Source organism: Citrus sinensis, chromosome 1 (genome assembly GCF_022201045.2).
Source record: "Citrus sinensis cultivar Valencia sweet orange chromosome 1, DVS_A1.0, whole genome shotgun sequence".
In the NCBI taxonomy this organism is placed as follows: domain Eukaryota; kingdom Viridiplantae; phylum Streptophyta; class Magnoliopsida; order Sapindales; family Rutaceae; genus Citrus; species Citrus sinensis.
In genome coordinates this window covers 795,759-917,654 of record NC_068556.1, presented here as the reverse complement: position 1 = coordinate 917,654, position 121,896 = coordinate 795,759, and the positions used below count along the sequence as shown (strand labels likewise).

General features: G+C 35.2%; 23 protein-coding genes and 1 long non-coding RNA gene across 41 annotated transcripts in view; 14 read left to right on the top strand and 10 right to left on the bottom strand.

Moving 5' to 3' along the window:
- The first annotated feature begins 1,021 nt into the window (after positions 1-1,021).
- On the top strand, positions 1,022-3,777 carry LOC102620737 (probable phospholipid hydroperoxide glutathione peroxidase). The gene is made up of 6 exons (XM_006483473.4): positions 1,022-1,385; positions 2,079-2,155; positions 2,269-2,330; positions 3,038-3,156; positions 3,238-3,405; positions 3,565-3,777. The coding sequence occupies exons 1-6, from the start codon at positions 1,104-1,106 to the stop codon at positions 3,592-3,594; spliced, it is 738 nt and encodes a 245-aa protein (XP_006483536.2). The 5' UTR covers positions 1,022-1,103; the 3' UTR covers positions 3,595-3,777.
- Positions 3,778-3,921: 144 nt separating this feature from the next.
- On the top strand, positions 3,922-8,901 carry LOC102626120 (probable folate-biopterin transporter 6). 2 transcript variants are annotated; one of them, XM_052439089.1, is made up of 5 exons: positions 3,922-4,258; positions 4,722-6,889; positions 7,005-7,106; positions 7,736-7,906; positions 8,040-8,901. In XM_052439089.1, the coding sequence occupies exons 2-5, from the start codon at positions 6,227-6,229 to the stop codon at positions 8,637-8,639; spliced, it is 1,536 nt and encodes a 511-aa protein (XP_052295049.1). In that variant the 5' UTR covers positions 3,922-4,258; positions 4,722-6,226; the 3' UTR covers positions 8,640-8,901. The 2 variants fall into 2 exon arrangements, with proteins under 2 accessions (XP_052295049.1, XP_006483723.2); XM_006483660.4 differs by lacking the exon at positions 3,922-4,258 and having other exon boundaries at positions 4,273-6,889.
- A 130-nt stretch (positions 8,902-9,031) lies between these two features.
- On the top strand, positions 9,032-11,442 carry LOC102620472 (probable folate-biopterin transporter 6). The gene is made up of 4 exons (XM_006483472.4): positions 9,032-9,789; positions 9,875-9,976; positions 10,479-10,649; positions 10,734-11,442. The coding sequence occupies exons 1-4, from the start codon at positions 9,178-9,180 to the stop codon at positions 11,325-11,327; spliced, it is 1,479 nt and encodes a 492-aa protein (XP_006483535.2). The 5' UTR covers positions 9,032-9,177; the 3' UTR covers positions 11,328-11,442.
- Positions 11,443-12,591: 1,149 nt separating this feature from the next.
- On the top strand, positions 12,592-15,144 carry LOC102619608 (enhancer of rudimentary homolog). Of its 2 annotated transcripts, none has more exons than XM_006483469.4 (4): positions 12,592-12,757; positions 13,562-13,655; positions 14,151-14,271; positions 14,682-15,144. In XM_006483469.4, the coding sequence occupies exons 1-4, from the start codon at positions 12,755-12,757 to the stop codon at positions 14,770-14,772; spliced, it is 309 nt and encodes a 102-aa protein (XP_006483532.1). In that variant the 5' UTR covers positions 12,592-12,754; the 3' UTR covers positions 14,773-15,144. The 2 variants fall into 2 exon arrangements, with proteins under 2 accessions (XP_006483532.1, XP_052298902.1); XM_052442942.1 differs by having other exon boundaries at positions 12,647-12,757; positions 13,592-13,655.
- Positions 15,145-15,483: 339 nt separating this feature from the next.
- Positions 15,484-23,267, top strand: LOC102626420 (protein RRC1). Of its 3 annotated transcripts, none has more exons than XM_015531761.3 (18): positions 15,484-15,651; positions 16,115-16,211; positions 16,498-16,630; positions 16,818-16,863; positions 17,706-17,766; positions 17,850-18,002; positions 18,467-18,586; positions 18,699-18,864; positions 19,065-19,177; positions 19,403-19,474; positions 19,724-19,945; positions 20,083-20,141; positions 20,259-20,343; positions 20,464-20,601; positions 20,849-21,073; positions 21,207-22,009; positions 22,296-22,462; positions 22,749-23,267. In XM_015531761.3, the coding sequence occupies exons 2-18, from the start codon at positions 16,137-16,139 to the stop codon at positions 23,030-23,032; spliced, it is 2,922 nt and encodes a 973-aa protein (XP_015387247.1). In that variant the 5' UTR covers positions 15,484-15,651; positions 16,115-16,136; the 3' UTR covers positions 23,033-23,267. The 3 variants fall into 3 exon arrangements, with proteins under 3 accessions (XP_015387247.1, XP_015387246.1, XP_015387248.1); XM_015531760.3 differs by having other exon boundaries at positions 16,103-16,211; XM_015531762.3 differs by lacking the exons at positions 15,484-15,651; positions 16,115-16,211; positions 16,818-16,863.
- Positions 23,268-23,312: 45 nt separating this feature from the next.
- Positions 23,313-32,005, bottom strand: LOC102618442 (probable folate-biopterin transporter 2). Of its 7 annotated transcripts, none has more exons than XM_052442928.1 (9): positions 28,069-28,255; positions 27,121-27,561; positions 26,898-27,048; positions 26,002-26,342; positions 25,769-25,922; positions 24,901-25,250; positions 24,663-24,831; positions 24,051-24,391; positions 23,313-23,931 (listed from the first exon to the last, which is right to left on the bottom strand). In XM_052442928.1, exons 2-9 carry the CDS (start codon positions 27,451-27,453, stop codon positions 23,410-23,412), a joined length of 2,361 nt encoding a protein of 786 aa, XP_052298888.1. In that variant the 5' UTR covers positions 27,454-27,561; positions 28,069-28,255; the 3' UTR covers positions 23,313-23,409. The 7 variants fall into 7 exon arrangements, with proteins under 7 accessions (XP_052298888.1, XP_052298886.1, XP_052298894.1 ...); XM_052442926.1 differs by having other exon boundaries at positions 27,121-27,471; XM_052442934.1 differs by having other exon boundaries at positions 24,940-25,250; positions 27,121-27,471.
- A 1,128-nt stretch (positions 32,006-33,133) lies between these two features.
- On the bottom strand, positions 33,134-36,772 carry LOC102618157 (ubiquitin C-terminal hydrolase 22). Its single transcript, XM_006483463.4, has 3 exons — positions 35,421-36,772; positions 34,815-34,933; positions 33,134-34,547 (listed from the first exon to the last, which is right to left on the bottom strand). The coding sequence occupies exons 1-3, from the start codon at positions 36,182-36,184 to the stop codon at positions 33,769-33,771; spliced, it is 1,662 nt and encodes a 553-aa protein (XP_006483526.2). The 5' UTR covers positions 36,185-36,772; the 3' UTR covers positions 33,134-33,768.
- Positions 36,773-38,637: 1,865 nt separating this feature from the next.
- LOC102617874 (probable steroid-binding protein 3) lies at positions 38,638-39,263 on the bottom strand. Its single transcript, XM_006483462.4, has one exon. The coding sequence runs from the start codon at positions 39,129-39,131 to the stop codon at positions 38,832-38,834; it is 300 nt and encodes a 99-aa protein (XP_006483525.1). The 5' UTR covers positions 39,132-39,263; the 3' UTR covers positions 38,638-38,831.
- Positions 38,638-42,043, bottom strand: LOC102617403 (uncharacterized). Its single transcript, XM_006483461.4, has 6 exons — positions 41,807-42,043; positions 41,650-41,706; positions 40,944-41,097; positions 40,396-40,493; positions 40,220-40,285; positions 38,638-39,934 (listed from the first exon to the last, which is right to left on the bottom strand). Exons 1-6 carry the CDS (start codon positions 41,933-41,935, stop codon positions 39,896-39,898), a joined length of 543 nt encoding a protein of 180 aa, XP_006483524.1. The 5' UTR covers positions 41,936-42,043; the 3' UTR covers positions 38,638-39,895.
- Positions 42,044-42,895: 852 nt separating this feature from the next.
- LOC102617107 (thiamine-repressible mitochondrial transport protein THI74-like) lies at positions 42,896-46,976 on the bottom strand. Its single transcript, XM_006483459.4, has 8 exons — positions 46,639-46,976; positions 45,609-46,004; positions 44,992-45,206; positions 44,629-44,699; positions 44,416-44,517; positions 43,770-43,887; positions 43,271-43,406; positions 42,896-43,176 (listed from the first exon to the last, which is right to left on the bottom strand). Exons 1-8 carry the CDS (start codon positions 46,717-46,719, stop codon positions 43,078-43,080), a joined length of 1,218 nt encoding a protein of 405 aa, XP_006483522.2. The 5' UTR covers positions 46,720-46,976; the 3' UTR covers positions 42,896-43,077.
- A 2,344-nt stretch (positions 46,977-49,320) lies between these two features.
- LOC102616808 (monogalactosyldiacylglycerol synthase, chloroplastic) lies at positions 49,321-53,916 on the bottom strand. 2 transcript variants are annotated; one of them, XM_006483458.4, is made up of 8 exons: positions 52,794-53,895; positions 52,130-52,302; positions 51,571-51,732; positions 51,351-51,492; positions 50,908-51,132; positions 50,697-50,759; positions 50,532-50,606; positions 49,321-49,680 (listed from the first exon to the last, which is right to left on the bottom strand). In XM_006483458.4, the coding sequence occupies exons 1-8, from the start codon at positions 53,325-53,327 to the stop codon at positions 49,444-49,446; spliced, it is 1,611 nt and encodes a 536-aa protein (XP_006483521.2). In that variant the 5' UTR covers positions 53,328-53,895; the 3' UTR covers positions 49,321-49,443. The 2 variants fall into 2 exon arrangements, 1 of the variants encoding a protein (XP_006483521.2); XR_001508646.3 differs by having other exon boundaries at positions 49,607-49,680; positions 50,862-51,132; positions 52,794-53,916.
- Positions 53,917-59,882: 5,966 nt separating this feature from the next.
- On the bottom strand, positions 59,883-60,877 carry LOC102616510 (VQ motif-containing protein 31-like). The gene has a single exon (XM_006483457.4). It carries the CDS (start codon positions 60,615-60,617, stop codon positions 60,078-60,080), a length of 540 nt encoding a protein of 179 aa, XP_006483520.2. The 5' UTR covers positions 60,618-60,877; the 3' UTR covers positions 59,883-60,077.
- Positions 60,878-66,189: 5,312 nt separating this feature from the next.
- On the top strand, positions 66,190-68,178 carry LOC102616218 (hypothetical protein). The gene is made up of 3 exons (XM_006483456.4): positions 66,190-66,592; positions 67,373-67,522; positions 67,620-68,178. Exons 1-3 carry the CDS (start codon positions 66,341-66,343, stop codon positions 67,695-67,697), a joined length of 480 nt encoding a protein of 159 aa, XP_006483519.1. The 5' UTR covers positions 66,190-66,340; the 3' UTR covers positions 67,698-68,178.
- A 107-nt stretch (positions 68,179-68,285) lies between these two features.
- On the bottom strand, positions 68,286-70,252 carry LOC102615926 (hypothetical protein). The gene is made up of 5 exons (XM_006483455.4): positions 70,046-70,252; positions 69,854-69,949; positions 69,526-69,651; positions 68,680-68,719; positions 68,286-68,544 (listed from the first exon to the last, which is right to left on the bottom strand). Exons 1-5 carry the CDS (start codon positions 70,178-70,180, stop codon positions 68,471-68,473), a joined length of 471 nt encoding a protein of 156 aa, XP_006483518.1. The 5' UTR covers positions 70,181-70,252; the 3' UTR covers positions 68,286-68,470.
- Positions 70,253-70,359: 107 nt separating this feature from the next.
- Positions 70,360-73,234, top strand: LOC102615625 (zinc finger CCCH domain-containing protein 22). Its single transcript, XM_006483454.4, has 4 exons — positions 70,360-70,527; positions 70,746-71,057; positions 71,468-71,528; positions 72,087-73,234. The coding sequence occupies exons 1-4, from the start codon at positions 70,402-70,404 to the stop codon at positions 73,079-73,081; spliced, it is 1,494 nt and encodes a 497-aa protein (XP_006483517.2). The 5' UTR covers positions 70,360-70,401; the 3' UTR covers positions 73,082-73,234.
- Positions 73,235-73,527: 293 nt separating this feature from the next.
- Positions 73,528-81,436, top strand: LOC102615156 (dynamin-related protein 3A-like). 7 transcript variants are annotated; one of them, XM_052436555.1, is made up of 20 exons: positions 73,542-74,155; positions 74,806-75,088; positions 75,196-75,224; positions 75,334-75,435; positions 75,549-75,656; positions 75,737-75,796; positions 75,981-76,094; positions 76,573-76,621; positions 76,919-77,028; positions 77,234-77,326; positions 77,443-77,535; positions 77,622-77,759; positions 78,124-78,210; positions 78,626-78,691; positions 78,813-78,855; positions 79,492-79,634; positions 79,905-80,048; positions 80,169-80,221; positions 80,458-80,557; positions 80,896-81,436. In XM_052436555.1, the coding sequence occupies exons 1-20, from the start codon at positions 73,787-73,789 to the stop codon at positions 80,935-80,937; spliced, it is 2,226 nt and encodes a 741-aa protein (XP_052292515.1). In that variant the 5' UTR covers positions 73,542-73,786; the 3' UTR covers positions 80,938-81,436. The 7 variants fall into 7 exon arrangements, with proteins under 7 accessions (XP_052292525.1, XP_052292527.1, XP_024957176.2 ...); XM_052436562.1 differs by having other exon boundaries at positions 73,544-74,155; positions 75,596-75,637; XM_052436558.1 differs by having other exon boundaries at positions 73,546-74,155; positions 75,569-75,637.
- On the bottom strand, positions 81,409-84,055 carry LOC102614849 (protein TIC 55, chloroplastic). The gene is made up of 3 exons (XM_052436579.1): positions 83,509-84,055; positions 82,754-82,851; positions 81,409-82,656 (listed from the first exon to the last, which is right to left on the bottom strand). Exons 1-3 carry the CDS (start codon positions 84,048-84,050, stop codon positions 81,530-81,532), a joined length of 1,767 nt encoding a protein of 588 aa, XP_052292539.1. The 5' UTR covers positions 84,051-84,055; the 3' UTR covers positions 81,409-81,529.
- Positions 82,292-86,264, top strand: LOC127900985 (uncharacterized). The gene is made up of 3 exons (XR_008052932.1): positions 82,292-82,441; positions 85,818-86,032; positions 86,130-86,264. It is a non-coding gene; the product is annotated as an uncharacterized LOC127900985 (long non-coding RNA).
- Positions 84,764-87,531, bottom strand: LOC102614564 (protein TIC 55, chloroplastic-like). Its single transcript, XM_052436584.1, has 3 exons — positions 86,941-87,531; positions 86,130-86,227; positions 84,764-86,032 (listed from the first exon to the last, which is right to left on the bottom strand). Exons 1-3 carry the CDS (start codon positions 87,372-87,374, stop codon positions 84,906-84,908), a joined length of 1,659 nt encoding a protein of 552 aa, XP_052292544.1. The 5' UTR covers positions 87,375-87,531; the 3' UTR covers positions 84,764-84,905.
- Positions 87,532-87,686: 155 nt separating this feature from the next.
- Positions 87,687-92,989, top strand: LOC102627004 (lariat debranching enzyme). The gene is made up of 13 exons (XM_052438003.1): positions 87,687-87,984; positions 88,069-88,226; positions 88,443-88,564; positions 88,716-88,909; positions 89,144-89,326; positions 89,432-89,550; positions 89,628-89,767; positions 90,513-90,632; positions 90,750-90,814; positions 91,402-91,749; positions 91,880-92,059; positions 92,162-92,327; positions 92,423-92,989. The coding sequence occupies exons 1-13, from the start codon at positions 87,862-87,864 to the stop codon at positions 92,836-92,838; spliced, it is 2,334 nt and encodes a 777-aa protein (XP_052293963.1). The 5' UTR covers positions 87,687-87,861; the 3' UTR covers positions 92,839-92,989.
- Positions 92,990-94,362: 1,373 nt separating this feature from the next.
- Positions 94,363-99,063, top strand: LOC102614274 (eukaryotic translation initiation factor 3 subunit B). The gene is made up of 11 exons (XM_006483449.4): positions 94,363-94,646; positions 94,787-95,024; positions 95,624-95,770; positions 96,266-96,394; positions 96,548-96,676; positions 96,758-96,841; positions 96,954-97,078; positions 97,168-97,363; positions 97,443-97,975; positions 98,116-98,224; positions 98,476-99,063. Exons 1-11 carry the CDS (start codon positions 94,525-94,527, stop codon positions 98,800-98,802), a joined length of 2,139 nt encoding a protein of 712 aa, XP_006483512.1. The 5' UTR covers positions 94,363-94,524; the 3' UTR covers positions 98,803-99,063.
- A 2,978-nt stretch (positions 99,064-102,041) lies between these two features.
- LOC102613981 (aspartyl protease family protein At5g10770) lies at positions 102,042-105,735 on the top strand. Its single transcript, XM_006483448.4, has 3 exons — positions 102,042-102,259; positions 103,690-104,148; positions 104,653-105,735. The coding sequence occupies exons 1-3, from the start codon at positions 102,094-102,096 to the stop codon at positions 105,471-105,473; spliced, it is 1,446 nt and encodes a 481-aa protein (XP_006483511.1). The 5' UTR covers positions 102,042-102,093; the 3' UTR covers positions 105,474-105,735.
- Positions 105,736-107,587: 1,852 nt separating this feature from the next.
- Positions 107,588-111,077, top strand: LOC102627286 (aspartyl protease family protein At5g10770-like). The gene is made up of 3 exons (XM_025101416.2): positions 107,588-107,790; positions 109,205-109,648; positions 110,052-111,077. Exons 1-3 carry the CDS (start codon positions 107,619-107,621, stop codon positions 110,873-110,875), a joined length of 1,440 nt encoding a protein of 479 aa, XP_024957184.1. The 5' UTR covers positions 107,588-107,618; the 3' UTR covers positions 110,876-111,077.
- A 7,919-nt stretch (positions 111,078-118,996) lies between these two features.
- Positions 118,997-121,896, top strand: part of LOC102613474 (aspartyl protease family protein At5g10770-like) — a 3,510-nt gene continuing 610 nt past the window's right edge. Inside the window, exons 1-4 of the mRNA XM_006483447.4 lie at positions 118,997-119,056; positions 120,323-120,578; positions 120,897-121,340; positions 121,448-121,896. The exon at positions 121,448-121,896 is cut by the window's right edge and continues 610 nt beyond it. Of these exons, the coding sequence (XP_006483510.2) occupies positions 118,997-119,056; positions 120,323-120,578; positions 120,897-121,340; positions 121,448-121,896 (1,209 nt within the window). The remainder of the gene's footprint in view (positions 119,057-120,322; positions 120,579-120,896; positions 121,341-121,447) is intronic.

Sequence of the window (121,896 nt, the reverse complement as noted above, 5' to 3'; positions counted from 1 at the left end):
ATAAAAAAATGTTAGTATAAAATTATATTCGAACATGCATGTAGTCAAAATAAAATTATTATTTGATAATTTAACTTTATATTTATTTAAGATTTTTGTTATATTGAATTATGATGATCATACTGTTCAGGATAATGAGATGAAACAAGATATTTAATGGGACGGGACTAAGATAAATCCCCCCTCCAAAGTAAAGGGACGGCAATGAGACACTTTTTTGTCATATTTGCATTTATGAGATAAGAATGTGATTGGCAAATCTCGTCCCATTGCCAACCTTAGTTGCCGCAAAAAAAAAAGATTGTGATTATAATATTTAATAAATCATTGGTTAGTGGATAAAATTTGATGATATTTGTAGATATAATTATCAAAATCTATCCAATAATTTAATATGGAATCAAATGAGATTGTAATCAACACCATTTAGAACTTGTTTGTATTGAGATTAGATAGTTCATAGCCGTAGGTTAAAAGTTATTATTAAAAGTTAAAATTAGTTTAATCAACACTAAAAATTCCTAATAAATTTGTTATTCTTATCAAAATTATTATTTAAAAATTATATTTATTATATATTATTAATTTTTATGTTATAATTTTATTTTTTTTCATAGAAGTTAGGCTTAAAAATTAGAATAGCCCAATGCCAAATGGGATGCTTACGCTTTTGGGTCAAGTCAATGCCAAATGAGTGATTTTATTTCTAAAATAAAATACAAATAAGAATTGGATATTCAGTCACAATTAAAACTATAAAAAAAAAAGAAGACACATAGGTACATAACCTTCGAGATTTGTCCGAATGGATGGCTGATCATATCATCATTTCACAAAATTAATTACCCATTTAGTTTCATTTTCTCTCGCTCAAGTAATTAACAAGAAAATACAGTTTACTATTTTTAGGTAACTATTATGTAAAATAGGGGCAGAAAAGAAGACCACGTGTAACATCTTCATCCACTTCAAACCAAAAAGCTCCCTGGCATTTTACACGCACATTCAACCATTCACACGCTTGCTCTTACATTTATATAACACGAAGTACACAACACAACTCTCTGTTACTACAACGATTGATTCACTTAAATTCCATCTCAATGGCTTCTTATTCGATGCCTTTCTCTGCAGCTTTCTCCTCACCTTTACGGCATTTCACACAAATCAAAACATGCCCTGCTGCATGGGCTTCATCAATGGCGGCTTCATGGACTCCTACTAATTCAATCAAATCATCAATTGGGTCCGCTAAACCAGGCTTTCTTCAACATGGGCTGTTTTCCCAATCTTCAAATTTGCCTGGGTTTTTCGTGAAACGTCGTTCCTTTGGTGTTCACGCTACAGCTGCTACTGAGAAGTCTTTATATGACTTCACCGTCAAGGTAATTTATTTTGCTCCTTGTGGACTTAAAAATTTTAATCCTTTGATTGCTATTATTTGCTTCTTCGCTTAATAGTATGTAGTCGTGATGACCATAAGTGTTTGGTCTAATAGTTTAAGCTTGGAGTTAAGGGCCTAAATAATTTTATTTAAACTTCTTTAACATTCACTTTGTGTGAATTCAATTGTATATGGAGGATTCGAACACAAGACCTTTAGGTCAAATTTGCTGTGATACCGTGTTCGAGAAGTTGCTTGACTTGACCCAAAAGCGTAAGCTTGAAGGATCCAGACAATAGTATTTAAGCTTGTCTAATTCTAAATTATCATAGCAACTCAATCTGCTGTATGCTCTATGTGTTTGGCTGTTTGCGTGCTGGCATTACTTAGGCTTCAACTTAGTTGCTATCGTGGAGGAAAAAGGAAAGAAAGATACCGGAGCTTGGGGCTGAATTGCTCAAGCTAAAGTTTTTCTCTGTTTTGCTTAACTTTTTTTTTTTTTTTTTTTTTTTTTTATTGTATTGAAGTATGTATTAGTTTATGAATATTGAATACTGGTGTGGATTTGTGAAATAAATCAACCGGATTGTGTCATACGCTACTTGAGTGAAAATAATTTCTGCTTGTTATTATATTGCTCAAATTGGTAAGAAATATTTGTGTTGAGCATGGTTTTATTTCTCTTCTGATGCAGGATATTGATGGTAAAGATGTTCCTCTTAGCAAGTTTAAGGGCAAAGTTCTGTTGATTGTGAATGTCGCTTCAAGATGGTACTTTCTCTTTTGATTATCTTGTTTGAAGATGTCATTTTTCTGGATGAGGTTTTGCTTGTTTGATGTTTAATAATTGAGGTCTGATTTGAGGATTTTGCTTTGAATCTTAGTGGCTTGACACCATCTAATTACTCGGAGCTCTCTCACTTATATGAGAAGTACAAGACTCAAGGTGGGCCAAATTTTAGTGGAAAGAACTGTCTTTTTCTTTTGGTACTTGTTATGAATTAAATTTCTATAGCATTCAATTACCTTATCTTTTGCTTTATGTATATGTTTAATGACTCGGGAATCAGCTTCCTAAATGGAATCACTTTGAAGATTGATTGCCCATTTGCACCCCCCCTCCCCCCCGGGCCCCCCCCCCCCCCCCAAAAAAAAAAAAAAACATACGTAATTGAACTTGTCACACAGCAATTCGTGCAAGACTATCCATGGATATTGAATGATTTTATTGAGAAAGCTAGTGGTGTTCATGAATTCAGGATTTGTACTGGAACTTGTAACCAGTACTTGCTTTCCAGAGAATCATTGCAATCCTGATTTTATAGTGTTATTACGTTTATGTTAATGCTTTTATTCCAAGTACAAATCAATGCCTCTAAAATCCATAAAAATTTGGAACTGCTGGAAGTCACCATTACTTTTAGTATTGTGGTAGTCTAATTGTAAACATGGAGACATTTCCACTTCATGTATTATCCCTTTGCCGATTTGTGACTGCACGAGTTTTTTTGTTCTTTCTCATTTGGCTATGATCTTGTTGCCCTCAGATTCACCTTTAGTTTCACTTAGCTATTGCGATTTTTCTTCAATCAGAGGTAACATTATGTTTTCCTTGGATGACTTGAGTTGATATGGACATTAACTTCCTTGCAGGATTTGAGATTCTAGCTTTCCCTTGCAATCAATTTGGTGGGCAAGAGCCTGGATCAAACCCTGAGATCAAGGAATTCGCTTGTACTAGGTTTAAGGCAGAATTTCCCATATTTGACAAGGTAAGTCAAACTTATTTTCTCATGCTTATAATTCATGTGGAAGGGCGAAAATGATTCACTGGCTAAGGTTTTACTTGACAGGTTGATGTAAATGGACCAAACACAGCTCCAGTTTACCAGTTTTTGAAGTCAAGTGCTGGGGGATTTTTAGGCGACCTTGTCAAGTGGAACTTTGAGAAGTTCTTAGTGGACAAAAATGGTAAAGTCATCGAGAGATATCCACCAACTACCTCGCCTTTCCAAATTGAGGTACATTTTCTACTTTCGAGATGCTGAAATTCTTTAAATTATTCATGGACACACCTGCTGGGTACACTAGATGTGTACTGTCATAGACATGAAAGAGTATCTAGCTCTCTTGGCTGTTGCTATTCACTGATAAACAATTTTCCTGTTTATTTTCTACAGAAGGACATCCAGAAGCTTGTTGTGGCATGAATCTTGACTTGAGCTGCTTGGCCATGTCTCAGATGTATCGACGAGATAGAAACTGAATATATGTATATGTATATTTCTGAATCGGGCATCACATAGATGAATTTTTCCCTGCCTCCCCTGAAATGTTATAGGTTTTTTATATCCTAATATTTAAAGATTTGTACTAATTTCGTTGCCGATCAATATCTTCTCTTCACTGCTCATCACAAAGTTTATCAATATAGAACGTGGTGTCTGCCCTTCCATGGTGTTGCATTGAAGCATTTTCCCCGGCGTGCATACCTGTCCTTTGAATGGCAGTATTTTAATAATTTGCATTCCACCCTCGTGACCTTTTTTTTTTAATTTATAAATTAAATTCTGTGAGGTCGTGCTGAACTGCTGCAGAGAATTGTAAGCCATTGACCCTTCTTTCTGTGATAACATTTTAGGGAAAAGAATACCCAATTTTTAAAAGTTGTCCTAATGCACTTGTAAATTCTTAGTGTTTTAGGAATGCACAAATAACTTCCTTCCGCTAATGATTTCGGTTTATTTGGAAACATAAGAGTGGTAAATACACAATTGGAATTTATTTCTTCATCTTATCAATTCTTTTTATTTATTTTTTCAGAAGAAGGTCTAAGATTGTTAAGTAAAGGTAATTGGGCTTTCAGTCCAAATGGTGAGTACTGAGTCCTCCTGGCCGAGATACTATTTGGCGACAGTTAAATATGTCAGGGTTGAGTTTCTTTAATATAAAAATCAAACAGTGAGACTATTGACACCCCTCTAAATACCCCTTAACACCCTTTTAATTATTTTATAATTTTAACTTTTATTAAAATTACATAATAAGACAATTTCGAATTAAACCCCCACCCAAAATCAAATAATTTTTTCTCCTTAAAAATTCCTTATTGCTATTAGATTTGTTAATAGAATCATTGCTATTATCAATTTATCATTGACATAAAATCATTCATTCCTCTTAGATTTGTTCCATTATCATGCTCTTCACATAAAATCACTGCTATTATATTTGATAATAGAAGTCATTTCATAGAGGCATGTAAAACTTTGGAAATTCAAATTATGCTACAATATCTTTATTATTGGACTAATTTTTCTATGGCTTTTTTCTGCAGGTGTTCATGCTTCCAGCTTCACCTATTCCTCCTATTGCGAATGGTTGGATCAAGTATCATAAACCATGTGCAGAAGGCTGGGCAACATCATACGAAACTAATATAAGTGCTTTTAAGGATTTGGTGTTTGAAGTTACCATACAAGAAATAATTGATCTAGCTAGTCAATGACAATATTAGACAATTTTATACTAATAAATTAAACAAGGGATCAAAAATTAAATTTATCCACAATCAAGGGATCAAAAATTAAACAATGGGGTTTATACTAATAAATTTAAATTAAGGGTATTTTTATCATTAAAGAGGTGTTAAAAGAATTTTATAATATTTTAAAATATTTTAATGGGGTTAATAAAGAAAAGAGGTGTTGAGAGATATTTAAAGGGGTGCCAATAGTCCCACTCAAAATCAAATTAACACTGTATTTGATAGTAAAATTGGGATTAAGATAAATACTTATGGGCTCACCAATTAGTATAGTGAATAGTGAAAAAATTTATCCTGAGGAGACCTTTGGCATAAGAGTAATAAAATATTTATCTTAACATAGGGCATGGAAAAAGAGAATTAAAACTAAATAGTGATTATCTAATCCAATAACATACCAAACACAATATAAAATTATTTATAATTTAATGTTATATTATATTAAACACAATATAACATTATAACTAGTTAAATTATGTATCAAATAAAGTCGGAGGATATCGCCACAAGTGCTCACCCCAAAAGGGCAAATTTTCCGGCATAAGGTATGCAGGCGTGTGGATTCTTTTTGTCTTCTTTTAGTTTTTGAAACACAATTTGCTTCATCATCAAACCACTGACCATGCGTTAAGATTCTTTATCTAATATTGTAATTTGTAAAGCAAAGGCCACCTCTAGGAAACCGAAAATGATACTAAAAAAGTAACAAGTTGTATCACGTTTGTTCCAATTTGTCAGGCGAATCCATAAACGTTTTCTTGGTTTCAGTTTCTTAAATAACGCTCTTTCTTAATGGACTGGACCTCTGTTAAATACAATCAAGGTAAAATCACAACTATTATACTGAAAACAAGCAAAAGTGATGCTCTTTCCTAACGGACCACCTTTAAACAAAATCAAGCTAAAATCAAAACTAGCATACTGAAAACAAGCGAATGGCACCTGTTATTGAAGCAAGATAAAGATTTGATTATAGACCTGACAATTTCATCTTTGATAGGAAGATGATCCTCTGGTCTTCAGAGAAAAATAGTCAAAATTTTGGGCACATGGGCCAGATGGGACGAATTCAACATCCATTGCCTCACTGTTTGAGTCATTTTACGTCTTACAAGAAAATAAGAATTAATTAACAACAACTGGTCTTGCAATGAAGTCAACTCTTTGGAGAGGCAAAGGCAAAGGCAAAGGGATCCTACTTCAAGATCTCGAATTCATGACTCGGGTCTTTCATTCCCACTACCACCATTACCATAACCATGTTATCATAAGCTTCAAGAGTTTCAAGATCAAGCATGGAGTCCCTTGAAAATCAAGAACTCATCGTTGAGAAACCTCCCAGCATATCATCTTTGAAACAAAATGACCATGACCTGCAAGTAACCGCCAAAAGAACGAAGCTTTTATCAGTCTTTCTTGAACCTTTTCAATGGTTACAAATGCTATCTTCCCAGCTAAACTCAACCTTCATCTTTGGCATAATACTTGTTTATGGCCTTAGCCAAGGCTTCTCAGGATCTTTCTCCAAAGTGGTAACTGATTACTACTGGAAAGATGTCCAAAAAGTCCAGCCATCAGTGGTGCAAATCTATATAGGTTTATGTTACTTACCGTCGGTAATGAAACCTATTTGGGGTCTTTTCACTGATGCTTTTCCGATCAAAGGGTATCACAGAAGGCCGTATTTCGTGATTGCTGGTGTTGCTGGTTGTGTCTCTGCATTGATGTTTTCGCTCCTTGGAAAGTTGCCTATTGCAATTGCATTGGCTTGTTCAGTTGGAATCTCAGCTGGGATTGCAATTGCAGATGTGGTAATTGATGCTTGTATTGCAAGAAATAGTATTGAGATACGGGCATTGGCACCGGATATGCAGAGTCTTTGTGGGTTTTGCTCCGCTGCCGGTTCTTTGATTGGGTACGCTGTCAGTGGTTTTTCTGTTAATCATCTGGGACCTCAGGTCAGTTGTTTTTCTTTTGCATTTTATTTGGATATTAAAGAATGCCTGTTTAATTTGCAATGTGATGAAGAAAAGCAAGAGTAACAGTCCTGTTCTTCAATCTTTTTAATCATAGGGAGCATTGGGTGTCTTGGCAATCCCTCCTGTTTTACTGATAGTGTTAGGTTTCGTAATTTACGAAACAAGATCTGCTAATATCCGCTCTGAGAAGAAGAAGGTTAGATTTTTCCATTTTCCATTAGATATTACTTTACATTTCTGTTTCAAGCAATCTTAAACAGTGCTCTGCATCTGCATGCCATAACATCTGTATACATACATTTACAACTTCAAACTTAATGGTAAAATGATATGATGGATTTTCAAATCGGTCTGAGGTGCTGCCATCTGCGTCAACTAATCTGTGTGATTCCTTCTTTTACACGAAAAATCTTAAACTGTTCCAAGACTGACTTTGGTCATTTTCTATCCTTGAAGATTCCACAATTCATATTAAGAAATAATGCTTGTGGGTTACCATCTGTCCTAGACAGCAGCTAAACAGTTAAGAAAGCTAACTAAACTGACTAATTGGATGACGCCGGTCTAGTTAATAACTCAGCGTACTTTATCTCTTTTTCATGACCGCAAACTTACAAAAATCAAATTGAAATTTTTTGCTATGGTATTGCTTCCTTTAGATCAGCTAGAATGTATATTTTGGTGTGTTAGCTCACAAGCTGCCAGTTTGAAAGTTGATAGTTCTAAATTTTGACAATTTTGTAGTAGTTTAGCCTTGACATATGTTTATACCTTTATTTTTTCTTCCAATTTTCTGTTTGGCATAACAATATGTACTATCAGCAGGTAATGGAAAATGTAGAATTTACAACAAAGGGCATGTACAAGTCAATGAATTGCCCTCAAGTGTGGAAGCCATCACTATACATGTATCTATCTTTGGCAGTTAGTATTAGTACTCATGAGGGGCAGTTTTATTGGTACACAGATCCTAAAGCCGGTCCTGCATTCTCTCAGGTTTCATACTATCTTTCAACCTATATACAGTTTGCATGCCAATGTTAATGCAGTTTGATTAACTAGCTGCTGGGAATCAATTAGAATACCCTCACATTACTCTGTGGCTTATCAAATGTTTCCTTCGCCACAGGAGTTTGTTGGTTTGATATATGCACTTGGTGCGGTGGCTTCCATGATTGGAGTTCTAATCTATCACAAGACTCTAAAAGACTATCCATTGAGAAACCTACTCTTTTCCGCTCAGCTCCTCTATGGCATATCCGGAATGCTTGATCTCATTTTCATCCTTCGATGGAACTTAGCCTTGGGTATTCCAGATTCTTTCTTTGTTATTACGGAACAATGTGTCTCTCACATCATAAGCAAAATCAGATGGATTCCTATGATTGTGCTAAGTACAAGGCTCTGCCCTATAGGCATCGAAGGCACATTCTTCGCACTCTTGATGTGCATCGATAGCATTGGCTCACTTACCTCCAAGTGGGGTGGAGGGATTGTTCTTCATTTGTTGCACGTCACAAGGACTGATTTTACGAACTTATGGTTGGTTATTTTGATAAGAAACGTTCTTAGACTTGCAACATTAGGATTAATTTTTCTTGTACCTAAGGCTGATCAATCAGATGAATTGATCCCGGTGGATCTTTTAAGAAAAAACTCAGATACAAGTACAGACGACGAAGGCTTGCAGCTTGTCACCATCAATGAGAAAAATCAAGAAGTTGCTTAGCATGCTGAACATCATACTGTTACTATATTCAAATATAAAAGATTTATCATTCTTTCTTTCTCTTGTTAACTTTAGTATATACTCTTTCTTTTATTTCCAAATGATCAGTATACAGAAATGCAAATAATTTTCTTAAATCCTCAATAACTCTCAGAACAGTAACACAGCAGGGATATGTTTGAAAGGAATTTACAAACTATGTACTTTGATGTGGTTTCTCCAAAAATTGGGGATAATTAAAATTTAACTGAAAACTTTATGAAAGAAAGAAAGAAAAAGACAAACAGTCCAAGTCCTCGTCTCTGGTCTAGAGTCCCTCAAAAGTCCACGCGTTAAGATAAATGAAACCATGAAAGCTAATTTATTAATATAAAATTATTTTTCTAGCCCCCTTGCACCACTTTCCCTTTCCTCACGTCAGTAACCCTAGCTTTTGAGTTCAGTAGTTCACCAACACGTAATTCAAAGTCTTTAATTCAACACCTACTTTCATCAGCATTGCCCGAAACAATGTTTAGCTAATCTTCAAATTTCAATCATGAATTCTTCAGAAAAACAAGAAGTTGGACCAGCATCCTGCAAGAGAACCAAGTTTTTATCACTCGTTCTTGAACCAGTTCAATGGCTACAAATGCTATCATCCCAATTACACTCAAGTTTCATCTTTGGGATAGTACTTGTTTATGGGCTATGCCAAGGCTTCTCAGGCTCTTTCTTCAAAGTGGTCACTGACTACTACTGGAAAGATGTGCAAAAGGTTCAGCCTTCAACTGTGCAAATATACATTGGCTTGTATTACTTGCCATGGGTGATGAAACCCATTTGGGGTATCTTCACTGATGCTTTTCCGATCAAAGGGTATCATAGAAGGCCTTATTTCGTGATTGCTGGTGTTCTTGGGCTTGTCTCGGCGTTGATTGTTGCTCTTCTAGGGAAGTTGCCTATTGCATTGGCATTGACTTGTTTGATTGGAATAACTGGTGGGATGGCAATAGCGGATGTAGTGATCGATGCTTGTATTGCGAGAAATAGTATCGAGACTCGGGCTTTGGCGCCGGATATGCAGAGTCTTTGCGCTTTTTGCTCAGGTGCTGGTTCTTTAATTGGGTACTCTTCCAGTGGCTTTTTTGTTCATCATCTCGGACATCAGGTTAGCTGTTTAAATTTAACAACAATTGTATATTTTTCAATGTGAAGAGCAGCGGAAGTTACAATTTTTTATCTGCTTGTTATAGGGAGCGTTGGGTATTTTGGCAATCCCACCAACTTTGTTGATAGTATTAGGCTTTGTCATTTATGAAACAAGAGCTACCAGTCATCATTTTGAGAAGAAGAAGGTTAGAAATTTTCCATCCGCTGCTATGTTCCATGTAATGTTAATAGTTTCATTTCAAATTAGATAAAAGTGATATCCTTACATCCGTTGTCTTACCAAACCAGCTAATACCTATTAAGGAGCCATCATTAAGTGCTTTAACTCACACCTCTCAGGTTCAGACATCAATATCAACTTTATCTTTGTGATTATTCTCATCAATAATAATCTAAAACTGGTTCAGGACTTATATCTGGCCATTCATTGTCATTCAAGATTCCTCAATTCAAGTTTTTTTTTTCGTTTTTTGTTATTCCACTGCTTTCCTTAGATCAGCTACTATATAAATTTAGTTTAATAGTCGACTAACAGTTGGCCAGAATGTTGACAGTTCTCAATTTTAACTATTCTGTTGTAGTTAGGTCTTGATAATATTCTATGCAACCATGTCGGTTAGAAGCATTTTTCCATTTATTTCTTCGCCCTGTTTTCTTATATGTAGAATCAATATTTACTATCTGCAGGCAATAGAAAGTGTGATATTTACAATGAAGGGCATGTGCAAGTCCATTAAGTTGCCTCAGGTGTGGAAGCCATCACTGTACATGTTTCTGTCTTTCGCAGTCAGCATAAGTACTCATGAAGGCCAATTTTATTGGGCTACAGATCCTAAAGCTGGTCCTGCATTCTCTCAGGTTTCTTACTCTCTCTGCATTCGGGAATCAATTAGAGTAATGTGATAGTGCTCTGTGGCTTATCCAATGCTTTCCTCACCGCAGGAGTTTGTTGGTGTAATCTATGCTCTCGGTGCAGTGGCTTCCATCATAGGGGTTCTAATCTATCACAAGACTCTGAAAGACTACCCATACAGAAACCTACTCTTTTTCGCCCAGCTTCTATATGGCATATCTGGAATGCTTGATCTCATTTTCATCCTTCGATGGAACTTAGCCTTGGGTATTCCAGATTCTTTCTTTGTTATTACGGAACAATGTGTCTCTCATATCGTAAGCAGACTCAGATGGATTCCCATGATTGTATTAAGCACAAGGCTTTGCCCTAGAGGCATTGAAGGCACATTCTTTGCACTTTTAATGTGTATCGATATCCTTGGTTCGCTCATCTCCAAATGGGGTGGAGGAATAGTTCTGCATTTGTTGCATGTCACAAGGACTGATTATAGAAACTTATGGTTGGTTATTCTGATAAGAAATGTTCTGAGATTTGCTACATTGGGGCTGATTTTTCTTGTGCCAAAGGGTAATCATTCCAATGAATTGATACCGATGGATCTTTTAAGAAAAAACTCAGATACAATCACAGACGATGAAGGCATGCGGCTTCTCTCCATCAATGAGACAAATGAAGACTAGCTTAAGGTATAGAGGAAATATTGATTTAGATTTTAGAATAAGCAATCAATGTTAAATCTTCCAAATGATCAGTGGACAGAATCAGAAACATATTATGTACTTCTTCTTCCCTGTAGCTAAGCTTTTATCCCTTCTGAAAAACAGGAAAAAGAAAAAAAAAAAATCAAGCGGAATTTCAGAAAAAAGTCTTCCATCCTTTTGGCGTATCAACTACCCCAAAAAAAAAAAAAAATTCTATTATTAAATACTATTTAGATGCAATTTACTAAAAAGCAAAGTTTTTGCATGAATTATTGGTAAAATTTTATTGAAACATTCGTTTTTAAAAGAAAAAAAGGATGGCCAACTCCTTAGGCTATGGTTGGGAGATGGGATTAAGTGTAGAATTGGATTAAGTTTGGAATCAATTATTTATTCTATGTTGGCGGGTTTTTCTTTGGATTAGAATAGGGGATAAAATTTGAATTTAATCTTAAAATCATAAAATTAACAATCCCAATTTATATATGGGTTTAGTTTGGATTAATTTTAAAAACAATTTTCTATTTAATTAACCATTACTTATATATTTAATGTAATAATTAATTTAATTTAATAATCACTATATTAAAATTAATCATGAAAATTATTAATTGCAGTTATCAGTTGCTTTTATATATATTATTTGCTAACTTTTTGATAGAAAAAAATATATTTAAAATATGTAATAAAAAATTAAATTATATATTTAAATTCTTTTTAATTAAATTTAATTTTAGTCTAATCTACTATAATCTATATTTGTTATTTACAATTATGAGCACCTAATAACTAATTCTCTATATATTTAATTTTTTTATCAATTGTCTTTAAAACTTATTTTATAATTTAATGTTCATGAACAGTTCATATTTAAATTTAAATGTTGTTTAATTTCATTCAAATATAATTTAATATAATATAATCTAATATTATACCAAATATAAAATAATATTATATAATTCAGTCTAATCCAATTTAGTTTCAATAATTAATCTGATTGATGAATAAGTAGGCAGATTCCTTGTTCCCTTGCTCATTTCGCGAAAGAGCGTAAATTTCAAAAAGAAAAAAAGAAAAAAGAAAAAGAAAAAAAGAGAATGAATTGAGGGACCTATTTGCGTATTACATAAAATTTAGGGTTATTCCATACGTTTTCTTCATTGACTTGACTCTTGACTCTTGAGCGCTCAAGAAAATAAACTCTTTTTTTGTTTAATGACGTGGCAAAATTCCAAGGCACTGTTGGGAAGTTTCTTGTTCGGACGCTTTTAACCATTGTTCCTTTTTTGTTGCGTCGCCTTCATTTTTTGTTCTCTTATCAGCGTCCAAAGCCATACAAAAAAATAAAATAAAATAAAAAAAAATCGCGCTCGCCCTTGCTCTTGACGCTATCATCGCTATCTTCAATGGTAATTAATCGTCTTCTCTTTCGTTTAATTAGCATGAACTGCAATAGTACAACTTTACAGGTTCTTAATTTCTAGTATGTCTCGTAAGCGAGGGTTTTGTTTCTCTTCCTTCTTTCGAACTTCGAAGTTAGGGTTCTAGTTTTTTTTTTTAGCTTCGCTAGGATCATATCTTTTAATTGCACCAAAAAAAAAAAAGAATTCTATGAGGTGATATTGGCGTTTGTCTGAGCTGTTCTTGAGGTACTGTGTTTTGACTGGAGTTGACTTTTTTTTTTTTTTTTTTGGGCGGGGAAATGACTCACCGTTTTGTCTTGAATTGAACTGATTTGTGGTACAAGTTATAGCTTCATTTGTATTTGAACGACTGGAGGAATGAAATTGTTAAAGGATTTTGTTGTTGACATTGAAACTTGACAAATAGATTGGGGTTACCATTTACGATTGAAGCGTGTGGTTGATGTTGCACCGATAATCTCTTGATTTTGTTATAAGCAACTTTTTTTTTTGCCCCAAGTCTCTGAAAGAATGCAACTTTGTGCTAGATACTGTAATTGAGCATCACTCTAGTGTTTGGTTACTTTTCCTAAAATTAATAACCATATGCCACTGGGAAAAGGGGAACCCTGGGAAGTTCATTAGCTACCTTGCAGATGCATTTTGCGGCTTCTCCCTATTTTTTATCAGAAAATCTGTGAAATACTCTTATTATTTTATTCAACTCTTTGTGATGTTTTTGAGATTGTAGTAATATTGTGCCTAAATCTCGTTTGTGTTCTAACCTTTTGACTTTATATTCATGTGTAGGCTAATAGGCACACCATTATTCTGATGCAGACTTCTCCAAGCAGAGCAACAAGAACCTTCATGGATTATGGTTCAATAAGCCAAGCTATGGATGGTATGTTATCTATTATCAATATCTTTCTACAACTAGTTTAGTTTGTGCTTCTGTGGCTTTATCAGGACTAGTTTGGTATGCCGTACTCTATTGGACTTTACTGGATTGCACTTTATTGGTCTTTACCACATCAGCTGACTGTAAAGACCCTCTTAATGCAAGTTACCAAGCGTGCCTCAGATCAGTTTCTTATTTGTGTAGTCGTGAAAGTTGCACCTGCTATTAATCTAAGAACTATAATCATGAAATACAGATAAATTTACATGACCAAGCCCCAATGAGAATTAGGAGTGCTAGTGCCCTGAGAGTTGATGTGCACCGACATTTCTTCCTTTTGTTAACCAAATTTGCAGTCCCTTTTGACAACTATTAAGCTGTTACTTTCTGACAGAAGAACCTGCTTCAAGAAGATTTGATTTTTCCTGACCAAATGCAACATTAAGTATCAATCTCTCATTCAAGCTTTTTAGCTTTAATTCTTCGGGCTTTATGCAGGTATATGTGGACTTTATGAAAGGAAGCTTAAGGAGTTAAATCCAGCAATCAGAGACATCACTTATGATGTTGCAGATCTCTACAACTTCATTGATGGTCTTGCAGACATGAGTGCATTAGTGTATGTCTCTCTCTCACTGTCTAGAGGCTCCAAAGTATTATCAATTGAACAAATTTAAGAAATTTGTGTTCATGATTGATCATCTATTATAGTAGCTGTGATCATAGTACCAGTACTTAATATACAGATTGTTCTATGGCTTTTTCCTTACTGTTTTTCATAGGAAGTCTTCTGCTAGTGGAAAAAAGAGCCCTGCCGCCGGGGGGGGGGGGGGGGGGGGTTGGGGGGGGGTAATGTTATAAAGAAATTCATCCCAGTGTGACAATTATTGCCAAAACTACAACAGCGGATATAACTTTATAAAGAAATTCATATAGCTTAGGGAATACTCCACAAAGGGTGTGTCTGGGAATCGTAGTGATTGCCTCGTGTGATGGCTGATATTTTTGCTATTTGTTTCTGACTTGCAGATACGATCACTCAATTCAGGCTTATTTGCCGTATGACAGACAGTGGATCAAACAAAGGACATTTCAACATCTTAAGAAGTTGGCGCATTGAATAAATACTTATTATATTCAGCCACGCCAGTGTTTTGTTGTTTCCTAATTTCTCTCTGGCCCTGAACATGGTAGTCGGAAGATGTAAACAAATTGTAGAATCAGAGTCTTATTTTGGTTTTGCCCTTGGGCAGAAGATTGCGGAATGTGGCAATCATATTCTCTTCCTGTGCTTCCTGTGTCACAGGAAGGGAGATTTATTGAAGAACAGTTTTATCGATAGTTATTGGTCCAATGTAAGCTGACGCGTCATAGCCAGAGAGCGCGCAAATCTAAAAAGTTTCTGACATTTGATATGGAACTATATATATGATGTGTAACTTGATTGCTAGATTGTTACAAGATATTTCTGTGAATACATGTCTATTTTGTCTGTCCTTAGTTTAATTTATTTACATTTCATCATTCTCATGCAATTGCTTGTGACATGTGCCGAATGCTTGCTTCGCCGTGATAAACAATAACGTTTGTAGACTGTAGTGAGTGGAATTGCTTTGGGCAAAATTTCCTTTTAATCGCACGTATGGATCGAGCTCGTTTGTGCCTCGCCACAGTTTGAAAGTGCGGAATTCCTGGACGTGCGAATGGCCTCACGTGGCCCAATTGATTTTCTCATTCACATACCTTCGGTCCCCTGCCAGTGACCGAATCAATCACGACTCACTCTATGACACCCTCCCGATCGAATTAAATTAACCATTTTGTATTCATTTTATTTAAAAATAATTAAAAAAATAACTTTCCTCCTGAAAAAAATTCACTCTTCATTTTCTGTCACATGGTTCTTTTCGACTCAACAGCACCGTCGTCTCAAAATCTCAAAACCCACAAACCCTAACCATAAGCTTCAGTGATTCCAATCGCTTGTTTCGGACTTTCGGTTTGTTTTCTTCAACTTATTATTGAAATTAAAATTAGAATCATTACTTAATGCGAACTTGATTTCCTCGACAAAATATAATACGCTCGTGAATAAGAGTTAACAGATTACAAAATATTATAAAATCTATGTATCTTCTTAGTTGAGCTCTAAACGACATAATTTCATTGTCAAATCCCTCTAAACTCTTTTTTTGTGAGCGTAAAAGCTGACATATTAAGATCATAAAGAAGATTTAATTTTTTGCCTTCTTGTATCGTTTCCTTTTGAAACCCTAGATTCATATTCTGTCTTTCATTTTATTTTTGGTTGATTTTTTTGGGTTATTGGGTATAAGAAATTGATCGATTAGGTTGGCTATAGAAATAAGTTAATCAAAGCTTTTGCCTTTTTCTTTTTTTTTTTTCCAAGAGTTTCTGTATGTTTTGAATTTTAATGTAATTTCTGGCAGAATTGATTGCAGGAAGTCGACGAAGACGAAAAAAATGAGTTCTTTCTCCATCACAAGGAAGAAAACTCCCTTTCAGAAGCACAGGGAAGAGGAAGAGGCAAAGAAAAAGGTATTTTGTTTACACTGCTCTCAATTTTAACAATAATGCCTCTAATGCTAGTAAGGTATTTGGATTAGCCAGCTCATTATAATGTGTGCAAAGAAAGTTGATAAGCTTATAGGTTTTCATTGATTAAGAAAGTAGATGTACTGCCACTTACTTTTGAATGTCTTGGCAGCTAAAGTTTACCATTCACCAACCCACTCGTACTTGACAGTTAGTAATTTCATCTAATGGCAGCTGAGAACACCACAATCCCAAAGATAACCTAACTATGGTTTATATGTTTTTCCAGAGAGCGGAGGATGAAACGGCTCGGTTGTATGCAGAGTTTGTGGAGTCATTTCAAGGGGATAGTGGGCCTGGGTCGAAGGCTTTTGTTAGAGGAGGAACAATTGATCCCAATGACAAATTGAAGGAGGCTGAAGGTTAGTTTTGCTGAGGATTTTTGTGTTTTGATTTCATTATTACTCTTAGTTTCGGGTTTTTTTTCATTTAAGTACCGATGTATATACTTGTTTGTTTCACACTATGGATTAATAGAATAGTTTTTCTATTATTATGGGGATGCATTAATAAAAATATGGGCCTTTTTTATTCATTCGCGGATGGCAGGTGAAAAGTCCAAAGATGGGGTGTCTGTTCCAAAGAAGGGAAGTAGGTAAATGAATGCTTTTAATTAACCGTGCTGCAGTGCTAATGCTCTTTTGATGAGGCATCATTAATAAGAAAATTACATGGTGATATCTTCGGATGTAGCCTTCTCTTGCTTAGGTTCTGAGAGTAAGAAACTTGGTGAGAAGTTTATTGTATGACATTCATTTTACTTGAAGGAATTAGGTTCCCTGGAACCCAATTTTAATGATGATAAATTGGATAAATTAAATTATTATTCTTCTGGGGCAGAGGATTCTTGGTCTTGTCACTTTAGAAGTTGCCCCTTTCTGTGCTTTTTATGTCTTCTTTTCATGATCTTTTATCATTGCACTTGTGTATGTGTCATTTTCATTAGCATTAAAGTTGGAGGTTCTGGAACTTGCGGTCTACCCTTTTTTTTTTGGCAAGCCCTCCATTGTGATTGCAAAGAGAACACTGATGAGATATAAAAAAAGATTTTTTCAATAGCAAGCAAATTATTTTCAATGTATTTAGAGATGTTTTTCATGGTCAAAATTTCAAAAAAGGAATTATATGTTATTGACATTTATGATGCCAAGCACATTTGCTGCCGTTTAAGCAAAGGCAATTATGTGAAAAATGCTTTGATTTCATAAATATTTGATGCACAGTTTATCTGCAAGTTTGCCCATCTACTAGTTCTCTTGACAAAGACAGATTTGAACATATTTGCTTGTACTCGCGACAATTTTTATGTAGTAAATTATCATAGAGGATATACTAAACAAAGATATAGTGAGGCATTGTTGGAATATTTCTTGAACATTAAAACACACTAGGAGTGTTGTGAAAACATGGAAGTTTATCGAAATATGATTTCTGCAGGTATGTTCCATCTTTCATACCTCCTCCTTTGGCAGCCAAGGGAAAAGACTCTGAAAGGAAGGTTAGTATGCTGATGGCACTAATTCATATTGTTCTTAAGTAATATGTGTATTTAGTTCTAAAACTTTTTCATGCACATTGTAGAAGGAGGAGGAGAGACCGAGGGAAAAGGATAGAGGGAAGTCTAGGAACATAGATAATTTTATGGAGGAGTTGAAGCATGAACAAGAGATGAGGGAGAGGCGAAATCAAGAGCGTGAACACTGGCGTGATGGTCGTCATACTGAAAGTTCTGCTGTAAGTGTTTGTTGTTTGTAGCTGCATTCTCATCTTTAGAAAATAGTTTGGGATTTTGTTTTTTTGTTGCAAAGGTCTTCCCTAAAATTTGTTGCATCACCTTTCTCTCTCTCTTTCTGCTGCCATCCCACAATGTATATCTTGTGTGCATGTGGGTGTAAATAATTGTCATGGATGGCAGTAGGAACAGTACTATCCTTAATGTTATTGTAATGATATGCTGATATATAGACTTATAATGCATACATTGTTCTCTTTGAGCTTGATATTGCATATTGATCTAGTTGTTTTTTTCCTTAGAAGTATTTGTTACTGCAATAACACAATCTTTACAATACCATTACATAACACACATCTTTATGAGATCTTTCTCTTTTTTTCTTTTTTCTTTTTTTAATGCTTGGCATGTGATATATGTCTCAAATATAGATGGACCTGTTTTTTTGTGGTTAAATCTTTTTCAGCCGTCTAGTCGATTTGATGAACTGCCTGACGACTTTGATCCAAGTGGAAAGCTTCCTGGATCTTTTGACGATGGTGATCCACAGACTACAAATCTGTATGTTGGAAACCTCTCCCCACAGGTTTGTGCCCCCCCCCCCCCCTTTCCAAATTCTTGGTTTTAATGTTCCAATTCTATACTGTTTTTACAACCTGGAGAGCTAACTTTCCCTTCTCTCTGTCTTGATTATCTAGGTTGATGAGAATTTTCTCCTGCGGACTTTTGGAAGATTTGGGCCTATTGCTAGTGTGAAAATAATGTGGCCTAGAACAGAAGAAGAGCGAAGGCGGCAAAGAAATTGTGGTTTTGTAGCTTTTATGAATAGAGCTGATGGACAGGCTGCAAAAGATGAAATGCAAGGTTTGGTTATTTTGAGATTTTTATTTAACAATATATTTGAAAGATTGTATCGTATTTGTTTATTTGACATGCATTCATATTCTCTTTATTAGGAATTCATTAGTTACCATGTACTCATGCTGTATGAAAAGACAAGAAGTTTAAGTAGTTTGCTGCATTTAGTTCTGCCATTCATTGAACAGATTTGTTCTATGTCACAGGAGTTGTTGTTTATGAATATGAGTTGAAGATCGGGTGGGGTAAATCTGTTGCTCTCCCATCACAAGCACTACCTGCTCCTCCGCCAGGACAGATGGCCATTAGGAGTAAGGAGGTCTGTTATGCTTTAATTTAAAAAATTGAAGTTCATTTTCCTAACTTTGTGCATTCCTTTTCCTCATTGAATTTGATGCTTTGAGACTAATTTTCAAACATTAGAGTGTTTCGGTCAACATTGCTTCATTGAACATCTTATATGTGATTGAACTATTTATGGAAGCTACTTGTTTCGATCAACCATGGAGTTTTTTCTGAAGCGTGTTCCATTCTCTGATTGCAGGGTGCTACGGTAATCTTGTCTGGTCCATCTGGTCCGCCAGTCACTACTGTGCCAAGTCAGAATTCTGAATTGGTAGGTTGACTTCTCTGTGTCAACAGTGTTTAACAGCAGTATGCTGTATGATCGGTAATGTGAAATTCTAAGTGTTAAGTTTCTTGTTGATTTTATCAGCATCTTAATCCTATGACTTAAAAGTTGCTTGCAAAACTAAAACAGCTTAATTTTTATACAATGTTATATGGATCCTTCTTGCAGCATTGTAGCTAATGTAATTTTGTTTTTCTTTGTACATCCTGTTGATGACTTGATTTGGGTGCTTAGGTTCTTACACCAAATGTACCTGATATAATGGTCATCCCGCCTGAGGATCGTCATTTGCGGCATGTAATTGATACATTGGCTCTATATGTTCTGGATGGAGGATGTGCTTTTGAACAAGCTATTATGGAGAGGGGTCGTGGGAATCCTCTTTTCAACTTCTTGTTTGAGCTTGGTTCAAAGGAGCATACTTACTATGTTTGGAGGCTATACTCTTTTGCTCAGGTATATCCTGTTATGTGCCCAAGTGACTTGTTCTCAAAGTTGTCAGGTCTTTGGCCATTATAAAAAATACTTAATATTTTCCAATCACTGATTGTCTTGGCTGCTTTTCTGGCTTTTAAAATGTTGTGAGAATGCAGGGTGATACTCTTCAAAGGTGGCGAACAGAACCTTTTATTATGATAACTGGCAGTGGAAGGTAATGGAAGTCCACTAATTCATTTTCAATGATTATGTGTTAGTTTGCTATAAGGCTTCTCAAATTATCAATTTACTAGGATGCATTAACCATGAGATACTCCTTATGCTTTTATAGATGGATACCACCAGCCCTGCCAACATCAAAAAGCCCAGAGCATGAAAAGGAGTCTGGTACCACCTATGCTGCAGGAAGAAGCAGGGTACTTGCACCATTATTTCTGGCTATATTAATTAATTAATTAATTTGTTTTTACATTGTGTGATTATTGATTATAGTTTCTTGTTCGTTTAACAATTCATTGTTTCTCTTCACTTGGCAGCGTGCGGAACCGGAACGGACTCTAACTGATTCACAGAGGGATGAATTTGAGGACATGCTACGTGCTTTAACCCTAGAAAGAAGTCAGATAAAGGAAGCCATGGGTTTTGCACTGGATAATGCTGATGCTGCTGGAGAGGTAGTCTATTTTTCCAATTAAATACACAAAATTTGGTGCTTGACCCACCAAGCTAATTTTTTCATGCTTTTTTTTTGGACTTTTGATTGCACTTGACTCATGGACTTTTGCCTTTGGAGATATTATTGAACTTTGAAAACATAGCATATATCTTTCCATTATTGAAATAGAGAGAAGTTTGAACAAATGGAGGGTGAAATAGGCTAGTCCTGCAGTTGAATGCTTATAATTTTTTTTGGTATTGCAGATCGTTGAAGTTCTGACAGAATCTCTGACTCTTAAGGAGACCCCTATTCCAACAAAAGTTGCGAGGCTCATGCTTGTTTCTGATGTTCTCCATAATAGCAGTGCTCCTGTAAAAAATGCATCTGCATACCGTACAAAATTTGAAGCGACATTACCTGACATAATGGAAAGCTTCAATGACTTGTATCGCAGTATAACTGGAAGGATCACTGCCGAGGCCCTAAAGGTAAGCTGTAAATGGTAGTCTTCATTTTGACTTCCTATTTTCTTCTGTTCTGCTTTTTTTCTTTACTTTTTTTTTTCTGTTTCCTTTCTTTCCTTCCTTGTTTTTACTATTTTCTACATCTGAGTTTTGGCAGGAGCGAGTTTTGAAAGTGTTGCAAGTTTGGTCAGACTGGTTTCTGTTTTCAGATGCATATGTGAATGGATTACGGGCTACTTTCCTTCGATCTGGAAACTCTGGGGTGACACCTTTTCATTCTATATGTGGAGATGCACCAGAGATAGACAAGAAGAATAACTCTGAAGATACTTGTGATTTGAGCAAGACGAACCAAGATACTGCACTGGCAATGGGTAAAGGGGCTGCTATTAAGGAGCTAATGAACCTTCCCCTTTCTGAGCTTGAGAGACGTTGTAGACATAATGGGTTGTCTCTTGTTGGTGGTAGAGAAATGATGGTTGCACGATTGCTAAGCCTGGAAGATGCAGAAAAGCAGAGGGGCTACGAACTAGATGATGACTTGAAATCGGCTCATAGCCAATCTAGTTCTGGAAGATATTCACGTGGCTGGAAAGAAACAAATATGGAAGCAGAGTCGATGGGATTGTCAGGGTGGAATGGTTATGAGGAGGATGAGAAGCTGTCACAAGCCGTGGGGTCTGTGCCTTTGGGTACAATGTTAACCACTCCACAGCCTGAAATAAAAGCCTTCACGAAAAAAGAGAAAAATGATCCTGTTTTGCCCGCCTCTAAATGGGCTCTGGAGGATGATGAAAGTGATGATGAACAAAAGAGAAGTTCCAGGGGCCTGGGATTGAGCTACTCTTCTTCTGGAAGTGAGAATGCTGGTGACGGACCTAGCAAGGCAGATGATGTTGACTTCACAATTGATGCAAGCATTCCAGTGCAACCCGACAGTGGAATGAACGAAGAACAAAGGTCAGATCACCGCCTCCTCTCTTTTGCATTCTTGTTAATAGAGAAATAGAATAGTTGATGCTACACACTGAGTCTCAAGTTCTTTATGTCTTGATTATGACTGTTGGTTTTTCCACTGTCCCTCTTTCCTTCTATTGGAGGAAGACATTGTGTTTTTTGTGTTATGCTATTTGTAATGGTTTCGTTAAGCATCTAAAGTCCAATGAGCCTGTTCAAAATCTGTTTTCTGCTATTCTGTGCAAACCAATTTTATATGTTACGCTTGACTGTGGTTATGTCTCTGCAGACAAAAGTTGAGACGTCTTGAAGTTTCCTTAATAGAATATCGTGAATCTCTTGAGGAACGGGGTATCAAAAGTTCTGAGGAAATCGAGAAGAAAGTGGCAATCCATCGCAAGCGACTAGAGTCTGAGTACGGCTTGGCAGATCCTAATGAAGACGTTTCTGGGAACAGTAAGTGCTTTTTCTGAGTAAGCTCGATATCACAGAACTTTAATGAACTTATGTACTTGCAATGGGATAGTCTATTAATTGCTTCCAATACTGTTATGATCCCTATCAATTGCTATTTATGTAAATATTCCTCATTGGTTTTATTTATGTCCCATCTTCACCTGCCTGTTCACTATTGTTCCTTTCTCACGGATGTTATAGATGTTATGTTCCTAGAAGATTCACTTTTTGAGTATGGAATTTGCTAAAACAAACATGACTAATGGTGTTCCCTCTGAAACTGCAGAGAGGAGGGATAGACGGGATGAAATCCTTGATTCAAGAAAACGACACCGCAGCCAGAGCCAGAGTGAGAGCCCACCTCCACGGAAATCATCAATCAGGGACAGGGAGAGGGAAAGCGATTTAGATAGGGACCGGGAAAGGCATAGGGATAGAGATAGAGCTCATGACTTTGAGAGTGAAAGAGGAAGAGAACGTCGTGAAAAGAGTGGAAGTAGAGAGAGGGACGATCATGACAGAGACCGAGGCAGGGACAGAGACCGGGATAGAAGGAGACGGGTCAAATGACTGCAATTGAAGGACAAATTAAACTAAATTTGTTGCTTCCTCGGAGCGAGTTCATGAGAGTCTTCACATCATTTTGGTGGGGTATTCTGGTGAAGTTTCTTGTGGATAATTTCAGATCAATGTATTTCTTCTCGTAGGCAATTTGCTAAGGGCAATACCGTCCCTTTATAACATTTTGTAGTCAAATGTATTGTTGTTTCCGTTTTAAGATTTCAAGCATCGCGATTTTCATTTAGTGATGATTGAAACTTTTAGATGATTTTTCAAAGTTCCCACCATATCACAACAAATTGCAGGTGTTTTTAAATTTAATCAGTTGAGAACGAATAAACAAAATCAATCTCTCCTACAAAAAATTGGGAAACCTAAACTATCAACTATGAACGAAGCTTTCTCAGCAACCACTTCTTTCGCAGTGTCAAATCCAATGCCAAGAAAGTCTTCGCTTTTCTTTCATCTTCTAAAAGATCACAAGCATCTAACAATAGCTCATCGTCTATGTCCGCTATGGCTTGAAGTGCATCAATGGCATTTTCTATTGCCGTATGGTTCTTGTTCTCTTTCTTGCTAGGAAGTGTTGTGGCTACCCCCACACCCACCATCTCAGGCAGATCATTTTGCTTCTGGTTAGGTTTCTGTGCTTTCCTGGAATATTCGGGTTCTAATAGCATTGATGCTGCCCGTTTCCTGTGTTGATCGGACATTTGATCATCTAAAGCTGAATATTGCAAATCTCCGGAGAAACCCTCCAACTCCATTTCAAAAGCATTATGATCAGTGCTTGCTCCCAGGTCATGGCCTTCAAGATTTTCATTTAATAGTTCATTTCCAAAAATCTTGCATAAATCACCGAAATTGCCTAAGAACTTATCTTTGTATGAGATAGCATCTGGATAATCCTGCATCATACATGGAAACTTGGTAACTAAAAGGGTCAACAACAAACATCAAAACAGATGGACCTTGTGACTGAGACTCACAAAAATGGTGAATCATGGCATAAGATACAAAGGCACACCTTGACATAAGCTTCCCAGGCGTCATCAGCACCCATTACCATTTGCTGAGCTTCATCCCACACAAACCCACCATGCTTGAGAAGATTGCAGATGTCGTCATGCTGTCTCATCAAGCAGATATACCGACTTTCTAAAATGTATTTGTCACATTGAAGTCCAAACTTCACATTGAAAGCTTCAATCATTTGAGCCCACGATTGCTCGGTGAATGTATGACCAATCTTATTCCCTCCATTCATCTGCTTCATCATGAGGTCAATAAAATAGCGGTCCATTTGTGGTGTCCAATCATCTCCAAAAGGATCTATACTGGTATTAAGATGGTCGATTTTCTCTACATCTACACATTAACAAACCAATGAATACATATAAATCTTCATCAAAATGTTGAATATCCAATGGATGGCATTCAAATTCAGTCTGTTTCATCTTTTGCGGCAGTACATTAAAGCTTATTACAAAATTCCTCCATCTCTTAAGACAACTCCGATTTTGCAAAGCTTTGAAAACAATTATTATAAATATAGCCGAATTCAATTTATTGCACAAAATTCATGATCCAAAATCATGTTTCAGCCCAAGAGCTATAGAATATCCTATCAAATTCTCACATGTTATGCAATATTTACCACTCATCAAGAGAGGTATTTCACAGCTGGAGTCCAAATCTTGAGCCAGACGATTGTATCTTCCATCAGACATTTCTTCTCCAAATATAACACAAAGTTTGTAATAGCTTGGCACCGTTTTAACTCTATATGATCGAGCATCAGGGTGTTCCTGCATGCTCAATATGTGAGCAAAAGTACAACAGAAATGGTCAATCTAATAAAATAGGAAGCATCTCACCTTAATATAAGCATCCCAAATATGATCTTCAGCAGTTACCATATCTCGTGATTCATCCCATAAGAATCCACCGTGCTGAAGAAGGACCTTTATTTCACTGTACAGCCTTCTCAAATGTTTGAACCGATTCTTCAAGACATCTTTGTCATGGTGAGATAGGAATTTATCATTAAAGGATGTAATCATGTCATTCCAAGACTGAGTTATGAATGTCTGTCCAAGTTTATTTCCTCTGTGAACCTGTTCTAGTAACAAGTCAATCAGATAACGGTCCATTGGTGGCGTCCAATATGTTCTCGTCCGATCATTAGTAGGAGGGGTCTGTCTCCCCTTTCCTTCACCTACAGTCACTAAAACCTGTTAAGAGAAACCCTTCTTCGTAAAGGGACTTGTGGTCTGAAGGAATGGAAAGCAGCACTGAGTTTTATACTGGATTAACCACTAACTTCACATGTGAACAGTCATGAAAGAAAATCTAAGAAACTTCAAGGCTGATGACTCAAGAACTCCCACTTAAGTTAGGTGACATCCAATAATAGATGAGGAAACAGTAAAATGTTTTACCTAAATTTTCACCTGATGAAAATACCAAGATTAAAATTTAAAAAAAAAATTGATACAGATTATGATATCTCTTTTTATTTTTGATAACTTCAGAGGGGGAAAAAAAATGAAGAAGAAAGAGATCACCGTTATTTTTTAAATTAATAGTCTCAGAAGTTGTATACTCATGGGATTAAAAATTTGGTTCCATGAGAATGTAGGTGACATCTTTGTGAACCAAATTTTTAATCCCATGAGTATACAACATTATGCAAGTACTATCAAAAAGTAATCTCAAGTTTGGTAAAAGATAATTGTAACTGACCAGCCACTTTTATTCCTGAAATGCCAACATCAGGGTCTTTGTCCTGATCCAAATGACTTCTAATTTCACTGTCAACTACATCCCCATATATAAGAGCCAAATCATTGTAGTTTGGCAATGATTTCATCCTATATGCTCGTGCAGGCGGATGTACCTACAATCAGTTTACATACGTCCATTATAAAAGAAATTTAATCTACAAAACAAATAATAAGATTTTCATGGCCTTGTACCTTGATATAAGCATCCCAAACAGCATCATCAGCAGCGATCATTTGTTGTGCTTCATCCCATGAAAACCCATCCTGTCTCAGAAGATTTGTTGCATCACTATAGTACTTCCACAATTTCTTGTACCGATGCCTTAACACCCTTTTGCCATGCTGTGAACCAAACCTTGCATTAAACAGATCAAGCATGTTCGTCCATGCTTGTTTGCTGAATGTATTGTCAATCTTATTTCCTCTTCCAATTTGGTCCAGCAGCAGCTCAATGAAATATTGGTCCATTTCTGCATTCCATTCTGTCCTTGGACGCTCATTAATTTGAGGGCCAAGACTGCACACTCCATCACCTATTGAATGAGGAATATTATTAAGGATTAACTTTAAAGTGCTGCATACAGTTAGCATCATAAATTAATAGTTAGAAAAATTGAAATATCACAAAAGCAGTCAAATTACTCTTTCAGATGTTAGAAAGCTGACAGTCACTTGGACACTAAGGACGTAATGTCACAATGGCTCAAAGCTGCAATTAGTTTTGGTAGATGTTCCATATTGATCGTGGTGAACTGAAAAATCTATTACTTATGGCTTCAGACATCTGTTTATTTGACCATGGAAGGTTAGCCAAAAAAATGGCAACAAAACCATTTACAAAAATAAAAATTTAAGGGACCATTCTTGTTCAAAATCATGTACTGTACTAAATAAGCTTCCTGATCAAGTCAAATCAAGAGCATGGTAAAAAGGCTTGCAGCTTCTTCTCTGACTCTTTCCTCATCTCCTTACGAAAAGAGCTTCATTAATAAAGTTAGAAGCAAAGGGAAACATCAGTGAGATCCTTCTTGCCCCAATAAGATAAACTCAGCCTATATTAAGGTTAATCTTAGGAAAAAGATACATACTCATATTTACTCCTTGGACTTCATCATAAAAGTCCATATCATGACTCGATAAGCTGTATCTTCCATCCGCAGTTGTATGCCCATATATCAAGCACAAATCACTAAAATTCAGCAATGCTTTGGTCTTGTAGGATCGTGCATCTGGGTGAGCCTGTATTTATATGTTATTTCGAGAATGACACAAATATTTTTATGATACGAATGAACAGAAAAGAAAAGTAACCTTAATGTAAGAATTCCAGGCAAAATCATCAGCAACAACCATTTGCCGAGACTCATCCCAAGAAAATCCAGATTGGTGCAGAAGATTGTTCACATCATTGAATTGCTTCCACAAATTTGTATAACGACTTTTTAAGACATCTTTGTCATACTGAGATCCAAATTTTGCGTTGAACATAGTAAGCATGTCTGTCCAAGCCTGCTTGTTGAATGTATGTCCCATCCTATTCCCTCTGTGCAACTGCTCTAACATAAGATCGATAAAATAACGCTCCATTGTTGGCGTCCAGTAAGTCCTTGAACGGTCATTGCTTGTTGGCACCTGACCAGCCATTCCTTCCCCAAAAAAAATCTGAATATATCAAAGAACCATCACTATCCTTCCAGTCAAATTTCACAATCTGCTATTGCAATTCAGATGCAAGTGTACTCCCACTAATGACTATAATAAATAAACCCCAAAGAGGTGCAGCATCAATCAGACAATTCAATATGACTTTACATAAAACTAACCAAAGATCATAACTATGACGCAACTGGACCCAGCATCACAAAAATATGTCTTTTAAAGTCAGCCAACCTGAAAATTAGAGCTCTACAACAGCAAATTGGAAAATTCAAAAACAAACTAAAAAACTCAGCTTTTGTAAGATTCAATTCAAAAATTTATTTAACTAAAGCAAGATAATTGAACCCAACTCAATTTACCTCTCACTCAGTGACATTACAAAATGTCAATTTGATTTGAAAAAAAGCACATTGTGAGGCCAAAAAATTTGATTTTTGAGCATATATTTAACATTTTGATTCAATGCTACAAGAAGCAGACGGAAAAAAAAAAGAAGGAAAAAATAGCAAGAGAAATAAATGTTCAAATAAAATTGAAACTGAAATTGAGAATGTGAAAATTTGAATAGATTGGGTAATTGATAAAGTATATATATTTTACCTGTTCGACAAGTTGATAGTTTGTTTATAAAGAGAGCCAGTGATTGTTTAACAGAGTTTGGCGCGCAAACAGATGCCGAAGAGTTTAACCCTAATCCGGAATAAGGGCTTATAACTTTTTCTTGCTGTTTGGTTACAGAGACAATCACTCTCCTGTTCTTTTTGTTTGAGATGCGATTTTTCCCTTTCCTTTTTCTTTTTTAAATACTACACTTTGGGCTGAGAGTTCAACTATGGGGCCCAATCAGGCCCAAATCTCAAATTCACTATTTTTGTTTTGTTTTGTTTTGTAATTACAGGGTAGTGATTCTAATTAAAAGATTTCAATAAATAAGAATCATTTCCACAAAAATACAATCTTGTCTTATCAAATTTTATTTTCATTGTGAATGCTAGACTGCTAGTTGGTTCAATAACTAAGATATTTATATAATGGTACAAGTAGTTTAGGATTTGATCGATGTATGATATACACGCATTTCAATTTATATTTTATATACCTCCTGATTAGTACTATATCTAATATGCCGCATAATAATATGGTATCCATCATATAAAAGCCGTTACATGAACAAAATATGTGGGATTGTGTTAGAAACAAAATCTTGCATTAGAATTTGTTGTAAAATTACCCAAAATTCTTTAACGACTTACGTGTAAATGATTCCTCTTCATGCTATCTAGCATCAATACTGTTAACAAGTGCTACTAGTTCAATATTCTCAGCTTCTGAAGCTTCAGCTGTCTCTTCTTTACTTTCCAATTCAGCCGGAAGGAATGAAGTATCAGGATCACCTCGAGGCACCAAAAATATTACACAAAGTGGAGTAATTCTCAATATGTTTCTGATCAAAATGGCGAGCCATAGATTATGAAACTGCGTCCTCGTAACCTTTAGTATATGCAGTAAAAGCCCTCCTCCCCATGAGGATGAGAGTACGCCAGCATTGTCGATAGACATGAGTAAAGCAAAGAATGTGCCTTCGATGCCAGAGGGACAAAGCCTGGAGCTGAGAACTAGAAGGGGCATCCATTTCAGCTGCCCAACCATTCTAGAAATGCCTTCATCAATGACTAAGGCTACAAAGTCTGGTATGCCAAACTTCAAGTTCAGTCGTAGTACCAACAGCAAATCTAGCATTCCGGATAAGCCGGAAAGTAACTGCGCCCAGAAGAGCACATCCTGAAAAGGGTAATCTTTCAAAGAATTTTGATAGAGTATTGCTGCCAGAATGGAGCCAACAGGACCAACTGACAGTACAAATCCAACAGTTTCCTGCATTAGGCATGCAGAGAGAGAGTCTATAATTTGTTTCTATTCTTAGCAAAGTTATAACAAGTTTTACCAAAATGTTTTTAAGTAACAAACAAGGTCCATGATGCAAATAGATTTCTTCATTCTCAAATTTATTTCACACATGGAAAATTAGAGCAGAAATACTTTGTTGTCTGAACACATGAGAAATTAGAGCGGATATACAATACCTGAGAGAAAGAAGGACCGGCTTTTGAGTCAGTATACCAATAGAACAACCCTTCATGGATATTCAAGCTCACTGCAAATGATAAGTACATGTATAAACAAGGCCTCCATACAAGTGGGAACTTCAGTGTCGTCCACATGGCCTTCCCAGCATCAAGAAACTTCAGGTTTACCTGATTCACCAATAAAGTCTTAGGATAGGAGTATATACTGAATTGGGAAGAAACATTAACATGTATTCACCTGTTTGTAATTGAAATCGGGCACCTGGGGCTCATTTAGCAGAATTCCAACTAAAATTAAGAGTCCAGCTGGAATTGTCATTAAGCCAAAGACTCCCTAACAGGGAAGAGGAAAATATCTTCAAAGAAGTAAAATAATGATACTACTACTTGGATGGAATCATGGAAAGACACAAATCTTGTTTATTGATGGTAAAAAATAAGAGATTAAATTTGCAGGTGGGGGGCATATATAAGATTTGGAAAATATAGTTGAACAGATGCTTACCTTGGGTCCTATTAGGTGAACAAAGATACCGCTAATAGAATATCCTATTAATGCTCCTATTGCTGAACACAGAGAACACAAACTTTGCATATCGGAAGCAAGGGAAGGATGACAGATACTGTTCTGGGCAACACAGGCATCAATGGTCACATCTGCTATAGCTATCCCGGCACTTGATGCTGTTAATGCCGACACAGCAAATACAAGATGCAATTTTTCGTGCATTGAAAGCAAGAGCATGGAGAACACACCGAGACAACCTGAAATCATCATGGAAGGAACCATCTGATGAGATTGCATCAATGAAGCAACTTTTGAATACCCCGTGAAATTGCACATCCAGTTTGCAGGGCTGCTAGCTAAATGAAGGACAACATAGCCTATCAAAGCTTAACTGGCTTAGGAGTAGAAAATCTAACAAGAAGCCTAGCAAAATGGGTCATGATACAATTACACGATACAGATACAACACAACTTTGTCTTATTCGTGTTGGTAATTAATGATACGAATAATAAATTGGTTGACACAACATTATATGATAAAAAACTGTCATATCCATGTTGGACCACCTCTACATAATTACATGTTTATGACACGAATATCAATTAATATGTTGTAATCTTATTGAAAAAAATAACTAATATATATACTCACGCTAAATTAATTATTTATGTCATATCCATATTATATTATAAACTTATACGTGTTATATTAATGTCATGTTAATTTATATATGACCTACTTTAAGAATAATATTGACATATTTATTATTTTTAAATTAATTTTTATATTTTTATATTAAATATGTTAAATAGCTCAACACAATTAATAAATGGACAGGTTGTAACCATATTTTGATATTTCAACACGATTAATAAATGGGTCGTATCCATGTTTATTTAAATTTAACACGAGATGAATAAGACACCGTGCGATTACAGACACCCCTATTAGAGCATCCTACACAAGATTTCATTTCATTATATTGCACACATCAGATTGAACTATTTAACATTATTTAAATAGTTTAACTATTTAACATTATTTAAATAGTTTAACTATTTAACATTATATGCAATTACAGATTTCATTTCATTATTTAAAGTGCTAGCAATATAGACGTAAATTTCAAAGCTGAAATTTCTTCGTTACCAGCTAAGATGAAATAAGGCCGCCGGCGGTACCCGAAAATTGGGAGAACATCAGTGAGGAGACCCCAAAGAGGCTTGACAATCCAAGGAAGGGAAGTGATTCCTGCATAAACTTGAGCCTCAGAAGGCTGCACCTTTTGAACATCCTTCATGTAATATTGAGTTCCAACGCGGGCAAGAGCTCCACCTAAACCTTGGCTAATTCCATAAACAATCACTACACCTAATACAAAGCTCCAATGCATTTCTGTGGCAAGCATTTTAATCCAATAAATTGGAGTCCACAAACATCCACAGCAACCCTTTTTCGACTCACTTTCATCTTCTATCACGGCCTCTTTTGGGGCTTCTAGATTCTCTTCCTCCACCATCATTCACTTTTCTAGTGAAATCCGAAGAAACGAACGGCAACCCACTTCAAAAACCAATCTTCAGAACCTAAATATCTTCTAAGTGATTGAATGCACTCACCTTATGATTGAAAAAAAAAATGAATCTTGTGCACTGGCTTGTGGAGAACACACAACCCCAGTTTAAAAATCAGTGTTCCCTATAATGGGTACCATGAAACTGGGAAAAAGTTGCACTCGATCTTAGAAAAAGAAAAAAGAAAAAAGAAAAAGGAAAATAAAAATAGAAGTCTAAAGTAAATGCAGCAGATTTAGAAAAGGGAAGTTTCAAGGTAAGAGAAGGGGTTTCCCTATATTACATGGTTGACCAACCAGACCGAAAACCTCTTAAAATAAAAATGATTAATTTTCTCATAAAGATGTTTATTTGACAATTTCACAGTGAGCTGAGCCTGAGCTCATCCACCGCCCAATCACAGTTAAAAAGATCACGAGGGGCCCACCATGAATGGACACGTGGCAGAACTTGGTTGGTTCCATGCAGTAGGGACAAGTTCTCGTGGATCGTGGTGCCACTTCCTGTCTTGGTGTGATGTGAGCATGTGAATTGAATGCTCTTGTCATAAAAACGTGCCAATGTCAATGGATTCGATGTCTTAATCTTAAAAAGTAAAATGCTAAGCTCACATGGTGTTAGCACATAAATAATAAATAAATCACGTTTCAGTTTACGATTATTGCAATTTGCAAAGGAAACAAAAATCACAGCCTGTCAGTTGCAGAAACAAAGACAAGTTGCATGTTTAATTGATTCATAAATTCTGCATATTCAGATGCCCTCGACGCATTCTCTTGTTGGGTACATTTTAAGTGAACTGAGTTTTTAGTACCTCTCCCTTCTCATAGACAACTGGTTAACGTACAAACAAAGTTTAGATATGTGAACTAAATCGCCCATTACTGTAACGTGAATAATGTTTCTCATTAAATTATTATTCTACCAATGAAATTTATTATTCTTTTGCAATAATATCATCAAAATTTCTTATTTTTATTTGGATGACATTTGATTTCTTTGTTAAAAGCAAATCTATCATCATCTCTCTCTCTCTCTCTCTCCATTATAGTAAAGATATCCTCATTTTAAAAGGTGAAAACAAAAAAATATAATTTCCAATGTATTAAAAATTATTATTTTTTTGTATTTTAATGTATATTTTTGCTTTAACAAAGTATATATATATATATATCCTCTTAAAATAATGAATATACTAAAATTTATAAAATACCCATGTGATATAAGCAATTTTTAATGGAGTTAATGGTTTGATGGTAAATAAAAAAAAAACTAAAACATTAAATGAAAAAAATAATTGTCAGATTATGTGATATAAGCAATTTTTAATGGAGTTAATGGTTTGATGCAAATAAAAAAAAAAACTAAAACATTAAAAAAAAAAATTGTCAGAAAACTTTAATGATAAATAGATATATATAAAAAAATATTAAGTAATAAAATGATAGTATCCTTTTGCATATTTTCCTCGATCATCAAAAGGATAGATAGATAATTGAGGGGGAGATACAAACTATAGTGCTTTTGATTCATCCATCACATCTAAGCCACTGAAATAATAAGCAGCCTCAACACATCGACTAGAAAAATAGTCAACAAAGAATATTTACAACGGCCCTCTTCTTGATTCCATTTTCATAATCTAGAGCATGTCAAAAAAATTGCTTTAATATCAACAGTTTCATGTTGTAGGTAGTGGAAAAAGATGGATGAATTTGAAACAAGAAACTACATTAAATAAATATTAATCTGTACATGGCCGACTGCAGTCAGAAGAATTCAGTACCAGAAACCTGTTAAGTGCTGGGGAAGAGCAGTATGATGGTGTGAGGAAGTGGACTTGCTTCTTTCTTGCCGGCATTCTCTTGGATGCTTATAACATATCCAAAACAGAAACCTTATATGCAGACTTTTTGAAATTGGTATGCAGGCATCTCTGTTTCAAATGATCAGCTTTCTTCAATATGCAATCCATTGCCCTCAATGGAGATCAAACTTAATAACTGCTGTTGACTGTTTCTTCTTCAGCCAACCTCCTTTGTCCCAGTTGGTGTTTCGCTGAATTCATATGTATATAAGCAGTTCAACATTCTGTAAGCCATCAGCCATTTCTTGATGAAAGGACTCTCTTTAGCAACAGCCAGCAATTGGAAGGAATGGGTCTGCTCTTGGGGAAACTGGCTGGCAAACCAAATCTTCATTTGCTTTGTAATAAAGCATTTTCTGTGCATAGAACAGCATGTAACACTGTGACGCTCTGACCACCTCCTCCTCGACTGCAGTAATCCATGCATCATCACATTTGTACCACTGATCTTTTAGATGCAGATAAGTCACGTAGTGACCAGAGTCTAACGTCCCAGAATGAGTAACCACAGCAAATATCTCAAATTCTGTCGAAGTGTCCAGTTCATCACCCTCAAAGGCAAACATTCTATTCCCAAATCTGTTTCTGACAACTGAGGAAGATAAATATGGGTTCATGTCTAAACAGAAAGGAAACTGCATGTAACGGTCAATTTTCCTTGACATTCTTCTCACTGGAAAGTGCTCAAATCGTTTAATATGCAAACACAATACCAGTGGAAGCCTTTTAATAGACATTTGCTTAACTGAGTCCTGCCTCTCTTGACAATTTTCACAGAAGAATTTCTGATCAGACCCCAACTTCTCTGGCTTTGTGAACAAATCCAAACAACCCAGAAGAGTTGATACATATGTATTATCACTAGGCTTGAGAGACTTGTTAGCTAAATCTGTTGAAGGGCAATTGCCTGTATCCAAATTCAGTGATATGTCCATAAAAGGGTCATAGGTTGTAGATGTATATCCACAGGACATACAAGTGACATCCGATCTCAGTTGTCCAGAGAATACTCTATGAGCAACACAATGGCATTCTCCAGTATCTGTGTTCACGAAGAATTACAGTGTAAGTAAAACAAGAATACAGAACAATGCACCAAATTTATCTACCTTCGATTTTGTTAATAAAAACAAATATTACAGAATTACAAATTTGCCACTATGGTTATAGAAACGGCACCCTCTGCTGTGAACAACTATGTAAACAGAATTCTCCACATTGAGGCAGAGAAGCATGCATCATCCTTTAACACCCTTTAAGTATACAAGCAGCATGATTATGAGGCAGATTATATCTCAGCATCTTATACCTTTAATAGGACTCCTTGCCTTGACCCCGTTCTCATGGATCCCATCCAGCATTGAAATGAAGAACTCATGAGCATCCTGCTGTTCGTAACTAGCTAGATTTGCTGAATGCTGCCACCAACTTCAGATAAAAGTAAAGTTTAATAATTGTTGGAGTAAGTTCATCTCTAGATATCTATCAAGAGAAAGGGACTGGTCAGACCAAGTGTAGAACTAAGACTGCAGTATAATTAAACAAAACTGATCTCACATTTGGAAAAACTCCATGCCAGTTTCACTTAGACTAACTTAAACAACCCGGTCAAACTACTAACTCCAATAAGATTCATGCAAAGATAACAGTTCACCACAAACCTTTGTAAAGCAACCAACACCATACACAAATCTCAACTCAGATAACATTCTCCACTTAATATATGTGGTTCATGGAATTATTAAATTATATTTTCGACAGGTACTATCCATGCATTATGACTCATCTTACCCAAAGAACTTTCAAAATCACAGATTACAGACTGATCTCTTTATAACACCAAAAGAAATCGAAGAAATTATGAAAGCTAGCATTTTGTTATCATCAAGATACGGTGAAATCAATCAATGCAGACCTGTAAAGTAACTGAGCTGGGCTATAAGGGGTCCGATCACCGGAAAACACAGCTGAAAAGAAAACATAAATATCACAAAGCAAACACAATCGATCTGATGATCTTTTTCTGCATACTTCATGATTGCGCTGACCAGTCAAGAAGTAGTTCCTAAAAGGAGGTGCATGAAGCAAAGCTTGCAACACAGAATTCATGAAACAAGTACTGCCCAAATTATTTAACCCTCGCAAACCCAATGGATAACAAGATTTGGCCCTCAGATCCCTCATTGAAACCAACTGTTTTGTCTTCTTCAAATCCAATTCTAGCGCTGAACACAACCTTCTCCTCTTACTTGATCTCCTCCCAGCACTCACATCAACACCATTCCCACTCCTTGGCAAATCCATTAAGTGTTTCAACATCACAATCTTATCAAAATCAGGATCATAGACCTGATCACAACACAAAACACAATAAAGCTCTGATCTTTCAATATCCACAGCTATGTCATGGCCATTCTCACACTGAGAATGCAAAAGGGTATGACTAGAACATGAGATTGAAGAGCAAATCAAACAAAGATAAAGCCTTTTTTGATACCCATTACAAAAACAGCATCTGGGTATTTCTGTTTGGTGATTCTTAACACTTGATTTTCCGGATGGGGTTGTTCTGATTTGCTCTTGAAGTAAATTATAGCCGCTCAGGCCATGTCTAAGCTTGTAATCAGCAAGGTGCTTGCAGGGTTTTGGATTTGTGTACATAGAGTTTCTAGACATCATGTTGATGGAGACTGGGAGTAGCTTCGATTGCGATAAAAATTAAAAGAAATTAAATTTAAAATTAAAAGGAAAAAAACAGGTTTTTGATAAATAAAGATTCGTTTTCTAACGAAATTTCGGGGGTGGAAACACTAAAGGATAGATATTGAACCGGACTTTGATTGATTCAGCACCAAAAAAGAATCGGATTTTTTTATTCCGTTTTTGATAATTTGATCAGAGAAAGAATGAGCCTCTGTGTTGATGGAAAAGCAAGCCAGCAAGATGCTTTGTTCTAATGGGGCATGACTTACCCAAGAAGGCAATTTGGTCAATAAACGAACGATCCCTTTAGGGTTTATACGTGGAACAGAACATTGTATCATGAGTGCACCCACTTCTCTAGAGAAATCTGACCGTTCAGTTTAATAGTCATGGCGGCGGCTGATGGCATTGTTGTTTGTGGGGGTTGCATCGTACGGCTAGGATTGTCGGCTGTGGTTGGTGCGTTTGGGGATGAGCACTTGTCACAACGTGGCATCCAAGACAAGAAGTCGGAGAGGATAGGGAGATGGAATTTAAGTACTTAATAGTTAATAGTGGACTCTAGGGACGAGCTAGCAGCCCGATCAATATTCATACAAACTCGGTAGTATTAGATATAATTTTGAAAGTGCCTAGTGTTTAGTTTCTTTCTATGTTGGGGGCTAGTTCTGGAGGATTGCTAGTTTTAGAGCAGAAATTTTATGGCACATTAGAGATAATATAATTAGTAATTATTTATGTAATTTATATAATTAAATTTAATATAATTACTAATTATATGTTGATTTTTTAAAATAAATGAACATATTATGTAATTCTATTTATTTGTTGCATAACTTACGTTGAGTCTCCGATATACTCTAGAATTTTTCACTTAGTTGATACAAGTTCATCAAATACTTTTGAAGAGAAAATAATACTTGTCATAATTCACTCAAGAACTCTCATCCTACACATGCAATGTAGCTTTTCGAATATATAAGCAATTTGTTATACAACCCAAGAAAGTAGAAACATTTTTCCACAGAGATTCTTTCTTCTCCATTTCCATCTGCAAGAAACCGATTCTAATTTCCAAGTTATCATGGTAGTAGAATAGTCTTATTGGGATATCAAATGCTGTAAGGCAAAATCTCATTTAAATTCGAAATGCCCCAACATTCCCGATATAACTTTGGAGTTCGGAGAACTCCAGTTTCTGTGGAAGAAGCTCTGTAGCACAAGTATTTTCTGTAGAAAACACCTCAGTAGAAAATTGTATCAATGCAGTTTTTCATTTCGAAATTCAATTTAGTTTTCTTCACTTCATGTTGGTCAATGAATCCCATGGTTTTGGAGGCTTTGCCTTATGTTGATTCAACATCGTGACAATCGCACTTATGTTCAGATCCTGCTCAAATAGCATGCTATACTCAGATCCTGCTCCCCAGCCCCAGCCCCACAATTCATGTTCAGAATCTCAAAAAGAAATGAATTTGACTCCCAAAACATAACAAATAACTAGAAAATAAAATGAAAAGAGAAAACCTATTATTTCAATATGGACATGTCAAGGGACAAGTAGCTCCTTTCCTTTGAGAACAAAAGTTGCTTCTATACTTGCCTAAAAGCGGCCATCAACTACACCACAAGCGTTTTAATTAACCGCCAGTGTAGCCACACCTTCAAGAAAACCCAATTCAAGTAATATTCTTTCAAAGACAATCTGAGCAATTACAAATAAATCATCTCCTCCTTTGTGGCATGCAAACATCTTGTTCAATGCTCCACGAAATACTAGGGGGACGACCTCTCAATCTCCTACTTGATGTCTAAGGATGCTCTTTGGCTCCAGATGCCAATTTAGAACGAGCTTATACATAAAAATTCCTGATAGATTACCCAGTTGATCTTATGCTTCCAAGCACAAACTCTTAGAGAAACTAGGGAAAAAATAATAATAATCACTTTGATTCGAACAACTAGATACATGAGAAAACACTTTTGCAAAGTCCACGTTTACCTCTCTCAAGTTATTCGTTTCACTATTCTCTACAACAGCATATACAGCCATTATTATCAACAAGACAAGCAAAACGTCAACAGCAAGGCACCAACATAAATGCAACAACTTTCCAAAAGGCACCAACATAAATTCAACAACTTTCCAAAGTGTCAGAGAATAAAGAACTGAATTCACCAGAGAATCAAGCTGCATATACATGCACATAGGTGATCACAAGGGGAAAAAAAATTGAAGAGATGCACAAAAATCCCAAATTCCATTGATTTTTATTCATTCATTCATTCATCCCAACTTTACTTCAAACCATAGATAACATTCAGAGAAATCCATAACAATTCAAAGGACCAAAAAAGATCCCACATTCACTAAAAGAAATTAACACCCCCCATTCAAAAACAACATGAATACAAACAAGGAAGCCAAATTCACACAACTCGCATTCATTTATTAACCATTCATTCCCTTACAAACTTTTAATCATACACACTCCTCACTCAATACCCACATAAAGATAAGAGCTTTCAGTAGATCACCTTACAAATAAACACAAAAAAATAGACATATAAACGCAAAATGCATAATCATAACAAGTAAATTCATAAAAAGATAAAAAATTTATTAAACAACACGACCCACAACTGGGTACTTAGCTTCGAATTTCTTCTCCCAGTCACTAAGAACGCCCATCTCTTTCTCTGTGAGGCCATCGAGGGAGGGAGTGACATCGTCATCATTCTTGCTCATCTTAGCCAAAGCTCTGCTGGCATCTTTGCCTGCGAACATCGCGTACGCGCCACCTGGGCCGTAAAAGGACTTGCCTGTTGTCACGTCGAACACGCGGCCTTTGATTGCCACGTATATTGGTTTTGATGGGTCTGTTCCGTTGTATTGGATCAGCTGAGCCGGTGTGAATTCCATTGACGAATGAACGAACGATGATCGTCTGGTTTGGTTGGTAGCGGTGCGTACTGAGAGTAGTGGAAGAGATGTGAGAAAGATAAGGTTAATGCTTTTGTTGTTGGTTTAGACTTCAGAAGTTCTTTAGCCCAATAAATTTAATTAAAAAATAAATACACTAGGATAGTATTGATGCACTTTCATCACGGGCATTTTAGCACGCATCTATATATATATCATTTGGTGATTCAAGTTACACCCGATTGTGAGATTATTACTAGAGTCATTTCACTAACCTATGAAATATTAATACCCAACAGATGAAACCCCACTTCAAATTTCTATTGGGCAAGTCATATATTATTAACAATTTAACATGATGAATCTTTCCAGAAGAGCCATGATGGAAAAAAACGGGATGATGTGAACCAACATTGATACAGGGACAAAACCACCACCGTTAAAACTCTCTACAGTTACAAACATATAAATATCCTTGGTTCAGAAAGGATAATTTTTATATGATAAACAATAATATTTAATAATGATCTACCGAGTCATATCAAGGGCAACCAATCCGGTTAACAATGTTCAAAAATAACATTTGTGGTGTATTGTCAATGGCCGCAATGCCGATCAATAACAAGCAATGCCGATCAATAACAAGCCATCGACCAAGAACAGCTCCCCAGATAGACAAACAAGCTCTTGCAAGTTGCAACTTCCTTTCACTTCAATACTTGGCAAATGATCACAAACTGAAGTGAACAAGCACTGATACTTCCTTACTGCAGAGGAATGCCACCACCCGAATATTCGACCTCCTGAAATTGACCAGAAAATCACTGATGTTAAAGAAAGCTATAATGGGGCAACCTGTGATGGAGGGATTTTGAGAACCCAGGTATTAAAGAACCTTCACCCCTGTCACAATTAATACAATTACACGACAATAGTAGAAAAATTTTGATGGCGTGATTATGATCATCTAAATAGCTGGCCATAAAAGTTCAACAAAATAATAATCTGCTTCAATTCAATTTTCAAATTTTTATGGTGAGGAGGGGCTTAAGGAAGACAGATGGGGAGTTAAGGAAGAAGAATTGAACCAGAGCGGGGGGTAAGGATGAAACCCAATCCGATGCATGTGTCGGAAGAAGCCCCAATGTGTTAAGCTGCCAAAATCAAAGAAATCAAACATAAAAACCAATATTTCTTGTATCAGAATTCCGTTCCTCATGCAGAGATGACCTGTTTATATTGTATATGTATAGTGGATCCTCACCTTCCAAACACCCAGTGCTAAGCCTCCCAAGTTAAGGGCAATGAACAGCAACTTGGGTCCCAGAAGATCTACTTTACTGTCCTTGTAAGGCTCAAAAACTGCAAAATCAAAGTGAACTTGGTAAATATTTTAGATCTTCAGTAGATGCATAAGTTGAAGAATATCACATACAGATTTGAAACACTCTAAATCCATATAACAAATTGGCAAGATAAATAGTCTAAAGACATAGATCTACCAAAACACTAGGGAATTTGTTAATAAAAGCAGATATTCTAAATGTATACTCTTCTGGAAGACAAGAAACAAAAGATGCCAAAGAATGACATGATTTAATGGTACTTCAATCATTAATATCATTTGACATCTACGAGTAGTGGTAAGAGAGAAGAATTTCTTGTAGGCCAAAGTGGGGTTTCCATCTTGATTCCCCCTTTTTCTTTCTTCTATCTCTCTCTCTTAATGAATATATACAAAGAAGGGAAACAGAAAGAAGTTTGATCACACAAATTGGTAACATCCAAAATTAAAAATTCCTTGGTGCTTACCCTTTCCAACCCCTTGTAGAGCACTTATAGGCTGCCAGAGAGCTGAAAAAGTAATACCAATGCTAAACAGATGCACAGTACTTCCCGCCATCCACATCATAAAGCCCATCATCATCAGATTCTTGAAAGGGGCTTGTGCCACTTCCCAAGCTTTCTGCTCATATAGAATAAAACTAGATGATCAATTAACATTACTTTTAACCACTTCCAAAATAGTAACTAGTGCTACTTAAACTCATTAACGGCATGAGTTAGTATAGTGCATAATCAGCACTCCGACATTCCAATCCGAAAAATTTTTAAAATAAAAATAAAATGCTTACAGCAGAAACCAAAATCATAATGCCAAAACATAATATCCTTACAATTCCCCTGTAGCATCACCAAGCTTTCTGAAACCCTAACACCACTCAATTTCAACAAATTCAGTACTTTTTACAAACAAAATTGTAACATTCTCACCAATTTCACCTTCAACTACCAAACAAACAACTCAAAATCATCATTACAAGTCAAAATCCCATCTCGTACCGAATCTAAACTAAAACAACTAAAATTTTCAACTTAAAAACAAATCTTTTCCTTCACCATTCGAAACTTTTATCAGCTGACACATAAGATCTGATCCACCCAATTAAAAGAAAAAAAAAATTAAATACGTAAGAAAAGAAAGAATAAAAGATTGAGATTTGATAAAAGAAAGTACCTGAGATTTCCAATTGGCTTCGGCATCTTTCTTTTGACGACTTAGCGTTGAATCATCCTAGTAATTCATATTAACCAGAGCCTCAAAATTAGATAATTGAATAAATATACTTATATAAAGAGAGGAGAAGATATTTGTTAGGGTTTAAAATTTGAACCTGATCTTGAGAAGCCCGAGAGAAGCCCGGAGGGTCAGCGATGTCGCGAGTGGAAGGAGTCGTTGAATTGTCGGTGAAATCAACAGCCCATCTTCGCCCGGAACCCATCACTCCTTTGCCTTTTTCCATTTTCGATGGATTCAAAGATTAATCGATTAATACGATATTGTATTATTATGATTCTTGATTCAGAAAGCCACTGGTTTTAACTCCAGTGTTTTAGGTTGCTGTCCCAAACACGGCCTTAAAGCCCTCCAGTAAAATTCGCCCTTGTTTTTGTTTTTTCTTTTTTTAATACAAAATTATTTAACAAATATTTTTATAAATAAAAAAAAAAAAAACAAAAACGAATAAAAAGATAAGGAGATGGATAAAGCTAAAATGGAAAATTTATTTATTACTTTATTACTGGACTAAGATTTAAACTTAGATAATTAATTAAATAAGAGTGCTTGAAAACCACTTATATAAATCAATGGGGATAATATGATTTAATATATACACACACGCACACACACACAATAATATATTAATTGTAATATAAAATAATTAAAATAAAAATAAATTTTATTTAAATAATTCAATCAGATAATATTAGGATAACTGCTATGTTGGAGTAGATTTAAAATAGAGCGGCCTCGCTATGTTAGAGCAGATTTAAAGTAGAGCGGCCTCCGTAATCATTAGATGTTTGTAGTTGAATTTAAAACAATTATAACAATATACATCCAACGATTCTGGAAGCTGCTCTACTTTGGAGCTGTCCTAAGAAAACTGAACCAATTATTATTTATCATCTATGTAATGAAATATAAACGGACATACGTAAATAATTCCCAAAAATAATCTACGTTATAAATTTATTAACGACGTGTGATCTGATTTTCATTTTTCCGACTCCAGATTAGAAGTTTTACAATATGTCGTGTGTGCATTTGGATTCATGGAAAATCGGTTACTTTTTCGGATCCTTTGGATTCATGGAAAATGTCCATCCCAGAAAAGGAAAGAAAAAGTATATGCACAGTAAGTTAAAGCTCAAGCTAGAAAATCACACAGTATATGGAGACAAATACTCAAACCCACGACTTGAGAATACAATGCACGGATAGACTCAAACCATTAATCTAAGAATACATTGCAGCAAGTTCCTGCTCAATAAAAACTCGGCATTTGTCACATTATAACAAAAATGAAAAAAATATATATATATATATAAAACTAACTTATAGATTTTGATATATTAATGTACGCTGTCTGCAAACATACTTTCAGTTATGTACATTTATGCATAATAGCTTCATCTGCAACAACTCTATTTTAGCCGAGAATTTGTCCGAAAGATTAGCTATAATAAAACCTGCAAAAACCTGAATCCAATATGCAGGTGATCATCAGATCATGCAATATATTTTTGAAGGTAAAACAAGATGCTGAAGCGGAATTAGATGAAAAAGAGGCAACCTGAAGGCATCCAAAGATGTAGATTGCAGAGTAGTGACGGCCGTGTATAACCATGTCAGCCACCATTGCAAGGGGCATGGTCAAGGACATGCCCAGCGTCGCAACTAATGGAGTGGTCCAAACCACAGAGAGAGCCCTGAATCATTTGGAATGGAATATTTAGAGAATCAAATGGCAAAACTCACTCTAGACTGCAGTTCCAGAGCAATGAGATGGCATTTGTACACCATACAGGAGATGAAACCAAATTTGTAATACATACAATGGAAAATAGTCAAGTTTACAACCATTTAAGCATTGATTTTATTTACTTGGCGAGTAATCTATGGCTTTTCTTTTTTTTCTTTTTCTTTGAGTACACATATATCTCCGTTTTGAGTTATTTAATCAATCAAACAATCAATGTTGGAGAGATGTGATTTGGATGGCTTATACTGATTCTATTTTCTGCCATGGAAATCACTCTGAAAACTAAAACGACTGATACCCATATACATACCAAAAGTAGTCTGAGAGAACACTCCCCACAAAGCCATTTAGCAGCAGCACTTCTCCAACTGATTGTGAATGTGGAAATCTGAATGGAGGTTCAATTCCTGCAGCATTCAGAGGCCATACTGGATAGAAAACGACATTGATGTGAGAAATACTCCATTGCAGAAGAAAAGCGTATGCTAGAACAATGCACATATGCTTCACCATCCGTTATGCTCAACTAATGTTCGAGGTGGGGGCCTCTACAGCCCCCTTATAACATTGACGATAAAATAGTCTACCATCTCCTTGTAACATTGATGATAAATTAGAGGGACATATCCAAAGAGCTGCATAGAAATTACTTATGCACAAAGATACCAGAATTCTCTGCTGCTCAAGCACCGTAGTATGGCAATAGAGCCACATTTCAAAGCAAAAGACCTCATACGTAAAGGTCATCATGCCTGTTAACAAAATCATAATCTAGTAAAAGAGATTATGATTTTGCTTTGAGGTCTTCTTCAGCATCAGAATCTTTCAGTCCATCAGCTGACTAGATTGAGATTGAAAATTAGCCTACGGTACAATTCCTGTTCAACTATTTGACTACTAAGGGACTAAACTATTTACAGCATGAAGTAAAACGTAAATATAGCCAAACTACTTACTGAGCCACCAAAGACCAAGAAAAGTAAAGAGGCCAATATATCCAAAGAACTTCTGCACATCGACCTTGTCTCCTTCAGATCCAGCAGATTTTTTCAGCAGCACTGCAATACATAGAACCACCAGGTGACAATTAGGCAGAAGAGTGCCAAATAATGCATACCTGTGCTATTGGTGAAATCATATATCATTGAAATTTCCATTAAGAAACCTACCAGTAAATAATCCATATGTAATTGCAGAGAGGAGACCGAAAATATCCCCTGTAATGTTGTGCCTTCTAGACCTTGAAATATGAAAAGAAGAGAGTTTCCAAAAGTTATTAAAAAAAATTACAAAATAAGTATTATTCTCACATCAATAAATATGATAGGCTATTTATCGCAGAGCCAATTGTACAATACATGTAGTGGCAAGGAGCGTTGAGGAAAAGAGAGATTAAGCACATCACATAAAATAGAAGGTTAAAAGTGGATTGATAAATCAGCATAAATTTGCAGCAAATAAAAAGAGGAAGAAAGGTAAGTAGTTTTAAAGTAAAAGCTGAGCACAGCTTATTAACAACATATTTAACTTACTCAGAGGCGCTAAGAAATTCATCCGCTGCCCAAGTTTTTCCAACCGTTGTCATGGCAACACCAGCCATGCTTATGAAAACAGCAACCAGTTTTGCGATAGTTATCGAGTCCTGTCCAAGAAGAGCTCCAAAGAAAAGCGTAAACAGACCTGATGTAGAAGTTAGGACAGTTGTACTTGCAACACTAGTATTTGCCAGAGCAGAGTTTGAAAAATACTGCAAAGGATTAAAGAATTAAATTAGTCATATACTAAGAAAAGCCAATATGCAATATTTCTCCAAAATAAAAGATAAAATATAAGTTCCAATGATCATATATTCTTAACCCAGTGTCAACATTGCTGTCAAATATGCTATATTTGCACAACATAATGCAACTAAAGAATTTTAATCAAAAACTAGATCCGGAGTCATGTTATTTAAGCTGTTTAGAGATGGCCTCCCTGTAAATACTGAATTATCTTTCATGAGGGAGAAAAATCAGACATATAAATGTGATTGATTAGTCAATTCACCTGCTTCTATATGCATAGGTACCAAAATTTCTCCCAGAAAAACTTCTCTACAAGGACCAACAACTTCAAAAGGAACAAGAAATGAGTAGGTAGATTATGTTACCTCTGTTATAAACCATATAGGAGTAAGATATAAACTGCACTTGGCAATTGCCCATGAACTAAGCTCGCTTCTTTGTTCAAGCACGTGAGGCTCATCCTTATCGCTCTTTGCAATCAAAGGCCATCCTTCTTCCCTTTCACTAAGATCTTTGTCCGTCATTAGACTGCTTCTGAGATCAGTTTCCAGACTGTTGTTCAACTCATTGCTTTTAAGAGGAATATCAAGCCCAGTCGAAGTGCTTGTCAAAGAACGGTTACCAAACAGATTCTTAAAGATATTTTTATCCAGTAAGCTGCAAAAGCAATCTCTCAAAAGTGCTACAGGCAAATAAATCACCATAAGTGACACCCCAAGATAAGTGAGTGCAAATGGTTGCCTATACTCCGTGAAAATTTTCTGCAGAAAATAAGCAGTATGAGTTGAAATTCTAAAATTTTAGTCACGGGTTAATCCTACAGACCAAGAATTAGCAAATGAGTAGTTCATCGAGTAATAAGTTTATTCTTGAAAATCACATTGATTCTAATTTACAATTGTACAAATTTTGCTCCTCCATACCAGGAATGAACTAATTTTGTGGAAGTAAAATGTAGTATGTTACCGATATAGTTATAGCTCATAGCAACCTAAGTCGATTTAATAGCTTTTTTTGAGCCATCAGTACATTGAATTTACAACACGAGTCCTTCATACATATTGCATAATGGGATTTATCTAGTTACAATCAATATTAACCAAAATCCATTCCCTTAAAACAGTGAAAATTACTTTACATCAATATCAAAATGGCAAAAACAGTTCAGCGCTTTAAACGCACTATTCCTAGTTCCCATTGCAACATACACATCACTTATGAACAATAAAAAGTTCCCATTCAAAAATGTTAATACAATTCTACCCAAATCATCATATGCAGCGCATGCAAAGAAACATCGTAAAATTGAGGAAATAAAAAGGTTCTGTGGAAACCAACAAACAAAACCAAAGAATCAAATGAAAAGGGCAAAAAAAACTATAAATAACTCATTACTTGAGTGATCTCAGCAGAGGTAATCCAAATCAACACAAAAGCGCCAATCAAACCTAACCCAGCTTGATACTTCCAGCCCATCACCAAAAACACAGTCAAATTTCCCAGAACAGAAAGTTTAACTCAAATTACAAACTGGGTAATCATCGTCTTTGAAAAACTTATTTGCATAACAACGGAGTCCCAAGATAAAATCTATGGCTTTGTTTTGTTCTATGTTATACAAATAGAATGGAGCTAAATTTGAGAATATGAAAAACAAAAATTTTGACATTTTCAATTCATGTATGCCAAGATTTTGGTCAAGTTTTTGCATTGATGTTTCTGTTTTTTTATGATACGCTAGTGAAACAAGAAAGTTCAAAGTTGACAAGTGGTGATGAGGTGGCAATGGATCTGTTCGTTGCGGTGCTGAACCTGCGGGTCCTACGTGGTCATGCCACGTCATTTTTTGGGTTATTTTTCAATCAAAAAAGCACAAGTAAAGGCATAATTTGTAGTTTGTTTCAGACGGGTCCTTTCACTGTTGTTATTGATAGTTACAGACAAAGCTATGTACGAGACTGAAATCCACCCAATGATATTATAGCCGGAGGATCTGATAAGGGCAAAATTATGTTGTAACTGTGGTATGGTACCACAGTTACGTTTAATTATTAGATCCACAATTACACAGTTGCATTAACTGAATTCAATAGCTGAAAGCAACTGTGGTATTATATCACAGTTGCAAGCATACTCAAGAAATCTACATCAATAAAATCTATATAATAATTCAAATATTTAGTAAAGATTTGATTTTTGTGGTGATTGATAGTTATTGAATAAGAAAATATAAATCATTAAATTTTATATTGTACACTATTATAAATGTACACATGATAAGAAATTATTAAAAGATTAATATTTATTACGAATAAGATCAACATTATAATCAAATTCACATTTAAAAATCATTACTTTTACAATATTATCAAGAAGCAATTAATGACTCAATGCTGATTTGAGCTCATACTAAATTTTTTTACAAGATTGCAAAGAAAGATCAGCACTAAGTTCAAATTCATTAAGAATGATATTTTGTTAATCTTTTTTCATATTAGTTCTTTTATTTTCTCACTTTTTTCACATAAGGCATTGCCTTATTTTCTACGTTGATTTATTTTATATAACCGGTACAAGAATATTTATAAAACAGATGATTTAGTTAAACGAAGATAATATAGTAACAAAGACCTGCGTGAAAGAAGAAAAAAATTACTTATTTGTAATTTTACTCTTACAAAAACGATCCTTTAAATAGTTACACTCTATATATAACGAACAAATAAATAGATGCATATTCTAATTTCCCGCTCTTTTCAGCACACAAAAACACAAATGTTTAGATGGAGAATAATGATACAACCAGAAAACACAAAAACACAATTTAGTAAAAGAAGAGTAATGATATAAATACAAACTGTCCGTGCAAAGTATTTTGTATAAACTGACCAAATGGCATAATACTATTGGGTGAATGAAAATACTAACAAGATCACAACCAATCCCAATCTCATCTCCAGCCTTAAGCGACCTACGTTTAATAAAATTTTTACGCCAAAGCCCCTGAAGAAAATAGGAATCACGATGCTTGTAGTAACGGAAGTTGACGTTGTGTTTGGAGCTGGTATCAAGATCCCGCAAGAGAACTTCAATATCATCAATGGTTGCCCTTTTGACTACTGTTGGACTCCAGAGTTTCACGATGTGTTCCTCGACAGCAGCTTTTTTTAAATCGAGGTAGTATCTTTTGCCGCCCACATCTTCTGCTGTTAGCTTGATTTTGATCATGGTGGAAGCAACAAATTTGTTATTGAGAGAATGCGTGCTGTGACCTGTGAGTGAAAATATCAAAATACACAAAATTCTAGTGGGTATATACATACATACATACATACATATATATATATATATATATATATATATATATATATATATATATATATATATATGGGAGTGTGTACAAATAGGGCATGTACATTGATGTATTAATTAGGGTCGTGTAGTGTAAGCAAGAGAATTGAATTTTTTTCCCTTCTTGCACGTAATATTTTACCATAATTGGTTGCTAACAAAATGAAAAAATCTTCTCTGCATTGAAAATAGCACATCAGCCACGTGACAATTCCATAGCCTTCTGCCATGTATGCAACAGGTTAGTGGTTAAGTACGCTTGTCATGATCTTATTGATTTACCTCCTGTGATGTTATATAATCCTATTGTTTTGAATTGACCGGCATGGAGTCACCGGTGACGGAGGGTTAAGCTTTTATTTCCAATTTGCCGGAGAAAATTTGTAATAAAAGCATTGTTCAAATAGAACATTTAAAGGTAATTTTGGGTAATAACATTCCATTTTTTAAATAACAGTTGCACCCCTAATGACTTTTACATTTTCTCAACTAAGCATGTAGTTTAACTACTTATTTCAAATGGACCCTTGGCATGACATCCACCGCAATAAGCGAAATTTTGTTGCTTTTGCATTTGCCGGCTGTTACTTGCAATTTAGGAAAATATTGAGCAATCAACTCAAGTGTGTCCTAAATTTTGACAATAATATAGAGAATACTATTTCGATAACTCAGTTTGATGGTAATGATATGATTAATAATCATCAGTAGCTTTGGCACAGGGTATTGGATCAAATAAAATTCTCAGTTATGTATAAGAAATCTAATCATTATCAAGCAATGGAATGAAAGCGCAAATAGTCATTGCAACAGAGGACTCAGAGCCAAAATTCAGCACGGGGCAATAATTTAAGTTACACATGAATAATGAGGTACAAAGTTTCTTTGTCTAACCAGCTCATGAAGATCCTGAACAATCCTGAAAACAGCATCTGGTCTTGCTAGTTTTAATGCATTTTGTGACATGGCCTTAAGCTCGTCTATTTTTGGGCCGAACCATTGGGAAACCATATTTGCTATCTCCTTTGGCGACTTCGAAAATTTCCCACACCCATTTTCCACAACATACGGCACATTGCCAGCTTCCTGTAATATCAAGGTAACCTTGTGACTTGTGAGCACATCATGGTGGAAACATTATTGCAGTATAGTATCTCGAACCAACAAAGACAAACATCTATTTAGTATTTAGTAAAGATGCACCAAAAGCTCTAGTAAATGCATGGACTCCACCAATCTTGATAGAAATTGTGATTTACAGGGTAGCTGGAAGTAAAAAGAAGGGCAAAACAGAAGAGATACAAGCACTGGCCCTATTTCGAGCGCTGGATACTCATTAATTCCCGTTCTACCTCTAAGTTATTGTAAAAACATGAAAGAAATCCTCACGAAGGGTGAGGCTAAGTGCTTCACCACTGCATGCATATGGTCACCAATCAGTGACTCACTGTTTGTGTCACCTGAATGTTTCACCACTGGGCTTGCAATTTGGACTTTGAGCCACTGTTTACCGTTTACCACCACTTAAGCACTATTTAAGTAGTCTCCAAGACATGAATTCCCTATAGCCGCCTTACTGTTCACTAACTCCATATAATCCATAAGATATTACAATATTTTTAACCAAATAATTTACTAATGGCATGATCATTTGTTCTTGCATCAATACTAATCAGATTTCGAGCCAAAAAATTATGTATTCATAGAGAAAGAAGAAAAATAATTTTCTGATTGTTTCAGAGGCTATGTCTGGCTGACCTAACTTCAGAAAAGAACAAAAAGAAAATACAGAAATTAAAAATATAATAAACAACCCCTAACCCAAATTCATCATACAAAAAATCTGATCATGCGAAGATTTAATAATAAAATAGTAAAATAATAATGTAATAAAGGCTAATGAAAAAAGTTCAAAGAACAGTTAAAGTTAAACTCACTTGTCCAGCAATGAAATCATTCAGAATTATAGGGAGGCCCCGTATCATTGCTTCTGCAATAGTCCCTGGGCCAGCCTACAGGCAAAAAATATATATATATAAGAAAATATTAGATGACCAGTAAGAAATGATGAGAAGATATCATCACTGTTAAAAGAATCTAACCTTTGTGATAATGCAGTCACAAGCACCCATAGCTTCCTCCATTTTAGTGACAAAACCTTTTACCTAAATGACAGAGCATCTATGTCAACTTCTTCAATATGTATCCGTGACATGACATACTCATAATGCCATAAACTTAAATGTGAATACTTTAAATGTTTATACCTAAGTTGGACAAAGACTTGTTGAAATTGCAGATAATGGTTAGTACCTGTACAGGAATTTTCCAATCAGTAGAAAGCAATTTGTTGGCAAGCTTTTTGTTACGGCCACATATCACAAGGACCTGACCTATTGGCTCCCCAAGATTCTCATCATATAATGCATTACCAAGTGCCCGAGCAGTAGCCTCAATAGGACCCATCCCTTCCCCTCCTCCCATCAGCAATACAGCAGGAAGATCCTCATCCATTCCTAGTTCTCTCCTTAATTCAACCTACAGTTATTAGATATGAAGGAAGATAAAGGAAGTTCATATTGTCAGCTAACATGATACAACAATAGACAGAAATCCACAGTTACTATAAACCACATGTGAATGAATGCCCAGAAACAAATCAACAAAGATTTCCAGCCATCATGACACAACGACATCCCTTCTGAGCCACAAGTAAGCCAAACTTAAAAGGCCAATCAGCCATAGACATAACCAACCTTAGGCCGAACTGGTTTCACAAAAGAAGGTCGAACAGGAAGGCCGTAAACTTTAATTTGGGAAGCCTGCAAACCAGCTTTCATTGCCCTCTTTGCTACATCTGCTGTTGGGCAGTAACATCTTGTTACAAGTTTATGAAACCTACAGAAGAAGACATTGATTGTCAGAACTATACAATGAACAATGGATCAAAACATAAACCATAAGTGCAGAACTGACCATGTAGGGTGGCAAGTGCTTAAATCTGTAATTACTGTGGTAAAAACTATCTTCTTTAGAAGGCCTTTTGCCCTCAGGATACGAAGTGGAACATGTTGCATCAGTGGATGTACACTAATAATAATGTCCGGCTGGTATTTCATCAATCCTTTGGCAACCTCCCTTTCAAAAAGGCAAATACTATGATTAGATGAGACAAAAATATATGTAGCCAGAAAGCTCTGCCAAGCAATTTGCTAAATAAAATTCTGTAAAAATATGGCAAAAATACAAACTAAAATTTCTGAGTCCCTTGCATTGTTACAGGGGCCATAAAAAATTAGCATATTAGATGTCCAACATGAATGATATTTAAAAAGTGTGTACATTAACTATGCAATTTATACCCGATTCTTTTCCAGGATCTACAGCTGTTGGAACATCAAATGATTAGAATGAGGAATTAGTGAAAGATGCTCTCTAAGGTTAGCTGATCAAATATGTCCGGAAACAAAAGCACTTCCTTCATATTATAGAAACATAAACCAAAAGCATTCATCTTAAGAGGAAAAAGCCTTACCGGGCAATGAATGTTGAAGTAGCGGCAAAATTAGATTGATGAATCACACGGGGAGCAGTTCCATAATATGTCATTTTCCACAATGGCCCGTGCTTTACCAAGAAGTTGTAGCTTCGGGGCAATTGGTTAAACGGCCAAGGCGTATGATCCGACCATAAATCAGTAACAAACACCTGCGACAAGCACTCTTAACACACAGAACATGATCAACACATAGACAATCACACATCCACTACTCCTTCTGCCCCTAGAGCTCCAATTGGTTACCAAGAAATTGCAATATATACAGGGCATGTTTGTAACTGCTATGCCTTCAATCAACTTTAAAAGCAAAATAGCTACCCCCTTATGGTTGAAAGCTTATGAATAGCTAACCCCTTACGGTTGACAGCTTATGATTTCAATCCGCGGCAGCTGTAACAACAAGCCACAGGACTTCAATCCCAAAATACCCATAAATGAAAATCTAAGCCACAACATACTCAACCTAGCCATCTAAGACCTAACAATTGCATTCTATATAATTCAATTTGAGTAAGTTCCTACTCATTTAAACAAAAATAATACAAAATTCTATCTTTGTCTACATTTTTTCTCGGCAACCAAACAGAGCAAACAAAGTTATACTCTTATTCCTCAAAATAAGATTAAAATTAATACTGACCTGATACTCATTGCCAAATTTCTCATGAAACGCGGCCTTAATAGCTTCAGCAGAAGCACGGTGACCGCCACCGGTATCACTCATCAAAATCAAAACTTTTTTCGGCTGATCATTCTCAATACCATTCAAAGGCAACCCCTCATCCTCCAAAACGCCACCGTTTTCATCCCTTATCCCATTTCTCTCACTCGAATTAATCCCAACAGAAGCGAACCCAATTGGTAATCTCTCACAGTGGAACTTAATAGCCTTATTAAACTCGTTCACAATTCTACTAACATTAAAAGAACCAACACTACTCCCTTTGCCACTTCTCAAACTGAACGAAGAAGCAGCACTAACTTTACAGTTTCTCTTTCGTTGACCAATTGAGGACTTAAATGAATCAAAGTACAAGTAATTCGACTTAAACGAGGAGTACTCATCTGAACTTGAGTTGAAAAAACGAGAACTGAAAGCAAAGCGACCAACTTGAGCGACCAAATCGAACAGAGGAGCTGATTCTTGAGAAACTGTTGAAGGGTTTTGCATCATTGAGTTTATTTAGCAAAAAATTTACGATTTTTCAGCAAAAAAACAGGGGGTGAAAAAAATAATACATTGTAGGTCTTTATCAAATTAGAGCAAATGAAGAGGCAAGGAACAAAGCAAGTGACAAAAAGGAGAAACTCTCTTGAGCGGGTGGCTTTGTGGCCACAAAAAGGCTAGAGAGGGGATTTAGAGAGGTGGATACGAGAGTAGATTCTGGGAATTCGTGAACAAAACGCGCTCTGTTAATTTTGTAAAGAACGATGTCATGATGTTAAAATAATGAAAGATTTAACTGAAGAGAAAGAAGACAGAGCCACGAAGTTTTGGCCCTCGGGATATTGTGGGAGCAGGGTCGGGTTTTGGTCCACCACGAGTCTACTGTGTCCTAGTTGTTCGGTTTCATCTAAATTTTGTGGTCTTCGATTAAGCGTGGGGCTAACAAGACTGTAGTGACTTTCTAGATCATCATAGGAATTGATGTGGCGGCATCCTCCTATCAATATTTGACAAGTGTATAATATTATCGAGCCCATGGTTGCGATGACGGTGCGTTTGAATGTCCGTATTTGTCATATACTGGTTCGGGCAGACTCACCGTGGCGGCCAGTACAGACTCATCAAAGTTTCTCTTGTGAATGTGTGTGACATGTGACTTATTTTATGTTTGTTTATTTATTCATATTTTTAAGATCTCGCTAAGATATGAGTCCAATTAATTTAGGACTAGTGAGTCTGGAAAAATAACTAAAAGTCCGAATGAGTACAGAATCGGAAACCTGGAAAGTATGGTTTGACGTTTGAGCATCGTCAGCTTTGTCAGAATGAAATCAAGAAGATTCGCATGCAGCCCATGTGATTCATAAGCCTCAAATTCTCTATATATTTAGAAATGCCGAATTGGTGGTGAGTGGGAAGCAGTGCCGTCCAACTTCATTCACCGGCCATGTGAGATACTTGCGTAGTGCTAACTGCAATACCGATCCAATTTCTTAATTGGCCATGTGAAATCCGTTAGCTGCAGGCAGGTCCTCATTTTCCATGCATATTCAAGAGAGAATGAAAATCTTTGACCAACTCAATGAAAAAAGAGGAGAGAAAAATCATTGACCCAATTCAGCGTTTATCTTTAAATCATAATTTTCTTGTTGGTCGGCAAATTTGAAGTTGAAGACCCACGCATTATGGACACAATGGGTATTTCAAATTAGGTATCAGCAAAAGCATGGCCTAAAATCAAGCCGAATCTTTAGTCACTGGGCTACACAGAACGCAGGAAGCCCACATAACATGCACCGCCAGCTTAAGCTTTAATGGAGCTTTCTAACATACCGTGGTGCGCTTAGTAACTCCACTATGGATGTCTACTAAAATTATATTGATTTTGTTTTTATTTATTAAGTTTTTTTAGCTTTTTAGTGCCTATTTGGTATATTCTATTTAATGATTATAAGTGTTTATTTAATTTTACAAACTCTTATTAAATTTTTTTTTGTAGTTTGTTTTTTTAACAGAGTTTTTGAAGATCAAATAAATTATTTTGCCTCTACTAGTAAAACTTCAAATTTTGAATTTTTGGGAGTTGATTTTTTTTTAAATATTAAAATGTCTAAAATATCTTATATTATCTGACAATTTTATTTTATTATTTTCACGACATAATCTTAAAAAACTTGTCTATTAAAATTATTTTATAATTTTTAATAAAAACTCTCATTGACAACCAAACAAATAATTTTTTTTTGGTATACTTGTAAAAGCTCTACTAATAAAAGTTTTACTTAAATAAGCTTTATTTATACCAAATGGAGCCTTAACCTTGATAGGAATCTTGATGTATACAATAATTTGGGCTTTTCAATTTAAAAGAAAATATTGCCCCAATTCAAACATCTTGAAGCAATTATCAAAATTAATAACTTAATTATAGTATTGGTTTGCCCTTGCTGTAAAGACTAAAATTTTTATAGTTATAACCTATTGGTTTAATATTTGGAAATTTTTGCTTTAATTATGCTAAAGACTCTATTAATTGTTTTTGTAAATCTCTCTGTGTAATTTTTATTCAATCTAATTATATTTGTAAATCTCTCTGTGTACTTTTAGTATATTTTCTACTTTAACAGTTTGAAACTTTGCAAGACTTTTGATTTTTGCATGCCATTACTTTCTCGAACCTCAACATAGAATCACGTTTACACATTACAAACGAGTAAAAATCAAATTCTCTCAATTTAATTTTTAGTCAGAACATTAAAATCACGTTAATCTTGATACGTGATATGAATTATTGGCTACTAGAAAGGGCATAAACGAACCTTTTAAGGAGTCAAATTCCTTCCCCTCAGTAGCATTAATGATTTATAGGCACATTTTTTAGGTGGACACATTTAGAATCTTCGCTTTCAATAAAGTTAAAGCAGAAGTGCTTCTCGCTTTTGGAAAAAAATAAAAATGCGCTCATAAGCACGTTCCCCACCCCATTTGCTCAAATCCACTATCTTTAACAAAATTCAAAAGGCTTATAATAACAAGAATGAATGTCCTTCTTGGTGACGATTTCACACAACATGTCCAATCCTTACCCCATGAACCATGATGTTGTTGAGTTCATCATCATAGTTGTTTCATCTTATCTGGCAAATTATTGAGTACTTTTCTGAAAAGATTAATTTGGTAATTACTGAAACAAAATTCATTGTCTTCTGTGACAAGCCTATCCAATAAAAGAGAAAAAAAAATTATATATATTTTTTATGACAATAGTTATGGTGGAACTACTCTATCGTAGAACACTGATGATAACCGTCAAATTATAGTAATAAATGTATATTTAATAATTTTATGAGGAAAAAAAAAAGAAGAAAAATTAACATATATTTATCTGTCGGTTATTCTCTTATGGGGACTAAGACACTTTTAAGGAACATATTTTAAGCAATTTATATAGGACCTTCACATTCAGATTTTTTCAACAAACTCTCATGCAAGTTCATATTAAAAATGCAGTGTAAAGCAAACAAATTCAAAAGCAATGTGTACACATGTAGCAATTAATGGACCCACAAGGCCATAAATACTATATTCTATATACAGTGACTGATATTGATCAACCGAATTATATCTTCATTCAAAGTCTATTCCAAATTAATGAAAAACACGTAGACTTGTGCGCGTCAATTCATTGACCAATTATTTCAATTTACATTACGACATGTCTCTCTTTACGATACGCTTACCCTTACCAAATGTGAAGAATATAAGACCATGCATGCAATATTTTAATATATTTACGATGTTCGCATTCAGTGGCGGATCTAAAAGAATAATTTACCGGGAGTTAAATTAGATAATAGTAAAATATAAAAAATTAAAATTTTGAATATATAAAATATTTGTTAATACATTTATAATTATTCTCTACGAAATTTCATATTTTAAAAATATTATGCAATAGACTTGTCATCAATATTATTAAATTTATTATTTCCTATATAAACAACTAAACTATCATTTATCTCATCCAATTCCAAAGATGATTATTCATGAGTTTCATTACTGAAAACGTTCTCCTTACTATTATTATAGCAAATGTAAGAATTAATCTTATTTTTTAGAATAGAAAATATTTTGGGTGGAGGGCTATCATTATTTTTAATTAAAATATAAGTTTTTATAATTCTTAAAAGTTAAAGTTTAAATTTTATGGGGTTTATAATTTATAGTGACTATTTTAATAAATTTAATGAGGGATAATTAGAAAATAAAAATATTTTTCTCTTTTATTTTTACAATTTTTTTTTGGCCCCTGTTCTCATTGATCCATTGAAGCAAATAATAGACCTGAAAATTTTTTAAATTACAAAAGTGGATAATTGAACAGGTTTTTTTTTTCTTTTTAAATTAATTACATACCAATGCATATGCATTAACAATACTTACAATTAGAAACTTATTTTAGTTAAAATATTAGACTTTGAATATGCTCCATCTATTTCGAAATATTTGAAAGGAAATAAAATATTCTTGATCAACTCTATGTTGGCATAGTCTAAGTTTTTAACTAAAAACATGCCAAAATTACTTTCAGATTTTGGGTGAAAAAAAAAAAAAAGAGAAATACTTTATCACCAGATTTTTTCAGTGCTTCCTCGGGGATTATAAATAAACAGTCTTGACAAATTAATTAAGTGGAAGAGACCTAATTTCTTGTGTGAAAGTTGAAATGACAATGCTTAATTAAGGTCCAAAGCTTGATTCGTAATGATATATTATATACTCTGGAGAAGTAATTAACAATATTTGCGAGGATTATAATAGAAAATGTTGCCGTATAGAATTCAATATTGATAACGCCAAGTGAAGCTGAAGACCGCGTCGTCTACGAAAGCTACGTGGGAACAGATTGAGGTTGAAGCCAAATATCTCCACCGTTTAGTTTGAAAAATTATATATGTTGTCTACATTTTATAATCTTTGTTCATATTTTGGATAATCATTTTCAGGTACAAATCTCTTGTACCTGCATTTTTTAAAATGCAGATTTGCTTATATACTGTATGGTATATTAGTTAATTAAATAGAGAATTATAAATATTCTAATACATTAAAAGGTAAATATAACGAATCTGCATTTTAAAAGATATATGATATCCATATTGGAAAAGACTATATATTTAAGGAAAATTATCCACCGTCCATCTGTTTTTTCCAACTTTTTTAAAAATACATAATTCTTTCTTTCTTTTTTGCTGGAATCCACCTGAAGTTACATTTCTTTTCACTTTTCCACTTCCGTTTGGAATCCGTTAAGGAAATTAACGGAATATTGCTTAAATGACTTTTTTACCCTCAAATGTAAAAGATAATTTATCCATCGACCACTTATTTTTTCGTATTTTTTCGTATTTTTTCATAAATACATAATTCTTAATTTTTTTTTTGCTGACCTCCACTCGAGGTTGTATTGTTTTACACATATCCACCACTGTGTCGTTGTAAAATGACGATTTTACCCTTATGATGTTAGCAAAGTTATAACAGTCTCTAAACGAAAGTGGAAAAGTGAAAAGAAATGTAATTTCAGGTGGATTCCAGCCCAAAAAAAAAAAGAATTATGTATTTTTGAAAAACGGTGAAAAAACGGGTGGACGGTGGATAATTTCCTTATATTTAAATTACTTGTGGTTATGATGTGACAAGATATTATAATTAAAGGAAGAAGAGTCTCTTAGAGTCTACTAGAAGAGCAAACACGAAAGTCAATTTATCTTTTTTTCTAAGAAAAAGAAGTCCATAGATTTGGCTAAATCAAGAAATACTAGCCCTTAATTAACACGGCGCACTACTAAAATCTACTCATTAGTCAAAACGTTTTGTAGCAGTTAAAAGGACTAGGATGGTTATCATGTTACGCGGAATTGGTAGAAATTTTTAACACACAGTGCCACGTGTTGTATGATGAAGAGATTATCAAGACACGTACATAAGGTCGTGAAGTAAATAAACACGACCGGTCTTATGTCGTTGTCTTGATCATCAGCCAAGAATCACGATGATGCAGATCACGGCCGTTCTTCTTGAGCATCCGACGGCTTATTTTATGCTCAAAATCGTGGAACTAATTGAACGGATGACCCCAGCGTCAACTCAAAGACCATAAAGATGGTATATTCTACTAGATATGGCCCACATCCTCATCAGCCGCGGCCATGATCCACCAATCACAACTGTCATCTGATACCTTGCGTTGTTGATCAGGTGAAAAAAAATCGAGTTTTATTATTTAATTTACAATTTGAAGGACCCGTTAGATTGTGACCGAGACGTTATAGTTAGAAAATTTAGATTTTGAAACTGCTCATGACTTGGGGGGTGGCAACAAATAAATTATTTTTCTTTTCACACGCATAGATATTAGATAGGGTTTAATTACGTATTCTGTGTGTAATTTGAGGGGTTTTTAATTATATATTTGGAGGTAAATTCCAACTTGTAATGAGTTCACACATTAGGGCTTCACCATTGCAGAGTTATAATAAAACTATCTCGACAGGGCTTCAACAGATTTCCGACTTTGAAATCAGTTGATTCAGTTAAGTACGTCGGCCACTATATCAACCATAGATAATTTTTGGCTGCAGGTAAAAAAATTTCATCTAATATGGATGGATTTTCTTTTTTTTTTTAATATTTGGTTAGCAAGATTTCTGATCATTAATTAATGTTAGTTTGTGACGTAACATCAATGACAATAATATACATCCATGAAGTGGGTTGGTAATTAAAACTTTTCATGCTAGCTATTATTAGCTACTATATATCGGTTTGAACTCTTCTGTCTAAAGAAAATTGAAAAATGGTTGAAAATTGTATAATAATTGCCAATCATTGTCAGTCTAATTTCGTCCAAATTGCGGTTGGACCCATTACTGTTCTTCCCGTTGAAATTCGAACCAGCATCATCATGCAAATTCGGACGCAGAAAAACAAAACCAAAAAAATAAAAAAAAAAATTTAAAATAAAGAAGAAAACAGCAGAAATGACATGTATTTCCAATATTTCTCATCATGATCATGAATGAATCAAATCTCATTTTTCTCAATCAAAAACCCTTAAAAATGCAGAATACCAATATTAATTACGAAATACAACTTTTTTATACAAACGAAACAAGCCCTAAAACATAATAATCAGGAATACATATATGTAATATGATTGATATATATATATATAGAGGCAAATTATATAAAACCCTAATCTCGAGTTTGCTGATCACTTGGCGAAGTCGGAAACAGAGTTAGCAGCTCCGGCGGGTCGCTTCCTCTCGGTGTACTCAACGGCGAGGGATGCAAGTAAAAACCCTTTTCAGCAATCGCTTTCTCTTCCTCGGAAAGAGCCGGAGATGACGGCGAAGCAGTGCCTGAGCTAGGGAAGAACATGTACTCCGATCCGAGGGGAGTCACCGGGCTCAGAAAATGAGTGTGTGAGTGTGAGGGCGATGAGCTTTTAGGAGGAGGAGGAGTGAGACCGAGCTTGATTTCGAGCTTTCTCGATGTGTGTCTGCGTTCTTGAAGCTTGAAGGGTGACCGGCGAGGGGCGGTTGGGTCAACGGGGATGGAGGGTTTTGACGGGAGTCTCGTAGGGTGGGTGACCGGGAGTTTGTCGGAGTTATGGGTTAAGCCGGTGAGCTTCTGGACTAACTCTCTGAAAGTGTTTGTATCTGCTTGGACAAAGGTGGTGGGAGCTTGTATGGGAGATGACATAATATTGGTATTGTGTTTGTGTCTTTCCATTTTCTACAAGAAGAGAGAAAAATAAAAAAACATTAAAAAGAATATCGGCTTCAGAGCTTTTGTGAGAGAGAGGCTTAAGAGAAAACAAAAATTACAGGATTGTAGGAAGGCAGAAAGGCAGATTTAAAGTCATCGGGGGCGAGAGAGAGAGAGAGAGAGAGATTGTGTGTGTTTGTCTGTGTGATGATTTGGTAGATGTATGAAAACGTCTCCGTGTGTATTAAAGAAGATTATATTGGTATTTTTGTGATTGTATTTATGTGTTTGCTTTAATTGCTTATGACTGTGAGTGGCTATGACCGAGTATATATATATATAATTTATTTAAAGAAGGATCGTGAGTTTTGGGGCCACGGTTTGAATACAATGATTGGATTTGGATGTTACTAGCTGGCTAGCCGGTGAATTTAATTGCAGACTCCAACTCTGATGATATATATATATATGTGTGTGTGTGTGTATTATATATCATTCATTAGACTCACAAAGTTTCAATACAAAGATATAACACATTATTAGACTTGTAAAGTTACAATACAGGCATATAAATTGCGATTTGATATAATATTTGACGGGCCACACGTTGATTAGCGTCAAGCAGCTAGATATAAGAAATTAACAGTTACTTAACTCATAATTATAACTGATTGGTGTTGTGTCGGCTCTCTACTTTATAAACCTAATCTTATTATGTTTTATCATCATCCAATAAATTTGGGATGAAATTTTAGGTGTAGAAGTTCTTTTTTCTTTTTTTTTTCATGACAAAAAAAATTATTTGTGAAAACTACCCTAGAAAACTTATAAAATTTTTACAACCGTACTACTTTGACCCCCAAAAAAAAAAATAGTCACAAAATTTGAAAAAAAAGACATGAACTAGTCTAGAATGTCTTTTATTTTATTGCAACTTTTTTTTTTTTTGTAAGTACTTGGATATTTTAGTGTTTTAATATCTTTTGTGAAAATTTTATAACCCATTTGTTTTGTTTTGTCAACCAGATGAAATATAAACAGAAATTAAGATAATTACCAGTAGGAGAAGAAAATTTCTTTGCATCTTCTGTTAATGATCAATCGATGAAATTTCTTTGCATCTTCTGTTAATGGATATTTTAGTGTTTTAATATCTTTTGTTTTGTCAACTGATGAAATATAAACAGAAATTAAGCTAATTACCAATAAGAGAAGAAAATTTCTTTGCATCTTCTGTTAATGATCAACCGATGAAATTTCTTTGCATCTTCTGTCAATGGAGCATTAAGGAATTTCAATAAAGAAATCGAGAAGCTTGAGGGAGAGGTTTTTCCTAATTTATAATTAAATAGTTTTAACGATGTGCATGTGTGGGTATCATTTCTATGGAGAGGAACTCTCATAAATCATAACAAATTTCGGTTAAAAAAAATCATAATAAATTAATATATCCTTCAACTGATTCCATTATTTTATTGATAATAAGCTTTACTAAATCTTGAATTGATTACTTTTGAACTAATTCGTTGGTAATAGAATCACGGTGACAATTATTATTTTAATTGAATAATTAAGCGTTTATCGTACGAAGCAACTCAGCCATCCCTTTTATATATACTCAGGTACTATATGTATATAGTTACCATCTTATAATAAATTAACTAGTCCATTCTTCATGCACGCACATTTGCCATTGGGCAATATGAATATGCTCATAATGTCAACCTTTTTTTAAGAGATTAATTTGATATAAATTTGCTTTAATCTCTTCTTAAATTTGGTACGGACAGGTGATGGGTCAATGTCAAAATGGCTTTTATAATTTTGCTCATAGTGCTTTTGCATAATTGATGTGAACAGTCCTCCAGTTTCTGAGTTCATTGCATTAAACTTAACTCTATCACGGTACAAGAAAATCCAATGTCGGATTTTAGGATAAAAGCTGCTTTATAAGTGGGGAAAGAATCTTGAGATGTAATCGAAATATCAATATAATGAACAAACTTATCTTTAATCTTATCAAGAACCCAACAGTTAAAAAATTGAATTGTGTTGTTCATAATGCTTGCCATTTGAAGAAGTAAAGATAATTAGACTTGTAACAACAGCATTTTACCTTATAAGGTAGCAAGTAGGAGTTAAGAGATCAGTTGATGAGCTTAATCAATTCTTTTGATGGGATAATTGCATTTGAATTTGAAAAGACTGCTAGAAAGCTACGAGTGAAACCCTAATTAATTTGGTGAGCTTGACAAAGCCCTTTGGTGCGCCGACATTGTCCTTATCATGCTGCTACTCAATGATTAAGTATTAATTGCTTATTATTATAATTTATCTTCATGCACAAATATATAATCCATTAATATTTTTACACATGATCATCATTTTTTTTTTGATACATTGATTCATTTTCTTGGCAGATTATTTTTTAGGTAAATTTTCTATTCAAATTGGTTGAAATAAGAGCTGTTTCAGCGAATTAAAGAAATTAAAAGAAAAAAAAAAAGGAAAAAGTTGCAAATCTAGTTGATCATTATTGAGTGAAAACTTCAATCAATAAAATAGAAGGAAACGAGTTGACGTTTTCGTTTTCTATCTCCCTCAAAGTCATGCAAATCAAATCACAAAAAGAGAGCATGCAAGTTGAGAGGCACAACAAATCAAGTTAAATCAATGTTAAGCAAATTAATCTTCAATCTTCAATTTATGCCAGCTTGCATGTACATGATAAAAAAAAAAAAACCTTTTGTTATTCTCTAACAAATAAATAATAAAAACTAAAAACTGCCTTGTGAAGAAAAATGACTTTTAATCACGAAGAAAAATCCATTCGTGTATATTTTTATGCAAATCAAGTTTTTTCGAACGTTTTAGAGCATTACTTAATACTCATATAATAAAATACACCCACATGCTCTTATATATATATATATATTTTCTAGAAGTCTTGTTCTTTGTCCAAAAAGGATTGATCGCTGCTAGTATTCATCCATTTTCAAAAATTGATTTATGTAATTTATGTCTTTCAATTTAAGATAATAGAATTCTTGTAAAGGTGAAGCCTCACCACCAATTTCAAATCTAAATTAATCACATACCTCTTTCCATAAAGGTATGACTATTGTCAAGGGCCGCTCAAATTTTCCAGCAAAAGAGGCTAAATTGGGATGCGCTAAGCAACGGTCCGCCCAAGTCTCCGAGTCCAACAGCCCAAATCCAAGTCAAGGTGTGTGGGCTTGGCTTGATTTCAAAATTTTCCATCACACTCTAGCACTTGTCTACACTTATAAAATATCTAGACATTTAGGCAAGTTGCGCAAAGTGTGTAGAAGGCACTAGAATGGCTAAGCCTCCCTTATAAATAAAGCATGACATTTGCCATTTTGCACACACCGCACACTAAGTATAAGCAACGTACATGTAAAGCTTTCTTGTATTCTCTCATTTGAATAAGAAAACTTTTTTTTGACTACGTTGTTCTCTCTTCTCTATAGCTGTTGCAATCATCTTTACTTAGCTAGTTTGAGAAGTTCACTAGGTTTACTTAGCAATTTTTGTATTAGAAGTTATTTAAGTGTCGTACGAGCTGCTGTGCAAAGTAAATGACAATATGCCAACCGTTTGAATAATAACATTAAAACAAACGGAAAAAGATTAAAGCTCATCCACTGCCATAGTTATGAGATTATGGATCCTTTGAAAATAGGTATCCCTTGAAATTCTCTATTTATCATTTGTAAGGAGTGCAAAAATACTTGGTGATGATTTTTTTGGGAATAGATTATGACACATCTTCATTGTCATTAGTTATTGCCTTCCTAAATTTAAAAAAAAAAAAAAAATCACACTTGTTAATCCTCCTGAATTGGAAGAGTGGGATTGTGGAATAAAAGATGCGACAATCACGCCCCAACTCAAAGACAAAGACAGAGATACAGATTTGTGGCAAGTTGAAGATGCTAGCAGATCAACTTCTTTGGAGTCCGTACAACACTGAAGTGTACATGTAGGGTACACAACTTACGAATCTACTAAAGGTGAAGTGCATGCCCTGACGAAACATATTATGCCATGGCATGCAGACGCGTATTGACTGATCATTTATATTGTTACTTTTGTGATAGTTATGAACGTCCCTTTCATATTATAATTACAGTATTGGATTCTTAGTTTATATTGAACGACCAAGTCATTCCGAAATAATCTGGTCTGGTTGAAGACATTCTTAAATGACGCAGATTGACTTCCTCCAACAAAAGTGAAAAGCTTTTGCCACCGCCCTACACAATGCACGCCAACTTCAAAATTAGAATGCATCAAAATTTATTACAACTTTATTGGCTACTAACTAAATCTTTATTTCATTCTTATTTTGTGTCAAAATTCACAATTTACCCTTTTTATTACTTGCCATATAAAATAAGTACTAACTAACTATATATCAGCTAGATTCTTAGCTATATCATGATATGTGTAAATATCTAATCTGACATTGTAATAATATAATATTGTTGGTATTAATTTGCATTACTATTTGACCTTGCTTGTCCATGAAAGCAGAGGCGATGTAAAAACCAACCATGTCGTCACTCTCCAAGTTAAATCTATAAAGCATCATCAGAGTCTACATATGTTCAGGTTGTGTGCTTATTCGTCTTTTCATTTAACTAAAGTCTAGGCTTCCAAATGAAGTAACATAAAGGAAATTATTGAGGTAATTAATTGTAATTTTGTTATACTGTTGTTCTTAAATTATGTGACTGAAAACTGAAGTCCATTTAACTATGTTATTCTATTATTGAGTATACAATTATGTCGCACAAAAGTTAAAACTCTTGAATCTTGAGTGGAACTAACACTTTTTAAGACTCTTGTAAAACCTTACTTTATATAACAACAACAACAACAACAACAACAACAACAATAATAATGATAATAATTTTCTAGTGAGTATATTCTCATTTTAATAAAGTGACGATGCCATTAACAGATTAAAAAAACACCGTCTCTAATATATTGAATTTTTTTTAATATTTTGATTTGCATATTCACTTCAACAAAAGTGAGAATGCTCTTTATATATATATATATATATATATATATATATATATATATATTAAAATTAACAAAAAAAAGGACAAATATCGTAATAGAGTTAGTTAAATTGTAAACATACTTTTTTTTAATAATAAAAATCTTATCATATATTATGCTATTTATTTATTCATTGTCCCAAAATTATTTTGATTTTATAACAAAATACTTACATTATTTAAAGGTGCGAGGTTTGATGATTTCTGGATGTGAAATTTTTTTATTATTTTGTAATAGAGTGTTAGAATATTTTAATTTAGTTAAATTAAAAATTGTCCTTTTATGTAATTTTACTAGATACAGAACAATGATTACAAAAGCGGGGTTTAGAAAACATTTTAAGGGGTGTAAAAAGTACCACAAGAGAATATAATCCCGAAGCAGGCCCATTCGAGTTGGAGACCCAACATGTTTGCCAGGCCAATCGTGGGCCAGATCAGAATAGCCATGCACCGACCAAAGCTTTGGGAAAACAAAATCAGGTTGAGTCTCAAAACAAACAAAAACAGTTGGCCGGAGCCAACAGTTATCATCTTCATCTTCATCTTCATCTTCATCTTCCCATTATTCTCCCCTCTCAAAAAGAATATTCAACGAAAACTTAAAAAAAAAGAAATATATATATATTTTTATTACGAAAAGGAGAAGACACGATGATGAGTAGTGGTAGTAGCAGCTGTTGTAGTTGTAGAGCAGTTGATGTTGTTACAAAATCAATAGATAAGAAGATGGATTTTGCTTTACTAACAAGAAAGTCACCGATGCGTGTCGTACCTCGTGGTACAAGTATTACTAGCACGAGGCGGTCGGTTTGTGGTGTGGGCGTAAGAGCCTCTGTGGTCGACTCGTACGAGAGCTCGTCTAATTTCGTTAAGCGCATGGAGCAAGCCTGGTTAATTTCTCAGGTACTATTTATGAATTTTCATTTATTTCTGCTGGGAATATATATTTATTTATTTTTCAATATATAATTCTTGTTTTTGTTGTTGTTGATACAAGTTTATTATATCCTTGCAAAAGTTAATAAAAGGAGAAAAATAATACAACTATTAATTGCGTAAGTATACAATTTATTAAACCATTGTGGAAAATTAGTGATGAAATTCTGAGATTATGACTGACGTTGATAAAGTTAATTCAATAGTATGTTTTTGGGATTAGATTGTTGTGACTTTTAATCCGTAGCCGTTGTGAAATAATTTGTTGTTGAGTATGAGCAGTGCATGACCACCCATGCCATGCTTTGTTTGGGTGCTAAAAGCTCTTCCTTGTTATGGGCAAATGAGCTTGAGTTCCCTTTGGAAACTCATATTCCTTTGTAAATGTTTTTTAACTATGAGGTAGATCTGCCTGAATTAGGCATAGATTTCCAAGTTAGCCTTGGTATATCCTGAGTTATTTATGTCTTAATTGTGTGGAAACTCCTGATATTTCCCTAAGTGTAATGTCTGTTTACTGTCATATATTAATTCAGGAAAGATGCTGTTTCATTTTGAAAATTAAGTAGGAGCGCAACAGTTACAAACATGCTGAAAATCTGATTGAGGTTTGAAATTTGCTGGCTAATAGGTTGCTGTTTTGTTGATAACACACCATGATAATGGAATCTATTTCAATGTAATAATATGCTTGGTTTTTTTTTTTAATTTTCTTATTAATATCACCAATATTTGTGATGATTATAGCAACCTAGGCCGGTGTCTTGTTCTTCTTGCAATTCAAATGGCCATATTGACTGCAAATGGTGTGCGGGTACAGGCTTCTTTATACTTGGTGATAACATGCTCTGTCAAGTTCCTTCCAGAAACACCACTTGTGTAATATGTGCAGGAAAGGTAGTATGGTTTACCTGAACCGATGACTTCATGCAATCTTCTCTTTTTCGACAATTTAACTTTGTAAAATCAATCTTCCTTGTGATGATATTTCTAGGGTTCTGTGTGCTGCTCGGATTGTAAGGGAACAGGCTTTCGTGCCAAGTGGTTAGGAGAGCCGCCTATTTCCAAGTAGAGACAGTGTGAAGTTGTGGCCATGACAACCATTGAGGTTGAAAGAGATATTACAAATTTTTATTCTCATTTGTTTTCCTATACCGGGCAATAATTATAGCCTCCTTGATTCCATGGTGCATACTTTTTTATTTATTATTTTGTTTTTGCAATTGAAGAATCATAGAATGTTGCCAAAAGTAAACGAATTAGCCAGTACTGTACAAGTTCAAGGTCTTATATCGTTATTCTTTTGCATCTGCTCTGACTTTGCAAAGACCAACATTCAGATCATTGCCTCATTGATCTATGAATTTGTACACTGGTTATTGACATGGCTAAGGATCTTCTTTTATAAGTGCTGTGGTGGTTAATGCTTACTAATGTCCAGCTTGTATGTAACTTTTTCTTTTTAATTGTGTGTAAAGTCCTTGAATCTGACTTTTGGGCATGATTCTGGAAATTGTTCCCTACATAATAAAATGCTTTGTCTGTTCTCTTCATGCATGTAAACTGGGGGAAAACCCACAGATCAAGGCCAGAGTGATTTTGTGACCCTCATCCACTATATTGTTTGCTGACTTTGCTCTTAAGTTAAATTAGAAAGACGAAGGCTTAATCATCTCATATCAATTTCAAGTGATGAAAAATAAAGACAGAATTTGTTTACATTTACACTCATTGAAACTAACCTTAGCCAACATGGGTATTTGCATTACAATGAAATAATCAATATTCTAAGTAGAATGGAATGGCATAATTTGGCACCGGAAGATATTTGCTCTTGGAAGCTTCTCAGTTGCCTTGAACAATAGCTGAGAAAAGAAGTTTGTTGATATCCTCAGAATTTGAGTCATGGTCCTCGTCTCCTGCATTTCCAAAACAACATTGTAAAAATTATTGGACAGATTATAAAACTATCTTGCATCATGAAGAATGCTCTGTTATTATCCGTTGTCCCACCAAGGAAAACTAGAAAACACAAAAATCAGTCAAATCCTTACTGGTTCTGGATCTGACTTGAACTGTCCACTCATCAATTACCTGCATTAAAAATGAAAAGAGTGACAAAGTTGTCTTCTAAACCCTATATGCATGCAAGAAAATGTAAGAGTTAAGAAGTGAGCACAAAAGTAAACGATAAATATCTGTAGGCTTTGCTAGCTGTTAGCCAAACAAGAGCTACCCAGAAAGAAAAAGGGGAAGAAAAAAAAGAAATCTCTGCATGGCTATTTTCTTGCAAGCAAAGGCCCTGGATAGCTTAATCTTGGTTGCTTGCTGGCAAATGGTGCAAACACTTTAGACACCACTTGGAAAATAGGCAACCTTGTAAATTAGCACCATAAACACCACCTGGAAAATGTTCGTTTTGAAAATTTAAACACGATGATGCATTGTTTGGTTTTCATACATATGAAACAAATAGACAACATTTTATCTTCTTGGACTCCATATGAAGCAAAGACGTTAAAGTGTGCCAAAATAACTGAGGATATGTAGTCGTCTCTTCAATTAAGAAAGAATAGAGCAATCCAAATCACCCCATTATCTTCTCAAGTAATCATACATATTAAGTTTGCTACAGTAATCATGAAATGCTGACTTTATCCATGGGTGTTTGTCCCAGTGATACATTCACAACTCTTAAACAGTACAGTTCCTCTTATGTTTAACTTATAGTCTCAAATAATAAGACATAAAGTAAAAGTAGAAAGCAATAGATCCAGATAATACATAAGCAACAACCAGGAGTTCCCCAAGAGAAATTCACAATATTAACATAATAACTGCTTGAAGTTAGCAAATGAGCATCTTCAGACTCACTAGCAATAGGAATATTAACATAATACCTGCTTGAAGTTAGCAAATGAAGCATCTTCAGACTCATTAGCAACAGGAATGTCCAATGACACTTGCATCCGCTGCACTAAATTTCTGTTCCGAACAAGAATAGCACTAGCCTTATCAATCAAATCCTGATAATCAATCCAAAAAGCAAAGATCAACTTCAATTTGCAAGTTAGTCACGCCACGTCATAATCTTAACAGCCAATACTTGATATAAAAATTGCATTTTCAGAATTCCTTATAATTCCATCCAGCAATTTCACACCGCATTACTTAAAAAAACGCCACTTTACAAATGAATTAGCAACGGATGGTTTTATAATTATATACCTGTTTGGCAGCTAAAAGCTCGCGGCACTGCTCTTTCAAGATAGGCAAATCCTCTTGTACCTTCTTTATTCTAGACACCAGCTTCATTGGATTTGCCTATAAGGAAATAAAAATAAAAATAAAAATAAAAATAAAAATAAAAACGAAGATATGAAGAAGAATTTGCTGCATAGCGAGATTTGGCTTGCTTACATTGTCCGGATAAATTTGCTGAAACTCTTTCTCAAGCTTGTACTGAACCATCGTAAGCTCGTGATTCGATTTCGTCAATAGATTCACCAAACCGTCAATCGCTTGATGATTATGCTGAAAATTATGATCCCCCATTCCTCTCTGCTTAGGGTTCGCTCTGAATCCTGTCACTCTAGAATAGAAATTTGCCGCCTGTTTATTCGCTTTTTGATTTTTTTGAGACGAAGATAGTTTAACCTTATCCACGCGCCTTTCTCGCGCGTAAAAAAACAAATGGGCCTGGGCCTAAAACAAATCTATATTTACTTTCTCTAGCTTGAGCAAGCGTGCGTCCGTATTTCGAATAAGTCGCGGCAATGGCGGATGAAGAAGAGAGAGTTCTAGAGAACCAGCTTGAACAGCAGTTGAATGAACAGAGGGACTCGCTCACCGCCTTAAACGACGCCGTAGCTTCTGACCCCTTCAATCCCGAACTCCAGGAGGTAATATGTTATCTTGTTATTTTTGTTTTTGTTTTTGTTTTTTTCTTCAAATATGATCTGATTTTTAACGCTAGGTCAAAAATTAGAAGAAAAAAAATCAAAAATTTCGTCAGTCTCATATCAAAGCTTCTGTTTTGATGATATCGTTAAATTTAGCTCGAACTACTTTCGGTTTACATAATTGCCATTGTGTTATTGAATAAATTTCTTTGTAATAGGTACTTAAGGAGCTTGTTCAGGCAATTAAAGATGCTGAGGAAGGCCTTTTTCATCTAAAACGTGCTCGGTTGTTGCGAGAAGCTGATTTAGTGCTACATGGTTGTAGTTCTAGGACTGAGGATGTCCAAGCAGAGCCACTTGATCCGGCTGATGTTGAACCTGAGCCGTTGGAGGACCAAAGGTACTCTGTTGGGTCAAAATGTAGATTCCGCTATAATGATGGACGTTGGTATGATGGTCGGATTATTGGATTGGAGGAAACCGACTCTGCAAAGGTTTCTTTCCTCAGGCCTACATCTGAAAATATGTTGGTGGGTACAATTTTCTGATTCTCTTCCAAATTGATTCAGTTAATTTACTTTTGTAGATTGCTCTTGCTATTGTCAATGTCAGCACTCTCCTAAAAGATTTGGAGAAAGCAATATTTGCTTGTCAGATGTATGTTCTGTTCCTTGTAATGATGACAAGAATGGATTAATTGCATCTAGATTTAAAAGTGAAAACATTAAATTACTAGTTTGTTTTAGCTGGATTAATGTGCATTTTTTTCTTTTCCCTTTTGGTGTAGACTTTCATATAACTTGTTGGTCAGTCTATTGCTTTTATTTGTTCTAGAAATGTGAGGAGAAGTTTGTGGAAAGCTAGTTTAGCATTATAGTATAGTATTTTGGGGAAGAAGTTTTTGTCAAATATTGTACTGATGCAAGGTCACCTAGTGCAGATGTGCAAGTTCTTTCTGCAGCAACGATGTCGATTTGGTACTAACTGCCGCTTATCACATGGTATGCTGCAACTGTTGTCTTTTGTGGACCATAGATCCTGGAATATGTTCTGAATTCTTGATTGTTTTAAAGTTTCATTGTAAAGCAACTTGTGGGGAATAACATTAGTGGAGGTTATTTTACTTTAATCTTGAAATTGGAGAAATTCTATTTGGTATAATGAATATGGAGAAGTGAGAAATTCGCATAGTCTTTTGTTTTGAGTGAGAGAAAATTTCTTATAGGTATTTCTTTGTGCGGAACTTCCTTTTTGTTTATGTTCAGAAATAAACTATCGACATCTGTTCTCATGCATTTACCATGTTATACCAGCACTGGCACATGCTTTTTTCACCCATTTTCTTAAATGTTGACCATGTTATGTATCCTGAAAAGTTTCTAATCCCAAATCTTTCTTATGCTTGCTTTGGCATGAACAAAATGTTGTATGTTTTCTAATCTATTTTTCTATAAATTTTTCCCATTCTTTCTATGCGAACAGCAATCTTGTTCCTCATATTTATCATTTGCTCACGTTTCTACCAGTATTTGAGAGTTGATGTGAGTTTTTATGCTCAGGAATCGATGTCCCACTGTCTTTCCTGAAGAAATATGTTCCAACAAGTTGGGAGCAGTCACTGGTGGGATCCACTATTTGGGCACTCTCAGATGATAAAGTGGGCATTTGGAGAAAAGCAGAACTTGGATCATGGGATGATGAACATAGAATGGGGGAGGTTGTCTTTAGAGATGACGGAAGTTCTGCAAAGCTTGGGATAGAAGCTATGACATTGTCTGAGTATGCGCAAATGAGTGATGAAGAAGATAGTGATTTTAGCTCAGAACAATCTGATTCAAGTGACTATGAAGAAGATAGCCCGCATGGTGTAGGATTTGATGAGAGCAATAACTTAAAAAGGGGCGTGCGGAATGACACTGTTGTTTTTGCTAAGTGGGAGAATCACACCCGAGGCATAGCTTCCAAGATGATGGCCAATATGGGTTATCGCGAAGGGATGGGTTTGGGTGCATCCGGGCAGGGAATTTTGGACCCTGTAGCCGTGAAAGTCCTTCCACCAAAACAATCTCTTGATCATGCTGTGGAGTTGCATCAAAGTAAAGAGGGCAAAGATGAAAAGCAACGAAAGAAACGAAGCAGAGGTGGCAGGAGAAAGCGGGAAAAGAAGTTTGCAGAAGCAGTTCGGGCGGCAAGAGATGAAGAGGAATCAAGACCAGATGTTTTTTCGCTCATCAATAATCAGCTTCGGGTACACCATGAAACTATTAACGGTAGTTCACCAAAAATGCAGCAGCACAAAGGTTCAGTGAAGGAGAAGAAGATAAGTAGGAGGGATCTGGTTGCTTATGATGATGAAATTAAGGATTTGCGTGTCCGGGTCGTGAAGCTGGAAGAGATGGTTAATAGGAACAAAAATGAGAAAGCTGTTTTTGAGGCTGCTATGAGGAAGCTAAATGAGACCCGAAAGGCTTTGGCAGAGGCTGAGGCAGCTCAAGCATCAGCGTCACATGAAGTTTCCAGTAGAGAGAAAGAGAAGAGATGGCTTAAGTTTTGAGACTAGATGTTTTCTTCATATTGTCATGATGTCATCGTTTGTAACATAAATTATAGTTACAGACGGATTGAATTACAACAGGACAATTGCGAATATGCGCATGATAGGTGCAGTTGGAAGTGTTGAACGAGCTTAAAGCCTCTCTTATCATCATTCCAAAAGATTTTAATAGTTTATTTTAAATTTAATAGTTTATTCTAAAAGACTAATAATAATAATGAGCAGTAATTAGAATAGAGCACCGGTAGTGATCACACAAAGTATAAATTTAAGTAATGACTACTTTCTAAAATAAAGTATAAATCACTATCACACACATAAAGTGATAAATAATAATAAAAAAAACATTATAATTTTAAACATTACGTTAAAACGGTTCCAAGAACCCATAAATTTATTATTTACTGCGATCATTGCACGACGAACGCGTAGCTCTAACCGAGTCGACTACTCAAGGAGGTAAGAAGGTAATTAGTGACCATGGTAAAGGAAACTTCTTGGTCATTGAGCGGCCGTACTATGGTATTTTTTGGGTCCCACAGCTAGCCGCGTGTACTCTTTGAGCGTTGGCGCTTTTCCTTTATGTTCGCTCTTCTTTTCTCTTATACTTTTCTCCAAGAACTTCTTGGAGAAGTAATTACTTCCTTAAGTCTCCTGTAAAACCCCGTCAGCAGAACCACTTCACTGTCTACGACTAAAGTCGCAATGGGGGAAGAAGCTAGCTTTTCGAATAAGAATGTTGCCGCGTCGACGACGATCGGTTCGTCAGTGATTCCGATCATCAACAGATTGCAAGACATTTTCTCGCCGGTTGATGGCGAGTTGTCGAAGATATCGCTGCCGCAGGTGGCGGTGGTTGGAAGTCAAAGCAGTGGCAAGTCGAGCGTGCTGGAGGCCCTCGTAGGCCGTGACTTTCTGCCACGTGGCTGTGATATTTGCACGCGAAGGCCACTGGCTTTGATGCTCGTGAACCGGCCAAGGAATCCCGGCGATGATGGTAGAGAATGGGCGGAGTTTCGCCACTTGCCTGGAAAGCGGTTCTTTGATTTCACCAAAGTTCGCCAAGAGATTATGGTGATTGTATTTGGAATGCTTTTTATTTGTTTAACAATACCACAATATCATATAGTGAAGTACCATGTGAGTGGACATATAGGAATCCAAATATGTGGAATCGCTCGTGTAATGATCTTCTACATTCTAAGTCTTGTTTTTTATTGGTTTAACAAAGATTGTAGCTTGATAGTGAAGCAATAGTGTAATGTTTATACACACACACACGCAAGCACGCACGCATACTTAATTTAATTAATGAGTGGTAGTTTTGTAATTAGAGTATGTTTGAGACTGGTGATTAGAGAAGTACCATAGTTATGCATACCCTTGGACTCTGTTTGGAATTGTGACGCTGTGGAATGAAAGCTCTATTTGTCAAAGAGAGAGTTTATGGGTGTTCTGTATATATGAGTGGTTTGTTAAGCAGAAGTTATTGGTCATAATTTTTAGGGCTTGTTTTTAAATTATTTGTTATCATTTTTTAGAAATTATTTTTCAGTAAACAGCTTGGGTGAAATAATCTGTGCTGTGAAAGCTAAGCTATGAGTATTTACTAATTGTAGCTTAATTCGGGCAGTTAAGGTGCCAAGAAACTAAACTAAACAGAAAGTTAGTTGTTTTAGCTGAGCTTTTTTTATTATTGCTGATGTTGTTTTGGGGAAATGCAGGCTGAGACTAACAAAGAAGCAGGAAGCAACAGGGGTGTTTCGGAGAAGCAGATTGGCTTAAAGATATCGTCACCAAATGTTCTTAATATGACCCTTGTTGATTTACCTGGCATCACCAAGGTTCCAGTTGGAGACCAGCCAACTGATATTGAAGCGAGAATTAGAAAAATGATTATGGCCTATATAAGGCAAGAAAACTGTATCATATTGGCAGTCAGTCCGGCGAATTCTGATTTGGCTACTTCTGATGCACTTCAGATGGCTAGAGAAGCTGATCCAACAGGTCAGTTCAAGACTTGCTGTTGGTCTTTTCACTGTATGCATTGCTGTATGTTGAGTGCTTCTACTTGGTAGCTACTGTTTGGTGAACTTATACGCTCCTTGTAACAGGTTCTCGGACAATTGGTGTGATCACCAAGGTTTGTTTAATCCATCTTAGGGTGATCAGATTGTTTTTCCTCTACTTCTGTTACCATCTTTACTATTTGCAAACGTGACAATGAAATGTGGTACTTGTGTTCTCTGTAGCTTGATATAATGGACAGGGGCACTAATGCCTGTAACTTTCTACTTGGTAAAGTTGTTCCACTTCGCCTTGGTTATGTTGGAGTTGTGAATCGCAGTCAGGAGGTACAAGTTGTTACTCATATGCAAGTTTAATAAGTTGCATCTACTATATAGGTTGAGCAAATGTTTTTCATTCTTTTGGGTTGGTTTGGGTTGAATTAGTTAGTGTTGGCCAGATTTTATTTGTTTGTTACAGGACATTAATAAAAACCGGAGTATGCAGGATGCACTTGCGTACGAGAAGAATTTCTTCCATGATCATCCTGTATTTTCTCTTCTCAGATGTAATTTTAACTTCAGTAGTGTTATATTTTTGAGTTGACCCTTGCAACTTTTCATTTTTCGAATGCCATAAATATTGCAGGTGTACAATGGTCTATCTGATCGTTGCGGTATTCCCCAATTAGCAAAGAAGCTGAATCAGGTTGATTTCCTCTCTGATCATGCTTGTAGTCCATTTCACTTTGTGTATTGTTGTAAGCAATTAAAAGAAGTCATTTAGGAACGATCGTTTTTAGAACACTGGTACTTGTTCTATTTGTAACTTTTGCTACTTTTCACTCTTTCCCTTGTTTCCTATCTTTTCCTTTGTTTATTTGCTGTTTTAGATCCTGGAGCAGCATATCAGAATGGTCCTTCCAGGATTGAAGTCTGAGCTCCATTCTCGTTTGAATGCTGTTGCAAAAGAGCTACAGAAATATGGAGATGTTATGGAATCAAAAGTAAGTTCATTGTTTATTATATTTAGGTAGCATCAAGTGGACTCATATTTGGCATGTAGTTTGGCTGTCATCTTTTGCATTTAAGTAATAGTTATTAGCAATTTGAAGCCATTGGATAATAATTATGGACATTGAGTTCTTCTGCTCTTGTAATGTGTATATTAGCGCAGCAGATGAACAACTAAAATGGATATTGATAGACTGCTAGCTTGTTAGTTGATGTTCTTTGTCCACTCCCTAGATTAATCCCAAAACAAGTGGCTAGCAGATGAATGTCTTCAGAGATGATAGATGTTGCCGCTGCTTTTTTCCCCCCAAAAGATTTGGGACATTGTTGCTGCTTTTTCAGATACAAGCACAATGATTTACTTTTACTAATACTGTAGTGTGTTAAGACAGACCGAAAATTTTCTTGATTTTGAACTCTGTGGACATCAATCTGTCTAATCCTTTTGTTTTATCACATCTCATTGTCTAGGCTGAAAAAGAAACAATGCTGTTGAACATTCTGACTAAATACTGTGAAGGTGAGTTTTCATTTCTTTTGATGAATTTTCATTCCTTCAAATAACTGACATTTGTCACTGTCTATGCCTTTCTTTTGTTGTGGGTGAGCCATACGAGGATTTTTATGAAATTTTGTGTTTCATTGGTCTCCCACCCCAACTTTAAGCTTGTCAGAGTCTGTGTGCTTACATTGTGTGACTGTGTTCTTTTTTACTTTAATTGACTTTGTAAATTTAAAATTTTCTGTTCATTTGTGAAGTTTATGCTGTGTTAGTGAGTTTGCTATTGCTCATTCCTCTTTTTTCTTTGATTAATAGCTTTTTCAGCCATGGTGGATGGAAGAAGTCGGGAGATATCAACAAAAGAATTGTCTGGTGGAGCAAGGATCCGCTATATTTTTCAGTCAATATTTGTAAAGACATTGGAGGTGCAGAATCAATCTTTACGCGCACATTATTTTATGCACATATTTTTTTTTAAAATTTCTGTTTATAGCCCCTACTGTTTTCTTCTGCTCATTCCTATTTGTCTGAGTTCACATACCTTTCTATCTGCTGAAAGTGATTAAAATTTCAACAAGATGTTAACTATCCCATGGGCCATGGCTACTAACTCCTTAAGAAATTTGGTAGGAAGTGGACCCATGTCAAGATCTAACTGATGAAGATATTCGTACGGCCATTCAAAATGCCACAGGTCCAAGAAATGCATTGTTTGTGCCTGAGGTGAGGATCATCATCATAGTTTATGGTTTTTTTTTTTAATTTTTTATTAGTAAACCCTAATGTCATGATACTGGACAGCTGTTATTCAAGAACAATTCATGGTATTGGTGTTTCAGGTCCCATTTGAAGTTCTCGTTCGGAGACAAATTGCTCGACTGTTAGACCCTTGCCTTCAATGTCTAAGATTTGTTTATGATGAGCTGATTAAGGTGAAGAAATTGTTGGATGTGCCTAAGCTGCTTTTAAACTTCGACACTTTGTTATTCTGAGCCAAAAGACAAATTTGTTCATGCAGATGAGTCATGCTTGTGCGGTAACTGAGTTGCAAAGGTTTCCCGTTTTGAGAAGGCATCTAGACGATGTCATGGGAAAGTTTATTCGTGATAGTGTAAGGCCTGCTGAGAGAATGATTGACAGTCTTATTGAGATTGAGGTAACTTGAAGTCTCTGATTTCTTATCAATATAATTTATTTTGTTAAAACTAACTTCTTAGTTAGGAAAAATGAGAATTGCAATAGGCATGAAACATCATGAAAAGTAGCTTTGATCAGTTAATCCTGTTGAAATTGAATTCCTTATTGTTATTATCATTCATTCCCCCCCTTTTTTGGGCTTTTAAATGAAATTGTGCCTTATTCAGTCCATCTATATCTAATAGTTTGCTGTGTATGCCATATAATACTTTTCAGTCTCTTTTACTAGTGTAGCTTATAACGATTAAGCCGCCATGACTATATGGATGTTACTTTATTTGGCTTTCTAGTGATTGAATAATGGACCTCTTTCAAAATTCCAGATGGATTATATAAATTCCTCACATCCAAATTTTGTTGGAGGAAAAAAAGCTGTTGAAGTTGCTATGCAGCAGTTGAAGTCATCACAGGTAACAGTCACAACTTTGATGGGAAGATAATTTTGAAAATTTAGGCATGTAGAAAATCAGTTTTCTCATTTGAACACTGAAAGTAGGCCTATTAATGAGTCAGGCTCAGAGAATCTGGCATTAAATGAATTTGAATTAAACTGCAGTCATGACTTGTCAGATATTTAACTTAAAAGTGAACTACATGGATCTACAATGGGTGTGTTTGACTCAAGCTAATTGGATCCAGAGTTCAAGTTTAACTTTTCTTATTTTCAAATCGGGTCTAAATATGATAAAATTTCATAAAATAAAATCATATTTGACTTTGTTATTTCTGTTTATAATTTTTTATTTATTGTGAAATCAACAGTTTTACCTCAAAATTATGCCATTTGTACTACAAAGTGTCATTCTCTTTTCCTTATATGATTAGGATGGGACGGATGGTGAAAAAGGAACCTTATCTGAAATAGGCCAGAGATTTGGATTAACTAGCCAGGTATTTTTATCTTTTTCTTTGAACTTTTTGGGAATTCTCAAATTAAGTGTTTAAATATACATCTTATAGTTTATTGCTTTCAAGTTCATCCTGTCAATTACTCTATGCTTGGCCTTGGCAGGGAAGGCATTCTCAGTCAAATAATCAGAGAGCTGCGTCAGTTGGTAGACTACTATCTTTGATAATTTATGTCTAAATTTCTTGATTTTTATCCTGAGGAGTGATCATTATATTTTTAGGAACCAATTAAAGGCCATTTTAGGATTTGGAAGATTGGGGATTCTTTATGTTAGCCCTCATAACAAGTCTATGCTTCATTTTCCTTTTAAATTTACCGTGTGTTTCTTTTATTCTTTTTCCCTTTTCCTTCAGTTTCATTCTTCACATTGTGGCGGTTGTTGCGTGTAGGCAACATAGGATAAAAGTGACAATTGGTTTATTTTGTGGAAGTGTGATGGATGTGTTGGGCAATGCTTTTGCATTGTTCTTAGTTGCAACCACATATGATGTCTGAATAAAATTTAATATTTCCTCAGAGTAACATTTTTCAAAAATATATTGAAGTAGATTTTGATGTCTTTTATGTTATTTCCACTAAGTAGCATCATAATTGCTTGAGGAAATCCAGATTTACTAAAACTTAAAACATGTCGTTTGTGTGAAGAGGGTAGTTTGCAGTGTAAGGGTTATAATAATTGCTGGAACTTATAAGCATGTTTATGATGTGTACTTGTGCAATGGTTGTTCAACATTTTGGCATAGTTGCTAACATGGGCAATAGCTTGGAAATTGTAATGTAGGTGGTAATTCATCTTCAAGAACTTGGGGTTTTCCAATAATATTTGGGGGCAAGGTACAAGCTGGAGAGAGTCCTGCCAGCAGATCGCCACATGAAACTCTTCACAATGTCGAGCAATTACCATCAACTATCCAACTGACAGAGGTATAAAAGTGGCCATGGAGACATCTTCTTATATATCTTGTGATTTTTAAAAATAATAATAATAATGGCACAGCATAACAGTAATTGAATTTCCTCCCTACCCATGTGGGCAGGGTTCAAACGTCAGACCTCTTGTTTCAACTCAAGAGTGTCCAGCACTAAAGCCAGCTTGCACCTACTCGTGATTTTTTGCTGTTCTTTCCTTTTAAATTCATTTTTGGTCTTAAATTACTCTCTCTGACTCCCCCTTTTGTCTTCTGGTAATCACAGCCCCCATCCATACTGGGGCCACTTGAAATGACAGAGCAGGAAGCTGTAGAAATACTTGTAACCAAATTACTCTTGCAGTCTTACTATGACGTTGTGAGAAAGAACGTCCAAGACTTGGTTCCAAAATCCATAATGCACTTCTTGGTAAATTTCAACATGATTTTCATTTTCAAAATCCACTTTTTCAAATCCATGCTTTATGTTGGGATGAATTCCTCATTAGCATTAATACAGAGATTCATATTCCCTCTTTTAATGTGCTAGGTCAATCATGCAAAAAGGAATCTTCATAACACCTTTATACAGAAGCTCTACAGGTATGTACATGAATTATCTTTTGATTGTTGGGTCGAGGTTGTTGAATTAGTTAGGTATGTTGGGGTTTTCTCTAATGGGTGTTTTAGTTATTTTATTTAATATTTGATTCATTGTGATTGTTTTCCAACTCCCCATTCCCTTTTCAAGAAGATGTCTTTTTAACTTGCATGAACATTGTGGATGGATATGTGAACATTTCAATCCGAATTTGAGCTTGTTCCTGCTACATATGCAGGGAGAACCATGTTGAGGAACTGTTACAGGAGCATGACGAAGTTGCCGCTAACAGAAGACAAGTTAAAGAAGTTTCCCTTGTTTTGCAACTAGCTGTCCAGGTTAGTTAAAAAGATTTAGATGGCAGAGAGGTATGTTATTATTACTTCAAGCCATTAATCTTTTAAGAGGAAAGATCTTATGATGGTTACTGGCCAGTGACATTTGGTTTCCTCCACATTCTGCATCATTAAATAAAACCTATCTGAAGTGGATTCTATTGGCTATATAACCTGCTTCAGATGGAATTATGGAAAGTTTTGACAATCAAATCACTTGGTCCATTGTGCAAACTCAAGACCATATAGAGGACCTCCTTATTTCAGACATCAATTTATTAATTTATGTCCTTTTTTTGTGTTTCCAGTGAAATTTGATCTATTTTTACTTGTTTTTCTAGACACTTGATGAAGTTGAATCTGAGTATCTTCCGGAAACTTAAACTCAACCACTGGCGTTGATGCTGCCAATGGATTGGCAAATATCCGAAAGTACTCCATGTGCCTCTGAGCGAAAACAAATGGTGACAGCAGATTAACTCATGAATCATCATTCGCAAACCCAAATGTACGTAGGTTAATTTATTCAGATGAATAGCCATTGCCGTTCCAGTTAAATGACAAAATGTACCATCGGATTGTGTGGCTGGAAGTTTGCACTCCAAATTTTGGTCTACATGGGATCTCTATTCCAGATTGTGCAGTTGATTTCTGTGACCAAATTCAGCTAATGATTTAGTTTTTTCGGAGCAAATTTGCTAGTTATCTGTTCCAAGGAGATTCACTGGGTGTATTTATGTTTTGATTCAAAGGTTTCGATTTTGCCCTCCATATTGCTAAGACATGTCCATTTTGGATTTAGAAAATGGAAAAACAGAATATCATGTAATTTCTTGTAATCTTGGACGGTCAAGTAAATAGCAACATGGTTTACATTCAACATGGTTTACATTCAACAGAAGCTAAATTGTCTCTAAACAACGAAATGGTGTATAACAAAATACAGTGTTAAGAGTACTGGGATAGACTCACAAATCACAATCTCCTGTGTGTTCTAATGAAGTTTGTCGTGTTCGTTGCAATAGCAGTTGAGCAAGCATAAACTCCAGCTAAGCACAAGGAAGCTGAGGCTAAGCAAAATGCTTTCCACTGCCTACCGGACGCTAGAATTGCCAGAACAGTTAGTGCGGCAGCCACTACAGAGAGTGAATTTTTCCAAGTGCTGAAAGCTTTGATGACGCTGCTGCAACCCTTGCAGTGTATTACATGCCGGAAATACCGGTTTGCCAAATTTGGAGCATGCATGGTTCCGATTGCACCCTTGGCCGGTGAAGAAGCTGAAACTCCAGCCACAAGACCGGCCGGTGCATGTTCGACTACAGCAGGCACTTTAGGCAGAGAAATTGTGCTGTGCCCAAAATGATAAGGCATTCCATGTCCAACTTTATCCATCCATTTTCTGTATTCGGCCACCCATGTATCTGAGGACCTTAAGTTAAGGTATAATTCCTTTGTGGGAACTTTTTCTTTCATTAAGACCTCATTCTGGGAAGAGAGGAATCCCATGTCTTGCTCAAAAACCTTGCTGGCATTCTGATGGAAGTACCACTTAGGGAATAACTTGGCCAAGGGAGATCTCTTAGTTGCTCCAAACCGTACAATAAGCATTGATTTTCCTTGTCCGGTTGGTCTACAGAGGAATAGACCTGTGAAGTAGTGTTTTTCTCCAGTCTTACTGTCGACAAGTTCTCGGTTGTTTTGAAGAACACATGGTGCTTCAAATCGTAAAAAATTTGGCAGCGGCTCATCTTTTTCCTTACCCCACCTGCCCGCAAATCCTCGATCTGTACGTTCAGTAACCTCAAAGCCAAGAGGTTGGGCATCTTCTCTTTTAGCAGTCCAGTCGGTCCTATCGTGTGAAATTGGGATATGGGCAGGATCCATGAGGTTCTCAAGGAGAATGGAGTGATCATATGGAAGTTCATGGATTGTTGAAACATCTTGAAACCCTGGCCTGGCAAAGTTCTCAAACCATGGAAGCTTATCAGGGTTAGGCGGTGTCTTTTGTGACATCCAAACCCATACAACACCTTGAGATTCCTTCACCTCGTATGTTCTAACGCAAGCCGATCGAGGAATTTTAGCATCAGCTGGAAGCTGAGGTGAAGAAATTCGTCAAAATTTTCATTCATAATATGGAAGTTCAGGACAATTCTTAAGACAGAAACTAGAAAGAAGGTAAACGAGGCCAAACCTGAGGTATCTTAACGCATTTACCCTCGCCTTCAAACTGCCAGCCATGGTACAAACATTCAAGCCTGCCGTCGATCAGTTGGCCTTCAGAAAGTTTTGCTAACCTATATCAAGTGGAGCAGTTGAAAGTGTAAGTTGTCAAACGAAGAATTGCATTGCCAAGGTTCTCAAGTTAAAAGGAACATTATCAATATCATTTTAGGAATTCATACTACATATGTACTAAGTCGACAGACACATGAATGCATGACAACAGATTCCAGCATGTGTGTGATGTTTAGTCGACACAGTGAAAGTTTCAACTTGGAACAGAGACCTATCTGTGTTTAGGTGATTCAGACAAATATAATGATACTGAATGAGACATTCGCCAACTTCCTTGAAAGATTCATCCAACAAATCCTTTTGCTACCTCTAGAAGTTCTTTATCTGATATTTAAAACTAATCCGTTTCCGACTAAGTGTGCTTTCCCCAACCTATATTCTAGGAGATTTAATTTTCTCCCAGAATATAGGGTTGTTGTAATAATGTTAAACCTAAGAAGCAGTAGGAATGTAGGGCAAAATTCAACATTCTTTCAGACAAAAAAATTGAAGGAAGTCTGAATTTAGACTTGAATTAAAAAAGACAGGACTATTTTCTGTTGAATTTTTTGATATAACCATTTTAATGTAATTAAAGGCACAGACTTGAATTCTTCCTCAAGTCAAATTCACAGATAGCACAAGCCAAACAAATTGACATTTTTGTTTCGGGTTACCTATGGGGGCACCGATCTTGATAACACCGAAGCTCCCCGTTGCCATCTTTATACAATACTATCTGCTGATCAAACACAGTGAGGCCCAAAGGTGCATCATCCGGAACATCCTTAGTGAGATACAAAGGATACCACTCTTCTGTCCAATCATAATCTGCCACCTGTCTCTCTCCTCTCCTTTCCTCAGCACTAGCAGGCCCCACAAGAACCTTATGATCACCAACAGTACTAGTACTGCTCCTATCTGTCACTGCATGGCATTTTCTCGACTTAGGTGTTTTGTTTAAGCTTATTATAACATTTGTAGTTGGTGGTGTAAGTTTTGGAGAGGGGATCTTGAGAAGTGGGCTAAAGAATAACGAGCGTAATGATAAAGCCATAATGGTGTGGTTGCTTTGTTGAAGAAGAAGATGCAGGGAAGGAACACAAAGAAGAAGGTAGCCATGTGGAAGAGAGAAGAGAAAAGAAGGTGAAACTGTTGTTGGTCGTTGCTTGCTGGTGGGTGAGGGTGTACTAATTCTAGCCACAAAATTCTTTGACATAATAGGCCTCAGGTCACTTTTATAATAAAAAAGTGCTCTTATTTTTGAGTTCTTAAATTGACCATACTTTAGGTTCTCTTGTTTTTAACTTTTTCACTAAAAGGACTTTTTCCTTTGTTTTTCAATATCAAGAAAATGAATGATTAATTTTTTGTCCGACGCCTTAAATAAATAATTTTTTTATTAGTCAATCGAGTTTAAATTAAAAAAAAAACACTAAAAATTTATTAATTTGGGCTTAAAAAACATAATTCAAGGAAATAATTTTTTTTTATGGGGCTAAAGATGAATTAGCTCAAGGCTTTTTATCTATCACAGTTCGATATTTTGCATTACTAACAACGAGATTTACTCTAATTTAATTAAAAAAAGAAAAAAAGTAAAAATTAAAGGGTAAAAGATTGTTTTCATTGTGAGCTTCATTAATTTTGTACTTGTTATAATAACTAAAAGAGAGCCCCTAAGGTCAAGAAATGTCATGAATTATTTATTAATTAAAAAGAAGTTAATCAGTTCAAAATTAATTTTTAATTAAAAATAAAAACTAAAAATATTCATGCAAATATTTTTTATTAGGCTCTTAGCTGAAAAAAAAAATAAATAAATAAACGACACGTCGCTGAGAGAAGTGGTGAAAGCAAATATTGTGGGCCAATTATTTCAATGTACAAAGCCCATGCCGAAATCTTTAACAGATACGATTGGCCCAAATCTCCAGAGAAACTAATACATAATTCATTAATTGAAGGTTGTGTAACAAAGTTAAAATTAAATTTGTTCCCAGAGAATATGGTCATATACGGTATCATGTGTAACACAAAACACAGGAGAGTGGGTATTGAGTAGACTCAAAAATCACAATCTCCTGTGCGTTCTAATGAAGTTTGTTGTGTTCATTGAAATAGCAGTTGAACAAGCATAAACACCGGCTAAGCACAAGGAAGCAGACACCAAGCAAAAGGCCCTCCACTGCCTTCCAGCCCCTAGAATAGCCAAGGCAGTCAGTAGAGCAGCCGCTGTTGAGAGTGAATTTTTCCAAGTGTTGAAAGCTTTCACTGCACTCCTGCATCCCTTGCAATGTATTACATGCCGGAAATACCGGTTTGCCAAGTTTGGAGCATGCATTGTTCCTATCCCGCCCTTTGCTGGTAAAGATGCTGAAACTCCGGCAACAAGACCAGCTGGTGCATGTTCGACCACAGCGGGTACTTTCGGCAGAGAAATTGTGCTGTGCCCAAAATAATAGGGCATTCCATGCCCAGCCTTATCCATCCACTTTCTGTATTCGGCCACCCATGTATCTATGGACCTTAAGTTAAAGTACAATTCTTTTGTGGGAACTTTCTCTTTCAATAAGACCTCATTTTGGGAGGAGAGGAACCCCATATCTTGCTCAAAAACCTTGCTTGCACTCTGATGGAAGTACCAATCAGGGAACAACTTGATCCAGGGAGATGTTCCAGTTGTTCCAAACCGCACAATAAGCATTGATTTCCCTTGTCCGGTTGGTCTGCAGAGGAATAGACCCGTGGAGTAGTGTTTTTCTCCCGTCTTATTGTCAACTGATTCTCTGTTGTTTTGGAGAACGCATGGTGCTTCGAAGCGTAAAAAGTTTGGCATTGACCCATCTTTCTCCCTACCCCATTGGCCTGCAAATCCTCGATCTGTACGTTCAGTCACCTCAAAGCCAAGGGGTTGGGCATCTTCTCTTTTAGCAGAATAGTCGGTCCTATCGTGTGAGATTGGGATATGGGCGGGATCCATGAGGTTCTCAAGGAGTATGGAGTGATCATATGGAAGTTCATGGATTGTTGAGACATCTTGAAACCCTGGCCTGGCAAAGTTCTCAAACCATGGAAGCTTATCAGGGTTAGGCGGTGTCTTTTGTGACATCCAAACCCATACAACACCTTGGGATTCCTTCACCTCATACGTTCTAACACAAGCCGATCGAGGAATTTTAGCATCAGCTGGAAGCTGAGGTGAAGAAATTCATCAGCGTTGTCATTCATAATATGTAAGTTCAGGACAATTCTTAAGAAAGAAACTAGGAAGAAGGTAAACAAAGCCGAACCTGAGGTATCTTAACACATTTACCCTCGCCTTCAAACTGCCAGCCGTGATACAAACATTCAAGCCTACCGTCAATCAGTTGGCCCTCAGAGAGTTTTGCTAACCTATATCAAGTGGAGTAGTTAAAAATGTAGGTCATCAATTAAAGATTTGCAATGCCAAAGCTCTCAAGTTAAAAGGTACATTATCAAAATCATTTTAGGAATTCCGAATTCATAGTAGATATATGGACTAAGTCACACAGGCACAAGAATGCACCACAACATCTTCCAGCGTGAGTAATATTAGTCTACTCGGCAGCAACCGTTTCAACTAAGAACAGAAACTTTTCGATAACTAGTTGATTCAAGCAAATATAAGGGTATAAAAAGGCATTTGCCAACTTTCACCAAAGGTTCATTTAACAAAATCTTCAGCTACCTTCAAGAACTCTTGATCTGATAGTTGAAAAACACTTTTACAACTGATCTGTTATAATTATGTTAACTAAGAAGCAGTAGCAGTATGGAGAGTTTGAACCCAAAACGACTAAAAGGAACTGCCTTTGAAACAAGTTATACTGCTAAATTTAAAAAAAACAGGCCCATCTAGAGTTAACGCCCCTTATGACCTTGTTTAGAGTCTATACAAGTATAACGCTACTTCAACTGAGAAATGACTATTGTACTAGAAACTTCTATTGTACTTTGCAACGATAATTTAAGCAAAATATGTAAACACTGCAAATTTTTCGCTGAAGGCACTAAATTCTGTCCTTCCTCAGCCAGATTCCCAGATAACACAATAAGAAAGGGAAATTGTTTCTGTTTTGGGTTACCTATGGGGGCACCGATCTTGATGACACCGAAGCTCCCCCTTGCCATCTTTATACAATACGATCTGCTGATCAAACACAGTGAGTCCCAAAGGTGCATCATCAGGAACATCCTTAGTGAGATACAATGGATACCACTCTTCTGTCCAATCATAATCTGCCACCCGTCTCTCTCCTCTGCTTTCCTCCTCACTTGCAGGCCCCACGAGAACCTTATGATCATCAGGTGTAGGCACGGCACTACTGCTCATATCTGTCACTGCATGGCATTTTGTCAACTTAGGTTCCGTTCTTTTTCTCAACTTATGCGCTTTGATGGGGCTTATAACATTTCCCGTTGTTGGTGGTGTAAAAAATGGTGACGGTTTAAGTTTAGGTGAAGGGATTTTGAGAAGTGGGCTAAAGAATAGCGAGTGTAATGATGATAGAGCCGTCATGATGCGTGTTGTTCTATGTGGCTGCTCTGTTGAGGAAGAAGATGAAGTGAAGGAAGGAGAAGGCGGGAGCCATGTGGAAGAAACTAGACAAGAGACGAGAAAAGAAAGCGAAACTCAAACAGTCGCGGGTTGTTTGCTTGCTGCGTGGTGGGTTCACTAATTCTGGCCACACAATTTTAAAGATTCATTTTTAAATAATTTATGCAAGTGTTTAAAGTGAATTTTTATTTAAATAAAAATAAAAAATTAATTAATTTGTGTTAAGTTATTTAAATAATTTAAACTAGAAGGAGATTTTATAAAGAATTTTAAAGGTCTGCTCCTTTGACAAATGTTTTTGGCCCACATCTCCAAAGCAATGAAACGAATCGTTTAACTCGAAACAACAAAACTCGAAGAAGAAGACGAAGAAAGAGGAGAGAAAATCAGACGCAGGAAGAGGTTTTGCTTAAACCCTCAAATCAGCCCAAATAGATAAAGAAAAAAGATGAGGATTGCGGTGGAAGGATGCATGCATGGAGAACTAGACAACGTGTACAAAACGCTCCAATACATGGAGAATATCAACAATTACAAAATCGATCTCCTTCTCTGCTGCGGCGACTTTCAGGTGCCGCACATTTTTTCTTTTAATTTTTAAATTTATAAACTGATAATCGAATGAGTGTTTGGTTTTGGTTCGGTAATTAATTAGGCTGTGAGAAATGAGAATGACATGGAGAGCTTAAATGTGCCACGAAAATACCGCGAAATGAAGTCGTTTTGGAAGTACTATTCCGGCCAAGAAGTTGCTCCGATTCCGACTATCTTCATCGGCGGGAATCACGAAGCTTCTAATTATTTGTGGGAATTGTGAGTTTTTTATTTATTTATTTTTTTCAATTTAAAATATTTCTCTGTAGATTTGTTCTTGAACTGACACAAGGTGGATATATTAGAGTATGGTTTTTAGAAATTCAATAGAAGCAGAGATTATAAGTAATGCTGCTTCAATTCTAAAGATATGCTTAGTATATGTAGTGGCTGTTTCTTGAGTAGTTATTTATTTGTTTATTTATTGTTTTGAAGGTATTATGGGGGTTGGGCAGCACCGAACATATACTTTCTAGGTTTTGCTGGAGTGGTGAAGTTTGGCAATATTCGTATCGGCGGACTTTCTGGGATTTATAATGCACGCCATTATCGTTTAGGTTGGCTCTTTGTTGTTTGTTGGAGTTAATTCTACATTGTTTATCACTGTTTAGGTTGTGATGTCTTTTTAGGAGTTTGCCGAGATTTTCTAATTTGTAATCCTGAAACTCCATTTTTGTTTGAAAGTAAAATATATTTCTTAATGGCCAGGACACTATGAGAGGCCTCCATATAATGAGAGTACTATCAGGTCTGTATATCATGTCCGTGAATATGATGTACACAAACTCATGCAGATTGAGGAACCAATTGACATATTTCTTTCACACGATTGGCCTCGTGGAATCACTGATTATGGGAACTGTAAAGAACTTGTTCGGCACAAACAATATTTTGAAAAAGAGGTAATTGTAGTATATTAAGGTTCTGTTCATTATTTAAAAAAAAAAATGTTTGTGTTCATGAAGAAACTAACTTTGGTGGTGTTGACACTTTACTTTGTCATTGTAAATTGCATTTGTTTATTTTATTATTATTATTTTTTCTTGTCCTTGTTCTGGATCATTTGGCATTTTTAATACTAGCATCTGGCCAAACTATAAAATTCTTCTCATGGAACAAGGATTTTCCATATTCAGATTCAGGATGGGACTCTAGGAAGTGAACCTGCAGCTCAACTGTTGGAAAAATTAAAACCTTCTTATTGGTTTTCGGCTCACCTTCACTGTAAATTTGCTGCTGTTGTGCAACATGGAGAAGACAGTCCAGTTACAAAATTTCTTGCGCTTGATAAGTGTCTTCCAAGGCGCAAATTCTTACAGGTATATCTCTTGAATTCTAGTGGTCTACTATAGTTGCCTTTCTCATTATCATAGTTGGAAATGGAAGCTAAATTTCATCAGTTATGGCACTTGCCGATGTTGTAGGTTTTTGAAATTGAATCGGGACAAGGACCTTATGAGATTCAGTATGACGAGGAATGGCTGGCTATAACACGGACCTTCAACTCTGTCTTCCCTTTGACCTCGCAAAGTGCAAATTTCGGGTATACTGTTCGTACATGAATATGAAATTTTGATTTGTTATGAGAAGCAACAGTAATGCGGTGTTCCAATGTTATAGGGGTGTTCAGCATGACATGAATGATTGTCGTCAATGGGTCAGAAGCAGGCTACAAGAAAGAGGAGCCAAACCTTTCGAGTTTGTACGGACAGTTCCCTGTTATGATGCCTCTCAATCTCTGTCTATTGGTGCCTTTGCTGGTAATAGTTCAGAAATGTTGAAATTTATTGTCCTTTGATACGGTCTATGATAAAAGCTTAGATTTCATTGCTAGAATTAAGATAAGTTTTCATACACATTCCATTGTCTCCATATGCTAAGTGGAAGCAAAAGATCTAGTACTTTGTTATGTGGCAGTTATATCTGGTATTTAAATTCAAATGAAATCATGTAGTTCATTAAGGTTGCATTTGGGAATGAGGTTGAGCAGTGGTATCTTAAAAGTTACAGCACCAAAATATTTGGTTAACCCTCTGTAGCTAGAAAGCTATATTGATATGATTTTTCATTTGTATAATAGAAAATCTATTATATCTTTAATAATTTTGTTTTTCACTTGTATAATAGAAAATTTATTATATCTTTAATAATTTTGTCAAAATTATTATTTTAAATTTATATTTACTATATATTATTAATTTTTGTTTCACAGTGACAACTTTTTTCCCACAGCAGTTGTAGTTTTTAAGTTATAGCACTTCAATCCCAAACAAGACCTAATTAGGTTGGTGATTCAAAACATTCATACTTCAGATAAGAAAAAAGAACTACACCTGGTTATGCAACTTCGCTTGTTTTCTGAATTCTGAAATTCATTTTCAATTTGTTTATGGATGATAGCTGAGCACATCATTTAGTTCAAGAAACCATAGTTTGGTGTAATATATCAATGTTTGACACTGCTTCAAATTTTATTATCTTTTTGTTATTCTTTGGTTGTTGCAGAAAATCCTCAGAATCCACAAACAGAGTCTTTCTTGCAGTTTCTAGAACTTCCGAATCTTTTTGAAAATGCATTAGAATCAAGAGAGCCAACCCAGAGTCCTGCCACTTTGGATCATAAAGGTAATCATAAAGGCAGTTGTTGTTTGGTTATCAGTAAGGGGTTAAAGGCTACTTCCCATTTGTCCATTGCTGTGTACAAGTTACCTTATAGAACTAATTCCTGTTATCCTTGTCTAGGTCCTGATCTTGATCCTGAAGAAATTCCTATTGATGATGAGGATGAATTAGAAGAACTTGATGAATAGGATGATGCAGCTGCGGAGAGTGAAAAGTTATGAAGATTCTTTGTACATAATAAGTCACTATCACTATCTCTTCTTCTCTGTAAAAACATTTTTCTTACCCTAGATGAAATGTGCGGCTGTTACCATTTCACTGAGAATTGTCAGGCTTTTGGCTTCTCATTGACCTTTTTGTGTGCTTGCTGGCAATGCATCACTTTGTAATCTGTAAACTGATCAATTTGTCGAAATGGTAAACCCTATTTGGTGTTTATGTGATTGTGACAACCAAGCCCTCGAGCCAACCAGGAACAATGTTCATTGTGATTCATTCCAAACATTACAGAGTTTATTTGATTAAAAAAATTCCTCAACTATATGGGCCGCTACAGTCTGAGTAGCTGTAAAAGCTTTGGAGCAATTAATTTCACCAAGCCCATGCCAGTTGGCAAGGCAGTGTTCATTGGACAAGAGTGTGGGAATCACCTTAAATGCTTACTTAAATTTGGACGTTCTTTCTCACGCGTAGTTAAATTACATGTGCGATACTTCTGGTCTTCTTCATATCTAACCTCTGACATCAACAAACTGCTTTAATGGAGCTTTAAATTAGTAAAAGGCATGCCCTCTCTAATCTCTTTGCCGTTGAAGTGTTCGAATATGTGATGGTAAAAACTGAAGCGGCATTCAGACTCAGTACAACTGAAAGACTTCTCATGAGTTCAAATCCAGGAATTGGTTCATTTTGTAAAGCTAATGGCTACGTACTTTTTGTTTTTGTTCTGTTCCGTCTTGCTGCTTCTCCTTGCTGTGCCAGCCTCTCTTTCAACTTCTATGCAGCTTCATGCCCCTCTGCTGAGTTCATGGTTGCAAACACGGTGAGATCAGCTTCCTCTTTTGATCGCACCATCCCCGGGAAGCTCCTCCGCCTGCTCTTCCATGACTGCTTCGTTGAGGTAAGTGGTTCTTATCGAACAATTGCAATGTTGGAGTTCTCTTCCCAATAAATTTTAAAATCAAAGACTGATGTGGATATGTAGTAGTCATTGCAAACAAAAACCTGAAAACTTTCACCAAAACCACCAGGGTTGTGATGCTTCTGTACTGCTACAAGGAAATGGGACAGAGCGAAGTGATCCAGCAAACGCATCTCTTGGAGGGTTTGAAGTTATTGATTCGGCGAAAAGAGTTCTTGAAATCTTCTGTCCTGGGACTGTTTCTTGTGCTGATATTATTGCTTTGGCCGCTAGAGATTCTGTTGAAATAGTAAGATTTTCCCCTCTCATTAGTTACTGCTTTGTGCTGCTACTGCTCATTTTTATTTCATGTTGGTTGGGTTTCTTTCCATTCACAAAGACTTGAAAACAGGCTGGTGGCCCGGCAATTCAAATTCCTACAGGCAGAAGGGATGGGAGAGCATCAGCAGCTGAAAACGTTAGAGCCAACATTGTAGATACAACATTCACAATGAATGAGATGATAAAGGCCTTTTCCTCTAAAGGCTTGTCCATGGATGACCTCGTTACTCTATCAGGTATATCTCAGGACACGTTTGTAACTATTTTGCTTCTGCTTGATTTTAGAAAAATACAACATCTGAAAGTGTTTGATAAATTCCCACTTGAGCAGGAGCTCACACAATTGGATCAGCTCATTGTAATGCATTCAATGATCGGTTTCGAGAGGACCCAAAGGGGAAACTGACATTGATAGACACGTCTCTGGACAGTTCTTATGCAAATGAACTAATGAGAAAGTGCCCAGCAAATGCAAGCTCATCTGTAACCGTTAACAATGATCCTGAAACATCATTTGTGTTCGATAATCAGTACTACCGCAACCTCTTAGCACACAAAGGGCTGTTTCAATCAGATTCTGTTCTTTTACACGATGAAAGAACAAGGAAGCAAGTGGAGAATTTTGCAAATGATCAAGAAAGTTTCTTCAGTAACTGGGGTCTGTCATTTTTGAAGGTTACTAGCATTGGAGTGAAAACTGAAGATGAAGGGGAAATTCGACAAACTTGTTCAATGACTAATGGGTGAGGAATTATCAAGATCCAAAGCCTACACCAAATTGCTAGTCTAATAATTGCCTAAAACTTCGGACCAATTTTCACGTACATATGTAAAGACCTTATAATTTGTTTGATATTTGTTGGTAATGGTTGAAGTTTTTGCTGTGGTTTCCTTTTTATTCATTAGGTCTTTTTTTTTTTTTTTACGCAGAAAGATTGTTAGCAGAAGTTTTGATAGAATGAGAGCTCAAAATTGGATTGCCTACAACTGTTATAAGGTGGGAGTGTATGAGCAGGCTCTTCTTTATCCAAATAATAATATTAACAAGATTAGACCGGTGTTATATTACTTCCCCTAGGAAGGGGTGGTTCAAGTCCTCTAATTTATACTTAAATTCGTTTGTTTTTGTGTTGGTATCTCGACGATTTAGATTTTACCTGAGAAAATAAATAATTGAGATAATGATGATGTTTGTTAGTAAAGAGCATGTGAAGTTAAGAAATGTGATAAATCTATTTTCGTCCAACAAGATATTCTAGACTACTAATGATTAAAAAATTGAGTTCTAACAAAACAATCTGGGATTTCTTATAGTAATTTGAATACTATACCATAAAGTAGTAATAATAAACACTATAAAATTATAAAATAATTAGAATTCAACAGGGGGACCTCTGTGATAAAGTATGATAAGCTTGTTTCTTAGTTCATAAAACATGACAAATCAGGGGAGTTTTAGATATAGCTGGCAAAACGGGTCATCGGGTCGTGTTCGTGTCTTGTCAGCTTCGGATCGTGTTAAATTTAACTTGACCCAAACCCGATCCATTTAATAATCGTGTCAAAATATTGAGACCTAAACCTGACATAGAAAAATAATCGGATTACCCAATAACTCTTAATATCTATATATTAAACAAAAGTTACATCAAATATTTACATACTGTCATACATACGTACGTACATACATACATACATAATTTATTGATATTAAAAATATACATATCTACTAAAATATTACACATTTACACTATTGAGGTTTTAATTATATATATGTAAATAGTATTATATATCAATATTATAAAATATATATGTCTACCAATATTTTATGCATTTACACTATTGAATCTCTAAATGTCCTTAAAATTTTATAAATAAAACACTATGTTTCTATTCATCCTTTTAAAGAATAAAAATAAAAGAGAAAATTATGTCTAATATTTGAGTTTTAATAGTAAGAACTTGTAAATTATTTTAAAATAGAAAATATAATCGGGTCATTGATCGGGTAAATAGGTCAAGAATTTTAACTCTAACCCGACACGAAAAAAATCATGTCGATCCAAACCCGACTCATTTAATAATCGTATTAAATTTAATGATTCATATTCATTTATTTATATCGTATTCGTATTGAGTAATCAAATCGTGTCAAATTTTACCAGCCGTAATTTTATATGTTAAATAAGTACCAAGCTACTTAGAAAGCAATACGGCCAACCAGACAGGATATGTAAAAGGCCCAGCCCAAATCAGTTAAATAGAGCCTCATCTAATTCTCCTGCCTCGGGTCTTGAGAGCAAAAACCCTAGAAAGTAGAAGCTAGAAGAAACGCACTCTCTCTCAGTTCTTCGCTCTGGCTAAAGTCGGAATCCAGAGCCCGAATTTGAGAGAATCACTGGCTGAAAACAAAAAGGCAAAGCAGCAGCAATCATGGGTGACGTCTTGATAATGAACGAAATTGATGCAACGGCGAATCGCCTCGGCATCGATCTCTTGCAAGTCGATCTCGACTCGATCCAACTCCCGCCTGGTGAAGATTTGGGCATCATTAGGTACTATTTAATTAATTGCAACTTTGTTTTACTTGTAGGACAATGTAAATACGGCGTCGTTTTGGCGGGGATGGGGTCTAATTTGAGTGAATCTTCTTTTTATTATTATTTTTTTAATTTTTGGTTGTTGTTGTGAGTAGTGATGATGAGGATGTGTATGAAGACGATGACCAGGAGGTTGAGTCCGGGTTTGGGAACATTATCGTTGTTGATAATCTCCCCGTTGTTCCTAAAGAAAAGTTCGAGAAGCTTGAAGGTGTTATTCGAAAAATTTATAGTCAGATAGGTGTTATTAAAGAGGATGGCCTTTGGATGCCTGTTGATCCTGAGACCCAGAAGTCTTTGGGTTACTGCTTCATTGAATATAATACTCCCCAGGTACTTATAATTGTTTCATTTGCATGCTAACATTCTCCTTGTTTCATTGCTGTGAAGTAAAGTTTGTTTACGACTGCTGGCTTATATGGTTTTTTGTACAATTTATCGTGTATTTTAGACTCTCTCTCTCTCTCTTTTGGGTTGAAGCTGGTTTTACAATGTTTGGGAATCTTATTTTTACATTATTGAAGGTCTATTGTTAACATTGACTGAGAAGCATCTATCTATTTTAGGAGAATCTGTCATGTTAACAGGATTCGAATATACTGCATATGCTAGATTTTTTTTTTTTTTGGGGGGGGGGGGTTGGGGGTGGGTTAATTTGTACGTTGGTAATACTCTGGACGATTGTTTTAGTTGCTTTATTCTTTGTTTGCCTACTTTTCTAATCCTTGCATGTCTATTTTCTAATGGAGGAATAGAATGGTCCATAAACCACCAATGCTGCTTTTATTTGAATTGATTTTTTTTCCTTGGTAATTGGATGTTAACCTCGAATTATCTGTATGCTAGCTGTTATTTTCAGTATTTTACAAGAATTTAACACATAAGCTGTGGATCTTGATGCGTGAAAACCTGATGGTTGTTTTCTGATATAGGAAGCTGAGCTTGCTAAGGAGAAAACAAATGGCTACAAGTTGGACAGAGCACATATATTTGCTGTGAACATGTTTGATGACTTTGATAAGTTTATGAAAGTTCCAGATGAATGGGCACCTCCAGAACATAAGCCGTATACACCTGGGGTAACTATTTGAACATTTTTTTTCCCTTTTCTATAATGGTATTGTATTTTTGTTTGCTATTTTCTTTTACAAGTAGGGACATAGTAGTATGTGGTGCTTGCGATATACAGTTATTTATTTTTCTCACGAATGTGAGAGGATTTTCTAGCTGGATTTATGGGGATTTTAGCATTTACCTTTTGTTCTCTAGTCAACGACCTTGCCTTCCTCTTGCCTTCACAGGAATAATTTTGCAGTCATTCCTGATACTTGCTTTTTTAGTCTGAAATGTGATTTGTGTGTTTTCCTTTACTGGCACCCGTATGTATTGCTACATTATTAGTGTGACTTGTGAACTTTTGAGCTTTAAGTTCTGGAGATTTTTTATAATTCATTAGTACTTATGTGGCACCCATCTTGTTGTTTTATGTTATTTTTCCTTTACATACTTAGTGAAAACCTTTCCTGGTTGGCTTTCTTGAGTTCCTGATATTTTCTACTTGTACATAATTCTAGGAAAATCTCCAAAAGTGGCTTACCGATGAAAAAGCCCGAGATCAGTTTGTGATTCGGTCTGGCACAGATACTGAGGTTTTGTGGAATGATGCAAGGCACTTGAAGCCTGAGCCTGTTTACAAGCGCAGTGTGAGTAGAAAGCAAATCTTAATTGATAATTGTCCTTATTTTTACTTGTATATATTAGTGGGATAGATGTACATGTGAGCTCTTGACCACTTGTGTCCGAATTTTGATTTTTATTTGTGAACAATGCATGACTATTTTTCATTTCCTTTACAGTACTGGACTGAAAGTTTTGTGCAGTGGTCTCCATTGGGGACTTACCTGGCAACAGTCCACAGACAAGGTGCTGCTGTTTGGGGCGGTGCTAATACTTTCAATCGCCTAATGCGTTATGCTCATCCGCAGGTTAATTTTGGTTTTTGTTTGATATTTTAAACAGCCTTTTATTTTGTTTCTTGATCTTTTGACCTTTGCTGGTGTAAACAGGTTAAACTCATTGATTTTTCCCCTGGTGAGAAATATTTGGTGACATATAGCAGCCATGAACCAAGCAATCCACGTGATGCAAATGTGAGTTTTTTTTTTTTTTTTGGGGGGGGGGGGGGGTTTCTTTTTTGAGTTCTCTGAATATTTTACTGTTGCTTCTGAGCCATTGCTGATATAGATTTAATTTAATGTTTAGAGGGTTGTGATAAATATCTTTGATGTGAGAACGGGAAAAGTGATGAGAGATTTTAAAGGAAGTGCTGATGAGTTTGCAGTTGGAGGAACTGGGGGTGTTGCAGGAGTATCTTGGCCTGTTTTCAGGTGATTATTCTTTCCATCACTCTACTTGGGGCTGAGTTTTCTCTGTGTGTCCCAAATGTAATTGTTGTACTAATTGGTATATTTTCCAGATGGGGAGGCGGAAAAGATAAGTACTTTGCCAAACTTGGGAAAAATATGATCTCGGTCTATGAAACTGAGTCCTTTACCCTTATTGACAAGAAATCCTTGAAGGTCGAGAATGTTATGGACTTCAGTTGGTCACCAACTGATCCTATCATTTCACTTTTTGTTCCTGAGCTTGGTGGTGGGAACCAGCCTGCTAGGGTGAGTCCTTGTTCTGATATGCAGTCGGCTTTTGTTTTGTGTGCACTGTTCTGATGTTCTTGATTCATCTCTTTCTTAGGTGAGTCTTGTTCAAATTCCTAGTAAAGAGGAGTTGAGGCAGAAAAATCTTTTCAGTGTTAGTGATTGTAAGATGTACTGGCAAAGCAGTGGAGACTATCTAGCTGTTAAAGTCGATCGCTATACAAAAACAAAAAAAAGCACGTACACCGGCTTTGAGCTGTTCCGAATTAAAGAAAGGGACATTCCAATTGAGGTTTTGGAGCTTGACAACAAAAATGACAAGATCATTGCCTTTGCTTGGGAGCCGAAGGGCCATAGGTTTGCTGTTATCCACGGCGACAGTCCAAGGCCTGATATTAGTTTTTACTCAATGCGAACTGCTCAACACGCCGGCCGGGTATCAAAGCTCACTACTCTCAAGGGCAAGCAGGCAAATGCTCTTTTCTGGTCACCATCTGGCCGTTTCATAGTACTTGCGGGGCTCAAAGGTTTCAATGGTCAGTTGGAATTTTACAATGTTGACGAGCTTGAAACCATGGCAACAGCAGAGCACTTTATGGCTACAGATGTAGAATGGGATCCTACTGGAAGGTATTTTGGATAATGATGTATTTAATTATTACTTTGTCTGTAATGTTTGGAGAACGTGTTTCCTTCTAGCTTAGTTTGAAAGCTTTACATCATTCTTTTTACTAGTTATTTTGTTATAATTGTACGTTTTGTATTTATAGGTATGTTGCGACTGCTGTGACTTCAGTTCATGAGATGGAAAATGGTTTCAACATATGGTCCTTCAATGGGAAGCTGCTCTACCGAACTCTGAAGGATCACTTTTTCCAGGTACCAATTCACAATTTGCAATGTGGGAAAGTAATGATTTCTATCAAATTTTATTTAATGTATTTCGATTTCCTTGTATAAGACTGTAAAATTGTGTGATAGGTGGCATAGATCTTAAGTATTGTTTTCCTTAATGAATTTTGAGTTGGAATTATCAGTTGTTTGATACTATTTTCCGTGTGGTATGCAAATTTTAACCCTAGGAATGTTAATCTTTCTATGATTTGAACTTTTTTAATCCTTGTCTACAGTTTCTGTGGCGACCAAGGCCACCATCTTTCTTGACTCCTGAAAAAGAGGAAGAAATTGCAAAGAACTTGAAGAAATATAGCAAGAAGTACGAGGCAGAAGACCAGGATGTGTCAATGCAATTGAGTGAACAAGAGCGTGAGAAGCGGAGGTCATTGAAGAATGAATGGGAGAAGAAGATCAGTGAGTGGAAGAGATTGCACGAGGAAGAAAAAATGGAGAGGCAGATGTTGAGGGACGGAGAAGCCAGTGATGAGGAAGAAGAGTACGAAGCAAAAGAGGTAGAAGTAGAGGAGGTGCTTGATGTTACAGAGGAGGTTGAGGAGTGACATCATAAAGCATTTTTTTTAGCTTTTTTAAGTTAAAGCCCTCTCTTCAGATCAAACAACTTGCAGTACAGATCTCTCGAGACAACCAAGGATCTTCTGGACAAGTTTTCCGCTTTTGTCTACTAAAAACCAACCTGTTCATTTGTTAGGAGTGACTTTTGTGTTTGTTCCCATTTTTCTCCTTTTCATTAATTTCTTGATGAATTTTGTGATAGTTATGACAAGCGTATCAGTAAAATTTATAGTACTTTTAGATGTCAATTACTATTATTATTTTTCAATTTTTACATCCTGATTATCCATTTCTTTGTCTACTGGACTGAATTGAGATGTTGATGGAGATCGGAATGGCCCTTTTCTGTTAGCATGTCCATTAAGCTGGGACACTTTTGTAAAATGGACTAAATATCTTGGTCAGTTTTGTAAATTTGTTAAAAATGTTGAGGATTCGACGTCCGTCAGATGAACAAGGGTGCACCATATAATACAGGCAATGCTTTTGCAAAATGCATCTTATATGAAGTGGTGCGTGGAGCGTGGTGGTATTTATTTATGTATGTGTATACATGACGTGCGCACGGGAAGGAACATTGATTCAACTTGTATAAAAAAAATTCTATAATATACTCTCTGAGTAGTCACGTCTCTTTTCTTGGAAGGATACAAATTTGCTAAATAATACAACAAATACGAACAACAATCTCCAAGTGCCATTATTTGAGTGCGTATCTACCGATGAATCCACAGGTTTTTTAACGGAACACGCGACGGCCTGAACCCGAAAGTATGTGAATACAAAGAAAAATATCCAGAAAGTTTGTGGACTTCAGCGTGTCGAAAGAATAACAATGGCCAATCGGCAATCACGACAGAATATTTAAATTGCAGGCTGCCATGATGAAAGATTAAGCAAATGTCTCACTCACCCACTTTGAGAAAAGGACTTAATTTGTTCCCATTTCCTTTGTAATTTCATCATCCAATCATTTGACTCTTGGTCTTTGTTTTCGCTGTTTAACCCAACCCCGGTTGTCAAAGTACACATTATCTTGCACCAACTTTTTTGTTGATTTGAGTCAGTACACAAATTGCTCCATGACACATGCATTGTTTCTTTTTTTTGTCATTGTATTTGCCCCAAATACAATGATTTGAATGGTTTCTGGAACAACTTGCAAAGGTGATTTGAATTCACACCGAAGTTTTTCTTCGCTACCTCTTTCGTGCCACTTTCCTATTTGTTTCTTTATCTTGTCTGCACTAGCAAGTGTCACAGCATTTGTATCTGGACATATTTGGCTCCATTTTGAAAAATTAAGAGTCTGTTAGCTACTTGCACATCAAAATAAATTTTAAAAATATGAGGTATCATTTTTTGGGTCAGGCTACAGTGCAACTGTGGCACCGTGTCACAATTGCACCAGCCGTTGGATCCACTTAAATGAGTGGGGTTCACTTGAATAAGTGGAAATCCAACGGTTGGGTGCAACTGTGGCACGGTACCACAGTTGCACCACAGATTTATCCCATTTTTTCCGAAAAGATTGCGTCATGAATAGGTCAGTAATTGGCATCTCACTTCACACTTGGGGGGAGGGGGGGTGGGGAGGGGAGGAGATTGCGTCTTTCTTCCACCACTCGCTTGAAGGCACTGGCCACTGGCTGGCCTACACAAACAAACACACCCTCATCATCGCAAGATTCTTCACAATCCATTTCACTTTCTGAGTGAGATTCCAGCTATCTTCTACACTTAAAAATATAATCAAAATGCCCCACACATTTTAACAAGATTCCACTCATGATGCGAACTACGAGCAAGTGCTCATTTGAGACCCATCATTTTTTTTTTTCCTGTTTGCTTTTTTTGATAGGCCAGCTGGTGACAATGATGTACAAACCCTAAGGATTCATACCAAGTTCATCATCTTCCACGTAGAAGATGGAGGACTTGATAATTGAATTTTATATATGAAGGTCTCGTGGGATTGAGTGTTGGGGAAATCATATTCTTTTCTATATTATTTTAAGATTTGGTTAAATAGCACTTTCATGTCCAATAATTTAAGCTTTGTGTGAGCTCTTACGTGGACTCAATTATTAGTTCAGTTTAATTATATGTCTACAATTATGTTATTGGTCGCTTAACCAATGAGTTTTCGTTATTACCAACTTCGTCTGGTCGCGATATTTATCTCTCTTTCTCTATATATATGTATGAGATTATTTTAATGGGCGGATAATGCATCTGAGTTTAAATTTGACAAAAACCAAAAGCAGAAAATGAAACTTATGATCAAAACCCTAATTATTTTTGTAGGTAACAAATGGATCTGGAGAAGGTATTTTATAAAGTTTCTCCTCAATTACATCACGCAATTCCATTACTAATTTGACATATTGAGATTCGATTTCATCTCTAGCTTATACCGATCAATTTAATTAGTTAGTTCCCTTTATTCTGAGAAATTTTAATTACCCAATTAGTAATACAGTCAACTTTGTTCCTTCGTAATGAGATTTCTTATCCATTTTGAGGTAAAAGTTGTAATGAAACATTTTTTTTTTTTAAACAAAAGAACCAGCATTAGACTAGAAAATTTTTATTGATTCTGAATCCACTAAGATCTCTTCTATGCAAGATGCCCTGTGTCGCTGTGTCACAATCTATGAGAATTGAGGAAATATAAGATCTCAAATGCTGCATGTGAAAGATTAATTGCAATTAACATTTAACGGTAAACTTATAAATTACTGTTTAATTTTGGATTATAATTATGATCCCAATCGTAGAACAAAGAGGACTCAATTTCTTGTTACATGTGGTATTCTAGCAGAAAAAGAGACTGTACTATTGGCTTTATTAATGTTTTGGTTCCTGTATATTGTTATATCTAAATAAAGAGTGTTGAAAATAAATGATCAATTGATTGAAAGTAGGAAAAGGATAGCAACAAAAAGTGCAATGATTAGTGGAATTATTAGTCAAGAGTTAGGGCTAATTTAGAAAAGTTAGGTCCTAAGGGGGAAATAAAATAATGTGAAGAAATTAATATTTCAGTAGATGACCAGATGACCCTCGATCGGTTTATGTGTCAATTGTCGATTACCAAATTCTCCACTCAATAATATAGGGTCCAGCATACAGAACCGAAACCTATTTTGAAATAGACAAATTTGTTAAAATCAATTAATAGGTCATAACATGAAAGAATTAATAATCTAACTGGTATTAAGAATATTAGCTTATAAAAAGCTAACCAATATTGAGCTTGTGAGTTGTAAAGAGTCATGGGTTCACTTAAATTTATTCTCTCTGCTTATCTTCTCTCACTAAGCCTTTGCTATGCTTTCGAAGAAAGAGTCGCCGCAGAAAGCCAACATGAGCTTCAACATATGCATACAATTCAACTCAGCTCTCTTCTTCCATCATCTGTTTGCAATCCTTCCACAAAAGGTCAATTACTTTAAATGCTCTTTCTTTTTGTTCTATGAGTAATTTTATATATTTTCTTTATTATCCATATGAAAGTTCTCAATTGCAGATGTTTTATTTTTAAAAATGTGAATTCGAGCAATTATACTACATGCCGTTTCATTGTATTTTTTTTTTTAACCACGAAACAACGTTATATTATTCAAAATTCGTGTTTAAATTAAAGAGAAGATCTTTTATATCCTTTGTTATTATTGTTCTCTATTTGAAATAATTATTGTTTATATTTAATATAACTCCATTTTCCCTTTATATATATAAAAATATTCAAATCTGGAATTTTAAAGTGCGAAAAGTCCAAAAAAATGAATAAATTAAGTACTTTAAGTTTTTAGCCTCTTAACCCCTATATTTTTAACGTTTTCTCAGACTTTTCCTGCACTTTAAAATCCCGGACCAAAAATATATTATCTTCACAATAGGGTTCACTAGTGTGACAATTTTAATTTTTCATGATATCTAATGTTTTAATCTCTTTTTCGGGACAAGTCTCTTGTATCCTCCCTTTGGCAGTTTCAATTTATTTGTTTCCCTTTGCAGGGGGGTTTCATTATTAATTTGTTTTTCAACCCTTCAACTTGCAGCAGTTAGAAAAAAATTGACTATAGATCGATAGGTGGTAGCAGCCATACTGATATTGCCATTTTCGTTTTTACACTTATAATTATTTTGACATTAACCAGCTCAGTCACAGGAACAATTGGGTGTTTCAATTATATCTTTGATTTTGTTTTTTATACTGAAAGTGATAAAGACTATGTTGTCGTGAGCTATTGAAATCACATGCTTGGTTAAGCAAGTTCTACAAAAAGTATCCTTGACAGCTCTTTTTGAATGGACCTTTTTTTTTTTTTTTTTTTTTTTTCAACGACTCATTTCAACACGGCTAATTAAGAGCCGACAGCCGAGGAAGGTTTTCAACTTGCAAATTAATTAAGATGTGAAAATGCGAATAAAACGATTCACAATAAGCACTAGATCCCACCAATTATTTTATTTCTAAAATTTCCTCTTAATAAACTAACTAGTAACTTCTTGATTGCTAAGAGACGGTGAAAAAAAGAATATATATATATATTATCTTTCTTCACAAGCTAAATAAATCCCATATATAGAACCCTACTTCGGATCTGGTGCGCTACACTTATCATAGTTAAGTATAATATTTTTTTTTCATTTATAATCATACTTTCGCATATTTAGAAATAAATTTAACCTATATATTAAAAATTCACATTGTTTATGAAAACAAAATTTACCACTTAGACTCTTTTTTTTTTTTTTTTTTTTTTTTTTACGAATATTTATGATATGTTCGTACTTAATAATTTTCAATTGCATGTATTTGTATCCATTAATTAATAATTATATGATTTTGTATGCTTGTGCAGGCAATGCGAAGAAATCATCGTTGAAAGTCGTGCACAAGCACGGTCCATGTTTCAAGCCTTATAGTAATGGAGAAAAAGCAGCGTCTCCATCACCATCAGTATCACATGCAGAGATCCTTCGGCAAGACCAGTCTAGAGTTAAATCAATCCACTCAAGACTCTCTAAGAACTCAGGCAGCCTTGATGAGATCAGGCAGTCGGACGACGCCACGCTCCCCGCCAAGGACGGTAGCGTCGTGGGTGCCGGCAATTACATTGTCACGGTGGGTATTGGTACCCCCAAGAAAGATTTATCCCTCATTTTTGACACCGGAAGTGACCTCACATGGACTCAATGTGAGCCTTGCGTCAAATACTGCTATGAACAAAAGGAGCCAAAATTTGACCCCACCGTGTCCCAATCATATAGCAACGTGTCTTGCTCGTCGACAATCTGCACTTCGCTCCAATCAGCCACAGGTAATTCAATACAATGACTAATTAATGAACTACCTAAGGTATATAAAATAATCAAGAATCGATGTCCTTGTCCCTTGTTATTACTATATAAATGAGCTGGATTTTATCAATTTGTGGTTCTTGGCCAGAGTTGGATTGAAGAGAATATGCACGCCATCGATCGGTCCAATATATATGAGCTTGAAAATTTTTTTTAAAGTTTTTTAATTTTTTCCCCAGGGGCTTAGTTTATTAGTAATTTTTAAAACGCATTGTATTCTGATTCCGAAGTGGTAAGGATTAAAATATACATATATTAAGACTTCATTTATTTTTTTTCTTTTTTAAATGAACATTAACCAAAAAGAAGAAATATCATTTGCACCCCTAATTTATGATAAAATTAAGGTTAAAAACGTAGTTCGTTATATTTTCGTGCATGTCCCTACAGTCAAATTTCATTAAAAAGATCTATCAATTTTTTACTATCCCTTTTAAAATAATAATTAAAATTTGTACATGCAGGTAACTCACCAGCTTGTGCATCATCCACATGCCTCTATGGGATTCAATACGGAGACTCATCATTCTCCATTGGCTTCTTCGGGAAAGAAACCCTAACCCTGACACCCAGGGACGTTTTCCCTAACTTCCTCTTCGGCTGCGGCCAAAACAACCGCGGGCTCTTCGGCGGCGCTGCCGGTTTAATGGGTCTCGGCCGTGACCCAATCTCACTAGTTTCCCAAACAGCCACAAAATACAAGAAACTCTTCTCATATTGCCTCCCTTCGTCCGCCAGCTCAACCGGTCACCTCACTTTCGGCCCCGGCGCATCAAAGTCCGTTCAGTTCACCCCACTCTCCTCAATTTCTGGAGGATCATCATTCTACGGCCTTGAAATGATTGGAATCAGCGTTGGCGGCCAAAAACTATCCATTGCCGCGTCAGTTTTCACTACAGCCGGTACAATTATAGACTCCGGAACTGTCATCACACGTCTGCCTCCGGATGCATACACCCCTCTGCGGACAGCATTCCGTCAGTTTATGTCCAAGTATCCGACTGCGCCCGCGCTGTCGCTTCTTGACACATGTTATGATTTTAGTAAGTATAGTACTGTCACTCTCCCTCAGATAAGCTTGTTCTTCAGTGGAGGTGTGGAGGTGAGTGTTGATAAGACAGGGATTATGTACGCGAGTAATATATCTCAGGTTTGTTTGGCGTTTGCGGGGAATAGTGATCCGACAGATGTGAGCATTTTCGGAAATACGCAGCAACATACCTTGGAGGTTGTTTATGATGTTGCCGGAGGGAAAGTTGGGTTTGCTGCTGGTGGCTGCAGCTAGCTAGTCTATTTAATTAGGTGAGCGAGCTTAATGCAAGCATTTAAGAATAATATTGGAAGATTAAGAACTTCTATGGGAGACAAAAAGGGAAATGATAATTAGTGTCTGTATCAAAAATGGGAGTTAAATTTACTGCTGCTGCAAGATGTAGATGAATAGTATTCAATCCAATCAAATAATTGTATGTATGGCCATAGGCCTGTGATTGTATAAGATCTCGTTTGTCACAAGCAATGATGACTTTGAATCAATTGTTTATATATATCCTCGCTGTTGAAATTGCTTCTGATATTGGTTAATTTGACGCTGTAGATTAAAGTGATTCTATGATTGCTATCTCTCTCATTCGCAATAGTTTAATATTATTGAAAGAATTAATTAATCACGCGCGTGTTTGAAATAAACTTAGCAATTTGTTCAGCTTTGACGAGGAGAGTAGTCACATGAATAACAGGCTCAGACAAGACGGTATGACATGCCATAATTCAACGTAATCCTAGTCAACGGATTGCGGACAGTTCCACAATCATAACATAGCATCATGTCATTAACTGTAAATTAGTGCTTCCCACCTTGCAAAGCATTATACGTGTACAAATTAAGCCATCTAGACTCAATTCTTTGAATCAAGGAAACAAGTTCCAATCTTTTAAAGCTAACAAAGTTGGAAGTTTATATATAATAATTATATATATATATGTAGAGTCATTAATTTCTGCTGTCAATTACTAGAAACAAAACAAGATTAAAATGTGACAACTTTGTCAATTTTGAAACCTGTAGGGAATTTATCAAATTTTACATAAATAAACTTGACTATTTAAATTGTTGAATATTTAGTTTCGATAAATCTCATCCGCTCATCATCTTTGATCCGATAAATATTAAAAGATATAAAATTAAGAGTAATTATAAGAGACTACTCATCCACCCCTATATCCTGACCATTTCTTTTGTCAGAATAATTTTCCTTGCTTACATTTTATTTTTTGTTCGATGGTCACTGCGGAAAACAAGATAGCTTGGAGGAAAAAAGAAAAAAATTAAAATGAGGGGCATGATTGTGGCACCTTCATCACAATCATTTCCTCTAATTTTGCCTGACGAACTTTGACTTCTGAGCTCCTACGTTGGCTCCTCAACAGTTATTTTGATTGCAACCTGCAAGGATGTAATTAACATGAAGGAATTCAAAGAATATCTACTCAAGTAACATGTTTTTTGAGGAATATTGGGCGCAATTAGCTCCCAATTCACCTTCCAATATTTGATCGGTTATATGTTTATTCTTCTGGTCAACGTCTGTACGTATACAATAATTAACAAAGTAGCCAACATTTTCAAGCCATCTTTCTATATCATACCAGCTGTTTCCAAGAAGCTGGATGGTTTAAGAAGTTGACGATTTACGTCATGTCATTCCATTTTCATTGAAAAATATTTTTGCTCAGTTTAACGATCTAAAACAACATATAATTATTTTCTTCATCTTAAATTTAATCATCAAAATCAATGAGTAGCAGTTTTCTTCAACTTCATGTCACTTACATTTTACATATATTAATCCACATCTCTTGTTAAATATTATTGAATATTGAAATAGTAATGAAAATGTTTTCTTTAAAAGACACGATAGCCTTGATCAGGAGAAATAACTAAAATCCCCTATTACATATTTGTCAAAATATTATATCCCTCCCCCCAAATTTTAAAACCCTTTAAAATACCCCAATAGTTTAAAAAACTATTAACCTTCAATTTTTATTGATGTTTCTTTGACTGTTTTATGCCAAATATTTTACCTTTTGATGAGTTTTATAACAAAACAGAGGGGGATGATTATTTTATTTAAACAACGGGGGAGGTTATGATCATTTTGCCATTGATCGGTTTATGTGTTAATTTGCAAAATTCCACGTACGCATAGTAACATAGTGCTTGAGCATAGGAAAATGAAGCTCGGTATTAAAATAGACAAGTTTTTAAAAATAAATAAGCAAGTAGCATGGAAAGAATTATTTGAGCATTTTTTTTTAATTGATTTGGAATCATCAATAAAGCTTATAAAACGGTAACCAAGATTGAGCTTGTGAGTTCATCAAATAGCTAGCCAAATTGAGCAAAGGTTGGCCGCAAGAAAGTTCCATGGCCTTCCTTAAAATTTTTCTCTTTGCGTATCTTTTTTGTAAATGCTTTTGCTATTGCTATGCTCTGGAAGCAAGAGTAACTACAGAAAGCCAGCACGAGCTTCAGCATTTGCATACAATTCAACTCAGCTCTCTTCTTCCATCATCTGTTTGCAAGCCTTCCACAAAAGGTCAATTAACTTAAAACCCTCTTTCTCTTTGCACGAGGAATAAGTACTTTTAGATTTATCTGCATGAAAATTTCAAGTCGCGAATTAACGTTCTCATTTTACAAATGTGAAAATTTGATTAATAGGTTGTTGTTTTATTTTTATTTTTTTTTAAAAAAGATTATATTGCTTAGAATTTGCATTAAAGCCTGCAGGAGAAAAGAGATCTTATTATATGCTTTATATGCTTTAATTCGCTATTATTGTTTCTATTATCATAATGTTTATCAAGCCATATTTAAAAGACTTAGATTTCTTCGTAATAAATATAATGATATTTCTCTTCTCTTTTAATTTTCTAGGCATTTAGCCAGGCAAGGCTCTCATATCCTCTGTCCTTCCCTCGGTTGGATCAAATTATATGGCATGCATATTAGTTTATACGCTCATGATGATTTTGAAACCGGAACTTAAGTAGTAGTATTGTATTATATGGTCATTGGTTCTGTAAGATTTAGCCAAAAAGAAAAAGTTCCACTCCACCATCTCATTAATTCACAGAAATTGGAGAGCACCAATTATTTATCATTTTTCTTCCATTATATTGAAAGTAAACGTAACGCTGTCGTGTACTATCCGAAATCACATGTTTGGAAGCAAGTTCATCTAATAGTCTCCTTTTGACAGCTACGTTTCTTTTGTTTTAATTGATTTTCACTTGTTTGATTGCCAAGCAGAAAAGACGAGTAACGAGCTTTGAAAATCAGAATAGAAATTGACAAGTACGCGTCTTCAGAAATTTATGTTAAAAGTATAAAATTAAGATCACATGCATTTTTTCTGTCGGTATTGCATGTCTTTTTTCTTAAATTAAAAAAAAAAAATTGGGCTGCATGGTACGATATTTTATGAATATTTTCAATGCGATTAGGACAACCTAAATTATTTCTTAATCGGTTTGGCAGTTTTTACCTTCCAATTAATTCTTTTTCTTTCTTAATAAAGTTTCTACATTTGTCCCAAAAAAAAAAAAAAAAAAAGTTCTTCACAAGCTAAACAATAAAGAGGAAAAATAATTCATCCGATACCGCTTACATAATAACCCTACTGTAGTTGGTGCTTTACATCATATTACAATTAAATCTTAAGATAAGTATATCCGTCCAATGTGTAGCATGTATGTTATTACATACGGATTTTATTTATAAACTCAAAATTTTTTAGATTGAGTTTTAATAAGTGCGTTAATTTTTTAAAAAAATACGAATTTCATTTATGCACTGTTGTTTAATTCGCTGTGCGTTGATATAGTAACGCACAAAGTTAAGATTTTTTTTTTTTCCAAAAAAAAAAAGAAAGAAAGAAAGAAAATGAGATCTGCACTATGATTTTCAATATTAGCATCCTAATGATGGTTTTTCTGTATATGCTTCAGCCAACGAAAGCGATTCATCTCTGAAAGTAGTTCACAGGCACGGTCCATGTTTCAAGCCAAATGGAGAAAAAGGAAAATGGCCATCACATACGGAGATCCTCTTGCAAGACCAATCTCGCGTAAATTCAATTCACTCTAAACTGTCAGCCAAGACGTCAGCCCGCCTTGACAAGATGAAGGAGAAGGGCGCCGCCACGCTCCCTGCCATACACGGGAGCGTGGTGGGTTCCGGCAATTACATTGTTACCGTCGGCATTGGCACTCCGAAGAGAAAATTCTCTCTCATATTTGATACAGGAAGTGACCTCACATGGACGCAATGTAAGCCTTGTGTGGGATTTTGCTATCAACAAAAGGAAAAAATTTTTGACCCCAAACGTTCCAAATCATACAGAAATGTTTCTTGCTCATCAACAGTGTGCAGTTCGCTCGAATCAGCCACAGGTAAATACAATCGCAGTTCAATTTCAATTTGGGCGTCTTAATTATATTACAAAATAACCCTAACCATTGATATGTGATATCTTGTCATCAATTATTGGTTATTTGACAAAGTCAAAGCCTGATAATTTTTAGCAAAATTTTCAACCAGCGTAGGCACAATAGATAATAACATGTGAATCCCTAAAATTTGAGGAAACCACAATTAGATACTTAGATTGTTATTTTTGTGATGAGGGTCCCTTTTGCCAGGCTTCGTAAAAAAAAAGTCATAGCAGAAGATCTAACAATTGAGGAAAACAACCAATTAACTGCAGTATCACGCAATCATCATGCACGTTAATGAAATTAGTTTGATAATTAATAATTTAAATTTTTATAATATTGTCATTCTTGCCATGAACAGGTAATATTCCGGGATGTGCATCAAATAAAACGTGTGTGTATGGCATCCAGTACGGAGACTCATCATTCTCAGTTGGGTTCTTCGCCAAAGAAACCCTAACCCTAACATCCAAAGACGTTTTCCCCAAATTCCTCCTCGGCTGCGGCCAAAACAACCGAGGCCTCTTCCGTGGCGCCGCAGGGTTACTCGGCCTCGGCCGCAACAAAATCTCATTAGTCTACCAAACAGCCTCAAAGTACAAGAAACGCTTCTCATATTGCCTCCCTTCATCCTCCAGCTCAACTGGTCACCTCACTTTCGGCCCCGGCATCAAAAAGTCTGTAAAATTCACCCCACTCTCCTCTGCTTTTCAAGGATCATCATTCTACGGCCTTGACATGACTGGCATTAGCGTTGGCGGGGAAAAACTACCCATTGCCACGACAGTTTTTTCAACACCCGGTACAATTATCGACTCGGGAACTGTCATTACACGCTTGCCACCGCATGCATACACTGTCCTGAAAACAGCTTTCCGTCAGTTGATGTCAAAGTATCCGACGGCACCGGCGGTGTCGATTCTTGACACGTGTTACGATTTTAGTGAACATGAGACTATTACTATCCCTAAGATAAGCTTTTTCTTCAATGGAGGTGTCGAGGTAGACGTTGACGTGACGGGGATTATGTTTCCGATTAGAGCATCTCAGGTTTGTTTGGCGTTTGCGGGGAATAGTGACCCGAGCGATGTGGGCATTTTTGGAAACGTACAGCAACATACGTTGGAGGTTGTATATGATGTTGCTCATGGCCAGGTTGGGTTTGCTGCTGGTGGCTGCAGCTAGTTAATGAAGAAGAGAATGCGTGTGGTTTATTTACCTTAGAACTAGTAACAGAAGATTTAAACCTCCTATATGACAAATTGAAACAATTTGTTTTGAATAATTTCAAGTCTAGGAACAGTATTTGATTATTGAATTCTATGTTTGGCCATGGGCCTGTGATTGTACAAGATTCCTATCACAATGATAGCTATGAATAAAGTGATTTCCTCAAATATGCCCGCTAATTGTTTTTCTTTTTCATGTAAGAATTTTCTCATCATCTAATTTTTCTTTTATTTTTTAGCAAAAGTAAATATGGAGAAAATGGCCAAATTCAATCTCTTTATGGTGAAATAAACCATTGTCTTCTTAATGTTTAAGAAATTCACTACTGTCTCGATGTTAAATGATAAATAACTCAGAAACATTTTTTGGAGAGTAATTCATGTCTTTAAATAGTAATAGAAAATTTTGAGTTTAAAAATGAGTGGATTTTAATACTAATTTTAAAATAAGAATTATAATTAACAAAATGTTATTAACTTGTGGAGGATATGTAGTTGAGTTCTAGAACACGAAAAAAAATTAATTTCACAAAATAAGTGGAGGATTTCAATTGTTTTCCCTACAAATATGATATTGATGGTTAAGTGAGTTTCCAATTAAGGATTCTTGACCGTATTAAAGTCAGGAATAAGGTAGAAGATAAGAAAAATACACATTTGAATCCATTACAGGACGAATATATTGCGTTGAAGTCTATATTTTTTTTTGTTTATTAGTTTATCTTTAACCATATTAAGGCCATGGATGCCTAATTAGAATATTTTTAATAATTTATCTTTAACCATATTAAGACCGGGGATGCTTACACACACACACACACACACACACATATTATACCTATATTTTTATCAAATTCGACCCAATGATATAAACAAATGATCTCGAGGTCCCACGTGCAATAACATGTTCTAATCTAAATAGGATAAAATAATACAAGTCCTAATTTTTATCAAACTTGAATTCTATAAGATAGGAGGTAAGTTTTTCTAACTTAATTATACTTCTAATTATTTCTCTACACAAAGGGGCCACCACTCAAAGTTATGGGAGATGGGAAATATGTATATTGGAGGAGGAGGTATAATATCCTCCCAGCCTTTTATTCTCTTCTCTCCTTTATTATTTGTTATCATGCCACTCTCGATCTTTGAGTTAAAAATGATCTATGCCGGTAATACCCCCAATGCGTTTTGCAGGATTCCAACCACTGAACTCTTCACTCTCAACAATGTCAATCTCGAGGACATCAAGCACTCGCACAGTTTGTTCCCTAAGTAAAAAAAAAACTTTTTCTCAACTTGCCGGTCCAAATTTTGATATATATACTGTCGTTGTAATTTTAAATTACATACAATTTATCTTGCGGTTTTGAATGTAAAGACACTTTTACCCTTTATTGTCAACATAACACCAATGTTGAACTAACATGTTAACAAAAATGTTGTAAAATGAGAGGTTTTCCAAAGATACGATAGTAAAATGATAGACACCAATAGTCATTTGATATTTTATAATTCTTAAAGTGGTTAAACTATAATAACCCATTTAAAAATTAACAAATTATAAAATAACAGTGGCTCCACACTGGTGGCTACATGAATTGGGTTTGGCGATGAAGGATGACCATAGACAGCTAGGTGAGGTGAGGGTTGGCTTCCACGTCTTGATGTAAGGGTGCACTAATTCAGGGTTCTTGAGTTTAAAGAAGAAGAAGGTTGTTTGTTTTGCAAAATTTGAGGAGATGGTGAGAAGAAGAAATTATCCGATCCTGGCATTTAAGAAATATGAATCTTACTTTAATATTTTAATGAGAGAGAAGGGAAAGTGGAGTGAGATGACAATGTTGTTAACATGTATATGTCTATAATGATGATTTTGATGATAACAAACAAGATTAAGAATGATTAAGTTTTTAAAAGCTCAAATTATTTTTCATACATTTTAAATAAATGATTATTTTGATAAAATAAAGGTTTTATACTTAAAGGAAAAATGATTTTATGAAGTTGGTTGTCTTTTTAAGTTCATGATCTAATTGAAAAAGTTTTGAGAACTTTGAAATCAACAAGTATTGCTTAAAATTCTGGAAATGGACTTGTTTAAAAATTTTCATAAAGTTTTGGGCCATATTATAATTATATAAAGTTTTAGGGCAAACCATAATTTTAGAAATAGTTTCACTGTAGCAGTCATTGTAGCAAACGGCTAACCATTTGCGAGATAACGGCTAACCGATATAGAACAGAATTGAAGATTAGCTTCTTGACACTGACAGCAAATCGACATCTTGAAAACGACGATCCGACAATTTAAATTTTTGGCACAACGGTCACTTGCTCAGGTCAAAACGGCGATTCGATTGTGTGCAAAAAGTCAATAATGGCTAGTTTTCGGCTTTAACTATGAAATGACTCAATCAAATTCAAACAAATAGAGATCCAAGAGTTATCATTGAGCTTGCTACTGAGTATACAACCATTATTGAGTTTTAAACTTGTTTTTGTTTCATTAATTCACACATTGAGCTTTCATTTGTAATCAAACACATTGTGTGAGAGAAAATTCATTTGTAATGTTGGTTTTTGAGTGATTGTAAGTGTTGGGATACACTTAGGTTAAAAGATTATGGATAATCTCTTGTTGTAAAGATCTATTGACACATTGAAAGTCAATTGTAAGAGTTGTTGAAGCCTTGGAAGCTTGCTTAGTGAAATCTTCAAGCTCGATGAGCTTGGAGGCATGGACGTAGGTACAGTTGGCTAAATTACGTAAAAATCACGTATTTGCTCTCTCTTGCCCTATCTCTTTATTTTTCATTGCACATTAATTTGTTTATTTCGATTTTGGTTGCTTAGTTTAAATTGCATTAAATTTTAGTTGTTTAAACTTTTAGAATCCCAATTTACCCATTCTTGTGTTACCTAGTTAATATTTCAAATGTTTGTTCTTGTTATAGTTTATTTTTATTCTATAGTGTAAAGTTAAGAGTATCCTCATGAACTTTAACTATGAGCAGTAATTAACAAAATTTTAGTCACCTTTAAAAATGGTGCTAGCTTCATCCCGTGTATATACATACTAAGTACTATATTTTAAAAAAACTTAAGAAAATTGGATCATGAAAGGATTCTCCATTTTTCATGGTTTGTGCAATTTCCCTTAGTTACCTTTTATTTTTGGGAAATTATCAATCGTATACTCTTAGTTTATTCCGTTATCAAATTTACTACAACACTTTCAGGGTATATTAGTCGTCCACCCTAAGTTGACAAAATATATATGTCATCCATCAAACTGTTAGTTGCCGTTTAAATATAATGATGTCATATGAGTAATATGGTCTTTTCATATGATACAAGTGATAATTTAAGGGTACATAAGTGATAATAAGAGATTTTAAGGATACACAAGTGATAATTTTCAAGGCAAAATCATCAATTCACTATAGTTCCGTTAACTTTCAAACGGCAGCTAATAGTTTAGCGGTCGGCAGATAACTTTTGTTAATTTAGGGTGGACAATTGATACACCCTTAAAGTATTGTTGTATTTTTTATAAAAGCACAAATTTAGGGTATACGAATGATAATTTTCCTTTATTTTTTGTTCAACCAATCATAGAAGATATTCAGATACTTGGAGAGATAAAAATTAAGGTAATTGACGTTATTTTATATAAAAATTATGTATAAATTAACTCAAAGTTTAAAAAAAATTATTTTGCAGGTAACGAAGGATAAACGAACTCAAAATAGCTCCATGTTTTACATTATTATTGTTTGGATAATTGGCACATTGCTGATAATTTTGTCAAATCATGACTTGTGAGCATACCCTGAATTGTAATGTGGATCGCAAATTGCAAGCATAATGACGACTCAATTTTTAGCTCTTCTGTTAAATCTAATATTTTAGATGATTTTAGGTATTTTAGTACAATTTACATGATACAATGTCCAACTTAAAAATCTCTATGAGCACTCTTTGTGCCTAAAGGTAATCAGACACCTCTCTTGTGCAACAATTTTTTGAGGTGTAAAGATTTGTTAGGTTGTTTTTCCATGCTTTTGGGTACTAGTTTATTTTCTATGCTTAAAATATATGTCATATTGTGGCCTTGGAGATTACTGCAAATTAGGTTGGACTTATATATGGCTAGAATTTGATTCATCAATTGTTGTTTGCTTGTTATCACCATACAACTTATTAACTGTCATGGGAGTTTTATGTTAATTAATGTTAGATCTAGGTACCCATGATGGGCTAAGCTTATCCAACGTGAAAGATAAATTTAATGTTGTATAACTTATCTAGAATTCTTATAAGATAAACTTAGAGTTTTATTTGGATCTTAATAACATAAGATGTGGCTTATTCAAATAACTCAAGGAAGTTTATTTGAATTAAATTATACTCATTGTACTATATAAGCACTACATGAGTGTAGGGGAGTCAAAAAAGCCCGCCCGGACCGGACCCGGCCAATCCGGTCCGGGCAAAACCCAGACCGCATGCATATAAAAACCGGATCCGGGTTTGAAATTCTCAAACCTGGACATTTCCGGGCCCGGGTCCGGGTTCAACACAAAAAACCCGGAACCCGGACCGGACCCGATTTTTTAATAAATTTAAAAAATAAATATATTATATATAAATATATAATTATGAATTTATGATATGTTGGATGTTATTTAAATTTATTGTGTGATTATTGTGTTGTTGAATTTAATTTATTTATTTTACATATAGATTGAATGAGTTTAAGTTAGAAATTAGATGAATTTAGGTATTAGAAAGTAGATTGAAATAATTTTTATTTATCATTTGTGCAAATTTTGCATTGTTAATGTGTTATATATTTGTATTTGACTATTTTCTTTTTTAAAGTTTGAGATTGAATGAGTTTATTTGATTATTTTCTTTTTTAAAATTTGCATTGTTAGAGAAATGAAAAAAAATTGAAGAAAAAAATTGAAAAAAAAATTGAAGTTATCACATGCGGGTTTAAAAAGCCCGGATCAAAACCCGGACCCGGAAGGTGCCGGGCTCAAGCCCGGACCGCACCCGGAAAAATCGGGTTTTAACCCGGGTCCGGGCTTACATTTCTCTCATCCGGTCCGGTCCCGGGCAACACCAAAACCCAGACCGGACCCGGATTTTGCCAAGCCTACATGAGTGGGTGCAAATACACACAAAATGAGAATAAAAGTATCATCATAAGAAGAGTGACATAGAAAGGAAAAAAAAGGCAGTTGGTTCTTACTTCGTGAATTGAGGGAATTTTCCAACTTTGTAATTGTCCTCCGACCATTAGTGACATAAGTTCGTTATGATCCGTTCGTGAAAGTTCCTGACAATATGTTCTTAGAGATTAAAGGAAGTCTATTATTTATTCCCGCAGATTCGTGAATATTCGTTTCCGCATCAACCAACAAGGTATGTCTTGAGTTGATAACAAAAAGGGAAATTATCCACCGTCCACCCATTTTTTTCAACTTTTCCAAAAATACACAATTTTTCTTTTTGTTTTGGCTAGAATCCACCTGAAATTACATTTCTTTTCACTTTTCCACTTCCGTTTGGAGACCGTTAAGAAAACTAACGGAATATTATTTAAATGACTTTTTTTACCCTCAAACGTTAAAGATAAATTATCCACCAACCACCTTTTTTTGTATTTTTTAAAAAATACACAATTCTTAATTTTTTTTATTGAACTCCACTTGAAGTTATGTTGTTTTGCACTTATCCACCATTGTGTCATTGTGAAATGACAATTTTACCCTTATGATGTCAACAAAGTTATAACAGTGTTATAACGAGAGTGGACCAATGAAAAAAATGTTAACTTCAGGTGGAGCGCTGCAAAAAAAAAGATTTGTGTATTTTTGAAAAAGGGTGAAAAAACAGGTGGACAGTGGATAATTTCCCTAACAAAAATTGTATAATTGATTTAGAAAAATCAACAACTAGTAAAATTGTTTAAGTCGACTTTGCTATACCAATTTCAAAACGAACTCATACTTTTAAAGAAAGGAATTTTGTTGTGGTTTCTCTGCCAGATATTAGATTGACGTACCATAGTTCAACTTGGTGGGATCACTCCCTAGCTATTATTTGTAAGAGTTTACATGAAGACTCTTAGGATTTATCTAAGTATTGATTTTCTTTGTTGGTCTTAGAGCCTCTTTACTTTGTAATTTCACTTTCTCTTAATAAAGCTTTTGCAATACAAAATATTCAGAATTTGCTATTAGTTGAACTATTTCTAAAAGCATGAAAACTAACTGAATACGAATTAAGGATAAAAGCTTGTTTAATCACTATATTATGAGGTTAATGCTCGTTTAATTCCTATATTTTTAAAAGTACCTCAAAATATTCTTGTCGTTAAAATTTTGACACCCCCACTATTTTTGGCTTGCTTTTACAATATTATCCTTTTATAATAAAATGTTTCTTTTTTTGGACATTAATGAAAAAATTAAATTACCAATTTAACCCCAAAAAATAAAAAATAAAATAAAAAGAATATGTATTAGTTTTTGTGGAAGCTCACGTATATACAAAAAGTTAATATTTAAAAAATTAAATTACTAATTTTTTGTACATTAATAACAAAATTAATATATTAGCTTCTCAGTAGACTATTCCAAAAAATTAAAATGCATTCTTTTTGTTTCTATTTTACTTTTTGGGGTAATATTGGTAATCTATTTTTTTTATTAATGTCCAAAAAAATAAAACATTATTGTAAAGAGTTATCTTGTAAAAGCAAGCAAAAAACAAAAAAAGTAATGACATGAGTGTCAATAGTTTAATTGCGAGTATGTTTTTGAAGTATTTTAAATACAGAAACTAAACATGCATTAATCTCAAAATATAGAGACAAACCAGTTTTTACCCTATGAATTAATATTAAATTTATTATTAAAATTTTTATTATTTTTATCATAATGAAGAAATAAATATATTAATTTCATACTCTATCAATTAATTTAAAAATTAGCACTGTCCAAACACATGTATAATATTGGCAAATACTAAATAATTTTATGGTCATATTTGTCAAGAAATTCTAAAATATATCAAAGATACTATATTAGTTATACAACAAGTAAATATTGTTATGATATGTATGCATAATTTATTTTGAAAAATCACCGTGCAAGTTGTAGTTATATGTAATTCAACTACACGTATCATATATATATTAATGGGAAATTATCATTGCACCACCTCTGTTTTGCCTTATGTTCATTTAACTACCACAAAATCTAACATGTTCTCTGCATCACTTTTCTTTTCAAATTTGTATCAATTAGCTACTTTTGCACTAGCACTGTTAAATAATTTAAACGATATGCTAATATTACCCTTAAATAAATTAAAAAAACCATTTTATCTTATAAAAACTTTGAAAAATACAAAAATTATAATTATAAAAATGCCCCTAATTTTAATAAAAAAATAAATCCCAAATAGAGGTGCTCAACTAATTTTTATTAAATTTAGATTTTGTAAAATTTTAATAAAAATAACTGAATTTATTTATTAAAAATATAAATTCACAAAATTTTATTAAAATAACTTATTTTATTTATTAAAAAAATAAATCCCAAAATTTTAATAATTTAGGAGATTTTTATTATATCCAAAAATTTTGCAATTATCTTTATAATTATATTTTTTATTAAAATATTTTTTATTAAAAAATAAAAATTTTAATTTTGAGATTTATTTTTTATTAAATTTAAGGTATTTTTATAATTATAATTTTTTTTCAAAGTTTTTATAAAATAAAATGGTCTTTTAATTTATTTAGAGGTAAAATTATCATTTCGTTTAAATTATTTAACAGTGTTAGTGTAAAAGTGGTTAATTGATACAAATTTAAAAAGAAAGGTGGTGCAGAGAACATGTTAGAATTTTGTGATGGTTGGATGAACATAAGACAAAACATAGGTGGTGCAATGATAATTTCTCTACATTAATTGAATGTATTATATGTGATGTATTATAGAATCTGTCCAATCCTCATTAGTTGTAATTAACTCACCACAATTAATTTCTAGAAATGAAGAGGCGCCCATCATCAAACATGGCAAAGGCACAAACGGGTGATTGGGCTGAAGTGGTGATTTTTGGGGTGCTTTATATATAGAGTAATGATATAGCCATAAATTCTTGTCCAAATTTATTTTGTACAAACTGATGTGGCATGATAAGATTGGTTGAATTAAATATCATTTGGCCCACATGATTTGTTTTTATTATTTTATATTTTCATTCAACCAATGAATTAATGTCACGTCTGTTTATACAAAATAAGTGTGTACAAGAGTTTGTGGCTGTATCATTACTCTTATATATATGTGTGTGTGTGTGTATTGTTTTTTAATATATATTTTTCTTTTTTTTAATATTTACTTCTTGTAATCTCTTTTTTTTTGTTAAGCTATTTTAATTTAAACTTAGTATAGAACCTAACGATTAATCTAACAATTACGAGAATCTAGTGATTTATATTAGCGAATTTGGATTTGTTTATCAATTATCTATTGATCAACAATAAATAGCTTACTCTTAGTTAGATAACAAAATAAATTTTTTTTTATTTAAGAAATTTTAAAATCTTTTTTTTGTTGCTAACCTAAGATTCTTAATATATTCAATTCAATTATTCTATATTTTCACAGCGAGAATTCTTTGCAGTTGAAATAATGTCAAAGAGGCTTCTTACTTCCCAACTAGATCCTCATACATCTATATATATAAATGCTGGTTTATCAAAGATACACAAGAAAAGCACTTTAAATTGATGATTCATCGTCAGATATCACTTGGAACAAACAGTTCATTATTTAATGGATTTTTCCATTTTAATACTCCATCTAAGAGTTATCAGTATATGTACATAAAATTGCTTATGGTCGATGATAATTCCTGTCAAAATCCTTGCCATTTCTAATTAAATAAAAAATCGAAATGCTAGTCTAAGAGAAAATATTATATAATATATAGGAAGAATAACGGTCAACGACGGGTCAAGTCAAGAGAGCACTGATAAAGCGTACTGAGTAATGGAATTATTAGAAAACAGAGATGAGCACCAAAAATCATCAAGAAGTTAGGCCAAAGGCCATAGAACTAGTGGAAGAAAAACTGCTATAAATCAAAGATATGTAAGTTGTTAAGATGTTTCCACAGCCAGCATTAAATTTTGAGAAAAGCACATATCTCTACAAGCGAAAGAACAGTCCATGATGGTTCTATCCTTAAGTTCAACTGCTAATTTCCATGTTTCCCACCCACGTTGAAATTTAGCTCAAGGAAATAGAATAGTTAATTAATTTTTTAATTAAACAACGGACATGAAACATTGTACGAGTTGTGGGCTTAGGCTAGCTTCTCTAACTGCTTATTTAAAGCCAGTCGAGACAGAGGGAGCCTTATAAGTTATCAAGAGCAAAATAGAAATTCAATGGCCTTACTTAGAATTCTTCTCTTTGCTTGCGTTCTTTCGCTGCGCCTTCTCTGCTCCTTAGAGGAGGGCCTCGCTTTTGAAGAAACAGAAACTGCTGAAAGCCAACATGATACACGTACCATTCAACCCAGCTCTCTTCTTCCATCATCTATTTGTGACACCTCCACCAAAGGTCAGTACATATAAATTAGTAAACAAGACTATGTATAGATAAAATAAATGTTCAAGAATCCTCTTCTTATCCTTTCCACTCCTTGTCTTTTTTTTTTTAAAAATAAGCCAATAAGATTGAGTTTTACATTTATTTATTATCTTTATTAACAATCAAATCAGTTTCTTTATTTAGATTACAAAGACAAAGAGATGATAAGAAGAGAGAAAAATAAGGAGAAGATCCTATTTCATAATAAATTGATGCATGTGTATTAATTTATTAAATATTTTTTAAATGTGTATCCCCTGCATCACGGTTAATAATATTATATGTCAGCTAATGAGAGGAAGGCAACTTTGAAAGTAGTGCACAAGCATGGTCCATGTAATAAACTTGATGGAGGCAATGCGAAGTTTCCATCTCAGGCGGAGATCCTCCAGCAAGACCAATCTCGAGTTAACTCAATTCACTCCAAATCTAGACTTTCAAAGAACTCAGTCGGCGCCGATGTAAAGGAGACAGACGCCACCACGATCCCGGCCAAGGACGGTAGCGTGGTGGCTACTGGGGATTACGTTGTTACCGTCGGTATCGGCACTCCGAAAAAAGATTTATCGCTTGTGTTTGACACTGGAAGTGACCTTACATGGACGCAGTGTGAGCCTTGCTTGAGGTTTTGCTACCAACAAAAGGAACCAATATACGACCCATCTGCGTCCAGAACATATGCCAATGTTTCTTGCTCATCAGCAATATGCGATTCACTCGAGTCCGGCACAGGTAATAATTAGAAGATATATATACATGTGTGTGTGTGTATGGTATGTGAAAATCCATTCAAGACTCATTCGACAAAGATTTCTCTTCCTACGTATATATGTATGCAGGTATGACGCCACAATGTGCAGGCTCAACATGTGTTTACGGCATCGAGTATGGAGACAACTCATTCTCCGCTGGATTCTTTGCCAAAGAAACCCTAACCCTGACATCTTCAGATGTTTTCCCCAACTTCCTCTTCGGCTGTGGCCAATACAACCGCGGCCTATATGGTCAAGCGGCTGGCTTGCTCGGTCTCGGCCAAGACTCGATCTCGTTAGTCTCCCAAACTTCCCGAAAATACAAAAAATACTTCTCTTATTGCCTTCCATCATCATCCAGCTCAACAGGTCACCTCACTTTTGGCAAAGCTGCCGGCAATGGCCCCTCGAAAACCATAAAATTCACCCCACTGTCAACTGCCACCGCAGACTCATCCTTTTACGGCCTTGACATTATTGGCCTTAGTGTTGGTGGCAAAAAATTACCAATCCCCATCTCAGTGTTTTCATCAGCA

Coding starts and splice junctions, on each gene's coding strand:
- LOC102620737 (XM_006483473.4), top strand. CDS start 1,104: ATGGCTTCTTATTCGATGCCTTTCTCTGCAGCTTTCTCCTCACCTTTA. Junction 3,157..3,237: donor AATTTCCCATATTTGACAAG/GTAAGTCAAACT, acceptor TTTACTTGACAG/GTTGATGTAAATGGACCAAA. Junction 3,406..3,564: donor CCTCGCCTTTCCAAATTGAG/GTACATTTTCTA, acceptor TATTTTCTACAG/AAGGACATCCAGAAGCTTGT.
- LOC102626120 (XM_052439089.1), top strand. CDS start 6,227: ATGGAGTCCCTTGAAAATCAAGAACTCATCGTTGAGAAACCTCCCAGC. Junction 6,890..7,004: donor TTAATCATCTGGGACCTCAG/GTCAGTTGTTTT, acceptor TTTTAATCATAG/GGAGCATTGGGTGTCTTGGC. Junction 7,907..8,039: donor CCGGTCCTGCATTCTCTCAG/GTTTCATACTAT, acceptor CCTTCGCCACAG/GAGTTTGTTGGTTTGATATA.
- LOC102620472 (XM_006483472.4), top strand. CDS start 9,178: ATGAATTCTTCAGAAAAACAAGAAGTTGGACCAGCATCCTGCAAGAGA. Junction 9,977..10,478: donor ATCATTTTGAGAAGAAGAAG/GTTAGAAATTTT, acceptor TACTATCTGCAG/GCAATAGAAAGTGTGATATT. Junction 10,650..10,733: donor CTGGTCCTGCATTCTCTCAG/GTTTCTTACTCT, acceptor TCCTCACCGCAG/GAGTTTGTTGGTGTAATCTA.
- LOC102619608 (XM_006483469.4), top strand. Junction 13,656..14,150: donor AATAAGCCAAGCTATGGATG/GTATGTTATCTA, acceptor GGCTTTATGCAG/GTATATGTGGACTTTATGAA. Junction 14,272..14,681: donor GCAGACATGAGTGCATTAGT/GTATGTCTCTCT, acceptor TCTGACTTGCAG/ATACGATCACTCAATTCAGG.
- LOC102626420 (XM_015531761.3), top strand. CDS start 16,137: ATGAGTTCTTTCTCCATCACAAGGAAGAAAACTCCCTTTCAGAAGCAC. Junction 16,864..17,705: donor GTTCCAAAGAAGGGAAGTAG/GTAAATGAATGC, acceptor TGATTTCTGCAG/GTATGTTCCATCTTTCATAC. Junction 19,178..19,402: donor TGGCCATTAGGAGTAAGGAG/GTCTGTTATGCT, acceptor CTCTGATTGCAG/GGTGCTACGGTAATCTTGTC.
- LOC102618442 (XM_052442928.1), bottom strand. CDS start 27,453: ATGGCTGGTCAGGTGCCAACAAGCAATGACCGTTCAAGGACTTACTGG. Junction 25,251..25,768: donor TTCAGGAATAAAAGTGGCTG/GTCAGTTACAAT, acceptor AACAGGTTTTAG/TGACTGTAGGTGAAGGAAAG. Junction 24,832..24,900: donor TTTGGGATGCTTATATTAAG/GTGAGATGCTTC, acceptor TTGAGCATGCAG/GAACACCCTGATGCTCGATC.
- LOC102618157 (XM_006483463.4), bottom strand. CDS start 36,184: ATGATGTCTAGAAACTCTATGTACACAAATCCAAAACCCTGCAAGCAC. Junction 34,934..35,420: donor CCAGCTCAGTTACTTTACAG/GTCTGCATTGAT, acceptor TTTTATCTGAAG/TTGGTGGCAGCATTCAGCAA. Junction 34,548..34,814: donor GGCAAGGAGTCCTATTAAAG/GTATAAGATGCT, acceptor TCGTGAACACAG/ATACTGGAGAATGCCATTGT.
- LOC102617874 (XM_006483462.4), bottom strand. CDS start 39,131: ATGGAATTCACACCGGCTCAGCTGATCCAATACAACGGAACAGACCCA.
- LOC102617403 (XM_006483461.4), bottom strand. CDS start 41,935: ATGGAAAAAGGCAAAGGAGTGATGGGTTCCGGGCGAAGATGGGCTGTT. Junction 41,707..41,806: donor CTCGGGCTTCTCAAGATCAG/GTTCAAATTTTA, acceptor ATGAATTACTAG/GATGATTCAACGCTAAGTCG. Junction 39,935..40,219: donor CATCCTTACCCCCCGCTCTG/GTTCAATTCTTC, acceptor GGTCAATTTCAG/GAGGTCGAATATTCGGGTGG.
- LOC102617107 (XM_006483459.4), bottom strand. CDS start 46,719: ATGGGCTGGAAGTATCAAGCTGGGTTAGGTTTGATTGGCGCTTTTGTG. Junction 43,888..44,415: donor TCTTGGTCTTTGGTGGCTCA/GTAAGTAGTTTG, acceptor TTTTCTATCCAG/TATGGCCTCTGAATGCTGCA. Junction 43,407..43,769: donor GTTCTCTCAGACTACTTTTG/GTATGTATATGG, acceptor CAAATGATTCAG/GGCTCTCTCTGTGGTTTGGA.
- LOC102616808 (XM_006483458.4), bottom strand. CDS start 53,327: ATGATGCAAAACCCTTCAACAGTTTCTCAAGAATCAGCTCCTCTGTTC. Junction 51,733..52,129: donor ACTTCAACATTCATTGCCCG/GTAAGGCTTTTT, acceptor CCTTTTTGAAAG/GGAGGTTGCCAAAGGATTGA. Junction 49,681..50,531: donor ATGATTTCATTGCTGGACAA/GTGAGTTTAACT, acceptor TTGATATTACAG/GAAGCTGGCAATGTGCCGTA.
- LOC102616510 (XM_006483457.4), bottom strand. CDS start 60,617: ATGGAAAGACACAAACACAATACCAATATTATGTCATCTCCCATACAA.
- LOC102616218 (XM_006483456.4), top strand. CDS start 66,341: ATGATGAGTAGTGGTAGTAGCAGCTGTTGTAGTTGTAGAGCAGTTGAT. Junction 66,593..67,372: donor AAGCCTGGTTAATTTCTCAG/GTACTATTTATG, acceptor TGATGATTATAG/CAACCTAGGCCGGTGTCTTG. Junction 67,523..67,619: donor GTGTAATATGTGCAGGAAAG/GTAGTATGGTTT, acceptor TGATATTTCTAG/GGTTCTGTGTGCTGCTCGGA.
- LOC102615926 (XM_006483455.4), bottom strand. CDS start 70,180: ATGGGGGATCATAATTTTCAGCATAATCATCAAGCGATTGACGGTTTG. Junction 68,720..69,525: donor CATTTGCTAACTTCAAGCAG/GTATTATGTTAA, acceptor TTTTTAATGCAG/GTAATTGATGAGTGGACAGT. Junction 68,545..68,679: donor TCAAGTCAGATCCAGAACCA/GTAAGGATTTGA, acceptor TTGGAAATGCAG/GAGACGAGGACCATGACTCA.
- LOC102615625 (XM_006483454.4), top strand. CDS start 70,402: ATGGCGGATGAAGAAGAGAGAGTTCTAGAGAACCAGCTTGAACAGCAG. Junction 70,528..70,745: donor TCAATCCCGAACTCCAGGAG/GTAATATGTTAT, acceptor TCTTTGTAATAG/GTACTTAAGGAGCTTGTTCA. Junction 71,058..71,467: donor CTACATCTGAAAATATGTTG/GTGGGTACAATT, acceptor CACCTAGTGCAG/ATGTGCAAGTTCTTTCTGCA.
- LOC102615156 (XM_052436555.1), top strand. CDS start 73,787: ATGGGGGAAGAAGCTAGCTTTTCGAATAAGAATGTTGCCGCGTCGACG. Junction 76,095..76,572: donor GAGATGTTATGGAATCAAAA/GTAAGTTCATTG, acceptor CTCATTGTCTAG/GCTGAAAAAGAAACAATGCT. Junction 78,692..78,812: donor GATTTGGATTAACTAGCCAG/GTATTTTTATCT, acceptor TGGCCTTGGCAG/GGAAGGCATTCTCAGTCAAA.
- LOC102614849 (XM_052436579.1), bottom strand. CDS start 84,050: ATGTCAAAGAATTTTGTGGCTAGAATTAGTACACCCTCACCCACCAGC. Junction 82,852..83,508: donor CAAGATCGGTGCCCCCATAG/GTAACCCGAAAC, acceptor CACTTGATATAG/GTTAGCAAAACTTTCTGAAG. Junction 82,657..82,753: donor GGGTAAATGCGTTAAGATAC/CTCAGGTTTGGC, acceptor GAATTTCTTCAC/CTCAGCTTCCAGCTGATGCT.
- LOC102614564 (XM_052436584.1), bottom strand. CDS start 87,374: ATGACGGCTCTATCATCATTACACTCGCTATTCTTTAGCCCACTTCTC. Junction 86,228..86,940: donor CAAGATCGGTGCCCCCATAG/GTAACCCAAAAC, acceptor CACTTGATATAG/GTTAGCAAAACTCTCTGAGG. Junction 86,033..86,129: donor GGGTAAATGTGTTAAGATAC/CTCAGGTTCGGC, acceptor GAATTTCTTCAC/CTCAGCTTCCAGCTGATGCT.
- LOC102627004 (XM_052438003.1), top strand. CDS start 87,862: ATGAGGATTGCGGTGGAAGGATGCATGCATGGAGAACTAGACAACGTG. Junction 87,985..88,068: donor TCTGCTGCGGCGACTTTCAG/GTGCCGCACATT, acceptor GTAATTAATTAG/GCTGTGAGAAATGAGAATGA. Junction 88,565..88,715: donor TGCACGCCATTATCGTTTAG/GTTGGCTCTTTG, acceptor CTTAATGGCCAG/GACACTATGAGAGGCCTCCA.
- LOC102614274 (XM_006483449.4), top strand. CDS start 94,525: ATGGGTGACGTCTTGATAATGAACGAAATTGATGCAACGGCGAATCGC. Junction 95,025..95,623: donor TTGAATATAATACTCCCCAG/GTACTTATAATT, acceptor TTTCTGATATAG/GAAGCTGAGCTTGCTAAGGA. Junction 97,364..97,442: donor GTGGGAACCAGCCTGCTAGG/GTGAGTCCTTGT, acceptor TCTCTTTCTTAG/GTGAGTCTTGTTCAAATTCC.
- LOC102613981 (XM_006483448.4), top strand. CDS start 102,094: ATGGGTTCACTTAAATTTATTCTCTCTGCTTATCTTCTCTCACTAAGC. Junction 102,260..103,689: donor TTGCAATCCTTCCACAAAAG/GTCAATTACTTT, acceptor ATGCTTGTGCAG/GCAATGCGAAGAAATCATCG. Junction 104,149..104,652: donor TTCGCTCCAATCAGCCACAG/GTAATTCAATAC, acceptor TTGTACATGCAG/GTAACTCACCAGCTTGTGCA.
- LOC102627286 (XM_025101416.2), top strand. CDS start 107,619: ATGGCCTTCCTTAAAATTTTTCTCTTTGCGTATCTTTTTTGTAAATGC. Junction 107,791..109,204: donor TTGCAAGCCTTCCACAAAAG/GTCAATTAACTT, acceptor TATATGCTTCAG/CCAACGAAAGCGATTCATCT. Junction 109,649..110,051: donor TTCGCTCGAATCAGCCACAG/GTAAATACAATC, acceptor TGCCATGAACAG/GTAATATTCCGGGATGTGCA.